The following is a 144,179-nucleotide window of genomic DNA, read 5'->3' as shown; positions in this document are numbered from 1 at the left end:
TTTTTTTAAACAACTAACAAAATCATCCAAAGCCCAAGATTTGGTGGTGATGGGGGACTTCAACTATCCAAATATATGTTGGGAAAATAACACAGTGGGGCACAGACTATCCAACAAATTCTTGGACTGCATTGCAGACAACTTTTTATTTCAGAAGGTTGAAAAAGCTACTGGGGGGGAAGCTGTTCTAGACTTGATTTTAACAAATAGGGAGGAACTCGTTGAGAATTTGAAAGTAGAAGGCAGCTTGGGTGAAAGTGATCATGAAATCATAGAGTTTGCTATTCTAAGGAAGAGTAGAAGGGAGAACAGCAAAATAGAGACAATGGATTTCAGGAAGGCGGATTTTGGTAAGCTCAGAGAGCTGATAGGTAAGGTCCCATGGGAATCAAGACTGAGGGGGAAAACAACTGAGGAATTGGCAGTTTTTCAAAGGGACACTATTAAGGGCCCAAAAGCAAGCTATTCCGCTGGTTAGGAAAGATAGAAAATGTGGCAAAAGACCACCTTGGCTTAACCATGAGATCTTGCATGATCTAAAAAATAAAAAGGAGTCATATAAAAAATGGAAACTAGGATGGATTACAAAGTCTGAATATAGGCAAACAACACAGGAATGCAGGGGCAAGATTAGAACGGCAAAGGCACGAAATGAGCTCAAACTAGCTACGGGAATAAAGGGAAACAAGAAGACTTTTTATCAATACATTAGAAGCAAGAGGAAGACCAAAGACAGGGTAGGCCCACTGTTCAGTGAAGAGGGAGAAACAGTAACAGGAAACTTGGAAATGGCAGAGATGCTTAATGACTTCATTGTTTCGGTCTTCACCGAGAAGTCTGAAGGAATGCCTAACATAGTGAATGCTAATGGGAAGGGGGTAGGTTTAGCAGATAAAATAAAAAAAGAACAAGTTAAAAATCACTTAGAAAAGTTAGATGCCTGCAAGTCACCAGGGCCTGATGAAATGCATCCTAGAATACTCAAGGAGCTAATAGAGGAGGTATCTGAGTCTCTAGCTATTATTTTTGGAAAATCATGGGAGACGGGAGAGATTCCAGAAGACTGGAAAAGGGCAAATATAGTGCCCATCTATAAAAAGGGAAATAAAAACAACCCTGGAAACTACAGACCAGTTAGTTTAACTTCTGTGCCAGGGAAGATAATGGAGCAAGTAATTAAGGAAATCAACTGCAAACACTTGGAAGGTGGTAAGGTGATAGGGAATAGCCAGCATGGATTTGTAAAGAACAAATTGTGTCAAACCAATCTGATAGCTTTCTTTGATAGGATAACGAGTCTTGTGGGTAAGGGAGAAGCTGTGGATGTGGTATACCTAGACTTTAGTAAGGCATTTGACACGGTCTCGCATGATATTCTTATCGATAAACTAAGCAAATACAATTTAGATAGCGCTACTATAAGGTGGGTGCATAACTGGCTGGATAACCATACTCAGAGAGTTGTTATTAATGGTTCCCAATCCTGCTGGAAAGGCATAACAAGTGGGGTTCTTCAGGGGTCTGTTTTAGGACCGGCTCTGTTCAATATCTTCATTAACGACTTAGATATTGGCATAGAAAGTACGCTTATTAAGTTTGCGGATGATACCAAACGGGGAGGGATTGCAACTGCTTTGGAGGACAGGGTCATAATTCAAAATGATCTGGACAAATTGGAGAAATGGTCTGAGGTAAACAGGATGAAGTTTAACAAAGACAAACGCAAAGTGCTCCACTTAGGAAGGAAAAATCAGTTTCACACATACAGAATGGGAAGAGACTGTCTAGGAAGGAGTACGGCAGAAAGGGATCTAGGGGTTATAGTGGACCACAGGCTAAATATGAGTCAACAGTGTGATGCTGTTGCAAAAAAAGCAAACATGATTCTGGGATGTGTTAACAGGTGTGTTGTGAGCAAGACACGAGAAGTCATTCTTCCGCTCTACTCTGCTCTGGTTAGGCCTCAGCTGGAGTATTGTGTCCAGTTCTGGGCATTGCATTTCAAAGAAAGATGTGGAGAAATTGGGGAGGGTCCAGAGAAAAGCAACAAGAATGATTAAAGATCTTGAGAACATGACCTATGAAGGAAGGCTGAAAGAACTGGGTTTGTTTAGTTTGGAAAAGAGAAGACTGAGAGGGGACATGATAGCAGTTTTCAGGTATCTAAAAGGGTGTCATAAGGAAGAGGGAGAAAACTTGTTCACCTTAGCTTCTAAGGATAGAACAAGAAGCAACGGGCTTAAACTGCAGCAAGGGAGGTTTAGGTTGGACATTAGGAAAAAGTTCCTAACTGTCAGGGTGGTTAAACACTGGAATAAACTGCCTAGGGAGGTTGTGGAATCTCCATCTCTGGAGATATTTAAGAGTAGGTTAGATAAATGTCTATCAGGGATGGTCTAGACAGTATTTGGTCCTGCCATGCGGACAGGGGACTGGACTCGATGACCTCTCGAGGTCCCTTCCAGTCCTAGAATCTATGAATCTATGAATAGCATACATTAAGTCAGTTGGGAGGGAATGGGAACTCCCAACTTGGTTTTGCCCTGGGATAGAGGATTAACTCTGTGGCTTGAGAGTAGAACAGCATTGTAGAAATGGTTTGCAGATACATTGTCAAGGGAAAAGATGCTGTCAGGACCCCAGTTCAGAAGCTTTAGTTTCCTGAGCTGATAAATACACAGGCATCTGTGCAAGCTCAAGATCCACATCTCTAACCTGCTGGCTTCTCTAACATTGCTCATTCGGCAGCTGCAGCTTGCTGTGCTGATTTCAAGGTAGAGGTTTCTGTGGGGTCATTGGTTCAACAAGTCTAAGTTACTTTGGTGACATCAGGGCACAAGCCTCTGAGTTTACCGGTTCGGCACCTGTAACTTACTGGGCTGGTGTGAAAGCACAGGTCTCCAAGGTTAATGGCTCAGCACTAACTTGTTAAGCTGAGTGGTTCAAAAGAGGTATCAAAAGATCCTTGTCATGAATCCCTGGAATGCTGGGAGTCAAATCTCAGGCAGTTAAATACAGTAGAAGTTTCTGTTGTGAGTGAGTCTTCACTTGCGATTTAAGTTTTGCTTGTCTTCTTTGAAATCAAATTGAATTTGAATAGTTTTAATAAATGTTAATTTCTCTCCTTGGGTCAGATCTGGTGCCCCACTGAAGCTAAGGGAAAGATTCCCATTAATTTCAAGAATGGGCATTGTTTCAGGCTTTTTGTTCATGCTGTATGTTTTGAGAGGAAAATGCACTTAAACTTTTTGAACCCTAGAGAACATCAAATGATTATTTTAACCAAGAATAAGTTCAGAGATGGGTAAAACAAGAGAGAGTGGGAAATAGCATGCCTCATTAAGTAGTCTTTGGGAGGCCCCCGTTTATTTCCTTTAACCATTCTCTATCCTAAGCTGAGTTTTGAATCCATTCAGGGTATGTCTACACTGCAGTTGGGTGTGTACTTCCCAGCTTGGGTAGACAGACATTCTAGCTAGCATGCTAAAAATAGAAGAGGTAACACAGGTGGCGGCTGAAGCTAGCCACCTGAGTATGAACCGGGGTCCAGGTGGGTTTGTACTCTGGTGACTAATCTGTGGTGCTGCCTGTGCTACCACTAGCCATCTGCTATTTTTAGCATGTTAGCGCGAGCAGAACAAGCACAAGTCGATCTACCCAAACGGGGAAGCATGATCCCAGTTGCAGCATAGATGTAGCCGTAGGTTAACAGACTCAGTTCTTTGGAAAGCTACTCTTTTTGGCTTTTCTCAGATGTAAACAGAACTGGTCTGTTTATTACTAATTGCAAACACATGTCTTTTCTTCATACACTATCCTTCAGTATGCAGCAGCAAGACCCTTGCCAAAACTTTCTGGCATTTTAGTTACACTTAGAATCCAAATCCACATTTTTCTGTGAGAAAAGATGGAAGAAAGATTGTAAACAGGATAATTATGAAGCAATACAATTTTAAATACTAGTTTTACTTGCAGGTTGTTTTGTTTTGAATGTATAACTATTTTCCTTCTCCACATGAGTCATGGAGACAACATGTAATTGAAGCACAAATGTGGTTCCACTAAAAAACACTTTTAAGCAATTCTATTGGAGATTTTACAGGCATAAATGGGAGGAATGATAGAGAATAGGCAGGGAAGAATAGAGAATGTCAAGTTACCCATAATCACTGTACTGCTTTAAAATACCTGACACTAGTGTCAATTCTGTGTGGCCTGGGCTCCCTCATCTTGCTGTTTGGGACATCCCTGAAAGAGAACCAACCAACCAGAAAAGCCTCAAAAAGACCCTACTATAGTTGTCTGTGTTTTCCAGAGAGGCCAAAAATCACATCTTGTGAGCAGACAATTTGCAGTTCCTTGGGAATTTTTCAGATTATATATAGAGCTAAAAGTGATCAAGACACATTCTCATATCCAATTAAGGGGTGGGAATAGGGAAAATAGTGGGGTAGCAGAAAGAGAAGGATCCCCTGATCACCACTTCATCCTCATGAGGAGGGGCAAAAAAAGAATAAACCACGATTGACTTGTATGTGCACTGCTACTAGCTGGAAACAAACCACTTAATAGAATTGGTTGACTTAAAACAAAACAGCAACAAAAAGCTTTCATTCAATTTCATTCAAAACTTGGAATACAACAAAAATTGAGTTGGTTGTTCATCCTCTATTTACAGTGGCAAAATAGAAAAGCAAAAAGTGGGCCAGCAATTCCAGGAAAAGGAAAACCTCTTAAAAGGAACAAAAAAAATTAAAATTAAAATTAAAATTTTTGAAACCAAAAATTTTCAATATTTTAAGAGTTCTCAAAACAAAACAAAAAAAGCATTCCTGAGTGAAACCTGTGAGATGAAAATGACTCAAAAATTGTTTTTCACAAGTAGTATTTTCCACTTCACTAGCAGTTCTACTGATCAGGAATGTCTCATAGGTTTTCAAATCTAACAGAGATTCTCCTTTAGTTCAAGTGATCTGTGTTTTTGGAGGGAGAGGATCTGAATTCTATACCCCACTCTTGCCAGAAAGTTCTTTGAAGCCCCAGTGTTCAGTCTTGGGACAATTGTGAAATTACTAGATAGTCACTGTTTTATCAGATAAGCGACGTAAGTGAGAGCATAAAATCTGAACCTCCCTGGAAATCAAACCTCTCTTTCAAAGAACCATTCTGCAGGACTGTAATGATGAATTTGTTTGTTTTTCCCCTGAGCAAATGGCTCTTGCAGCCAACCATGTCAATATTGTTGTTGTTCTAGTAAATTCAACGCACTATGTACAAATTAACAGGCTCTCATTTTACTACTATTGAGCTGACATTTGTTGTAGGAACATTCACAGGCCTATCTCTTATGCAGAGCAGATTCATTGTTCTTCCAGGTACACAGAACTTTAAAACCAAGATTAATTAAAGTGTATCTAGTAGGGGACTATATATTACCACTAAGCTATGCAAACGTTGCCCATAAACTGCATGAAGACCACTTTTCAGATAAGCATTACCATACAATAAAGCTTACTACTATGTGATTTTAACCTGGGGTGTGTGTGTGTGTAGTTTGTTTGTTTTTAAATATATCAACATTCATTCATTTTATCTTCCTACTAGTTATAGATGCTGGAATGGGTGAGCTCACCTCTCCTTAAGTCTTCTGCTCTAGGCAAGATAAACATAGTGGGCCACATGCCCGACAAAGATTTTTTAAAACAATTATTCACTTTTACCCTGAAATAGGGTTACCATATTTCAGCAAGAAAAAAAGAGGACGGGAGGAGCCCCGCCCTAGCCCCGCCCCTGCCCCTCCCACTTCCCGCCCCCCCAGAACCCCCAACCCTCCCCCCGTTCCTTGTCCCCTGACTGCCCCCTCCTGGGACCCCTGCCCCTAACTGCCCCCCAGGACTCCACTCCCTATCTAAGCCTCCCTGCCTCTTGTCCCCTGACTGCCCCAACCCTTATCCACACCCCCACCCCCAGACAGACCCCTGGGACTCCCACGCCCCATCCAACCACTCCCCACCCCCTGACAGCCCCCCCCCGAACTCCCAACCCATCTAAACCCCTCTGCTCCCTGTCCCCTGACTGCTCCGATCCATCTCCCCACCCCTGCCACCTGACAGCCCCCCCCAGAACTCCCAAACACTCCCCCCCTGCTCCTTGTCCCCTGACTGCCCCCTCCTGGGACCCCTGCTCCTAACTGCCCCCCAGGACTCCACTCCCTATCTAAGCCTCCCTGCCTCTTGTCCCCTGACTGCCCCAACCCTTATCCACACCCCCACCCCCAGACAGACCCCTGGGACTCCCACGCCCCATCCAACCACTCCCCACTCCCTCCCCAGAACTCCCAACCCATCTAAACCCCTCTGCTCCCTGTCCCCTGACTGCTCCGATCCATCTCCCCACCCCTGCCACCTGACAGCCCCCCCCAGAACTCCCAAACACCCCCCCCGCTCCTTGTCCCCTGACTGCCCCCTCCTGGGACCCCTGCTCCTAACTGCCCTCCAGAACCCCACCCCCTACCTAAGACTCCCTGTTCCTTGTCCCCTAACTGCCCCCTCCTAAGACCCCCCCCCAACTGCCCCCCAGGACCCTACCCCCTACCTGTACCCTGACTGCCCAAAACTTTCTCCACTCCCCCCAAAAAGCCCCCCCCGTTTCTTGACTGCCACCTCCAGAACCTTCCTGCCCCCGGTCCCCCTTACCCTGCTGCTCAGAACAGAGTGTTGGGCTCTGTGCAGCCGAGCCGGACACGTGGCTGAGCTCCCCAGCACAACAAAACCCGGTCTGGCCCTGCACAACAAAACCCGGTCTGGCCCTGCACAGTGCTGCTGGACTGGGCTGCAAGGGAGCTGCCGGCTCAGAATGCAGGGCGGATCCGGCTCCTCTACAGCTGCTCCTGAGTCCAGCCCGGGACTTCCCTGCAGCCCTCCCAGCCGCTCGCTCTGCTAATCCCGGACATTGTGAGTGCTTTACAAATTCCCCCCGGACGCTATTTTTAGCACACAAAAGGAGGACATGTCCGGGTAAATCCGGACGAATGGTAACCCTACCCTGAAACAGAGGCGGGACTAGCCTATTGGAGGCCTACGCAGGAATATTGGGGTGGGAGGGGCGCCCCCCCACAAAACATACTAAAAAAAAAGCAAATAGGAGGCCCCCTTGAGCAGCTTGGGGCCCTAAGCAATCGCTTAGTTTGCTTATGCCTAGCACTGGCTCTTCCCTGAAATGAGACCATAGATTTCTAAATACGGTATTGAAATGTGGTTTTACATGGAAAAGCATGTAGGGTCTGGTGCCACCAACCTCTCCCACACAGTGGACATGTTATAAATGTAGCAAGGACATTTCTTAAATGTTATTGAAACTATTTTGTTCTTAGACTTTTGCCCACATACCCCAAGAGAGGCAGATATGGGTGAGAGTACTTGGCTCTGTAGCTATAGTTACTGGCCACAGACAGGCATGAGAGTAGAATTCTAAAAGATGGATATAGTACATAGCAACTTTGTCCTGATTCTGTCTGCCTAGATAAACTCTTTGTCACTTCTCCAAGAATATGAGAGTCCCCTTGTCACAGATAATTGGCAGGCAATAGGAGAGGAAAGAATCAAATGAGAACATAATGCTGAATGTGAAAGCACGTATTAAAAGACAAATCTAAGTGGAAGAATGGTGAATATATCTGGTTCTCATTGCATGGATAAAATACAACAGCTCTTACACTGCATTTTTAAAATACAAACAGAAGCAGCTCTTTAAAAACCACAAACTAATAGAAAAACAGATTAAAATTGGCTTTCACATAGTCTCTTAGCTGAGGTACTGTAAAAAAAGTACTTTGCACTTATAGTACTGTAACTATCATCCAAGAACCTCAAAGCACTTACAAGCCATTAAGCAAGCCTCATCACATCTTTAAGAGGTACCTGTAAGTAATAAACTAATTTTGCAGATGGCTCAACTCAGGCACCAAGAGACTAGCTTGCTCAAGGAGACACAGCTGAAGAACAGGAAACAGAACCCAAGAGGTTCTGACTTCCATTCCCCTGATCTGTCTCAAAACACTCCACAATGTCATGCATTGGAGAAAATAGAATTTAATGGGAAATAAATATTTGGAACATTCAAAAGTATATGCATGGGTTCCTGAGGGAGAGACTGGCCATAACATCTAACACAATTCCTCCAAAGGTTCAACGTCCTAAACGGTACTTGTGGAACGTCCTACCAATACAAGGGACATTTTGTAGTGGTTAGTTTGTAGTGATAGTGTAGAACTCATTAAAGACTGTCAGTGAGTCCACTATAAATCCCAATTTCATGTGGTTATAACTCTCCAGAAAGAGCCTTGGTACACACAGTCTCAGCTGGAGAGTGAATGGTTTTTCTTCCAGATATGAGTGTGGTATAGTGTATGAACACCTCTTCAGTAGGGTAGCATTCTATGACTTTACATCTATTTCCTTAACACAGCTGCCACCACTGTTTGGAACAGGCACACTTTAGCTATAAAACAACAGAATTAATTTATACAGAACTTGTTATAAAATATGGGCTAAGAACATTGTACACAAGTCTGAAATGAAAATGAAAACACAACTTGAAGATTTACCAAATAATTGTTAAATGTAAATTTGTACATATTATTCTTCAGTGAAGCAAAAGGTATTTCAGAGCTTCGTATGCTGTCAGTTTCTAATCAGTGATAGTAACTAAAGGCACTTCCAATATTAAAGTTAGATTCAACTCCTTTCATTAGCTATACGTACAGATACTTAATACTTACAAATATTTGTACATTTCATTCTAGAACATTGTTAAATTGGTCTGTTTTTCAGGTGTGGACTGATTTTTTTGGGTGTGGATGCTTCAGGGAGCGTCAAGTGTCTTTGCAAGAATGAGACTTTTCTTGTTGTGCTTGATTCCTTCCTTTGCTTAACTGTCTTGAATGCAATATTGGCAACTATTCTTAAACCCCAATCCTTCAAAGACTTCTCCACATGCTCAGCCTTATGCACTGTGAGTGATACCATTGACTAGTGGTTTGTAGCCCAGCCTTTTGGGGCAGGGCCTATCTTAACACCTGTGTAAAACACATAGCACACAGGGCAATACTCAAATAATAAATCTAATTATGTAGAGCACAAGATTCTCCACACCGCTTAAATCCCATGGTAAAACTATGTGTTTGGGGTCAGAAGGAAAGAGAAAAAGATCATCTAAATCAGAGGTGCCACTTCATCTGCAGCTAAACAGAGTCAGTGGAGAAAATCTTTCCAGTGGAGAAACTAAGGCACAGGCAGCCTCTTCTAGGTTTGAGTGGCTGGTTTCAGCTTACAGCCTTCCTGTAGGTCAAAACAGAAGTACTGTCCCCCACTTGGTTCCTACATAAAGACATTACTCAGGGTTGGTGTGGGAAAAAAGCAATTTAACCCGTTGTGGATTCCATTGTATACAGTGGTTCAGCTCAGTGCAGTCTGAGATAGAGGAAGTATTATATTCTGAGAACAACAAGCATTATAATAAAGGAAAAAACAACAAACCTAGATATAGCAGCAATTCCAGCACCACTATAATTTTGTGCAGACTAAAAACAGCTTTGATATTCTCCTGTGAGAGATGGCAAGAAATGCCAACACAATTGCTGTTTTCTCTTGTCCAATTAAATGGTACAACAGCAGCCACAAGGGAAAAAACCAACTACTTGAGTCTACTACAATGGCTGCTTTTCAGATTCCATCAACCATGTGCTATGCTGCTTCTTTATTTTCTCTTGTGTTTGCCCTTCCCTAAAGTTGGATGCATTAGAGGCCTTACCATTTGACCCACTCTGCAACAGTCTCATTATTCTACCTCTTGAACCATAGGTATTCTAGTGTTTGGAATCTGCTTGCATGTGGTCTGCAAGTTCTTTATGCTACCAGTGCCTATGTCTGATTTTTAATTTCTGAGTTTACAAGTGAAGTAAGAGGTTAAGGAGACAGGGGAAGTGCAATAAAAAGGTTTGAGATTCTAATAAAACTGAAATACTTTATCACTTCAGCAATTTTACAGCATTCTTAAATTCTTCAGATTTTTTTTTGCCTATACTATGTAAATACTAAGTAGACAAAAAACATGGGTCCATGTCTTATCTCTGACCCCTTTTAAAAAGGTTTTCCAGGGCTAACATTTCATTTTATTCTCCCAATCTAGATTGAGATGTCTTTCACTGACACAGCAAATAGAACACGTTAAAAAAACTAAGATTGATGTTATGTTTTAGTGAATTGTATAAGATTAGATTCTTTTGGTCTTTTTAGGTGTGTTCTGTGAATGAAATCACTGTATAGTAGCTAGTTAGAAGTTGGGTTGGCAACAGTTCCTTATTACAAGGGATGTCCCTTATTGTTTCATCTCTGTACAATAAGACTGGAAGTGACTGAGTGCTGCAAAAAGCAGCAAGAAATATCCCTGGCAAATGTAGGTGAGTACTGCTTATTATTAATTATTATTATTATTAATGATGATAAATAATAATATCAGGAGGAGGGATGGGCGTGGAGGTGCTAAGAAAACAGTCCTTTACTTTACAATGCTGGCAAACAAGTTAGAAGGAAAAGTTTACATATAAATTAATGTAGGAATTAGCTTCTATTTGAAAACACTCACAATGCAGTTCTTGAAAATAAGTCTCCCACCTTGGGTGGAGTTACTGTTTTGCTTCCTTATGTCATGAAAATAGTTTAAGGGGAGAAATGATGGATGTGCAAGTGAGTTCCTAGGGACAGAAGGTAGTAATTATAATTTCCTTTTTATTGAAGCCCTTCCATTCCTAAGCAAAATGTCACCACTTAAAGAATTACCTCAGTATGAGACATATCCGCACACCATGCAGTCAATGGGGAGCAGGGTGAAAGTAGGTTTTGGAATAGATGTACATGGATCTCCATACGCCTAGTGAGCTGGGCTCAGCATGATCTCCATGTAGGTCAGGGGGAAGGCAGAATGTGAAGGAGGGGCCTGCGCCTAACCATCAAATCAGAAATTACATGGATCTAGAAGGTGAAACTTTTAACACCAAGGATACAGTAGTGATGCTGTGAAGGGGCAAATGGACTGTCTTGTGCCCGGCCCACAATTTGGTGGATATGTGTGAGTCCCATACCGTAAACTCTCATGTAGTTCTTCCACAAAAACCTCATACTTGGACCTTGAGCTGTGTGTGAATTTCACTGACTATATTAAACCAATTGTTGCATTAAACCAGTATTTGGGACAAAGCAGCCAACGCATTTTAGGATCCATAGCTTCAGGACTTCTGATGCATGTAGTTCCACCTTGCACTAACAGGTGCTAGCAGCATAACTATCACAAATTCTGTTACTGCTTTTCAGAGAAACATGCTGCACAATATTTTAGGGCAACATTCCTACAGACATGGGAAACTTTGAGTACAAGATGAAATAATGAACTGCAGGACTCTGATTTATAGAAACAAAGCAATTTGTTCCAGATCCAGAACATTAAGGGCCAGACTGGGACTCGCCCTAATGCAACTATGCAGGGGACTAGGACCCCCAGCTATCCCACTGGATGACCACATGATGTTGCTGAGGGCAGGGACTGCATGCCTGGTGCTCCCTTCCAACCAGGTGGGGTGGAAGAGGACAGAGAGGAGTGTGTACTGGGCAGTTCCTTAATTTCACAACCCCAGTTCTTTGGACAGCTGAGCTGGCACATGAAGTAAAATAAGCTACACCTCTCTTAGTGCTGCAGTAAATTATTACTGGCCCTGGAGCAAGAGGGGAACAGGGGAGAAACTGTGACTAATAACTCCTTGGGCAGCACAACTCTGTCTGCCCCATAAGCAGGGCTGTGCTTAAGGGCTCTATCTAGTCCTGAGAACTTTATTTTCTTTTCTTTTACAAAAAAATAAAACTTTTTAAAAGTTTCTGTCCCGATATTTAAAAACAGAAGAAGAAACTGAAGTATAAAATAAAAATAGTAACGGTCAGGAAATTGAGAAACATGAGACAATACAATGTACACAGCTTTGCTCTTTGAACATCTTAGAATGCCTGATCTTGATATATTTTAAATGAGATTTGAAAGGAACTGTTTGCTTTTGTGATATTTTCTATTGTTAAATAAAAAATGAATACACTGAGCACTCTGTTCAAGATCTCGAGAAAACAGATAAATTACAAGAAATTGCTAAGTATACTAGCTGAAATGTATCACCCCCAGGTGAAGTGTGTGCCAGTTGCAGCTGCTCCAGATGATTGCTCTCTGGCAAGAGGAATCCTCACCTATCCCTTTGGGGCAGATTCCAGGTCCTTTGTGCCACTAAGCAACTGGAGCCAGGATGAGGATATAGGCCAAGCTGTCAATTTGAGTTTTAGTCTAGTGTGTAGCTGACATCAAGGTCCACTGGACATTTGCATATGAGCTTTTAACTGGGCACAGAGCCAGCCTACAATATGGGCATAAGCACACTTCTTAAAAGAAACAATATATAGCAAAATTGCAATGTAGTTTCTCTGTTTTGACTCCTTGAGGTATATTTTTCTCCTGTTGATAATAAGTGCAACCCCACTGAAGACAACCTACTGAACAACTGAATCCAGTGAGAGTATACCCATGTAAAAGGGGGAAATTAGCCTTCTATTTTGAAATTTCTTCAGCTCACTCCTATGAGTGGTTCTGTATCACTTTCATGAGTGGGAGGTGGGAATTGAAAAAGAGAAGAAAGGGGGAACAGAGGTGGAAAGGAAAGGTTTGAGGCAAATTTGGCCAAGAGGGAGCATGAGAAGGACTGGGAGCCAAGGCTCCAGAGAGAGATGTGACGAGAAAGAAAGAAACAGGAAAGGAATAGATTTATAAGAGAGATGTGGTACCGGTCCGATATGGAAGATCTGGGTCAAACCCAAAAGACAGAGATACGGTTGTTCAATAAATTCACTGGATATATGGAAATGGAAAATTCAAGCAGAAAATGGGCTTCAGTGGGAAACAGAATTAGATAGCCATGTCTACAGAAAATAAATCGTTGAGGAGTTTCAGTAAAGATTAGAAGACAGATCCAATTTAGTATGACTACAGTGTGGGAAATAAGTTTTGTTCTGTGGTAAAGACTTAATATTTTCTTTCAAACCAATGTAACAGAAACAACAGAACTCAGTATGTGGATAGAGGACAGAAGAATGTGCATCTTAAGGGAGCTCATCTGGTAGAGGACAGGTGGATATTTGCTCCCAGGGAATACATGCTTGAGGTTGAGTTAGACCAGGGTGATGAAAGAAGACCAATAGGTCACATTAGCACAATCAACCAAACATGCAGAGGCATATATGAAAAACTTATGACATAGAATGATAATACAGAAAGCTTCTAAATTCTATCACAACTTTTACCAGAAACTAGGTAACTAACATTGATAAGGTTGATGGGACTTCTGTGATTTTACACTGAGTAACCAAGAGGAGAATCAGGCCCCTACTGGTAGGGAACAATATATTATCTAATCTATTATCTTCTGTAGTACCTTACTCCACAAATAGACCCATTGATTCCCATGGAAAATCCCATGGAATAAACCTGACATTTGCCATCATCACACTGATTGCTCTTCTTGTATATTATATCCCTTTCCCCTACACTTTGTCTATTTAGTTTGTAAGATTACTGGGGCAGGGACTGCTCACTATGTTTGTACAGTGCCTTGCACAATGGGGCCCCAATATTGGTTGGTCCTTAGGCACTGGTGTAATAAATATGATGATAAATATTGCCCCAAGCATGGTCAGACTCCAAGGTACTTGTATGTTGTATCCTCTTCCGTTAGCCTGTTGTTCTGTTTATTTAGTTGGAATCTTTGCCCAAGTAGATTTTCTGCTGGTTTCTACAGAATCATTTCTGCTGTTTTGGCTTACTACATTACTAAACATGCTCAGAAACTGTCACATCCAGAGTGCAAACTAACAATAGCCTGCTATCCAAGACCAAAACATTCTGGGTCTTCATGGTTTGATAGAGACCTATCCCTCATCTGTACAGAAATAAAAGACTTAACACTGTTCTAAAGCCTGGAAGACCAAAATATCATGGAGAAACTTATATTCAACCAGAGTAGACTAGCTCTATGACATTCTCTCTCCAACATTAGGTACTTCATCAATCTTATTTAGTTCTCTAGAGCAAGAGTTTCCCCTCACACTTTGTCCCATGACAGATAAAGAAAGAGCTTTTGATGGTTAGCTAGAAATGCTAAACTCTTAAATCAAAGGCCATCAGCTTTGGGAAAGGGTTACAGAAAAGGATTTTCATAAAATGTTTACTTCTCCAAGCTTCAGTCCCAGGGCTAAGGAGTCTCATTTCTGATTGGTTCTCCCTGGGAGGGAGAAATTGGCCTGTATTTTCCCTTCTGATTCCACTGACTGTTCAGCCACTACAACGTTTTTACTACACATATAACATACACACAAATTATAGACTCTGATAATCACCTAGAGACTGATGACAGCTATCTATGCTACTGGCCCTATTTTATTGCTAAATGTATATTATTGCTAAATTTGTAATCAGACTAAGTTTATTTTCCATAACTTGAAATTAATTAGAGCTGCTCAAAAACCAGAAAAACTAGTTTGTGAAAGTTTTCAAACTTTCAAAGTTGTTTCTATTTTGAAGCCTTCAGAACGGACCTCATTTGTTTCTCCATGATATATTTCATGGAGGTGAAAGTAACTTAAAGGACTTACTGGTAGTCCAGAGTCCTTGGTGGGGAGGGGCCTCAACCGAAGGAGGCGTGGCCTCTACCGGAAGAGGCAGGGCCTTTAAATCCCTGGCCCTTTACATCACTGCCAGAGCCCCGCCGCTGCTACCCCAGGGCTCCAGCAGCAGGGCTCGGGTGATGATTTAAAGGGCCCCGGAGGGTAGCAACAGTGGGAGCCTCGAGCCTGTTAAATCACCACCCGAGCCATGCTGCCAGAGCCCCGGGGTAGCAGCGGCAGCTGGGGGCTCAGGCAGTGATTTAAAGGGCCCAGGGCTCAGGCTGCTGCTACCACCCCTGGGCTAGCGGCGGTGGTGCTCTGGCGGCTATTTTAAGGGCCGGGGCGGTAGCGGTGGCCAAGCCCCTGGCCCTTTAAATTGCCGCCTGAGCCCTGCCGCTGCTTCCCCAGAGCTCTGGCAGCAGGGCTCTGGAGGCAGTTTAAAGGGCCCGGGGCTCCAACCGCTGCTGAGAGCCCCAGGCCCTTTAAGTTGCCGCCAGGGGAAGCTGACCCACCTCGGTACGGCGTACCGGCTTACTTTCACCTCTGATAATTTGTATTGCTTTCCTTTTAAAAATAATCAAAATAGTTAGCCATTTTTCATTTACCAAAACCCAGGATTTTTGGTAAATGATCAGTGTCAATGATTTCAAAAGCTATTTTTATAAAAATTAAAAACTTTGCAAGAAAATTGAAAGTTTAGATGACAATTTTTCAGTAAAAGTTTGTTTTCTGAAAAAGATAATTTTTGGTTCCAAAAAGTTTTTGCTCAAAATTTCAACAATCTATAATATTAACCTTTTGTACTGAGGACCTGATGGTGGAACCCTTACACTGGTGAACACTTACACAAGTAACCCCACTGAAGTCACTGTATTACTGTATGGGTAATGATCACCACGGTGAGTAAGGGTTGCACAATTTGGCTGTCAATGCGTTAATGTAAAATCAATAATTAAATTAGCTTTCAAAAGTAAACATTTAAAATCACAAAATTTTACATTTTAAAGACTGAAGATTATTATAAAAATCTACAATAATCGAAAACCATTTTAAAAACATCTTGAAATATGAAGGAAGGACTACTTCTTCCAATCAACAGAATGGTACACAAGGTGTGAATACTAAAGAAAAGCAGCTTGTCAAATTAGTAGCACATAGAAGGTAACATCTAGTTTCCTATGCCTCTAGAGTCACTCTTATAAAGGAACAAAATAGTACAAAATCTGAATGTTAAGAGTTACTTTCTCAATAAAGTCTAAGATTTCAACCAGAGGGGATTAGGGGTTTGTGGGGCCCTAGGCCAGAGCAAGTAGGAGCCCCTTCCCACTCCATCTGCCTGCAGTCCCGTCCCTGTCTCCAACCCTCACCCTCTGGCACTCCTGCCGGAGAAATGGAGTTGGGGCAAGGGGGCTTGCCCTACCCTGCCCCACCTCACTCCACCCTTCCCATCACTCCTGCCGGGGAGTGGGGTTGGGGCGCGGGGGCTTGCCCTGCCCTGCCTACCCAGAGTTCCTGCCAGGGAGCAGGATCAGGACATGGGGGCTTCCCCCACTTCCCAGCAGGAGCACCAGGTAGGCAGAACAGAGCTGGTCGAGGCACAGGGGCACCCATTTTTCTGGGGTCCTCCAATTGGCTGGGGCCCCTGTGCCCGGGCCTCGTTGGCCACGTGGCTAATGTGCAACTGATTTCAACATGGCAATGTTGTGTATTGGAATTTCATGGGGCGTTGTAGTAGGCATGGACACTATTATTCAAGTTGAAGTAAACCCAATAGATATCCTATTTAATTAACATTAACAGATAAGCAGTACCAAGAACAGCTTCATAGTGACATAACAGCTATATCAAGGTGTCTCAGGGAATAGACGTGACAAATGAATTGCCAATTTTACTTGATACCCACGGTTTAAAAATTACTGTCAAAAGCAACACCATATTCTAGCAACGTGTCACTCAATTTCAATCTCTTTCCTCCATGTAAAGAGATAAGATTGTATTTTGAAAATTAAGTAAATAAAAAGCAAGATGGACAAGTTGGTCTAAACTTCCTGCCCAGAAAGCTGAAATGAAAGTGCTCCAATATAGCTTAAATAAATTTCAAGAGGACAATGAATCAGGCTTCACACCAGGACATGGCATGGAGGCTTATCTCAGTAGCACTGAATGACTTCCCTATGGCTATAGATAAGAGACCAAAGCTCAGGGCTAATTTTGACCTCTGTGCAGACCTCAGTACCATTGACAAGTTGCTATGGACCTGTCTATTTGGAGTAGACTGTACAGCATTACGGTGGCTTCAATCACTTGACTTTAGCATAATAATTGAGATGAGCCACTATTCCTCATCTCCAGAGTCTTAACATGGGGATGGTCATTGGGATCAATAATGTTTCTTTTACTATTCAATATCTATACAAGAACCTCTGGGAGTGGTGGAGAAATACCACAGGCATTTTGTCAACAACATTCTGACGACACCCAGCTTTATACCTCTTCAGCAGATATAATCAATGCCATCAATAAGTGCTCAAATGCCTGTATACAATCAGGATCTGTCTGAAGAGCAGCTGACTCAAACTGAACCCAAGCAAGACTGAACCATGTCCCCTTTTTTAGAGGAGGACCACTCTTACTCATGCAGTCAAAACTTCCAGATTAGACTACTGTAACACTGTCCAGGAATTAAAATGGAAGAAACATGGAAACTCCAGTTTGTATACAGAATTCAAGAGCCCATCTTCCTAAAGAAAGAGTTGAGAACACATCACACCTATGCAGTACACACTTCACTGGCTCCCAGTTCACATTTAGAGCCAATTTAAGGTGCTAGACATAATTTTTAAAACACTCAATTGATTGGTGCCTACCTGACTCAGTGATCACCTCTGTTTGTGACCCAACAAGACAACTGTGCTTCTCTGGGATGATGTAACTAACAGTGCCAGGGCCAACCATTTTCAGAGCACACAACAAGACACACACTTGTCCAAGTGTAGCACTCAAAAGGGAATGTCAGTGTTAATTTACCTGTGCCCTGTCCCTTTAAGGTTTGAACTCTGCTGAATGGAAAAAGGGAACACAGAGTGAGGAAAGCAAGGTGTGATCCCAGGGAGGTGGTGGTTGTGTCTCAGTGAAGCTGAGCTGGTGCAGGGCTTATGCAGGCTGAGGGTTTTGTTGTTTTTATATACATTAAGTTTAATAAAACCTCAGTTTTAAAACCAACCCTAGATTGGGAGTGTAACATTTGGCAAGCCAGGCAAGAGACACAGAACTGCAGTGATCTGATCTCTCTGAGAGACAAACCTATAGAAGCTATAGCAGACCGTTCCAGGAAAAGCTGTCCGAAGGTAATGAAAACAGAAAAGTGATTTTGCATAAAGAAAGTTTTTGCTGGAAGCAGAGGGGAAAATGGAATATTTTGCGAGCACTATGGCTGAGAAAGAGTTAGAGTAGATTCTCATGGAGGTCAGAGGGCTCTTATACCAGCTAAAAGGTGAACATTTAAGAAAAGTCTGTGACTCTGGGCATTTCTAGCGCAGATTGCAGTAAGAGTGCATCAAAAAGCCATTTGGTTTTAAACAAACATACAAGCCACTTACACAGTGAATCACTAGTGTTAAGATATAAGATCTTACAACTCATTGCTACAGCAAAAATCGAGAAGACTGACACCCCTAAAGTAGAGAATTCAAAAAACAGTATGCTGAAAAATTAAAGTTGCTTAAAATACAGTTTCAGAAAAGCATGAAGGAAATGAAAACCCAAACCTCTGTAAAGGTCATCCCATTCCAGAAAATAGAACCAATCTCAATTTTTTTTTGGAAAATAACAGGACAAATTGGCAACCACCTGCCTTCTCCCCCCAAAAGGACAGGTTATGTGATACTAGTTTGGCTCATTGGATTGAAGGTGGAATTTGAAAGGGACACACTGAGCAAGAGATCAGGGAAGCTATAATCAAAGCAGGTTGCCCATGGATATAACCTCAAGAGCTACTTGGAGGGGAAAACTGATCTGAGCCTGTCAAAAGTAAGGCACATGTTCAGGTCTTATTACCAGGAAAAAGATGCAGCTGAATTTTACCAGCAGCTCAAGAGCAAGAAGAGTCACCTCAGGATTTCCTATTCAGAACTCTTGATCTAAGACAGAAAGCTTTATTTACATCACAAGAAGCTGACTCTGACCTAAGGTATGATCCTGTCCTTGAACAAAGCATGTTCCTCCATTCAGTCCTGACAGGATTACAGAATAACAATATTCAAATAGTGATGCACCCTTATTTAAAAGATAGGTTACAGATGACAACTTATTTGAGAAGCTTAACACTGATAAAGTAAAAACAGAACCCCCCCTTACCCCACAAAAACCAGAAGATGGGGAGTGAAGCCCATGCTATGGCAGTAAAGCGTACCTCCATATAAAAACCACTGTATACAGAGCAGAAACCACAAAATGAAGCAGCACCTCCTTGCAAGGAAAGACAAATCTCCAAAGGTAACCCATTGATGAATGATCTAAGGGAACTAAAGGCATTTTTTATTAAATTGAAGATGTGAAAGCCAAAATTAACATCCTAAAGCAAGCTGTCCAGACACATGACAAAAGCTGTGATAATGAGAGGAGGAAGCCTTCAGACAGGCAAAGACAGAGAAGAGGATACGTTAGCTGCAGACAATCTGGCAAAGGCAGTACTTGTTACCACCTGTTTCAGATGTGGGAGCAGAGAACACGACCAGTCAGGATGCTATTGACAGAGAATCGCTTGAGAAATTGGCCATTGGGGAAGTGGCAGAGGGTCATCCCTATAAGACTATGAGTGACTGGCAGAACTTCAGAGTCCCAAACACAGTTTCAGTATCAGGCAGGAAAATCACAAGACAGCAGAGACAAAACTGAAAGCCCTGCATCTGATTTACCAGGAGTGATCTATATCTGACACCTGACCCCCATGCAGCAAACCCAAGTGGAAAGAGATATATGGTGTGGTATTTCCTCAATAAAGTAAAAACATAAGTGTTATGGGACACTGGGGCATAGATGTATATAGTCTTGAGTCCCAAGGACACACTTCAGAAAGCTTAAAAGTTATTACAAATAGAAGATGGGCTTGATCTTAAAACTGCTAAAGTAACTCAAAAGCCTTACAAAGGATGGACTGAAGTCCACTTCCAATTAAGCAAAGATGATATTTTATAGAATCATAGAATCCTAGGACTGTAAGGGACCTCGAGAGGTCAGCTAGTGCAGTCCCCTGCACTCATGGCAGGTCTAAGTATTATCTAGGCCAGTGTTTCTCAAACTTTCATACTGGTGACCCCTTTCACACAGCAAGCCTCTGAGTGTGACCCCCCTTTATAAATTAAATACACTTTTTTTATATTTAACACTATTATAAATGTGGGAGGCAAAGTGGTTTTGGGGTGGAGGCTGACAGCTTGCAACCCCCATGTAATAACCTTGTGACCCCCTGAGGGGTCATGGCCCCCAGTTTGAGAACCTCTGTTCTAGACCATCCCTGACTGTTCATGGGCTGGTCAGTCCTCAAAAAACAAAGAACTTGATCACTGGCTACAATGTGATTGAGGAGCTAGTTAAACACCACTGGTGCCATTTCATCTAATAAGGCCCTAGCGCCTAGCCTAGTTAACAATATAAAATGAATATTTCCTCATGTGGGCATAGCAAAAGTGAAAGTGCTTGTAAAGTTTGTCAGAAATAACAATTCTGACAACTTGTGTATACTTAAAGTCGGAGGAAAGGGGTGTAATTAGTCACTTTTTCTATGGGGATAATGTAATACATATTGGGTTCACATAGGCCTGGACACTGAAGTTTAACAGCAATATTTGAACCAGATGCTGGATACACTAGTTAAAATGCCTAAAGGATCATCTTGCTGGGTACATATCCCTGTAAGTAACCCATCAAAACATGACACAACATTAAACTGTGCTGGGAAGTTTACAGCAAATTAAATCTCAAACTCTAAGTAAATACTCAGCTCATAAAACCATCTCATGTAACATAAATGCAAAACAAAACAAAACAAAAACACCCACCACCACCAAACAGCCTCTAAGCAGAAAGAATAATCAAGATCTTTTTGAACCAGCAATGAACCTGAACCATTTGTCAGAAATGCAAAGAAAAATGGCCCAGCAGATGCTAAAAAAGAAGTCAAAGGCTTTCTCCAGTGTTGGAGACATGGGAGAGATCCCTAGTCTGCAAATGCATACCAAATTACACAACCAGCAACCCATACAGATGACTAAATTGTCAAAATGGGCTATTTTGTTGAATAATGGAACTACGCGTACCATACATTTTCGGTGTTAAAAAAAAACCTGTTTATAAGCATGTGGAACTCATGAGCAACTACTAATAAGTCAAATTAATGGACTGAATGTTACATATATGTTGTTAATACAAATGTCAGGATGACATTACATTTACAAGGGAGGAGTGTAGCTCTCAAGGGAATGTCGGGGTTAACTTATTTGGAGCACTGTTGAAGGGAAAAAGGTAACACAGTAGGGAAGCAAGGTATAGTCCCAGGGGGGGTTGTTTTGGTGTCCCAGTGAACCTGAGCTGGTGTGGGACTTATGCAGGCTGCATTTGTTTGGGTTTTTTATATTAAGTTTAATAAAACTTCAGTTTTAAAGCCATCCCTGGACTGTGAATGCAACTCAAGCCCTACTTCAGTAACTGAAGGTGGAGAACAAACAAACAACCCCCCCCCCCCCCAAATACTGCAGTCAGCATAAGCAGCCAAACCTAGGGGAGATGATAAATCCATTAAGAGCATCTCAGTAAAATTCTTAATAACTATAATTAGCTCTTTGATATTACCGTGACAGGAATTCTGCCTGAGAGAGTGCGCCTGAAGTGGGACCCAATCTATTCACATATCTCCCAAAAGTACCACTGGCTAAAACAGACTGGACTCTTGGGACACTGATGGAATTGTTGCCTTGAATGACAGGATCCAAGATGTAGCATTTACTGGTTCAGAGATGGATCAAGCAAGCAGAATCCGATCTATAGTAGCCATGGCTAACAATGATTGCATTAGAATATCATGGTGTGTTTTATTGTATGATCACAGAAATTAAAGATGAAAAAGCTCTATGAAGTCACCAAGTCAATCTTGCTACTAGGGCAGTAATGTTCCTAACAGTGTAATCGGTCAAATTTTTCAATTATCCCTAGCAATGGGTTTTCTATCATTTCCACTGGGAAACAATCCCCCTCACTATGATATCTTTGTCAGGATCTTTTTCTGGTGTTCAACTCAAATTTTCCTCCTTTTACTGTATAGTAGTAAAAAGGGGTGAATTTCAAAATGTTCAGTTCAGATAAACACTAGCAAGTCAAGAGCTGATCCAAGCTTATCTGAACTGAACCTCTGGTCTAAAAATCAGGCTGGAAGTTTCAGAGGAATGTGGCTTTCTTGAGAGGTTTCAAATCTGCCTGGGTTTTGGCTGCAATGAGAGTACTGTAGAGCAGCCTTCCTCCTGGTATTTGTGATTCCAGTTTCAGCAGAAGCCAGGAAGTCCAGAGGAACACAAAGAAAACTCTAACAAACAAACTAGTTAACTAAACTTTTCTGAATTTTGGAAGTGGTTGATTTTATATTTTAGGAGAAGGTTTAGTTTGATTTTTATTTCTTCCAACTTGTTCTTTCCATATTTAGTGTCAAATGCTTCTTGGAGTTACATCAGTACAACGGCATCAAGAGTAATGAAGTTGCCTTGGTGTAAGTGCAAGCAGAATTTGGCTCTTAATTTGCAGCTTCGTGTAGCTGGAATCTGAAACAAGGAAAATTCAACAGTGTAGACACTGCTGCTAGGTTGTACACCACCGCCATCTTCAGTGCAAGACATGAATATTTTTAAGAGGGTCATTCAGCTGAAACGCATTGAACTAACTCATTTAAATATAATCAAATGGTTAAAATCTGACAGCAGAATGGAACAGATTTTTCCACTGTTTGCAATGTTAGAGAAATCAATAACACAGCTTTTCTGTGGTGTATGCATATTTTAAAAAAATATTTGGAGATTGAAAACCCATGCACAATAAATAGGAAAATTAAAATCTCATATTACACTGCCAAATGATGGGGTAATAGACACAACCATATTGTTCTGTAAAAAGCTGCTTTAAGAAGAGAAGTATGAATTGAAGCATTTAGTCAGTACTGTTTGAACAGATGGTGTGATTAACAACTAGCATGTTAGCCATCTCAAGAGCTTACATAAAAGTAAACAAATACAGTAAAAACATATCACTTTATTCCCCAAAAAGTACTTTTCATTCATTTATGATTTGAAAGTCTATATATTTACTGTAGGGCTATAAACATTTGTAGGGGAAGCAATTAGCAGTCAGGGAAGAGTGCATTTTCTGGAAATATAATGGTCAGATACTGCTCTTAGATGCATTCTTCTAATCCTCTGAATTTTAATTTTTCATTGGACCAACCAAACTAGTGCATTGGTTGTCATGCATGCTGACCAAATAACAACATCTGAAATAAAGAGCTGGCGGAATATAAACCTCCAAGCAGTTATGGAGGAGATTACGTTGCCTTGAGAAAGAACTTCAGATCTGTTCCAGTTCTGATCAATACATACCATACTAGAAGTAGAGATGTGACTAACAGGTTTTATTTCTGCTATGTAAGAGCTGCTTTGGCCTATTCTGTCAGGACAAAAGCCCTAAAGCCAGCCCAGACAGTCGCTGGAGGGTTCTCTCTGTGTAGGGAAATCCTTAGGTGGCATCATTACCCCCTCTCCCAGCAGGAGGTAGGCATAGGAGAAGGGGCCAAGCTCAGGCCTCTCTTAAGTCCCAACAAGTCTTGGCTGTTGATGGTGGTTGGTGTAAAGTGGAGCAATGCTTAGGCCCAGGCCCAGGCCCAAGATTTGGTGAGAGGGATACTGAGGGAGGTTCTGGCCTATTATTTTTGTTAGCAGTGAGTTGTACAGATGGTGTGTCTGAGTTTTCTTTCCTGACCAATTATTATAAAATAAAAACATTTGTTTAAGAAAAAGAAAAAAGGAGCTAGCAGCACTACACAGGAGGAGAGACGTGGGGACTGAATTAGTTCTCCTCAGGATCAGAAAGCCTGTCATCATAACTCTAGTACAAATGTTCAAAGATATTTTTAAGTCCATTCTTCTACATGTTCAGCTTTGGGTTTTTTGTCCACTTCAGAGATACAAAGTCATTCCAAATAGATAGTGGAAGGCAAGCAGCAAAGATATTTAGCTGTCATAGCTCCAAGTTTTTGCCAAGTGATTTTCTTTTAATTCCAGTATACCAAACATGCCAGTGTTGGTTTCTGATAACTTACCATCCACTAGAAATGGCTGAATACTGGGGAAATGTTCTGTATTTACTCAAATGTAACAGTAAATTTATTTCAGCCATGGTTGCACATACCTCTTGTGCATTCACTTTTTGGGACTATTATAAGCGATTCACCCAACTGATCACACAAATGGCATTTTACGCTAGCATATTCAGATATTCACAATAGAAGTGGTATATTCTCTTTTAATGGTAGAAGGACAGGGTTCACAAAATGCTTGCAAGTGCCTTGGAAAAGATGCAATTAGCTGAGCCAGATAAGGATTTGACTCATCCTTTAGAGCTAAGGTGCTTCACAGACTTGCAATTACATTGTGTCAATTACCATATTGGTGACAAAATTACAGACTAGTGAATGCAACATTTATATAGATGGGACATTGTATGACACAGCACAGGATTCATAGTGGATCACAAACTAAATATGAGTCAACAGTGTAACACTGTAACAAAAAAGCAAACATCATTCTGGGATGCATTAGCAGGAATGTTGTAAGCAAGACACAAGAAGTGGTTCTTCCGCTCTACTCCACACTGATTAGGCCTCAACTGGAGTAATATGTGCAGTTCTGGGTGCCACATTTCAGGAAAGATGTGGACAAATTGGAGAAAGTCCAGAGAAAAGCAACAAATATGATTAAAGGTCTAGAAAACATGACCTATGAGGGGAGATTGAAAAAAAATTGGGTTTGTTTAGTCTGGAGAAGAGAAGACTGAGAGGGGACATGATAACAGTTTTCAAGTACATAAAAGGTTGTTACAAGGAGGAGGGAGAAAAATTGTTCTCTTTAACCTCTGATGATAGGACAAGAAACAATGGGCTTAAATTGCAGCAAGGGAGGTGTAGATTATACATTAAGAAAAACTTCCTGTCAAGGTGGTTAAGAACTGGAATAAATTGCCTAGAGAGCTTGTGGAATCTCCATCACTGGAGATTTTTAAGAGCAGGTTAGATAAACACCTGCCAGGGATGGTCTAGAAAATACTTAGTCCTGCCATGAGTGCAGGGGACTGGACAAGATGACGTCTCGAGGTCCCCTCCAGTCCTACAATTCTATGATTTTATACAGAAGCAAAGTGTGCAGCCTTGCAATTAAAAAAAAAAAGATTAAAAGCTTTACAAAAGATTAAGAACAGAAGGGAGATAATAAAAGAGTAGGCTATGTAGATCCAGACAGAAAAGTCTGGGAACATACAGAGCCAAGTGATGATCTTAGTGACAGGACTAGATGACCTCTCCAGGTCCCTTCCAGTCCTAAGATTCTGTGATTCTATATTTCCCCAAAACCCTTAGCAGAGTCCTGGCACAATTAAACAAGGCAGACAAAGATTAGATGGTACACTCTGAATCTAAACTATGCATGAAAATACAACTGAGTGAGTATATGGTGGGAAACTTTAAACCATCCAGCCAGTAAATCTTAGAGCAGCCTATTTTCTCCCCAGGAATGATGACTTGAGCAAGACTATCTGGCTCCAAAAAGAAAAGGTTAAAACTTTCTAAATTCCCTTAAGCATGCTGATCTGCTGCCTCCTCTTAAAGTACTACTTCTCCATGAGAGACTCAACCCCCCCAGGAGCTTCTTCAAACCACCTTCTTTGATTAAATAATTTACATTCATCTACTCAGTGAACAGATAATTCCATGTGATTTGTGTAGCTAATCCCAACAATAATCGAGAAGATCTAGTACCAAATTGTAACAATGAACTGTTGACAATCAATCCAAATAGATCTGAGGAAATCATAACCAGCAAGTAGCATTCCATGAGCAGAAAGAGGGGCTAGACTGAGTTAAACTCACGGAGAATAAATTTGTTCAGTTGTTCTAATATTTACTACAATAACTGGCAGCGGAGTGCAAGCATAATCCCAGAGATATTTGTAAGAGCACCACCATTTATATTTACAGTGTCTGACTTTGTTTCCAATTCTGATCATGTGGATACTATTGTATGTGTTCAGGTGGAAAAAAGTAAAGGTGATTCATTTAAAACTCTCTGCTTCATCAGTTTGAACAGCCAGTCCTCATCATTTGTGTCTGTAATATTAGCCAAAAGATCTGTCCCAGAGGCTGAAAGAAGGTCTGTGTAGTTTACTCCACCCCGTGCTGCAAGTTTTTCAGCGGAGAACAGCAAACACCAATGTATGAGGCAGGGTCTGGCTCAGGTTTTCTGGGATCTGCCTATTTGCAGGTATTTTCGTCAAACAAGTGGATTGGTGGAGGGCATGGATCAGTGTTCACATTGCACTCCCTGTCAGTACCCAGCCCAAGATGGGGAAGCTAATGATACAACAAGTGGACCAAATTCGGTGATGTATCCTGGTCATGTGCCACCTGAGGCACACTGCGCATATGCTAAGAAGTGGATTAGTGAATTAGCTCCATTTTAAAATGTACTTATTATTTTGATGGAAATGAGAGAGACAGAGAGAGAGAGAGAGGGTTTATTTTGGAATAGTTAAATAAGAAGAATGAGGAATATCCTCTCAAGGTGTGCAGTGAGTTCTACTTTCTGATCAAGAATGCATTCAGGCATGCACCAGGTAGACTTTTTTTTTGCTTTACCTTGAATGGGTTTTCAATTTTCTGAATTAGACACTCAGACTTTCAATGAGAGATTAAAATGAGTGTAAACTTGTGTACCACAGTCCTCACCTGCTACCCATGGACAAACCAACTCCAAACTAAGAATGGGTGAAGCACTGGACACGAGCAAGACCAGAATCCCTGTTATATTACCAGGGCCGATGAGAGGGGGGGAGGCGGTACAAATTACTGGGGCCTGGCAGTCCAGAAGGGACCCCGGGACCCAGCTTCCCCTCCCCTCTCGTCACCTTATTGGGGCCCGTTGGTCCGGAAGGGGACCCGGGGCCCGGCTTCCCCCACCCCCCGCCCCGTCAGCCCTGTTTAGCCAGTCCGCCCTTGCTGGGGGGCCCAACATTTTTTTTTCACCAGGGCCCAAACCTGCTCTCGGCGGCCCTGTATATTACTACCATTGTTAAAACAGAACAAGCCACAGGCAAGATCTTTGGAGGTTATTTAAACATTAACCCAGCCATCACAGCTGGCTCTGAATGGTCTCAGCTGTGTGTAACTTCAAATACGCTACTTGGAGCACAGCCGTAGCATGTGCTGATATCTGTTTAATAGTGCTGTTGATAACCAATACCAACTAAAATGTACAAGTTATGCTAGAAATAATCCTGCTCCCACCCTCAGTCTTCTCCCAAGTTACCACAGCATATTGAAAGGAAGAGAGAATTATTTGCCTGTTGATCATGCTGACCCATATTGTCTCATTTCCCTATGCTCTCCTGCCTGTCTCATCTGTCTTTTATTTTACTCTTAGTTTATAAGCTATTTGAGGTAGGGACTGTCCTGTTGTTCTGTGTCTGTACAATGTCTAGCACAATGGGGTCCATGACTAGGGCCCTTCGGCCCTTCAAAATAATAATTTAACAAAATTCATAATCTAGGCCCTTATCCAAAAGTTGAGTAACATGGATAGAATCACCAAGAAGGGAATCTGAAAACAGTGTGCAAAGGAGATGGAGTGGCTTGCTGGTTTGTAAAATGGTTTTATGGCATGGTTAGACATTGATTACATTGTTTAGGGAAACAGAGTTTGTGCCAGAATGGGGCTAATGGTGATAAAGCAATTATTGCTAAATAGTGCTAAGAATTTCTCAAAGGTTGTGCAGGCAATATTTCCTGCTGGCTTTTTTATTTCAGTCTAGCCTCTTACTACTCTGCAACAAAAAAGCAGCCAACCAGAGCACCGAGTGCCCTTTTTAAAATACACTAATCAATAAATAAACTGACCCATCAACCACCCCCAGGATTTTTGGTAAAGCAAAAAATGCAGTTGTTGCTGCGTTATCTATGTTAATGCTGCTGACTCCCCAGAGCCTCATCCCACCAATACCACTGGTCTACAATTTTTGAGAAGTTGTCTGCTTTAGAGATAAAATGTGCTATTTATTATGTGTTTTGATGTGCTGAATTCAAATATGACAATTAAAACAACTGATTGGCTACTGTTTCTAAGATATTTAAGTTTTTACATTTTATTTCTATGTATATTGTGTAGATAGTAGAGTTTTAATCATAAATTGTAAACCTAGGTCTTTTCATGTGTTTATGGTTGCTTTACATGATAATATTTCACCTCTCCTGTTTATGTAACACTTTACAAATCAGCAAAAGGGTTATATAAATAAAATTTATTATGAAACAAAAGGCAAAAAACTATTATGTAGATAGTTTAGTCCTATTCAGTGTCTACTCGGCGCTTCTTGGCTTATCTCTTGTATTCATTAAATGGAGTATCTCTTGTCACTGTCCAGCAATAGTCTGCAAGCATTGATGGGCTCCATTTGTCCTGATAGCATTTCTCCATTGTTGCAATGTCCTGATGAAATCACTCGCCATGCTCGTCGCTCACTGCTCCGCAGTTCGGTGGAAAAAAATCTAGATGAGAGTGCAAAAAATGTATCTTTAGTGACATGGTGCAACCAAGGCTTTTGTATGCCTTGAGGAGGTTTTCCACCAACAACCTGTACTTGTCTGCCTTGTTGTTTCCGAGAAAATTTATTGCCACTAACTGGAAGGCTTTCCATGCCGTCTTTTCCTTGCCACGCAGTGCATGGTCAAATGCATCATCTCGAAAAAGTTCACAAATCTGAGGACCAACAAAGACACCTTCCTTTATCTTAGCTTTACTTAACCTTGGAAATTTTCCACAGAGGTACTTGAAAGCTGCTTGTGTTTTGTCAATGGCCTTGACAAAGTTCTTCATCAGACCCAGCTTGATGTGTAAGGGTGGTAACAAAATCTTCCTTGATTCAACAAGTGGTGGATGCTGAACACTTTTCCTCCCAGGCTCCAATGACTGTCAGAGTGGTCAATCTTTCTTGATGTAGTGGGAATCTCTTGCACGACTATCCCATTCGCAGAGAAAACAGCAGTACTTTGTGTATCCAGTCTGCAGACCAAGCAAGAGAGCAACAGCCTTCAAATCGCCACAAAGCTGCCACTGATGTTGGTCATCGTTTATGTACCTCAAAAGTTGTTTCATGTTGTCATAGGTTTCCTCCATGGACTGCATTACCAACTGGAATTGATGGCAAACATTGCCATTATGCAGTAAAACAGCTTTAAGACTCGTCTTGGATGTATCAATGAACAGTCTCCACTCATCTGGATCGTGAACGATGTTGAGGGCTGCCATCACACCATCGATGTTGTTGCAGGCTACAAGATCACCTTCCATGAAGAAGAATGGGACAAGATCCTTTTGACGGTCACGGAACATGGAAACCCTAACATCACCTGCCAAGAGATTCCACTGCTGTAGTCTGGAGCCCAACAGGTCTGCCTTACTCTTGGGTAGTTCCAAATCCCTGACAAGGTCATTCAGTTCACCTTGTGTTATGAGGTGTGGTTCAGAGGAGGAGGATGGGAGAAAATGTGGGTCCTGTGACATTGATGGTTCAGGACCAGAAGTTTCATCCTCTTCCTCTTCCTTGTCTGACTCAAGTGAGAATGACTCTGGTGCATCAGGAACCGGCAGTCCTTCTCCGTGGGGTATTGGGCGTATAACTGATGGAATGTTTGGATAATGCCCAGTCCACTTTTTCTTCTTTGACACACCTTTCCCAACTGGAGGCACCATGCAGAAGTAACAATTGCTGGTATGATCTCTTGGCTCTCTCCAAATCATTGGCACTGCAAAAGGCATAGATTTCCTTTTTCTGTTCAACCACTGGTGAAGATTTGTTGCACACGTGTTGCAGCAAAAAGTGTGGGGCCCACCTCTTGTCCTGATCTCCAATTTTGCAACCAAAATAAAGGTGATAGGCTTTCTTAACAAAAGAGTGGTTATACTGCGCTTTTGTGAAGCAAAAGTCACTTCACCACAAACATAGCAGAAGTTATCTGCACTGTTCACACAAGTATGAGGCATCTCTGCTCACTTTGGCTAAACAGAAATGTGTCCCTTTGCAAAAATCAAACACTGACAAATAAGAGAGCATGACACTGTATGATTTCTAGAGCTGATATAGGGCAATTTGTTCAGCAGAGTGATGTAAGCTTCGTTATGATTGCATCATCCATGACTTCTAGGAATAACATGATGCAATTCATATCATGTATGACGCAATACCAGCTTCAGACTGCATTATTCATTGTTTTGCCTAAAAAGCAAGTACTGTCCAAACCCAGTCATAGATTTATTTATAGATCCAGTCAAAGGTGTATTTTAGTCATTTCTGGTTTAAATTGAGATCCCTTCCCTTTATAACTCACTTATCCTCCGCCATTCCCAAGTCAAGGGTCGTATATACTGACCCAATAGCATATCTTGAAAACTAGAGCCAATCAACAATTTTAAGCATCATTTTCGTTCTCAGTGACCCAGAATTAGTAAAGTTTGACTACATTTATTTCAGAAGCATTTTGGCTGTAGAGCAGTGTACTCAGTCTTAACCATCAACTCTCTCCCTAGGGCCTAAGGAGAAAAGATAAGCCCTGCAGAACACCCTGAAGGAAAATAAACTCCCAGGGGTGTGTGTGTGGGGTGCAAGTTCCAAATCTGCAGGGCCCCAATGGGAAACACCCTCCAGCCACCCCTTCTATTAGCACAGAGAATTCAGCTCAGGTGCCTCCACTGATCACAACTGTAGCAGTGTGTAAGGGACAGAGGCAGGTCCCAGGCCATTGATGACTTTATAGGTCAAAACCACCTTAAGATCAGCCTGGAAACTGATAACGAGTGCAAGTCATACAGCACAGGTTTAATGGGGAGTCATGCAGGGGACAAAGATTTATTGCTTGTATTGTGGTAGTGTGTAGGAGCCCCAGGACTAGGCACTGTACAAACACACACAAGTTCAGGTCTTCTTGCAGTATAACTGTTCCTGAATGGTAGAAACATCTGGATTTTGCATTATCTGGCCCCATAGTAACTCCTGGAGGCTTTTAAAAAGTGGGTGAAAGAACAACACAGACACTAGGTATTGGGCTTATTCAACTGAACCAGAGTACTGCTATTTTGGACTTTATATGGGTTCCTGAGGAGCTTGACTCCACAGCCCAATTTCACAGTGTACAGCTCTAGTACATGTTGAATGGTCACCTGGGGTTAGATCAATGTTTCTGAGAAGCAGCAGGAAATGTCACAAAGCAGCCTGAGTTTTGATTAATTTAGAAAATGATAAATAAAACTGCATGCCAAGAAGAAAACAAAATAGGATCACCAAGATAGGCTACTATTATTATTGAGCTTGGGGAGAATAAGCACTGAAATAAATGGCCTTCTAGTGGCCTTAGGGGAAAATGTAGCATTGAATTTAGGCTAACTCTAGGGAGTTAAATATGTTAAATAAGTTAGCTCCCTATAGAATACAGGGGGTATCATATCATGCAGGCAGTCTCCTAACCAAACCAGCCTTCTACAACAAAAGAGAAGCAGGGAAGTTGTGAGCAAACCTCTTGTTTTTATTCATTTCTTCAGCAAGACACATTAGTGTTCAGACAAAAAGGGAAGGTAATTGCCCAGAATTCTATGGGTCATCTGACAAACTGCTTTCTAGTTTATTGATTTGCTGACGCAGACAGAACGTAATAAATCAATGAACAGCTTCATTTAGAAAGCTGGGATTAATGCTGGGAGCCTGAGGAGGAGCGTGAGACATCAGAGAGAAATCAGGAGCTGAAATGGCTGCTTGGCACACCACAGGGCACACAGTGCACTCCCTGGGTGCAGCAGCCACTCCAACCAGCTCTGCAGGCCAGTGAAGGCGAAAGAGGGCAGACCGTTGTCCCACCCCAGGCCCTTCAGGTGATTTGCAATCCTGGGGGCTCCCGAAGAAAGCACACTACGCTGGCCAGAGTGCAGAGTGTAAGTTTGTCCCTGGTCCTTGTGCAGAGTGTATGAGGGGAGAGGAGAGGGAAGGGAAGCTTCCTTGTGCACTTTCCACCATCCCTCATGCACCCATACTGGGGTCAGATTGTCCCTGCCCATGAGTAAACAAGGCTACCCTTGTTTTAATCCTCTGGGCTCTATTCACTCCTCACTTGTGCTGTACAAGAGGGCTTTTCAGCTAGCTGAATCAAGAAAGCCCCATATGTGGGCCTTCTTTGTAACTGTGATCGGTTGAGCTGGCAGTGCCACCTATTAAGATTGCCCAATATTTCCCATTATAAACCCTTGTTTTCAATTGCTTATAACTTTGGCAAATTTTAACCATTTGGGTTGAAGTTTCCCATACCAAATGCCTGCCTCAGGCTGATTTATTTATTTAAATGTCAGCCAATTTTCACCATTTCCGAGAATGAGGTAACCAGGTCAGGGGAAAATATGTTGTTCAAATAAAATCTTGAACCATTGTGTTGAAAAGCTCTAGTGTCCCCATGTTTTGGAGCAGGGACTTGAAACTTGGCAAGGGACCTTTGTGTGAGGGATGTGCCTTTTGGTATTCCAGTGAAAATTTGCCCCAAAGTTGGCCAAGTTATAAGCCTTTGAAAAAAATCTCAATTCACACATGCTCAGTAGAGACTTGTTAGAGCACTGCAGGTAAAATCGCAGAAGTTTCTATCTGCATTGAGCATGCTCCAGCCCCAGCAGGTGACTGGACTGTGCATGTACTACCCCCTGGAGCAACTGAGCCCAAGGCTACGCGGGCTCAGCAGGACTTCCCCTGAAATTGCAGCTCCTGGCAGGCACCAGAGCAAAGAGCAGGGAGATTTTCTCTTGTGCAGTCAATGACCTCCCCTGCTGGTGCACAGGCAACAAGGAAGAGGAGTATGCTTAACCTCAAATGCAGAGGAGAAAAGAGCTGGACAGTACCACCCTTCTCCATCACTGCACGTTAGCATACATTCACATGAACTTTAACAAAGAAGAAATAAGAAAAGAACTGCAGCAACAGGACAATTCATTACCAGCATAGTCTAGATATTGGAAGAGAGGATTGGAAGTTAAGATTTGTTCTATTTCCGGCTCTACCACTGGTTCGCACTGGGCTCATCACTTCAACTCTCTGTGTCTCAGTTTCCTTCATCTGTAAATGGGGAAGCAATACACATATTTGTAAGATGTTTTTGAGATCCTCACACGAATGTCATTATGTAAGTGCAATGTATATATCAAGTATAGCAAAGCGGCATTTCTCAACTTTTTCCGACCCAGGAGGAACTATGGTGTCTTGCCACAATCAAAAGTCCCTACAGTTCTTTGCAGCCACCACAAATGGCCCTAACTGACACACTTGTTAGTATCTCAGCAGAGAGACTAATAAGTAACAAATGTGGAACCATGACCTCATCCATAGTGGTGGTGGGTCTTGGTAAGCTGAAGAGCAATGGTGAGACTTTATTTGGAATATGCACTACTACTACTTATTGTGAAGCAGCATTTAGGTCTCAGTTCAGGAATGCACTTAAGCACATACTTAAATCCTCTCCTGAACAGGGATGGATTTAAGTACTTTACTGAACAGGTGAATAAATTCACCTTACATTTTTAGAGGTGTCATTTGACTAACAAGTATTGCTTAAAAAGGGAAAATTGAGCAATGTCTATTTTTAAATATTATTTCAGGTTAAAGAAGAGATTTAATATATAAAAATGTTTCATAGCTAAAGAATTGCCTTCAGTTTGGATTGGGAACTGTGATTTGCTCGGGTCATTTTGATTAGGGAGGAAATTCTCCCAACTCACCCCACCAAACAAAACAAAACAAAACCCTCTGTAAAGATGGCTGAGCTTGAAAAAACAAAACCAAACCCAACGACATTGTTTAAAAATTCAACTGCCTTGGGAAAACCTGAAGTCAGAACAAGTTCTATTGCTTAGAATGAGAGAGGATTTCATTTTCATGGCATAGAGCAATGTCATCGTTAACCATCCCTTTTGTGCTAGGCTTCTAATGTTGTGCAAGACCTTTACTTCACACCGTGAGCCAGTGCTGATTCAACAGTTTCTATATGCATAAATTTTCACTTAAAAGCTGTGCAGAATATGAGTCTGCTGGGCCCCAGCTTCTTACTGAAATCAGATCCAGAATTTATAATCTAACAGATCAGTTATAGGCTGCCCCCTAGTGTAAATTCTTTCCCCACAATATGAGTCCTCAGACTCAGTCATTAAAGCTCCCTTTACCAGATATTTTCTGAAGTAGCTCAGAATTCAACTAATTTTCTCTGTTTGCTTAGAGTTATTCATTCCAAGTTTCTTTTCACTGTCTGACCATAAACATGTTACATTCTTCCAAAAGAATTGCAAGACACCCCACATAACATAGGGGATGTCTCAACTCTTTGATTTCAACTGCAAACCCGAGTATTTTCCCCATCCACTCTCCCCCATTTCTAACTCATCAAGCTTAAAAAGTTAAAATCATTTGTCATATTAAAAATAAAATCATAACAAGCCATCAAAGCAAACTCATGATCCTGTCACTGTAACCCTGATTCTCCTCTTCACTACTAGCTCCTTTGGAAAATGACGAGACACAAGAGGACAAAAATGCAACACTTGTTCTCCTGGACAGGGCCAGGAAATCTGGCTCTCTTCTCACTAATACCAGTGTAAATTAGAAATGACTTCAGTAAATGAACTGAGGTTTCATCAGTGTGAAACAGGTGGGAGATCAAAATCTGACCCAGAGTCATTTACAGCATGCCCAAAGTATGCTAGACTTTAAATTATGCATAATTCTAATATTAATTCAAAAAAATCTGATTGCTATACCATGGTAAAAATCACACCATATGCAGTTCTCAATGAGCAGGATAGCATTCCATATTGTTCCTGAAACTCTGTCATAATTTGAGACTGATAGGTAGTGCTATGGGAACAGGTTATGTCAACTGACATTATTTGGAGTCTTATTTTATTTCCATGAACGGTCCATGTCAAGATAAAAATCAATAGGACCAATCCTGCAGTCTTTGCTGTGGCAAAACTCCTGTTGAGCTCAATATTTTTCTCACTCATTAGATGTTAACAACCAAAATGTTGCTACACGCTCATTTGCACATGCATTAACGGGATTGCATTGCAAGTATCTGTGAGGACAAATGGCATTTGTGTCTAACTTTTTTGAAAACCATGCAAGAAAACACACTACCACTCCTTTCTGTTACTTTAAGACAAGTTCCCTGCCCTGTTAATGCCACGGGGCAGGGATCAAAATTCTCTTTTTAAGATGCACATCAATGGCATTCTACAAATAGCATTTTAATTATTACTAGCAGGCTGCATTGGGGAGCCATTGGTAACTCGAGGGCTCGCTTTCCTGGAGGTGACAGATGTGCAGGGTGCTTCTTACTTCATTGATTTTTCTCTTGCATCTTAGGAATGCCTTCCATTTACATTTGGACCAACAACATATGGCAAAATCCTCCTTCCCAAACTTTAGTGGAACTTACCCTTCACTTTGTTCTGCAAGTTCCACTCCAAACTTACTGTTGAATGTAGCTGATGGGCAATTTCAACTCCCCATCTCCCTTGAAGAATTGTCCGGTACTGTACAAGTACATACACACACACGACAGACCCTGCCCAGAAAAGCATACAGTCCAATTTTAAGACAAGAGACAATGGATGGTACAATAGATGGGGGAATACAAGGTAACAGTGAGATGAATGCAATAAACAGCATTCATAGCACATAAGAGAAGCAGCATTTATTCTCCATCTCATTTCCAAACTCAGATGTGACACTACTACCTTAGCTAAACCTCTTAATCCCTCTGCCTTTGCTCATCTCTGTAATTGTATTACAGTACAACTGTACCATCAGTAAAGCATTTTAGAATAAAGTTAGGGTTGCCACCTCTGAGGTATTAAAAAACCAGGAAATTCAGGATGATTCTAAGACCACAAAACTGAATAGTTGGCAGTGAGTACTGATCATGCTCACAAATTTCTCAGGATAGCTACCTCAAAAAAAGGGACGATCCTGGGAAAACCTGGGCAGGTGGAAACCCTAAATACATTTTGTATAAAAGACTATAGACAATGAAGTTGTGTTGCATTAGTCTGAAGTACTATATACATAAGCCAACTATTCTTAAAGCACTGCTCCATTTTTAGACCCTGATCCTGAATTTAGCTCCACTTGAAGTCACTGTATAGAGTGCATTGTAGGCTTGGGGCCTTAGTCAGGAAGCTGCAAATTTTGGTTTTTCATCCTTCCCTTGAAAAACCACATTACTGATTTCAAGAGCACATTTTACCTCTCCTGACTCCATCAGCTGGAAGGGAGATGGAACAGACATTCAGCTTTGGCTGCTGTTGATGCTTCAGATTCCCTCATATAGTAGCAGCCAAAAAAGGTGCAGTGAAAGAAATTTCATCTATGTATTCTCCAAGCATGAAATTCACTACTGTGCAGAGGAACCACACAAATTCCACTTCACCGCATTAGTAATCTGTGGTTTAGGTTGAATTTCACCACTGCCATTTATACTGAAGTGCTAGCTGTGAATCCTGCATGTCGTCTTATCCTTAATCATCTGCAGGCTTGGGATTATAATGCTTCACCCTTACCAACATTTGCTCATGACAGATTTTTTGGAAATAGCAATCATCACACTCTGCTGAGAAGTATTATTAGTAGGTTATTTGATGTATTCAATCATTCATGAAGAAAAAAAGCTCACATCCAAAGCAAACTAGGTTTTCTATATTACCCCTTAATCTCTCTCATTGATACGGACAGGAAGCAAATATATTTTAACCATCAAAAAACTCCAATGTCAAAGCACAGCTCAACTGCAAAGATACAATTGGTGGCTACACAATTGCTTTTGGACTGCTGTTTTTGAAGTTGGCTTGCCCACTGTGTCATTTCTATAATGTATTTAATTATAAAGACCTTGCCATTATAGCCAGGGAATATACTCCATATTGAACAATTTGAGCACAACAAAGAGGCTATTTCATTATCTTTTGAAACAGAGAGTCTAGTAGATGACTAATTGCATTAGCTTTTTTTTGGTCATAGACATGATATATAGATCAGATACTTTTTTTGTTGTGCATTACAGCTCGTTAGGCACTTCAGTGATCTAAAAATATATTTTTTGTAGCAGCTGTTATATTTTACATATTTTTTAAAAAGAATTGTGTGTGTGTGTAAGTAACATAGTCAAATGAAAAACATATGTCCATGGCTAATAGTATACGAAAAGAGCACTATGTATATCACCGAGAAATGAATAACATAAGCTTTGGTTATTGGCTTAAATTAATACTTTGCAATCATTCCCCCTCCCCAAAAAAGGTGTGAATTCTGAGGGAGGGGGCATACTGCTGGGAATGGTGCCCTCTCTCATCTTAAAATGTGTGAGATTCCAAACAGTTTATTTATATGCAGCATCTTGTATTGATTACATTATGCTACATACTGTATGATTCAATAGGATTCTTAAATATATTTTCAAAGATCTCACAGTTTGCAGTGGGTGAGCCTCCAAAGGTTTGGTTCATATAGTAGTAAAGTTTAACACCTATCTTGTGCTTTATTTCTTGAGAGTGTTGTAGAAATGTTTAATAGCACATACAAACGTGTACATGCAGCAAATGGGTCTCTTCCCTGAGGACCTTACAATCCAAGGGTCTAATCCTGCAAAGATTTAAATATATGTGTTGTGAGTAGTCCCACTGATTTTGCAGATTGGGAGTTAAGTGATGAACTAAATGGACAAATGGATATCATATATACACAGGATTGAAGAAGGGAAAGGATGATTTTGGATTATAAAAAGACTGTATGGAAACCCTTTTGATTCATTTTAATGGTTCATATTTGTGGCTTTGGCACTATTTGTGTGCAGATTCACTTTTTTTTTGATAAGTGATGATATAAAAGTAACTTTTTTAGGCAGGACATAGATGAGGAAAGGGTGATAGCTTTGGGATACATTTGGAAACTACATTCCAGTCATAAAAGGCAGCAAGAAAGATGACATGAAAACCCTGTGGAAGGAGGTGACAAATGGAGTATGTACACTGGTATCACTGGCTGAAGGGTGTAGGGAGGAATGCCAGAAGGAAAGCCTGAGATGGAGGTGTGGGTTCCATGACATTTGGTACTCTTTGCTATGTGGTGGGGGCACCCTAGTTCTCCAAACTGTCCCCAATTTCCAACCCAAATGCCTTGGGGTGGAGAATGCCACTTGCCTCTCACTAGGCCTAAGCCTCTTGGTTCTCTTCCACAACCTCTGGAGAAGCAGAGGCAAAGGCTCTTAAGCAAAGTAAGCAGTCATGGGAAAAGAGGGAAGGTCCACTCCTGGATCAGTAACTGGTAAAAAGACAGGAAACAAAGGGTAGGAATAAATGGTCAGTTTTCAGAATGGAGAGAGGTAAATAACAGGGTCCCCCTGAGAGCTGTGCTGTTCAACGTATTCATACATGATCTGGAAAAAGGGGCAAACAGTGAGGCAGCAAAGTTTGCAGATAATACTAAATTACTCAGGATAGTTAAGTCCAAAGCAGACTGAGAAGAGTTACAAAAGGATCTCACAAAACTTGGTGAGTGGGCAACAAAATGGCAGATGAAATTCAATGTTGATATATGCAAAGTAATGCACATTAGAAAACATAATCCCAGCTATACATACAAAATGATGGGGTCTAAATTAGCGATTACCACTCAAGAGAGAGATCTTGGAGTCATTGTGGATAGTTCTCTGAAAAACCATCCGCTCAATGTGCAGCGGCAGTCAAAAAAACTAACAATGTGAGGAACTATTAAGAAAGGGATAGATAATAAGACAGAAAATATCATAATGCCTCTGCATAAATCTCCTGTATGGCCACACTTTGAATACTATGTGCAGGTCTGGTCAGCCCCATCTCAAAAAAGATATATTAGAATTAGAACAGAGATGAGCAACAAAAATGATTAGGGGTCTGGAACAGTTTCCATCTGAAGAGAGAGTAAAAAGACTGGGACTGCTGAGCTTGGAAAAAAGACAATTGATGGGGGATATGATAGAGATCGATAAAATCATGAATGGTAACCAGGGGTCACCTAGTGAAATTAATAGGCCAACAACAAACATAAATATTAAAACAAAAACATAAGGAAGTTCTACTTCACACAAGGCACAGTCAACCTGTGGAACTTGTTGCCAGAGAATTTTCTGGAGGATGGGTCCATCAAGGGCTATTGGCCAAGATGGTCAGGGATGCAATCTCGTGCTCTGGGTGTCCCTCAATATCTGCCTACCAGAAGCTGAGACTGGATGGCAGGGGATGGATTACTCAATAATTGCCCTGTTCTGTTCACTCCTTCTAAAGCTTCTGGCACCAATCACTGTTGAATATTGGTTAGATATATGGTTGGATTGGTTGGATATTGGTTAGATAGATCATTTGTCTGACCCAGTATGACTGTTCTTATGTTCAGAGATTTACCGAGAAATAAATGCTGCACTGAGTGATACAGAAATGACTATCTGATCCCTAGCAGGAAGAGAAAAAACTACAATCATTAAAAGGAACCATTAAGGGTCTCCCCTGAGAAGTCACATGTATAACCCCAGCAATAATAGTGAACTGAGCCCCCATTTACACAACAGATTATTAACTCACAAATAGTCTAAACTGCCCCACACCTCAGTCCCTAAATAGGGTATCTCTTTCCTTTGCCCTGGTCACTGATGCTTGGCTTGGCTGTGGTGTGAGCTCAGAGTGGAGGGTCTGTTCCTGTAATCAGTAAGCTGCTCAGGGCTTCTTCTGCCATGCTTGGTGCTCTCTGCCAGGCTGACTATGGCTAGGCAGCCAGCAGGCCTGGGTTCAAACAGCATTTGGCCCTGCAACAGCATCTGCAGCAACATGCACTCTCCGCCCACCATGTGGCCTCCAGGCAGCCCTTCCCCTGCACCAACCAGCTGTCTGTAGCCAGATTCTGGTCTCCACTTGGGCAGGACTGAGCAACTCTTTGGGAGCAGCATTCCCCTCTTCCAGTGGGAAGAGGGCAGGCAGAAAAATGTGGGGTGGGATTTCTCTGCTAGTTTAATTTCTAGCCAAGCACAACACCCTGAGTGCAAGGGCCTGCTTCATGATCATTCAGAGCTCACTCTTTCACACTGTTGATTTACAGGAATCTCCCCTATGCGGCACTCCTTGTAAATGAAATTCCTTTACATTTCCAGCCCCTGTCCCCTGAGGCCAGCTCCTGTATAGAGTGGGGTAATCAGTTACTTAGCCAGTCCCCGGCGCAGTGTAGGTGCTGCTAATAGACTGAAGACACAGAGAACCTCTTCCCCCTCTATGTGTAGTTTAGCTGCTAATTCACTCCCAGTAGCTTCCTGCCTCTCTCTCTTTCTATAAGTAGTTCCATGCTCAGTTTTCAGGGCACTAACAAGCCTCAGCTGTTTTTGACCTCTGTCCCTTAACTCTTCTCTCTCCAGGCTGGAGTCCTGTGGCTTTCTACCTTATTCATGCTCCAATTCTGACAGTGTCTTCTACACATCTGTCATTCCAGACACTGAAATAAGCATCTAAAGAGACCTGTTTTCCAAGGGGACAGAGAAAGAAAAGGGCATCTGAAGCTATATGACTAAGTCTTCTGCAGAGAGAGACAAACTTTGTCACAAGTAAACGCTATTTGAGATAGATGAGTTGATTAAGAATAGAAATAAGATTTGAAAACTACTTCATTATAATGGACTCTCCTGAATTATCTTTGTGGCTGGCGTGTTGGCTGATTTTGGAAGATTAATGGACTTCAGCAGCAGCTTCCTAAATTTTCATTCAGATGAATGAAACCTTAGTTTGTACCAGGAAAGCCCAACCATGCTGGATTAGTGAATAGTGGCTATATCTGGTACACAGTTCAGAAAACGAACAGTTAATACCATTAGCAATTATCTTGTCATAATTAGGCTTAGCAGGTAATGCTTCATTAAGATGAATGGTGAAATTCATATCTCTTTGCTGGTGGTGTTTCAGATTCTGTAGATGCAGACTCACCACGATAATTACATTTCAATATTTCTTTCCATTTCTTTGATATTAAAGACTGGAATTTCATACACCATCTTCTGCTTCATTTTGTATCTGTTTGACCACAGTAATTTCTTTTTATTTTCTAAGTCCTGCTGATAGTGTATTTGTTCTACCATAGATACGTGTCACCCACATTCCCAGTTCTTCACTGCTTCAAATTTAGAATTCCATCCTATAAATCATATTTCTGAACTGTAGATTGTAGGCACATTGGGGCATGCATTATATGTCCTATGTTTGCAAGACACTGATGATAATAACCTCAGTTGCTATGTATGTTCCTTAACATTTAACTGGACAACCTATATAACCCAGGAATTCTCTCTCTTGATTTGCTGTTTGTGTTTCTTTGTCAGAAATACCAAGGTCCTAGATTTCATGGTATGAATTTAATTTTAAAATTAGGATATATATTATAATTTATTAGACAATCATCCTCCTTTGTAATTTTTGTAGTAATAGTTACATTTTTGTCACCTCCCACTTGTGGCACATGATTCCCAACCGTAGTGTGTCTCTACTTCCTTTCTACTGATTTCAGGAGCAGTTTCATTGCTGCTGAAAAGAAAACTGACAACTCATAAAGTGATAGCAGGTGGAAAGGGAACTATTTTCCTACTCACTCGTCTATTGTAAACTTCATGAAGATTGCTTTTTAAAAATCTTTTACCATCTGCTCTGTACTGCCTAGTACTTGATATCTTGTTAGGGTTTCTTGAACTAATTTTTGCAGCCGAGGCCTATTTGCATTTCCCAAACTGAGCCAAAAGACAATTAGATAGAAGACAATTTGAGTCCCAGTCCCTCCCTACTGTGTTGGGAATGTCAAGCTTAAGTATTCCAGGTAACCAATGTGGCTTTGGTCCCATCCATTCTCAGCAAATGTAGCTCTGACTGTGCTGAACAAATTATTTTGTAAAAACAGATTTCTGAAACACATAAAAATGATCATGTAAAACTGTCCAGTATGATTAACGCCTAAACCCTAAGTCTTAGATTATGTGCTAATAGTTCTCTTAGCTTCAAAGCTGTGAGAACTCAGATTTCTCTTCCATACAGCCAAATTTCCCTTCTATAGAACCAAAATACTGCAACCCCATTGATATATTGAGTCCTGTTAGTTGGCAGCGTTGTCTTTTCCTCTCTACTATTCATCAAAAACCTTTGTCCACACAGGTTGATTATATTAATCAGTAGCATGCAGGATGGGGAATATCTATTTCCCCCCCTCCTCAAATGCATGTACACAATATAGTAACTTTCATATTATAGTATTTTTCATCTCAGAATGCTTTGCAAACTATGTAATGTACCTATCACACCAGCAAAATACCTTTGGAGCACAGAGAGGCAGCCAACAAAACTTGTAGGACACTTTCCACCAGTGGGAGAGAATAGAAGTTTTCTTGAGAAAAGTGCCATGGGATCTCTACTGGCTACACGGAGCAAAAGGGAATCAGCCTGGAAGTGTCTCTCAAATGACCGCTACACAGTGCATTCCCTTTACTGTTTTTTGGATGAAGGGCTGCGCCAGTTATGCTAGGATTTGAATCTGTGGTTCCAAGGAATCTTAAGGGCCCTGTAGCTTCATTTGTATGAACAGGACACAGTCAGTTTAATGATATTGGGCCAGAGTCTGATACAATTCAGCATGAGTAAGAGTATCTTACTCCACATACAGTCCCGCTGAAGTCAATTGGCCAGATTCTCTGCCCCACCTGAACTTTGTTTGCATGCAGTTGGGAGGGAGGAACCATCAGAAAGTCATTTGTGGCCCCCTTTGCACAACACTGGCATAAATTAGACTTGCTTGGCAGAGAACTTACACCTCTGGAGAGTGGGGCATGCAGAGCTCCCCCTGGCATACCCTAATACACCCCCTCCTTCCCTTACACGGTAGTTCAGAGAGCATCCTGTTCAGGAACCAGCTCCTCAGTGGTGAAATTGCCTGCACAGCATGAATTCTCCACTGGCTGTTTCTGGCCAGTTTAAGTCCACTTTGTGTTGTAATCTGTATACTATGCACAATCAGGCCCTTTGTAAATAAACACCTTTTCTTACCCATCTTACCAACACCACCTTGTGTTATTAACACTAGAGAGGGTTTTAACATCCACATTTACTTTTTACTCTTTCTGGTAACTGTTGAACTTTTCTGTTGGTTTCAGGTTTTAGAAGAGTTTGATTTTGCAAAACCAAAACACTGGGGCAAATCTGAGTGACAGCATTCCCAGTGGTTTAGTCATGTCTTTTGTTTGTTTTAAAGCAATTTGTCCCTATTCACCCTGGCTAGCAAAATCAGGTAAAATAGTATTTAACTTGAAATAAAGGTACATGATCAGATTCCTACTACATATATCAGTATAGTTATGCTGGACTGTATTGGTAGCTGCCAGCAAGCATGGCTTTGAGCTATCGGCAATCACAGATTTCATGGATGTTGATGGGCATGCTGGCCACTCATAGGTCTGGCTAAATGGAACATGCAATTAAGCTCCTTTATGGAGTAATATAGATGAAACAACAGAAGCCACCACCCAAATTACTTGCCACGTGGAAGGCCCGAACCAGAACTAACTCAGGTAGAATAAAAAGGATTTCCCTGGGAACTGATTGCCAAGGCAAGGGCTGGGACATTGACACACAGCTATAATCCAGTCAAACAGAAAGCAGCCAAAAAAGCCAGGAGAAAGCCAAAGCAGCACTGGTAGCATGGCCTGGAGAGCAAACCAACAGAGCGCGCGAGAGAGGGCTTCTTTTGGACAGAGTTCTGTCTGAAAAAGCAAGTTTGGAATTAGGAGATGGTTTCTTTCCTCATATTGTTTGTTTCTGTTCAGAGAAACAAGACTTTGTGTACATTGTAAATAAACAGTATTGCACCACAGAAATACTTGACTATCATCCTTCTCCCAGCAAGGCCCCCAAAATTGTCTAACTGCTCAGGCTAAAAGGGGCAATAGTACTTTTAACTACTAAATGTGCTCTGAGCAAGATTAGAGGACACAGTGACAAAAAATGTTGGAAGCCACTATTAGAGCTCAAAACACTGGTAACAATAACGGACATGTTTTTGGCATCAGCCAATAGTATAGAGAGCCAATAAGTGTTTCAGTGCTTCTTATGAAGCTACTCAATAGATACAATAGGAATTAGGTACTTGGGGCCTGAGCTATAGCTCATAGAAGTCTATGGGATGACTCCTATTGGTTTGGATCAAGCAGTTGAAATGCAGCTCGATAAGTGTCAAATGTTGATGAGTGCTACAGTCTAAACTTTATTTTCCATTCTCATCCCTTTTTTAAATGAAACAAAATAATTTCTTCAGCAAGTCTGCCTTCTCCCTCTTCCATATGTTCCTGCCTACATAAATACCTTTAGCCTCTTTATTAATTCTTTGATAAATATGCTTACATCTTCGCTCTGCCTTATTTGCAACATTCAAGCTGATTTTTAGCAGTTTTTGCTCTTATCTTACGCTGGGTAGGGCAAATTCAGACCCATTGGAAGCATGTACAACTACCCTGGCCTGAGTGGAGCTGAACTACTTAACTGGATCTAAGCTTGGCCCTCTGTTTCTCTAGCCCTGCAGTTACCACGCTGTGTGTGGCTCTCCTTCCACCAAGACTTGAATAAGAAAACATACTGCAAAGCAGTGGTGTTCCTGAGACTTAACATTTGGGGTGGCAGATGGGGTGATAAAGAAACTGTTTGTGGGGGTGGGGTATGGCCCTTATCACTCCACTCCCACAGCATATATTTTTAGCATTAAAGATAATGTGGAAATTTGGTGCATTTTAGAGATGTCTTATATCAATATACTATCCCCTTAAGTATAGTGCTTTATCATAAGAATCATAGGATTACAGGACTGAAAGGGACCTCAAGTGGTCTAGTCTACTCCCCTGCAGTCATGGCAGGACTAAGTATTATCTAGACCATGCCTGACAAGTGTTTGTCTACTCTGCTCTTAAAAATCTCCAAGGATGGAGATTCCACAATCTCCTTAGGCAATTTATTCCAGTGCTTAACCACCCTGACAGTTAGGAAGTTTTTCCTAATGTCCAACCTAGACCACCCTTGCTGCAATATAGTCCACTGCTTTTTGTCCTATCCTCAGAGGTTAAGAAGAACAATTTTACTCCCTCCTCCTTGTAACAACCTTTATGTACTTGAAAACTGTTATCATATCCCCCCTCAGTCTTCTCTTTTCCAGACTAAACAAACCCAATTTTCTCAATCTTCCCTTATACGTCATGTTTTCTAGACCTTTAATCATTTGTTGCTCTTCTCTGGACTTTCTCCAATTTGTCCACATATTTCCTTAAATGTGTCACCCAGAACTGCACACAATACTCCAGTTGAGGCCTAATCAGCGCAGAGTAGAGTGGAAGAATTACTTTTCGTGTCTTGCTTACAACACTCCTGCTAATACATCCCAGAATGATTTTCACTTTTTTTGCAACAGCGTTACACTGTTGACTCATATTTAGCTTGTGGTTCACTATAGGGTGACCAGATGTCCTGATTTAATAGGGACAGTCCTGATTTTTGGATCTTTTTCTTGTATAGGTTCCTATTACCCCCCACCCTCTGTCCCGATTTTTCACATTTGCTGTCTGGTCACCCTAGTCCACTATGACTCTTTCCGCAGTACTTCTTCCTAGGCAGTCATTTCCCATTTTGTATGTATGCAACTGATTGTTCCTTCCTAAGTGGCGTACTTTGCATTTGTCTTTATTGAATTTCATCCTATTTACTTCAGACCATTTCTCCAGTTTGTCCAGATCATTTTGAATTATAATCCTATCCTCCAAAGCACTTGCAATCTCTCCCAGCTTGGTATCATCCGGAAACTGTATAAGTGTACTCTCTATGCCATTATCTAAATCATTGATGAAGATATTGAACAGAACCAGACCCAGAACTGATCCCTGTGGGACCCCACTCATTATGCCCTTCCAACATGACTGTGAACCACTGATAACTACTCTCTGGGAATGGTTTTCCAACCAGTTATGCACCAACCTTATAGTAGCTCCATCTAGGTTGTATTTCGTTAGTTTGTTTATGAGAAGGTCATGCAAGACAGTATCTAAAGCCTCACTAAAGTCAAGATATACCATATCTACCGCTTCCCCCCATCCACAAGGCTTGTTACGCTGTCAAGGAAAGCTATCAGGTTGTTTTGCTATGATTTGTTCTTGACAAATCCATGCTGACTGTTACTTATCACCTTATTATCTTCTAGGTGTTTGCAAATTGATTGCTTAATTATTTGCTCCATTATCTTTCCGGGTCCAGAAGTTAAGCCGAATCAATAATGATAAACTCATCATGCCACTGCCATGGTAGTGTTAGCTGCAGTGGCATTTGGGCATAGCTGTGCTTCAAAGAATATTTCTCTTGGGTTCACAATTTAATACAGCATGGGCCCTTGGATACCATATACAATGCCCATTACATCAGTGGGTTTCCATGCACCTCTGTGAGGGCAGAATTGGGCCCAGGGACCTTAGTGCTTCTTCTTAGTGTATGTGCAATGTATCTCAGGTGGCACACGACCAGGATTCATCACCAAATTTGGTCCACTGGTTGGATCATTAGCTTCCCCAGCCCAGGGCTCACGTAATGCTGATCCATGCCCCCCACCTTAGTGCTCATGTGATATGATACAGATTAGTGAAGCGTGTCAGAATTAGTCAGTGCTTATACTAAATACTGACTATGGGGCTGATTTTTTATTACATTTCTAAATGGAAAAAAAACTAAACGATGCCCAGATTCTGCCCTCATTACTCACATTGGACCCAGGTCTCCACTGTTTGCATTTTGTGTTGTCATTCACAGAAGTTGTTGTGTGTGCAAAATACTAACATTCTGATTGGGTAGTGTTTTATCCCCAGTTTTTACTCTTTCTGCACTAGCATATATGATGACACGAGGTGCAAAGCAATGGAGAACTAGCACCATTGAGTAGTTTCTTACCCTGCAAGCAGTCTCTCTGAAATCAATGGGACTGCTTGTGGAGCAAGGTACTTCTCAATATTCTGAAAAGCAACAGAATCTGACCCTAAGTTAATAGCACTTTGAACAATACAAGATTCCAGTTGCATGGGAAAACAGAATCCTGCTGCAGATGTGTTCATATCTACAACCTAATCCTACACCCTCTGAAGTCACTGATAAAATTCCATATGGCTTCAGTGGATGGCAACATCGAGTATCTAGTGGTCTTTGCCAAACAACTTTTAGATTAGCAGAGATGGTCAAATATTTCTATGGTTAATTAACTTAAGCCCTATTATATTGAGTTTCTTTTTTCATTTATAAATGTTACCCTTTTAACTAGTGCTTAATTTGTAATGAAAGAGGTGCCAGGGCTCAAGTAATTTTTTTACTTTTAAAACTGACATGGCAAGCCAGAGGTGCTGGGGCTATGAATAGCTAGAGGTGCCAGGGCTCAGCCCTGGCAAGCCCTGGCACAAATCAAGCACTGCTTTTAACTTCTTCGTATAAGAGGAATGATCCCTTCCCTTAAAAAAAGAAAAATCTTTGGAAACTAGAAGAGCTGCCCAATAACCAGCTTAACATTTCCTTCTCTTTTACTTTAGAGAGGGAAAAATATTGAGAAAAAAAACATGAGAGATGTTTATTGTTGCATTGTACACTAGGTATCTGTTGGGCACCAGCGAGTCAATGAGTTTATGCAGGTTATACCCTTAACAAAAATCGGTGTGGCAAATGTTTGTGTAAAGTGGGCATTTCTTATTTACCTGTTAGACCTAGCAGATCTCTAATGCACAGAATGTCTTTGTCTGCACTGCTGCATGCAGTGTACCCACCGGATAGATAGCAGAAATTCAGGGAGATTTTGAATGGCTAATGCACTTATGCACAAACACTTTTCATATGTTAAGTAGCTATTTACTTTATTCTTGCCCCTACTGGGCTTTTTGGTGACTCTTATAAAAACTGAGATGAGCGTTGCTAGATTGTGCAAAATAAAATTCCTTTTGTTTTCATTCGAGATGGACAAGCAGCAGTAAAGACACCCTGACATTCACACACAAGGAAAACAGATTTGTTTTGACAGTCTATTATACTACAGAAATATTTATGAATGTAAGCTGCAGCAAAGTGCATCAGTCTTAGAGAATGCAAACCCTGTATACCATGTTCACTAATTTAACAGCAAGACAGGGAGAACTGAACAAAGCCCACTTCATTTTTGCTTAAATAGACTTAACGGGGTAGCCTAGCAATTTACCATTGAAAAAACTTCTTAAATGTCATACTTTTCACAAAATAGTAATATTTCTTACATACACTGTGAAGTGACCACCCTTTATTTTGCAATCAAAGATCAGAGCTGGCAGAACTGAAGTGGTTTGGCAGCTGCAGAGATGAAACTGAACTGAACAAACAGTTTCTTAAGTGATGCTTGGATAGAAGAATTTGGAAACTGTTCAGCTTTTTTTTAATTCATTTAAATGTGTGAATCCTTCTTGTTAGACTCTTGGGAATAATTTATATATATATGGCACTATATTTTATGATAATGTTGGGAATGCAATAAAAGAAAAGTACTAAGAGAAATTTATTGTAGAGAAAGGTACAGATTTATTTACATTGCTACTGTAGTCAATAAATGCATGTAACAAGAGGTTTTGTTGCAATTTACATGAATGACTAACAATTTTTTATTTTTGTTGTCCAGATCTAATAACTGAGTCCTGTTTTATAAAGTGGAACCTTCCTATAGACTACGGCCAACACATATCCACAGTATGTATTTAGTGAAGGCGTTAAGGATTATGTGGAAAAATGCTTGCTTTGGAAGTTTTAGGGAAGTGTTATCCATCAAGGTTTAGAAATGACAGCCTCATCAATCATTTTCTGCAGAGCCAACATCTCCAAATCATATAGCTTATCAAATACAGAGTCATTTCATATTATTTTCTGCAACAGGAAGTGCCTTCATAGTTTTCAGTCACATAAGCATCTCTCTCGGGGACAAGCTTCTCCATTGTTGCATACTTGCAGAGTTGTTCTTCAATGCTTTGGTTCCATCAGCTTCCACTCTTCAAGGTATGAAAATTTTTAATTTATTAGAAATTGATGAGACAGATGTTCCTTGTTGTCTAAACTATCTTCTCTGCTGGAGAATCCAAGGAAGAAAAGATGACAACTTGTGCAAAGAGTAGCTTCCTTTATCTCAGCAACAGCTTCTCATTCAGCATGAGGTCTTTATAGCTAGTGAGGATTTGGGTTGTACTGGCATTTGGTCACACTAAACAGGGCAGCCAACTGGCTCTAGCTTCAGTGTTTTGATGCTTCAGTGAGTTTTATCTTTTCACTAGATTCAGTACTTTCTATACAATGCAATGAGGACTCCTCAGTTGAGCTGCATTATTTTTCAGCAGCAGTGATATGGATTTTTGATAGGCACTTTAGTGCATTGAGGTTATGGGAATGGGTTTGGTTTGAAGGAACAGATACATTCAGTTATCCCAAAGATATTGGTTATTATTGTAAGGTTAACATGCAGGAAACTTAATGGAAAATACTGGGTCTGAACCTATATTGCTTGCTCATAGAATCAACAGATTTTGGATGTGCGAGGTATGCAGGTGTGGTCCAGCAGAAGTACTTGTACAAGTGTTTTATGTGATAACTCTACAATGTTGATCCCTCATTGCTGCTGAATGCTGAGCTAACCCTGGACAATTTATTTACCATCCTTTGTGTCCTTCCTCATTACAACTCATCTTGAAGCACATACCTATCTTCTGCCACCGGCAGGTCCTATAATTTGTTATTTGAATTACTGTAGTACACAGAAACCCCATTATCCAAGAGTTCTCTCTTTGTCTAGGCACTTACGGTCTACATTGCAACAGCTCTAATATATTTCAGGGTTTATCCTCACAACATCCTTGTTATATTGTATCACCTCCATTTTCCAGAAGGGGAACTGAGGCACAGATTAAATGACTTGCCCAATGTGGCAGAATCAGGGATAGAATTCCAGATCTGCATCCCACTTTAACAACTTAACCATAAGACCATCTTTCCTTCCCATGACAGGCATTTTGTCAGAGCATAGACTTCAGATAAAATTTTTATCTGCATCTAGGTGACTTAAGTCCTTAGATACCAGTGATTTTCACTAAGCACTGTGGAATAGTCGAATTACTGCTGGAGCACCCCCTTGTGACTAGGCACATCATTGCAGGCTCTCTCCTCTCCATCAATGGTCACTCTAGGCCTGTGGTAGCCTGCCTCTTCTTGTGACTCAGCCCTCCGGCAAAGTCACATTGTAGTCTGACCCCTTCCAGGGTAACAAGAAGTCCAACAAACAGTCTAATGTCCTTACAAAAGGTTTTTGGCCCCAACTCTGGGCCAGTCCAGCGACCCTATGACCAGCAGCCAAGGTCTGTTCCTTCAGACTCCTTGTAGTTGCCTCCCTGGACTTCTTCCTGTCACAGTCTGTCAGCAGGCTTCTTCCACAGTCTAAGTTCATCCTTCTTTCTGCGCTGGCTGGCTCTCAAGTCTCTCCTCTAGAATCCCCCAATAAAACCTCAAACAAAAAGTACTACTTAACCCACCTTCTGCCCTCCACAGGCTTAATCTTTCATCTCTGCCATATGTCTCTACTTAGGAGAGGATCACAGGGCCAACTCTCGCCCTGGGTTTCCTCCTTGACCCTCCTCATCTCACTAGTCCCTGAGAATGATTACAAAGTTTCTCCTTGCAGCCTCTTTCTATTCTGTGCTTCTCTTTTTTTATGGTCACCATCCAGCTCCTTCCCCATCTCGGCTTCATCTTTAATTAAACCTGAACCATCCTCCAGCTGCAGCTAGATGAGGTTAATTGGCCTCTCAGGCCCAAATTAACCCTTTCAGAGCCAGAATGTCATTTATACCCCGTCACAGGCATTTAAAAATTGTATGACTTCAGAACCAGGCACTAGTTTTTTGGGGGTTTTTTAGACTGCTGTGTGCCCCACAGTTCAGCAGAGTTTCTGCCCTTTCCAGGGTTGAACACTGCAAATTCTAAAATATCATTTGATGGTTGTTGAGCAAATAGTAAGGCATTGGCTAGTGCAGTAGTAATATTAATTTCCATTTAAAGGGGAAAAGGAATATTGAAAAGCCCAGGCTACTTACATGTATTTTAAACTGGGATGGGGAAAATCCATTTTGCCTAACCTCAAACCCACTCTAACACTTATTGAACATGATCAGGTTTGTGTTTTGCTTAGAAGGGGCCTGTGGAAGAAAGAGGAACAGAGAAAGAAGAAAGCCAAATAAATATACTGTGTGCAGGCATTGAACTGTATCAGACAGGCTTCTTGGTTTTCTTCTGGACCCAAGACACAGTGGTCTTTTCTTAGTTTGTAAACATGTTTGTATTTTTAAAAAGAATCTGCCTAGTAATAGGGGACATGGTTTAAGTGGAAAACGGGGTCCATAAACTAGTTTGGTGAACCCCTAAATATAGTTTGAGAGCTTTGCAAGCCTCAGTTTTAAGCATGATGATGATTAAAAGGTTAACATTGTCCATTGACTTGGTTTTGCTAAAATTCTAAACGTCAACAGACCAAAATGTTATTGCTGCCTTCTGCTGGTGTTGAATTATAATAATAAAGGATTATCTCTTTTCTAAAGCCACAGAAAAAAATAAATAGCTATACAAGGTTGGCCTCATCTGCTACTTTGCCAAGGAAGTGTTGGCTTTTTGTTCTCTTCAAATGAAATAAAATTCTAAAGAAAATATGCATTTTATTTTTCCACATAGTTAATTAGTTATTTACCGTCTTCAGATTTCTGCATTGTCTTGTATGTGTTGAAGGAAGGCAACGTATCTAAAAAATGCTGGATAATATATTACTAGCAGGGACTGCTGGAAGCTACTTTAATAAACAAATTTTAGCTGCAGGCAGATTTAATGTAAATACTGCTATTCTGTGTAATTTTTATAAACCTGGCTCTGCAAAACCACTTGCTGCCACTGACTTGGATAAAAATAATAGAATAAATTATTTCTTATGAGAGAATAATATATGTCATTGAGGATAAATTGAAGACAATAATTAAAAGTGGTGATCTTTTTCCCATTACGTATTAATGCAAGAATGATGAACATTTGCATGTATGGAATGCTTGAGTTCTGATGTTACAGCTGCATGAAATCTGATGAAACGTCTCTTTCTCTTATTTTGTTGTTTTCTTACTTCCCTCATGAGGGCCCAAGTGTCAGTTGGTATTAATTTCAAGTTGTATAACTGGAGAGACTGCTTTTCTTTTCTAATAGGACTAGCGTGTGTTATTTCTTAAGTTTGTTTACTATTTCAGTACCATTCACAAAGTAAAAGGTTATTATATTGTAAAACTGTAAATATGTGGTGTAACCAAACACCCCAAAAAAATAACGTGCATCTCCTTTCTTATTGAATGTGAACATAGAATCAGTGGTACAGTTATAAAGAAGCAAAACACTGCAATCTTTATAAAACTATCACTAAATGGATTACAAATTACTTACAAAACAGGGTTAGCTTCTTACAGAGATGACATAGAGACAAACGAATTGAAGTGGCATTTTAAGTTTCTGAAACTGGGGTCAGTGTGACTGTCTAATTGCTTTTCTTTGAGCTGTGTGCCTTTCGCTTAATGCAGTAATGAATCATTCGACAGACACTTGCATTCTTGTCAGCTAAACACAAAACTTCAAGCAGTTGCAGTTTCACACAGTCTTATTGGCTGTGGTTTGGTTTTGCAAAATTGACACCAAGCTGGAATGCTTCAAGTTGTGGTTCCTAAGGTCTGATGTGGGGAAATTCCGAGAGACGGTATTAGTTTAGGGCAATGACGATTAAGTAAAGGTAAGAGGGAGGAAATTGAGTTTGTTTTTGATCTTTCCAACCCTTGCAGTCCAGGTTTCTGCAAAATTAGACTCAGTAGTTATGAGCAGGGACCTATTTTATCTGAATCCTCACAGTTCAAGAACCGGATGGGTGGGATTCAACTAAATAAATGGCCAATTTGATTGCTAACAAAGACGAATCCCACACTTCTAATTTTAATAATAACTGTTTATACGTCCCAGAGATGGAAGTGTCCATAAAAAGACAACAGCATTTTGCAAACAATTCATTTAGGAAACGGCCACATGACCTTTTTTTACTGCCTTTAAGATAGCAATAAAACTAGCTCAGACAGCTAGCCCTAATGAGGGAGAAAGAGAAAACATCAACCTCTTTCCTTTACTCCATCTAATTATAATCATCAGTGTCAACTGACTCCAAGATCAGCTGAATCCTAATTGACCTCAGACACTGTACAGTGAAAGATAGTCAGAACTGCCAAACCAACTGGAAAAATAAACAAACTGTAATTAGTGCTTAAACTCCTAATTTTCCATTTCATATTTCCCTGCTATTATTCATAATTGCAACATCTTCTTTTAAAGTTGTTTTAAGGCTGAATTTTTAAAAGTTGGGCACCATGTAATGAGTCTCTTGAAATATATAGTGTGTATTTCTGGAGGTAAGCACCATAGTGACATTCAATAGGAAATAAAAGAGTGATGAATATTAAGCACATCATTCAAGGTTCCTTCTAGGGCTTTAGAATTCACTCTGTTTTGAAAATGACACTTTTTTTTCCTGTCCAGCTTATTTTAAATGAAAATTTCAAATACTGCCTGAAAGACTGCTTAATTTTAGGAATGTGACTAGTCCCATTGACCACAATGCGACTACGCATACGCTTCAAGTTTTGAGTGTGGGTTTGGCAGTATTTGCAGGATCGGGGCCTAAATTTGCACTTACAGTTTTACAGGCACAATCAGTTTGTGTGCTGCAAAATAGAATTTTCATTCACACACAGGATTTGCGGACAAAGAGAAGTTAGCTAGATCTGTTCATACCTGAATGGCACACACAAATTCTGTTTGCATAACCAAACCAAGAGGATGTTCCTTTGAAATCTTGCTGTATATTTGAAATCCCTAATCCTGGCTTCAAAGGTTTTATTAGTATAACTGAATCCCTGTATTAATCTCACCCTGGATACAGTATGATTGATCTGACACTTATACAGTAGTGTTACAATCCCCTTTATTTTTGATGTTATTTTATGTGAACAAGAGAATGGTGCTTTTGCTCTGTTGCTTGTGTGGAGTATCCCAGTATGGGGAGCAGTTTCCTGCATTGCAAGATCCATTCAGAGCCTTCACATTCGCAAGTGAAATATCGCATCTGTGGGAATTATCACCTACCCTGTTTCCCCGAAAATAAGACAGTGTCTTATATTAATTTTTGCTCCCAAAGATGCGCTAGGTCTTATTTTCAGGGGATGTCTTATTTTTCAGAAATGAAAAATGCCTTATTATCGGTAGATGCCTTATTATCGGGGAGGTCTTATTATCGGGGGGATGCCTTATATTACAACGAGAGGCAAAACTGTAAGTAGGCCTTATTTTCGGAGGATGTCTTATTTTCGGGGAAACAGGGTAGAACAGGGTTAACTTTCAATGCAGATGCTTTTTGTTTACAGCCCCAAATCTGAAAAGAGCGGCTCTTGCTGGTATTGTACATTAATTTACTAACCTTACCAGTCTTAGCAGTAGGTTGCTGCGATTGTATAGGGTTGGCGGTCATAAAAAAGACAAAAAATATCTCTTGGATTTACTGTGACAACCCACTCCCCTTAGTCATAGCCCATGCCACTCAGTATCTCCTAATATTGCAACAGTGATTCCTAACTTCTGGTCATCAGAACTCCTCTGGTAGTCTCATGTGCTGTATACTTCACAAACAACTATCTTAAGCTGTGCTATAGTGCTGACCTCTCCCCTCTCAGAGGTAATTGCCTATCAATGGTGCCTGGTGTGGTTCATGCATGTGTTTAGTTTTAGGTTTGTTTTTGTCGAAGTGCCCATCAAATGTACTGGACACAGTACTAACATTTAAAAGATACTGCTTAATAGAGGGGGGGAAAGAATGATATCCCATCAGCCGTAGCAAACTCTCCCCAGCTCACTCTCTACCCACTTGGAGAAGAGATCCGAGACACAGATCATCAGGGAGAATTTTGTCCACAGTTTGTATAAACCCTCTGTATCCTTTATTGTGAAGTTGGTAAGATATTATTATTATTATTATTAAAAGTGATATTTACATAGAGAGACAATCCTGGCAATATTTCCAAAGCAGCTGTTTTATTGCCAAAGGGGAGTTGGAGAGCATAAACTCAGTGGGTGAAATAGGAGTTTTGTTATTAACTTCAATGGAACCAGGAATTTCACCTAGTGTCTTGCCTGAAATTATAGTTGATTGGAATTAAGAAAAATCTTTATCATTACAAACAATTGACCCTGACATACTGTACCTTATTAGTGCAAACTATGCTCCTGCAGCAGTGATACTTACAGCTTCCAGGTTGCTCAGTTGTGCATGTTATGAACAGCATAAATGCCATTTTGGAGGAATTTGCAGGTATATAATGTAGCTATGAGGATGATCCATGAAGCCTGCACTGCTGTAGCATACTCTCTGCTCACTATTATCCAGGACTTGAAAGTCTGCAGAGAGCAAGGATCCTGTTATTATTTAAGGAAAAAAATAAAATCACCATAAGCTAACACCACCACAGTGTTTCCCAGTGTGATTCTTATCATCTGTGTATGTCATTGCATGGTCCATATATTTGTTCTTAGCTCTGCCATTGACTTGCAGCATGACCTTGGTCAAGTCATTTATTTTTCTGTATCACAATTCCCCACCGTAATGTAAAGTGAAGATAATATTGCTTATGTAACTTTGAAAGTGCTTTGAGATACATAGATTAAAAACGCTAAGTGCTAAGTAGTATTATTTTAGCCTACAAAGATATAGGGTTATGAAACTGTCCTTACATGTTTTTTTTTTTTTTACAGGGTTGAGCATATTGTTCATGTTTAGCAAATAAATAACAATAGAAAGAAAGAAAAAGGATTGTGAAACATTAGTTTTTTCGCCTCCAAAATAAATAAATAGCTTTGAACAGTTTTGTAACCGAATAGGTTTTTTGAACGTTCATGTACAAAGATTGATCGTTTTCTCTCTTGGACCAAGGGATTTAAGGTACAAGAAACATCTAGGAAATGAAAACCCATATTAAATTTCAACAATTTGTTCTTCATGTACTAGGTTAAAGCAACTGGATCCCTTAGTTAAGCTATGTCAGATTAAACTTTATATAAAATAGCATTACAGATCAAATGTATCTAGTCATATATACATAAATACTGGCAAATACAAGAGCAAAATTGTGGGATGGATACCTGCATTAAATTCACTGAACAATTAACTAGAAATTTCATCTTTTATTTGACTAGAAAAACAGTCCATAAATCAAATCTCAAATTTTGCTATAGAACAATTCAAGTAGAAGCCTCAGCTATATTATCCCGGCTATACTTTTTCAATGTAGTATGGCTTATTCTTTAGAGGGCTTTTTTTTTTTTACCTTATTGTGTACAAGCTAATTTGAAACAGCATGAGCTGTCTTGTCAGGTACTATATATCATACATTGCATGAGATTCTGTAATACAGAGATGTTATTTCCAAAGGAATAATTAGGTATTTTGATTTTAGTCTAAAATCTTTTACAAATTAATATATTTTCCTTTTTTAAATAATTCTTCTGATGTGTTTCATGACAATGCAATAAGCACAATTGGAAATGAAGAAAAGTGGCACCTTGTTGTTCAGTTTGAGAGAGAATCAAAGCAAATATTTTTTTCTGGTTTATATGATCCTTTAGTTCTTTAATGCAGAGTACAATTACCAGGTAAAATCAGGTAAATCCACGTTTTTAAATCTCCCTGACAGCTGGGATGAATTTCTACTATTCATCATTCTTTTAGTAAGACTGTTCTTTTCAACAGGACAGATAATAAAGGGGTGAATATACGGATCAAATCCTAATGTGAGAAAGAAAGGAATCTTAAAGTTAACAACCACAAAGAATGACTATGGGTATGTGAAGCATTTGTTTGCAAGACATTATGATGTTTTAAGCATATACCTAGTACTTTCTACACATGCTGAGTAACCAGGCTAATTAAAAAGCCCATATAGCTCTTGTTAAAATCTGTTCAAATTTTTGGAGCACCTGTTATAACAGAATGCCCACAGACTTGATAGTTTAGCGCCAAGACACCTGCTACCTTATGTCTCACAGTATGTTCAGTTTTATACTGATAGTAAAAAAAAAATCCACTTTTTGACATTTAACAATCTCATAAATGATAAGAAATAAGTCAGAAAATTTAGTGATTTAACCCTTGCAGTGTCACTTCTTATTGCTATACCTATAGTTTTCTGTGAGCAGGCAGAGTATACATACAATGTATAACCCTGGGACCATTTTGTTTCTTTGTTGCTGAAGCCATTATATCCAGTATTTACAATGCTGAGCGGGAGGCATAAACCACCCTGCATTTTATTCCAGAGATTTTAGAGCTGTAGCTAGTATAGTCAGTAGATATTTCATGCATACAGAATAGTTTATCTGAAGAAAGGAATGGGTTTTATATTTCTAGCTAGCTTGTACTTTGTATCCTTGAGCTATTCCCATTTTTGTGCTACAAAGCTATAAAAAGAAATAAAGCGACATGAAACAATTATCCTTTCTCCCTCCCTCCCTCAAAAAAACAAACAAACAAAAAAACACTGTGTTCAACAAATTCTATGATTTTGCAGCATACAGAGAAATGTCTCAGTGAATGTTTTTATTAATAAATGTGTATAAGTACTGATCTCCTTGGAAGAAAATAAATGCCAGGAAGGGAATGAATTATTAAAAATGTTACAAGAGAGTATAAGCAAGTGTAATTAAAGGACAGAAAAATATTTAGGCTGAATATCATGAATAACTCACTGACAATGGCCCCAGTCCTGCAAACACTTATGCATATAGATATGTTTACACATTTGGACCCATTGAGTAAATAAATCTGCTAGACTAGGACCACTGAGGGCTATTATAGATTCCCACGATGAAATCCTGGCCACATTACAGTAAATGGGAATTTTGCCATTCATTTAAATGAGGCCAGGATTTCCACCCATAGATTTTAAGGCCAGAAAGAGCCATTATGATCATCTCCCCCAATCTCTTGCATAACACAGGCCATATACTGTAGTTCAACAGGGAGCAATCTTTTAGAAAGATGTCTGATCCTGATATAGATTTCAAGTGATGGAGAATCCATCATATCCCTTGGTAAAATAATCTCCAATTGGCAGCAATGCACATGAGTGCTTTTTTCCCCATCAGCATCTGGCCAAGAGGTTGAGACCTCTCCCCCCTGATGTAGATCTCTTTGACAGACATCCATGGCTTTGCCATCTCCAGCCTGGATTAATGCAGTGCAATCTACGAAGGGCTTTACTTAAAAAACAAACAGTTTGCAACCTCAGCAAGGAGACTATATAGCAACCTGAAAAATAAGAGCACATTAGTGGTCCATAAAGTGTATAGGCATCCAATTTGTTCCTGAGTACAAGTAATGTTGTTACTTTTATGCTTTATGATTTGCGTGTAATTTTGTGGCATACTATGCTTGCTGGTTTCAGATGAAGTGACCAAAAATGACAGATCCCTAGATTTGTTCATCTGGAATTGTAAACAGGGTTATTCACAGCAGCTCTGAAATTCACTTCTCATAATGCCAAAAGCACAGATGTGATGGTTTTCAGAATAAGTTACTAAGCCTGTCTAGTTACCCAGACTTTAAATGTGCAGGTGTGGTTGAGTGGAGAGATCTTCAGGTCCATCTTCTGACTTGGTAAAGTGGGGTTTGCTTGGTATTGGGGTTTGATTTATTTTTGAAAAGCAGTTTCAATTATAAATGTATTCACGTACCTATAATTTAGTGATAGGTACACTCTAGAAATGGAAATGTAAGCCTTTGGAGGCAGCAACTGCGTGTTCCTATCTAAGTGGATGGGGCCTAGCACATTCTGGGTGCTAGAGCACCTCTGCTGATCCACCATGTTAGCAGGTGTTAGGACCATGCAGAAAAATGCTGACTCACTGTGGGAACGTCTGTATACTCTGTTAATGTCACACATTTATGTTGCTATACAAATACATAGTGAATGACAGTCCCTGCCTCAAAGAGCATATAATCTAAAAAGGCATGACAGGTGAATGAGAAAAAAAAAAAAGTGGGTTGGAACAGGGAACAGGGAAGACAAACTATCAAACAGAGGATATACACAATTTTTAACCAGTTGTGAGCAGGTGATTTAGCTCATTCGAACAGTAAAATAAATACATAGTGAAAATGATTATGAATAATAATCTAGGTGTTGGGGAGGGTTAAACAAAGATTTAAATTTTCTAAATATTTATTTGTATTTCATTTTTTTCCTCAAACAGACTTTATGTATTGGAAACTTTGGTATTTAACACTTCTCATCTCCAAGTACAACTGTTGAAAATGTAACCTAGGAAAACTAATTGGTATCAGATACTAAAAATTCTTGCAAGTTATGGAAAGTGTTAGTTGTGGGAATAACATTTTTTCCGTACTCTGCGTATTGATTTGTCTTTGAGATAAAAAGCAACAAGAAAGCAGGTGATAAGCCTTTGTTAATGCCTCTGGGATGAAATGCTGCAGCTACAGACTACTGTTGATAAACAGATTTTGAATTAATTAGTTCTGCATAATTATCTGAGCTATCAAGTCTCTAAAGCTGAATGGGACTGGTCTTCATACTGGTTATACACTCTTGACAGCCATGAAAAATGTTTTTTTTATTTTCAAAAAGATCATCACTTAAAAAAAACTAGCTTTTACTAGGATAACAATAAAATATTATTCTACTGTAATGGTAGAAGAAATATTAATTACAATTACTCTTGTTGAATTACAGAGACATGTAGCAGAACACATTTGAGATTGCTGGTCGAACTGCTGGCAAAGGAAGAGATGGGCGCTATACTTGAATATATGCGGTAAAGTCCCTCTGCCTTTTGGAACCATATAGCAATTAAATCTGAATATAATGCTTGTGAGTTGCTGCATGCATTAAATCTCATTTATAATATCCGTACCCCATGTTATAAGGTAATATTTAAGTGTTTTGCTCTGTAACTATAAAAGTGTTTGCTATGAAACTGGAAACCTCCACAGTCAGGAGAGAAGAATTATAAGTCTGAAATATCAGTTTACCACAAGAGATGTCATCTCCTGCCCAGCAAAACAAAGCCTATAAATATCAGACAAGCAATTGCAGAATATCAGTGGATTCCTCCTCACCCAGGAAGAGATGTGCACAAACACTCAACCCTTCAGCTTGAGCTCTGGGGAAAAGGAATAAAAATCCCTGTCAAGAAGAAATTGTTATCACTATACTGCTTGCAATATGGAGAGGGCAATATTTCTAAGCATAAGCAAGGGATCCCCGAGCTGCTTAGCTTAAAGGACATAAAGTATAGAACTTGCACGTTATAGCAGCTTCTATTACTTTTTGAAACCTAACCCTGCAACTCATTTGCGTGCATATATTTACCAGCTTTAACCTTGTAAATAACTTATTTATTTTTTGTAATTAATAAACCTTTAGTTTATTTAACAAGGATTGGCAACAAGCGTTTCGTTGGTGAGAGATCTCGGGTACGCTTGACTTGGGGTAAGTGACTGGTCCTTTGGGTGTGGGAGCAACCTGAATATTGTTGTGATTTTTGGTATAAGGGACCATCTATCACAAAAGCAGGCTTCTCAGGTGGCAAAATAGACTGGAGTGCCCAAGAAGAGTGTCTGTGACTCCATGTTAACATTGGTATAGTACTTGAGGAATTCACACTTGATCCTTGGTTGGTGAAATCTAATTATAGAACATACAACCAGTTTGGGATTTGTGCCCTGGTTTATAACAGTCTGCCCTGAGGTTGGCATTCATGGTCATGAGCCACTCTAGACAGTTTGATATAGGCGTTTTTATATCATAAAAACATAAGAACAGCCACACTAATCTAGCCCAGTACTTGTCTTCTGACAGTAGCCAATAAACAGAGGGAATGAACAGAACAGGTAATCATCAAGTGATCCATCCCCTGTCACCCATTCCCAGCTTCAGGCAAATAGAAACTAGGGACACTATTCCTGCCCATCCTGGCTAACAGCCATTGATGGAACTATCCTCCATAAACGTATCTAGTTTTTTTTTTTTAAACCCTGTTATAATCTTGGCCTCCACAACATCCTCTGGCAAAGAGTTTCACAGGTTGACTGTGTTGTGTGTGAAGAAATGCTTCCTTTTGTTTGTTTTAAACCCGTTTGTTATAAGCCTAGGAGCCCCAGCCCTGGACAGGACCCCATTGCGCTAGACGCTGTACAAAAGCTGAATGAAAAGACAGTACCTGCCCCAAAGAACTTACAATATAAGTAGAAGACAAGAGACAACAAGTAGACAGACAGAAACAATGAGACATGAGATTCTGGCAGATATATAAACATGGAAATAATTTTAAAATATTTTGTTCTTTTAATATATTTCTTTAACTTTGAAGCTACAAGTATTCCACTAATGATTTAGGGTCTTAAACAGATTTGTTTTGTATTATAAGTCTGAATAGCATTTCAGTCCACCTTTACCTTGATATTCCAGCAAAGTAGCTCATCCTTCTAATCCTGTCACTATGGAATTTTGTAGGGGTTGAGTGATTTTAATAACCAGAAAAGGGAAAAAACTTGTATTAAGTATTAGTCCACTTTGAATTTCTCCAATGGCTCAACAATTCACATGGCATTAATATTTGATGACTAGGCCTTGATCCTGCAATTTACAATATGTGGGTGTAAAGCAGCACCTGCACAGAATCCGCCCCCTTGAAGTCAATGGTGCTCTGCTTCCGTAGAGCACTAGAGCACATACAATAAATTGCAGATTTAGAGCCAACCTGGTTCCCTAAGAAACTTGGACAGGGTGGATGCTCTGTCTTCAAAATCCCAACTGTTTAAACCTCAACAATTAATAAAGTCTGGTGTGTACCAGCTCTATGTTAAAGTGATTAGCTTGGCTTTCAGTGATCAGTCTGGATGGGTCAGTTTAGCCATAGCATTCTACTCTTTGAATAATACATCTATAAATGCTTTTAAAAATCAGGAATAACAAAATCCACTGAACTGACTTACACAAATAGGTCTTTCTTCTTTAAGATGTGCACTACCTAATAAAGAAATAAAATAAAATAAAAACAGACTAACATAGGTTTTTCCATATCAGATTAGACCATTGGCCCAGTACCCTTCCTCATTAAAGCTTCAGAAGAAAGTGAAAAACACTATGTAACATAGCCAGTGTGTAATATTGTGTGTATTTTGGCGAGCAAGTGCAATGCTTCCTGACCTCTACAGTTTTTGAACCCTGAAGTGTGAGATTTGTTTAAATTGAATATTATTGTTACAGCAAGCTTGCATAGCTACAAATATTATTAGGACTCATCAAATTAACCTATCCTTTTTCAAATAAAGCCATAGTATTTTCCATTATCAATAAACATTATATTCAAACCTAGATTTATATGTTTAAAATTATTTTAATATTACACACACAGAAACTATGTTAAAAGGACATTATTAAAGCTGCAAAGTCAAACACTCAGAAGTTAGAAAATGTCAGAATTAAGGTTGCCAGTGCAACCTTGCCTGTCACTTGAGTGAATGAAGTAACTACTAGCAATAATATGTGGATCAGCATCAGGAAGGGATGGGACACTTTTGTCAGTGGGTTCACAGGTATTTGCTGACAGCAGATGGTGACATTCAGGAATCTGGGTTGCATTCAAGGCTCTGGAGAAGGGTATGCTCTAATGGGAACAGATTGATCTGCCCATTTCCCACAAGTCTGATTGCTTTCGCCCCATTCCCTTCAGTCTGTCTCTGTCCCAGTCCCAATCCTGTCTCTTTCCCACCCTTGGGTCCTTGTCTCAGTTCTACTATCTATGCCTACCTCTCTTCCCAATCCCAGCCTATCCCATACTAGCTCCTTGCCCCACCAGTCTCAATTCCTCATGCTTCTCATTCTAGTCCCGGTCTTCATTCCTCTCCCAGCTCCACATCTGATCTCCCTGCCCCTTGTTTCCTCCCACACTAGTTCCTAGTCCTAGTCTTTTTATCAAGACACAGCCCCAGCCTCCTCCTCTTCCTCTAGCTCTTCATCCAATCTCGGCATCTGCCCCAGCCAACTGGCTCCCACTTGCTCTGTTTCCCTCACCAGTTCCCATGCCCCCCTTACTTCCAGTCACAGTCTCCTTGCCAACCAGTTCCAGCCAGCCTAGCCCATTCTAGCTCCTTGGCCAGCTAGTCCCAAACTCCCAGTCTCACCAGACTTGTGAGAATCTACTCCTTTCCTTCCCCTCCAATCAAACTTTTGTGCCCTGTGCATTCAAACCAGGCAGCTCCCTCTTTTATGCTGCCTGGGTACCAGCAGGAGGGGTTATTGATTGCCAGCACAGGTGAAACAGGATCCCTGCTCTCCCTTCTGATGCCCAGCTCTACGTGGTCCTGGAGCAGCCATTAAAGTCCAGATCCCTTGTAGCCATGGCTTGGAAATGCTTAGTTGCTCTGTGGAGATGACACAGTTCAGTCACCATAGGAGCTGTGAATGGCTTGAATATGCTTAATGAGTACATGAGAATGAGAACCTTCAGAAATTTAAACTGCTAAAAATCAAAGAAATCTGAGTGTGTACATGTGGTTTTTTTCAAACTTACAATGTGGCCAACTTTGCATGGGTTTTCACAGGGATGGCTAAAAATACATCCCTGACACGAAGACCACTCCCTGGCCCATTTCAGGTGCCTTCCCCAGAACATGAGGACACTAGAGCATTTCAGACAAAAGGTCAGCGGAAATTTTTAACGTATGTAAAATGACATTTTCCCCTAGCCTTGGTCTCAGAAATGGTTGAATCTTTTTGGCTAAGATTAACAAAAACAAACAAACAAACAAACAAAGGAGACAGCACAGACAATTTCAGAAAGTTCAAAGCAATTAAAACAGTTTTATAATGGGAAGCAGGGCCGGCTCTAGGCACCAGGCACCCAAGCACATGCTTGGGGCGGCACCTGGTAAGGGGCGGCGGGGGGAGCGCGGCGCAGCATTCCGCAGGGGGGGGGTGCTCCGGCAGCGCGGTGTGGCGCTGGGGGGGCGGGCTCCGGTTGCGCGGGACTCGGCGAGGGGGCGGCGCGGGCGCAGCGCTGGAAGGGGGTTCCGGCGACGGGCTCCGGCAGCGTGGGGCTCGGCGCTGGGGGGCAGCGCGGGGCTCGGCGCTCGGGGGGGGGTGCGGCGCGGGCGCGGCGCTGGAGGGGGGTTCCGGCGGCGCTTGGCAGAAGGCGGGGGCGGGCTCCGGCGGTGGGGGGCGTCGCGGGGCTCGATGCTCGGGGAGGGGGGTTCCGGCAGTGCGTGGGGGGGGGGGGGTGGGCTCCGGCGCGCGGCGCTTGGCGGGGGGGCGGCTTGGGGGGGCAGCGCTCTGGGGGGGGGTTCTGGCGGCGCTTGGCAGAAGGTGGGGGCGGGCTCCGGCGGCGGGGGGCGTCGCGGGGCTCGATGCTCGGGGGGGGGTTCCGGCAGCGCTCGGCGCGCGGGGGGGGGGTGGGCTCCGGCGCTCGGCGGGGGGGCAGCGTGGTGCTCAGCTGGGGGGGGCGGCGCGGCCCGGCGCTCGGCGGGGGGCCAGGGGGCGGCGCTTTTTTTTGCTGCTTGGGGCAGCAAAAAAGCTAGAGCCGGCCCTGATGGGAAGTAGTGGTCAGCCTTAATAATAGGAGGCACTACCAATCTCACCTATAATAGGTTTTTAGAAGAATGGAATTAAACATGTGCACTGAAGATGAGTCAGATGCTCATGGCATCCTGTTGATGGGATGGGCCAGCTCTTCTATAAATCTAGGCTACAAAAGTGCGCTTGCTAAAGAAGCCTAACGTTTTTGGAGAAGATAATCATTCTAGCTCAGTCGGACCTCATGCAAGCAGATCTCCCATTATTGTTAATGAGAGCTGTCACTGTAAAGACAGGGCCTGTAAGTAGGAGTGCACGGTCCTCGTAAAAATACCACACTTAGAAATACTGGCTGTTAAAACCTACCATATTTCTAATGGTTTCTTTTATTCAACTTCCTCAGTGAGTTTAGTCAAGCAACAGAGTCCTGAAGCAGTGCTCTATTTGAAAATAGGCCAACAAACTTGGCCCAGTTTTCCTCTTGAACTGACTATTCACAGTTTTCAATTTCAGGACCCCCTGACCCCACCTTCTATTTTTTCAAGCAACTTTCAGCTTTTTATCTCTTCTGAGTGGGAACTAGTGAGACTCACATTGTCTGATTTGCCTGGTCAATCAGCAGAATAGCTCTGTACTTCAATGCAGCTGTTGATGCTACTTAATCAGTGGGGGCAGGATATTGCATACTTGAGAGGTTTTAGTCTTCTAAAATCTACATTCTGTCAAAGGGACTTCATTGTATAATTAATGACAGTCAGAAATATTCCATTAAGTGCAGAACTTATACGAGACATAAATGAATACAATTTGACCCCAGGTACAACACTGCATATATTTTTATATAATCATCCAGTTCAAATTTTCTAAAATGTAATATGTTGCATGTGATATAGGCAAATTAGCATTTATAACAGCAAAAGGTATATCATTGTTAGAAGGAAGGATGAGTTAGTTGAACATTTGATTAATTAAACAGTATATTTTACCCCCATCGAAAAATATATATCATCCTTTGAAATAAAGTTTACTCCATCTTCACAAAGTTTGGTCACAGTTTTAGAAGTGTTATTTGCTTGAAATGGCTAATGTTTTGTCATGTGCTTTTTGAGATGCCCTAAAACAATTGTACTGTGATTATAATGTGACTTGAGAAGGTCTTTAGAAAAATTATTCATTTGTCAGAATAAGTAGATATTTCATACACAAATCCTTGCCCCTTCTGAACATATTCCTTCTGTATCTTAGTATGTGAGTATTAAAGCCTCTTATAATTGATCTGGCCAGTACTGGTACTTCATTAGGTGAAACATTAGAATTAGTACTAGTTAAATTCCTAAATCCAAATCCTTGCACAATGAGATGAGAATGGTTGTAATTAAGGGCCAGATCCTGCATCATTCTATAGTATGTATTGGCAATTGCCTGCTTGCACAACACTTCCAGTGTAGAGGCGGACTATGCAGGATGACAATGGCTTCTCCATGTGATATATTGAGTTGCACAGCACCTGGGTACCTCCCTTCACACTGTGTGAATCAAAACCAGCAAAGTGGTCATATGGAGCATTTTGGAAGTGGAAAGGGTGCATCATAGCAATGCTTCAAACACAAAAGGTTCATTACAGTCATATAGACTATATTTGAAAATAGCTTAATTGCAAATTTGCTATGTAGTTACATCTAATGGAGTAGATAGCATTTGGAGTAGGGCTGTTGATTAATAGCAGTTAACTCACGCGATTAACTAAAAAAATTAATCACGGTTAAAAAAATTAATTGCAATTCATCACAGTTTTAATTGCACTGTTAAACAATAGAATAACAATTGAAATGTATTAAATATTTTGCCTGTTTTTCTACATTTTCAAATATATTTGTATTCTGTGTTGTAATTGAAAGTGTACAGTGCTCACTTTATATTATTTTTATTACAAATATTTGCACTGTAAAAATGATAAACAAAAGAAATAGTATTTTTCAATTCACCTCATACGAGTATCATAGTGCAATCTCTTTATCGTGAAAGCGCAACTTACAAATGTAGACTTTTTTTGTTACATAACTGCACTCAAAAACAAAACAATGTAAAACTTTAGAGCCTACAAGTCCACTCAATCCTACTTCTTGTTCAGTCAGTCGCTAAGAGAAACAAGTTTGTTTACATTTTCAGGAGATAATGCTGCCTACTTCCTATTTACAATGTCACGTGAAAGTGAGAACAGACAGTCACATGGCTCTTTTGTAGCCAACATTGCAAGGTATTTATGTGCCAGATATGCTAAACATCCGTAGGCCTTTTCATGCTTTGGCCACCATTCCAGAGGACATGCTTCCATGCTGATGATGCTTGTTAAAAAAATAATTAATTAATTAAACTTGTGTCTAAACTCCTTGTGGGAGAATTGTATGTCTCCTGCTCTATGTTTTACCAGCATTCTGCCATTTATTTCATATTATAGCAGTCTTGGATGATGACCCAGCATGTTGTTTATTTTAAGAACAATTTCACTGCAGATTTGACAAAATGCAAAGAAGGTATCAATGTGAGATTTCTAAAGATAGCTACAGGTGTGGAGCATGCTTTCAGAACTCTTCAAAGAGTGACATTCTGATGCGGAAACTACAGAATCCGAACCATCAAAAAAGAAAATCAACCTTCTGTTGGTGGTATCTAACTCATGATGATGAAAATGAACATGTGTTGGTCTGCACTGCTTTGGATTGTTATCAAGCAGAACCCATCATCAGCATGGATGCATGTCCTGTGGAATGATGGTTAAAGCATGAAGGGACATATAACTCTTTAGAGCATCTGGCACGTAAATATCTTGCAACACCGGCTACAACAGTGCCATGCGAATGCCTGTTCTTACTTTCTGGTGACATTGTAAACAAGAAGCAAGCAGCATTATCGCCTGCAAATGTAAACAAGCTTGTTTGTCTGAGCGATTGGTGAACAAGAAGTAAATTTGAGTGGACGTGTAGGCTCTAAAGTATTACATAGTTTTATTTTTGAATGCAATTATTTTTTGTACATAATTCTACATTTGTAAGTTCAACTTTCATGATAAAGAGATTGCACTACAGTACTTGTGTAACCCACAAGGAGATTACCTAGATTCCTGGGGCTCTGTCTGCTGGCAGCTCAGGGAGAGGCATACTGTCCCTGGTAGGGAGGGGGAGCCAAGGCAAACTCAGAGTCTGCCCGGCAACCAATAGGGAGTGAGATGCTCTTCCCACGGAGTCCAAGAAAGGGGAGAAGCCATTTTTGAGTCAGTCTGGAGCTAGCCAGGGCAAGGGCAGGACTGGCTGTGTGGGGAGCTGGTGAGTCTCAGGCCTGAAAGCAAGATCTCTCTGCTGGGCTTTTCCTTCTCCACTGATGATTCCCAGTTTGTAGAGTTTTGCTGGGAAACTTCCCCAGCCAGGCTGAGTTAGCCCTCCAGCTCCCTAGCTGAGACCAGTCACCACATGGTCAGCTCTGCTCTGTCTGCTAGTTCAGGGCTGCTGCCTGCTGTGTGTATGTGTGTCTGGATGCTGGGCTAGGAAAGTACAGTTTGGATTTTAATACAGTTGTGTAATCTGCACCTTGATCCCTGCACCCCTTTGTGGTGAGGGGAAATCCTGGGACTGAAGCAGCCTGATTCCTGCTTGAAGAGGATCCCTGCCAGCAGAGATCAGCCCCTCTGCAGTGACTGAGGAGTCCAGAGTCATCTCTGAACCTGAGGATCATTCATGGAGTTTGTGAGTGCACCGTCTTTTAGTTAGTCAGGGAATTTGTTTTGTGAACCCCCTACTCTGAACTGTGTCCTCAAGCCAGGGAGTGAGGGTTTGGGGATGTTCTAACCTGCTGCATATTCATAGACTCATAGATTCTAGGACTGGAAGGGACCTCGAGAGGTCGAGTCCAGTCCCCTGCCCGCATGGCAGGACCAAATACTGTCTAGACCATCCCTGATAGACATTTATCTAACCTACTCTTAAATATCTCCAGAGATGGAGATTCCACAACCTCCCTAGGCAATTTATTCCAGTGTTTAACCACCCTGACAGTTAGGAACTTTTTCCTAATGTCCAACCTAGACCTCCCTTGCTGCAGTTTAAACCCATTGCTTCTTGTTCTATCCTTAGAGGCTAAGGTGAACAAGTTTTCTCCCTCCTCCTTATGACACCCTTTTAAATACCTGAAAACTGCTATCATGTCCCCCTCAGTCTTCTCTTTTCCAAACTAAACAAACCCAATTGTTTCAGCCTTCCTTCATAGGTCATGTTTTCAAGACCTTTAATCATTCTTGTTGCTCTTCTCTGGACCCTTTCCAATTTCTCCGCATCTTTTTTAAAATGCGGTGCCCAGAACTGGACACAATACTCCAGCTGAGGCCTAACCAAAGCAGAGTAGAGCGAAAGAATGACTTCTCGTGTCTTGCTCACAACACACCTATTAATACATCCCAGAATCATGTTTGCTTTTTTTGCAACAGCATCACACTGTTGACTCATATTTAGCTTGTGGTCCACTATAACCCCTAGATCCCTTTCTGCCGTACTCCTTCCTAGACAGTCTCTTCCCATTCTGTATGTGTGAAACTGATTTTTTCTTCCTAAGTGGAGCACTTTGCATTTGTCTTTGTTAAACTTCATCCTGTTTAACTCAGACCATTTCTCCAATTTGTCCAGACCATTTTGAATTATGACCCTGTCCTCCAAAGCAGTTGCAATCCCTCCCAGTTTGGTATCATCCGCAAACTTAATAAGCGTACTTTCTATGCCAATATCTAAGTCGTTGATGAAGATATTGAACAGAGCAAAGATATTGAACAGATATTAAACCTGTGGAGGGATTTACCACCTTCTCCCACTTGTGAGTCCCTTGGGCTGTACTGAACCCAGTCAGCCACACTGCTAAACCACTGCAGAGAAGAATTTTGTGGTCATAGGTCATCAAGGGCCCCAACAAAGTACGCGTACCAATGGGACACTAATCTTACATTTGGTACATCAAGTCACATGACTGGGGAAAGTCACAGGTATTAGCAGCGTGGGCACCGGTGAATGTAAAAATAGTGTTTTATCCTGTTATGTTATATTTGTCTCCTGTTTAATATAATTATTTTGTTGACTATATTGTATGTGTTTGTGTTATTTCTTGGAAGTCTCCAACTATCTGGCAAGTAAGTGGGAATTACCCTGTGGTTAGAATTTTCCTCCCAAGCTGCCCTAGTGACCCTGCCAGGAAGGAGCGAGGGGTGTGTGGAGGCATGGCCAAATAAATTCATAGGAAAAAATAAAGAAGATACACCCTGCTGAGTGGGTGGTGGGATCCAGAAGAACCCACACCTGTCCATCAAAACCTGTAAGCAGACTGGCATTAAAGAAGGTAATCCGGTGGAGAGGGGGTGCTACACTTGTATTAAGTGAATTGAAAAATACTATTTCTTTTATATTTACAGCGCAAATATTTGTATTAAAAATATAAAGTGAGCACTGTATTTTTTGTATTCTGCATTGTAATTGAAATCAATATATTGGAAAATGTGGAAAACAACCAAAAATATTTATCTAAGTGGTATTCTGTTATTGTTTCACAGCACAATTAATTGCAAATAATTTTTTTAATCGCTTGACAGCCCTAATTTGAAACCTTAGCATTGTAGCATATGAACATGTTGCTAAATCTGTGGCTCAAGAGATCAGTTTGTGTCAGAGTCAAGGGCGTCTGCACCATGTGTTGGCAGGGGTGGCTCTATGGTTTTTGCCGGCCCAAGCATGGCAGTCAGGTGGCTTTCGGCGGCATGCCTGCGGGCGGTCTGCTGGTCACGCGGATTCGGCGGCAGGGCTGCGGGAGGTCCACTGGTGCTGCGCCATCAGCGTCCCCGACACCGAATTACCGCTGAAGCCGCGGGACCGGCGGACCTCCTGCAGGCATGCCGCAGAAGGCAGCCTGACTGCCGCCCTCACAGCGACCGACAGGCCGCCCCCCGTGGCTTGCCACCCCAGGCATGCGCTTGCTGCGCTGGTGCCTGGAGCCGCCCAGGTGTGTTGGGTCTTATAGTTTAAAAAGGTATCATAAGGGGTTCACCAATCTTAGCTCTGAAGGGGACACTGGATCTGCTTATACTGGCCCTGGAGCCCCTTTTCACTGCCCTTCTTCCCCCCAAAAACATAGACCCAATGCTTGAGGCCCTACCTTCACTAGAATCTGTGCTGGCTATAGGTTTTGAAGCCTCTCTGAACTAGTCCAGTCACAGAAGATTTTTCATATTGCACATGGAAAAGGAGTTGTAATTTTCGATGAACTGGGCTGGGGGCCGGGCCTTCTCCATTCAGAAAGCCTGATTGTAGATTCCCCCTTCTGAAACAAGTCAGTCACCTTCAGGGCTGGTGCAACCCATTAGGCGACCGGCACTACAATTTGGGGGGCAGCGACCTCGGCGGTATTTTGGCGGTGGGACCTTCCGCCGCCTCTGTGGGGGGCGGGATTTCGGGGCGGGACCTTCTGCCGCCTAGGGCAGCAGAAAAGCTGCTGGCGCTCCTGGTCACCCTCCCTTTCTAGCTACCTTCGAGGCTTAGTGCAAGGCCTTTCTAGCTGGGTCAGATCATTTCCTGTTCTTCATCTTTCTTTTAGGGCTGTTTTCTCCTTTTTTGTCTGCCTTCCTTTGAGAGTAGTTACATCTCTCTGGTTCATTTGGCCTAGATCCATTTAAGTAGATGATTTTTGTTTTCAACATTTTTCTGGTTTCTGTATCAAAGTTAATGGGTGATATATAAATGAGTCTGCTGTTCACTGAGAAATTATGCTAGTTATTACTTAAGTTGTGCCATGGATGTACATGGTACATTACAATCAAGAGTTACCCTGCCCTGAAAAATTATCTATCTAAATTAAGTTAAGAACAATAGGAGAAAGATGATAGCATAAGGAAGGATAGGAGAAGGGGAGGACAATATGATTATATGGCCATTTGCAGGGCTAATTCTAGTGTCTAGATAATGGAGATTTTTCTCTTTAAAAAATATTTTTCCATTTACCAGTGACCCATGGCCCAACCCATCACCTTATGCTGAATTTAAGCTCTCATCCCCCCAAATTGTGTCTATCCTTTGTGGTTGATTACAGAAATTTCCAACAAAACCCTACTCTAGTATCCAAGCCAAGTTGCTTTTGTGTCCAGAAAATCTGACTAAGCAGAGAGCACAATAACAGCACTGCAATTTTCACTTTGAAATCATCTGAAACTTTTACTTCGCTAATGAGTGAAATTCATCCCTGTATGGAGGGGTGGCATGAGGCCTGTGATGCCACTTAAGTCCTGCTTAATATTTCCTTGCAAGAGCTTAGTACAGAGGCCTTTGGTACCCCTTGGTACAGTGGTAAATTTTACCCTATAAATGAGTTCCACTGAGGTTAAACTACACATATGGGACCTGATTCTCCTTTAATACACTATTGTATTTGGGACAGCGGGGAATTTAAGCCACCTGCATGTTTCCCAGATCTGCTCGAACTTACACTTGGCTTTCCATAGACCACTGCACATTAGCCACCCCTCTGAAATGCCCCCCCTCTCCCACAGACCCTAAACTGGAGGCTGGCATCAGGGCCAGCATAGAGCCAGGCTGTTCACTGACCACAGAGGCCCTCACATAGGTGACGTTCTTAGGGGACTGTCTATGCCCACTTTGAAGACCTTTTATGCTGTCAAAACAGTGTAAACTGGCCTTAGCATAACTGAGAACCAGGCCTACTGTGAATGCAAGGTGTAATCCAATTCTCATGATGAAACTTGCAGAGGAAATTCAGGTTACGGGCATGTCACATAGAATTTGTTAAAATATCAATGCTTTCAGAACTGCCATTTTATTTCCACAAGCATGTGTGGATGAAATTACAGCTTAGTTCAGAACTCCAGCAACATGGAAAGGGTTTTTCAGGGTATGTTTACAAGTAAGCATGCCATATGCTATACTAAAGAAAAACATGCTAATTACTGAGTAAAGACACAGAACTGCTTCAGATCCATTGAACAAATGAGCTGTCTACTTTCTGTGCTATGGGAGTAACTCTTCTTAGTCCAGAAACTAAAATCTCTTCAGATGCTTAAACTCTAAACTCAGAAACAAACAAACAGCAACAAATTAGGGTTTAAATAACTAACAATAAGGACAAGATCAGAAGATGTTCCTGATAACTGAGTTCTATAGTTCTACATTTTTTTAATTTGCTATTTATTAAGGTCAAAGAATGTGCTTGGTGCTGTACACAGCACAAAATATAATAGTTCCTGCTCCCCAAAGAGTTTATAATCTAATCAAGATAGGCAACAAATAATGTCCTACTACCTGGAACAGTAGGAAGTTCAGAGGCAGAACAAGATCGTGCTAAGCATCAGGGGTCTAATCCTGAAGTTCTCAGTTAGGCAAAACTCACCTTGAAATCAGTGGGAGTTTTACCTATTTAAGGATTATAGACTCAGTCTTGCTATTATGACTGATTACTATTACACCTCTACCCGGATATAACGCGACCCAATATAACACAAATTCGGATATAACGTGATAAAGCAGCGCTCCGGCGGATCAAAGCAAGTTGGATATAATGCAGTTTCACCTATAACATGGTAAGATTTTTTGGCTCCCAAGGACAGCGTTATATCGGGGTAGAGGTGTATTTCTATTGTGGGAGCATACAGATGCCCCAGTTGGTTCCAGGGCTCATTGTGCCACATGCTGTATAAACACATAGGAAGACATGGCCTCTGCAATTTAACTTGAAATTTGCAGTGAGAGAAGAGAAGGACAAGGATGTGTTTATCTAGGTTAGCTGTTGTACAACTTCATGGTTCAAAAGCTCCTGAATATTTTTTAAAGCAAATTATATAGATCACCTATCCCCAGCTGATGCTCAGACTTGCACTTATTGGTTGGTTGCTGGCTTGTAACCAACACAGAAGTGGGTTTTGAGGAAGGAATTTTAGGAGGAAGGAAAGGCTTTAATGGATTAGTTTTCTCCTCTCTTCAGATAGCTGTTCACCCAATATTCCCCCAATATTCCCCTCCACCCCCCAATTCCTATCTGAGGCTTCCCTTTGGTAATTTATACGACTCACTCTCTGGTTGGAGAAGATTTTCAGTCTTTCACTATCTTACATTTCCTAAACATCTAGGGAAACCCTGACTCATTGAGGATTTCATATTCAAGCATGTAGGTTACACATACCATAACGGGATTTCTGTGCTTGTGTGTATAAGGGCTGCAGAATCAGGCCTTTGTTTTGGGGTGGTCATAATTTCCCTTGAAAATATATTTCTGTTTCTGGCATTGTCTGTACAACTGACTTCTTGGGAAGGAAATATATAGGATTAGTTGATTGATGTTTTGTGTACTTTTTTTTTTTTTTGCTTCAACTGTTATGTCTTAAGTATTATTATGATGTAAGTAGTAGTTATGATTGTTCTCTGGGTACTGCATCTTTCCATTTCTAAATGTCTGTGGTGGAGTTCCAGAACAGCTGCCATTGGGTGAGAGAAAGTTAATGCAGCATGTTACAGAGGAGGCGTGTGCTGGGGCTCTCTGAGGGATACTTTTGTTCTGTGTTTTACTTTAGATTCGTTATTTCTCTGAAAGTCATTCAGGCTGAAAGTTTATGGTTGCTGCCAGAAGTGTTTATTTCCATCGATCATCATAGTAGCTCTCTAACTGTTTATTACACAATCAGTTTAATAATCAGACTGTTCCACTTCTGCCACCAGAGTTTTTTGGCCTTCAGTTTTTTACCTTCCCCATTCCCCCATCCACTCTAGAAAATCTGCTTTAAAATATTATACTGCTAATATTTCCTTTAACATGTCTAATCCTGGCTCCGAAAGCACTTAGAAGGTATGTACATACAGTACCCTGCAAAGCAACTACTTCCAAAAAGGAGGACAGTAACCTACTGCAGTACAGCATGGGAGCAGAAACCCTACCCTTACAAAAAGGGTAGAAACAGCATTTAAAAGAACAGTTCCATCTACCTTCTTGCCACTGTCCTAAGTTCTGTTGATTTTATGCTGGAAGCCCAATGATGACATCATAACGGATCTCTCACTGCTGATAGACACCAATCTACAGTGACTCTGTATTGGATTATCTTGCTAGATAACATAGGGCCATGCCATCCTGTGCCCAGGTTATTTCCATATAGGAAATAACATCTGCACTGGTGGAATTTCTGATGCAGTCTTTCATTGAAGTTCAGGGGCTTCCCCTTCTCCCTGGGGAAGTGGCCAGAGGTTTCTCTCCCGCAAACCAGCAGATTCTGGCTAAAACCATCTGTATTGGTTACTCATCCCTCCACGGCCCTTTGTAGTCAGGGGCTCATCTCCTGGCTGCCAAAGAAAGCTTTACAGTAAAGAGGAGGGACAGAGATTATGGTAGAATAAGCATTAACTTCCTCACACAAGTCTTGTAGGCGTGGAAGTGGGGGTGGAGGCAATACTGTTGTGAGTAACTGTTCCCTCTGGCTCTATCCCAGCCCCTCCAAACCTGCAGAGCCTGAACCCCAGTGAACACTCATGGATGGGCTCCAAGAAGTCATAGGTACAATGCTATAGAGATAGCACTCCCCTCCCCTTACATGGCCATTCCTCACTCTTCTGGCCAGATTCACCTGTTTTATCCCTTCTTCCTGCAGAGACAATATGTACCTGAGTGCTGGAGCTGTTATTTTTATTCCCTGATCCAATTTCCATGACCCACAGAAGATTTGATGTGAGGCTGATAATTCCCTGCAAATTCTGTTACTGCAGTACTGTGCAGGACATATCCATAAGAAATGTATGAGTTGTGGGAGTGGGTTTTAGCAGGAGAAAAATATTTCCATTTGTTTTGAAGAGGGAAAGGAAAAGAAAAGAACATTTTGATGTAAGTTTTGTAAATGTGTTAAATGATAAATTACTAATCGAGGCCATGAGATCATTAAAAAAAACATTCTGAAATGCATGAATACAGAAAAGTGTGTGTGGGGGGGAATTAGTTGCTACTGCCATCTGGCAAGTAAAATAAAGAGGTCAAGGACATCTATGGACTGTAAAGATGTAAATGAACAAATCAGATAAGCAGATACTGCTATTTCAAAAGCTACTATATTTCACTGACAAGTTACAGAAACGTGTTATTGATTGTTGTATTATTGATCACTTCTTATAATTGTAAGCAAGACTGAACAGGGAACCATCTAACATTCTGAAATTTAACAGTCTCTAAACAGGGAACATAATTAAGGATTTGAAATCTGATATTACATGTTAGCTTCATGGTACTAAATATCAGAGGTGAGCAGCTTCATGTCTGTAATAAATTCTATCCAGATTTCTGCAGTCTTGGGAGAATATGAATACTTTGGGAGAACTAATATTGTTCATTCTGTAAGATACATATGTTCTGGAAAGAATAACAGGCTTCTAAACTACTTCTTGGATGATCATCAGTGGAAAGAGTCACAGAGAGGAACTAAGTTTACAAGACCTAACGGAAAACCTACAGAAAGTGACTGTATCTTTAAATCTATGTTGATTAATGGCCATCGGAGCCCTTGTGTAAATAATTACTATAACTCTCACTCCCCTATTCCTGCCACTCTGCATGGGCAGCCAGCTTTCCTATCCATCTACTGACCACAATCACTATTGGGGAGCATTTCTTTGAGGGTTGCCTCAGATGAGTGCTATCGGACAGGTATTGTGTTCTCAGCTGCCTCTCACAAGAGGTCAGAACAGAAGGCAGTCTTCTCCTCTTCAGGGATGCACTGAAGGGACTTTACTTCAAAACAATCTAAGACTCAGATGGTCTCAAAAGAATATTTGTTAGGGAGAGAGAAAAACCTGGGTTAAAAAGAAAGTGATATTCATAGCATGCCTAGTATGAAACTCTGCAAAAGCTATTCTAGACAGGTCCCCTTCATGCCATTACAGGAGAACAAGCAGTATGTTACAGCCTAGTAGAGCATGTATTCTTTATTCCCTACCACTCTCTTTGTCAGGCAGCATCTCTCTCACACGCACACACACACCAGTCTCTTCTGGTGTCTTGGATCATCTTCCACTCTTAAGAGTCTTGCTCCCTTTCCACCACAGTTACAGACGATGATCCTTTTGATGCTCAAGATCTTAGCCTGTATTCCTAGTCCCAGCATGTAAGCAAAAGTATTTATATACATGCCCTTTCTGAGGGAATAGGACAGTTTCCTATGAAAATCCACTGTATATTTTGAAGTCATTCCCTATTTTAATTAATCAATCTTTGCGTAAAGACGTTTGGGTTCCTGTTTTTCTTTCTGTTACACTTATTTCTCCAAATGTTCCTTCAAAGGTGTATCCACAAAGCCACTGACTCCCAGCACACAGTTGTATTCATCTACCTTCCACATAATTGGTGCTGAAAAAGGTCCTTTTGAGATGCTAATTAAACATCCGTTCACATGTTTACTGGCACTGACTAAAGGTTTTAATCTTGACGATAATTCACGGTCTGCCTGATATTTGATTTGATGTTTGGTATCTTTCCTTACCTGTATTTCTACTCTGTATCGGACATGAATTATTGACAAATAAAGTCAACCTGTCACATTTACTAAATTCAGATCTGCAACCACTGCCTCTAAAACCCCCCAGTGCTTTCAGTCTTATGAGCAATAAAAATAAATTAATCATTTAGATCAGAGTTTCCCAAACTGTGATCTGTCGTGAGCAGGTTGGTCACATGGCGTTGCTTCTGTTTATTTCCAGCTGTCAGTCACATGAGAAGCTAGCTAAAATACATTCATCACTTCTCTAATATTTCTTTTTATGTGAAAGATTGTACATCCTGGCAGTAATCACAGTAATCAGAAACAGGAGCAGATTTATATGAGCTGAACAATTGCTAATGAGATTGGTGGTCTCTACTAAGATGTGGTCTAAACTAACCCCCCCCCCCCCCCCCCCCGATTCAGATCATGCAAATGTGATTGTAAATCATCTCCTGCTGACATTATAATATATGGGACGCCCCAAAAAATCCAATTCACTGAAACGGAGGAAAAAATATACAAAATTTAGAAAGTTACAAGCAGAATATGGCAAATGCCAGATGAGGTGTGAGAGAATGCCATATGTTATATGTTCCACATTCTTTTCTCTGCTAACTTTTTATTACAGGACTATACATTTATGTATTGTTCATAGCTTTTTAAATGTTATATCTTTTCTCCTATAGGACTCTCACAAGAATACTAATGACTCACCTAAGTAAGGCTCACAGGATACAGCCCTTTAGTACATCTGGCCATCTTCATATCTTCATTAATGCCACCACCAGTGTCTTTTTTCAATTACTAGTCTCTCTAAAAGAGTACATAGCAGCAACATCCGAGGTGATATAATGAATAATCATTAAACAGCCCTTCTTACGATCTGTTTGGAAAGATATTCTCCAGTACCGAAGAAAGTAAGAAAAAAAAAGTCTCTCAAACATCTAAATCAAATTTTATATGCCCCGCATTCCTGTTATGCCTGCTATCTAAGGATTTCAAATTGTTTCTCAAACATCAATCTTTGCAATAACTTTGAGGTAAGTATTACAATTCTCATTTAACATAGGAGGAGTCTGAGGGTGGGCAGGGACACTGGAACAATTTTTATAGTGCGGGCGCAGAAAGCCATTGAAAAAACTGTAAATCCTGTCTATGATGGAAGCCATACATTCAGTTGCTATTAGTAGTCCAAGCCGGGGGTGCTGATGCACTCACAGCAACCCTACTTCCAGCAACCCTGAAGGTGAGGGAAAACAGGGGTTACAGTTTCAAAGTGCCTAAATGATTAACCCAGATCACCAAAAGGTTGACTGAATTAGGGATTCCACCCCCCACCCCTCAGAAACTCCCAACCTTGCTATCAGCTGTCCTGGTGTGAAGACACACCTCTTTTGACTATGGCAGCTGTTTTCACCACCTTGCCGATTAGACTTGTTCTCACCAAGTTTCACTGACACAAAGCTGAAAATGGCTGCACTCGTCCTCCCAATATTGCTAACAATGATGCAGCTCAACTAGTGAGAGCAATGGTGGGAGTTTGGGGTAAAAACTCCCTAGTTTAGACAAGCCTGGAAGGCAATAGCAAAGCTGGGAATAGAAAAGTGAAATTTCCTGAGTTCCTGTTTTGAGGCTGAACAGTAGAAAATCCTTCCTCTCTCCCAACTATATCCAGACAATATTTAAAACAATTTTTTATTAAATGCATCACATTATAGAATATTTGGCCACAGCAAGAAAAGCAAAGCAAAGCAAACACTGAGATACATAGCAGGATATAGTACAAAGCGGAGATTATTAGGACCCTGTCCGAAGAGGGAATCCAGAAGGATTTTAACTGTGCAGAGTTTGGCTTTGCATTACAAAAATACTAAGAATAGGAAAAGGTACAGAGGGGAAGAAAAAGGGATGAGACAGTGTTGTGTCAATTATGGGGAGAGGTGAGGAAAAATAATTTTAATGCACTACAAAAGATCAGGATATTGTTATATTGGAAAGTGTTAGTGGCTGCCATCAGGAGTGTATTTGATCTATGGGAAATCACAGCCCTTATTAGAGCAGATGGGCATGCTAGCCACCCTTTATTCAGACTAAAGGGAAGAAGCAATTAAGTTCCTTTATGGAGTAAAATAGCTGGAGAAAAAGAAAGCCACCACCCAAGGCACTAGGCTGTATGTAGAGCCAAGAGGTTTCCCTGGTGCATTTCTCAAATGTGGCCACCATAGCCCATGTAGCCACCAGGGGCTTTTCTTGCAGCCACAGCCTCCTGGGCGGTGATTGGGGGGGCAAAGCAGTGGCCCCTCCCCCAGGACCGCCACCAGGAGTTCAGCCCTACCCTCCTCTGGAGACACAAACGCTGAGGAGCAGGCAGTCACTGAATTCCCCACCTTCCCAGAGGCAGTGGGATCAGACTTCAGCCCTGGGATGGCGGGCAGCAGTCTCCAGCAGCAGGTCTCCATCCCCCAGCTGCAGGGCCCTGGGCTCCCTCCCCGGGCTCACCTCCCTCCATCATCCCTGGCCCCCACTGCCTCACCACCCCTCTCCCCATCCAGGGCTTAATTTGTCCCCAGGCTTACCGGGGCCAAGTAAATCTGCTGTGAAAAGTGATATTTGTATGTTTGTTAATATCACTTTTCACAGCAGACGTAGTAGCTAGCTGGGAGGCTGTGAAAAGTGATATCAACATACAAGTATCACTTTTCACAGCAGCAGACTTACTAGCCAGCAAATCTTAAAAAAGGCAAAAAAAAAAAAAAAAAGGCAAAAGAAACAATAACAAAAAAGACAAGAACGTGCAAAGCACCTTATCTGTGTTTCTATTCTGTTTTGGTCCAATAAAGAATAGAGACAATTGTACATTATTTTTATTACTGAGTCAGAAAAAAACCCTACATAAATAAATTACAATGATTTGGACATGTGTATGTTCATATTTATTTGTTTTTCCTAAAGTTAATAAGTATTTTAGGAAAAATTGTCAGAGCGGCCACCAGCAAGAGTTGGTGGCTGCACTCTGCAGTCACCAAAACATTTGTTGTGAGAACCCCTGGGCTAGGGCATTGGCTGATTGGAACTATGTGTGTCAGAGGCACAAAGCCAGAACATAAAAACATAAGAACGGCCTACTGGGTCAGACCAATGGTCTATCTAGCCCAGTATCCTGTCTTCCGACAGTGGCCAATCCAGCTGCCCCAGAGGGCATGAACAGAACAGGTAATCATCAAATGATCCAGCCCCTGTCGCCCATTCCCAGCTTCTAACAAACAGAAGCTAGGGACGCCATCCTGGCTAATGGACATTGATGCAGTCATAAGTGGGGCCCTATGAGGGAGCAGAGATAGAGCTCTGTGAGTCAGGTGACCAGATGTCCTGATTTTATAGGGACAGTCCTGATTTTTGGGTCTTTTTCTTATATAGGCTCCTATTACCCCTCACCCTCCTGATTTTTCACATTTGCTGTCTGGTCACCCTATCTGTGGGGCACAGGACTGACTAGAAACGCAGCTTGGAAATTCTAAGTAAGGAAACTGCCTGCTGTTTGTTCCTACTGTGTTCAGGGAAACAGAAGTTTGTGCACATTCTTTGTAAATAAACAGAATTGCACAACAAAATACCTGACTCAGATCAATTTCTCCTCCTAATGATACAACCAGGTAAGGCTCCAACGAGCAACAATATTATTGATATGTGTGTCATTCTGAGGGGAATCAGGAAGGTAGAAATCACACATGTACTTGAGAGGTAATCAGCTAAAAATAAAAAGATGGATGGGCTCACTAAGAAGTACAACTCCCACCTCAGCTGCCCCCAAGCTGCTTTGGGGCTGTAGAAGGACCACACAAAGAACTGCCATAGAAAGAAGAACCAAACTGAAGCTCCTGCTTCTCTTTCACTTACTGTCTGTGACTGGCTAGGTGAGGAGAAGAAGAACCCAGGAAAAGGGGATAGGGAATCAGAGTACTATTGCTACATGGCGGGGAGCGGGGAAGGAACTAGTTGTCAGTTCCTTTGAACTCTACTATCCTAACATACATAAGAACATAAGGATGGCCATACTGAGTCAGACCAAAGGTCCATCCAGTCCAGTATCCTGTCTACCAACAGTGACCAGTACCAATCCTCTAGCCCTTCACACCTGCTTCCACTGTGCCCCTTTTGGAGCCAGCCATGGAAGCAACACACCTGAGAACACACATGCTCTCTCTCCACAGTTAAGCAGATATGGGGCAGGGCCATTCACCTAGGCATGCTCGTCAGCTCCACTAAGCCACCATTAGAACAGTTAAGTGGAGCTTTCAAAGGGAACAGCCACTAAGAGAAGGAGACAAGCGTGGGGGTGGAGGAGATAGAAGCCAATGGAAAAAAGGGAGACAGGATAGTGGCAGGTGTCGTAGGAAGCAGCCACCAAGGGAAGGGGTGAGTTTTGGTGGTGGTAATAGAGGAGGAGGTGGATGAAGAGGTAGCCGTCAGGGAAAAGGGCCTATGTTTGTGTTTTTTGTGGGGGTGGGGAGATGAGCATGAGAAATGAGTCATGAAAACTTTTTAGGGGAAAACCACTTTGAATTTGTGCCTGGGGCTTATTCACATTTGCTCTGTCCTGGGGCAGGCCAAACTGTCTAGGGCAAATACAGGTCTGTCGCATCTTACACTGGGGTTACGTTCCGCAGTCAGCACATAAAGCGAAAATAGCATATAGTCAAAATTACATTGAGTGTAATGGCGGCCGGAATCACCCGCACTACAGGTACAGTATTAAAATTATTTTTCTTTTTTTGTTGTTTTGTTTTTGCTGACCATGTAAAGCTGAAATTGTGCATGTTAAATTCACGTAAGATGCAACAGATCTGTACAACATACCTGGGACCAAGTAGTAAAGGGATTTTTGTGAACCTCTGTGACCAAAGGGTGAAAGTTGTGTGGACCTAGAGAGAGAGCTGTGGCTTATGGGAGGATCCAATCAAGGGATGAAGGAGTGGTTTTGGTTCTGTTGGATTTTTCTTATCACAGAGGGAAAGGACTTTTTTGGAGAGAGGGCTAAAAATCTCTGAAAGCCACAGGGAGGCTGCCCTGCTGGGGAAAATGAGGCATGAGGACCATGAGGAGTAAGTGGTGTCTTTGTCAGAGTGCTCAAATTTGTAAATTTTTATCACAGCTTTTCAAGTCGTATGCAAATAATGCACATGCATTAAACTCCATGATTATTTATCTACCTTAACAAAACACTGAGTAAACAATATCAATACACTTTTAGTTTCAAAAACTCAAGTTTAGAGTTGTGTGAATAACTTTTTTGTTTTGTTTTGTTTGAGAGGCTGAACCAAAAACCAAATGGGAGGAGAGCAGGAAATTGAATATGACCCAAACAAAAAGTTTCATTTAGTTTTCGGGATATTTTTAAGCTTTTTTTTTTTTTGAAGAATCAATAAAATTCAAAATGAAAGCTTGTTTTAGATCAAAACCTTTCATTTTGAAAATGTTGAAATGAAACATTTAAATTTTTTCAGGACTTTTTTCCCCCCTTTTTTTTTTATTGGCACAATTTGACTGAAATCTGCTAATTGTTTTGGTTGACCCCAATCTTCATTTTTTCAGTTTAAAAAAAAAAAAGTTTTGCACAAAAAATTTTGATTGGCTCTACTCAAGTTATATCAAACCTGATGCTTAGCTAACAGTTCTTAAGCTGTGGTCATGGGCAATGAGTGATTTGTAGAGACTTGACTGGTCAGATACGGCTAACTCTTTTCCTTGTTTCCAGATGCTAAATCACTTTTTTTTAAAAATGAATATACATGAAATATTTCCTCAATATTAAAAATGCATGTAAGCAAATGTAGTTGCCACAGGGATATTATGTGATTGTGCCTGGGAAGGGTAGTACTTTACATGAGTGTGAATGGAGAGGGAGGTATCCGTGAAACAATTGCTGTATTAAGATGTGATCTGAGCTATGAAAGCTGAAAATGCTTGCACCTAGCCTTCTGTATATCCCATATATGGCTTAACAACAAATTGGCCTTTAAATAATCCTGAGTTTGTTCTGCTCACCTGTAAAGTCCAAATGTGATCAAAACTCAGTTATACAGTCCTGCATTCCTTCAAGCTACTTTGGAGAATTATCAGGGAACTATAGCCTAAACCTGAAATTTTATGAGCAATCAGGGAACACCATCTGTAATGTTCTGCTCAAGTGTACCATTAAAAAAATGCTGAGAAGGAAGTTCTCCATTCTGACTTCCAGTATTCAAAAATACACAGTAAACGCAGATGCCAAAATATGTATTTAATGAATCATGCAATTTTATTGCCCACATATAAAAAGGAATATGAAATTGAAGGATATGAGAAGCCAGAGTTTTGAACAGATGTCCCAAAATACCTTTTGTATTTGACAGCACTTCAAATCTTCCCAGTGCTTTTTTTACTCTCCAGTAACTTATTTTTCTTCTTTGTATTATTGAAGCTATTACCATCCTGAGAGATGCTACCTAGCAAATATATACATTCTCATCTTCAAGGGTTAACAAATAGAAAAGGAAAAAATTAATAATGGGGAGGGGTTTGGTATGTGCTGCATGGATGGTCTTGAAAAGCTAAAGTAAGAATCTCATTTAATTAAAAAAAAATGTTCAAGTCAGTTCTTGTTTTCTCGGAAGCAGTTCCCTCATCCTCAGCCAAGTCATCTTCATTTTGCCTAATGCCAAACTCACACAAATGCCAAAAAGGAACAGAGGGGAAAGAGGAAAAAAAAAGTCTGATGAAAGAAACAAGTCCACTAATGTGTGTGTATATATGGTCTCCACTCTGCCAACCTGGTGTTTTGAGGATGTTTTTGTATCACAAGCATGGAGCTAGAAAAATGTTAATTCAGTTGCCTTTGAAAAGACATGGGTTTAAATAACAAGAACAACAAGCCCCATTTAATACATTCTCTGGTGGCTGAGTGGATTTATAAATAAGGGTCAATGGGAAAATTAATTGAAGGCCCCCAATGTGAGATTTGGGGAGGGGATGAGCTGGAGTGGTTGAATAGGCAGATGGGAATATAGAATCCTGAGGTTGCTCAAGAGAGAAGTAGGACTAGCACAGATTAGAACCACTGCTGTCCTCCCTTTCACTTCTCCCATCTGTCATAAAGATTGCTTCACCAGCCTTCCCTCTTCACTTTCCAAAGACCAGTGTCTTCAGTTATGTTTCTTATACACTATGAGAAAACCTGTATTTTCAGCCTGAATTACTTTTAATTTTTAATTAAGTAAAACAAGAAAGAACAAAAGTAAAGTCTGCACAAGCAGCAGCTGACATGAACTACCTCAAAGCAAGCCCCTCACCCCCATTGAACCAGGGACCAGCAAAACTCCTTCCATTTAAAGCTGTATTACACAGAAAATTAGATTCATCTTGTTACTGTTTCAGGGTATCTGCACTTACATTCCTTCTCCATGGTTCAAGGGCACACTGTTAAAGATTTCTGGCTCCCAGCCATCACATCTCTTAGGTAAAGATCTGCAAATCACTCACTTCTGACCAGGGGATTTAAGGCTGCAAAGCTCCCTACTGTGATATACCCAGCAAGCCAGACTGCCTAAACAGGCCAGTGCTTGTGCTATTTTTTTCTTTCTTGAAGTCTATGACCAGTGAATTGCCTGGTTACAAGTCACCACACAGCTCCTCCTAAGCAAGCACATTTATTCTTCAGTTAACAGCATTACAGAAAACAAAAAAGTTCCTATACACATTCTAAAAGCTTACCAGAGATCACCCATAAATCTCTGTATGGCCCTTGTTGGTCAAACCTTTTCAAATTTCAGCCAGGATTGGGGCTTCCCCTTGGACAGACGGTCCTGTCCATTTGCTGGATCAGAAAGAAGGGCCTGAGTCAGTTTAAACTCAGGCTATTTAACCAACCCTTTCTTTGCCTGGCCTCTGGAGAATCCAGTTTGAACTAGTCTATGTGAGCTTCCCCAGGAAGTGGTACCTCTTGCAAGTGAGGGGGGTTACAATCTGGCTGATTTGCCTTCATCACCACCCACTGTTTTTAGTTCAGGGAGAAGCAGTGGTAACCCTTCTCCATGGAGTAGAACACAATCTTCCATAAACCATTCATTTAAAACAATGGACCCAAGGTCAATATCTTTTGCACATCCATCTACTTAAGTCTTACAGTGACATAACCACATGCATCATGCTTCAGGATGATCTCATTGTGCATCTGTGCTTCCCTCTCCTCAGGAATGTCTCCACCCCCTATGCCTGAACCTATTGTGCTCCCTTCTGGACACCTCCTTAACTTCATAAATCCCTCTTCTCTATGCCTCTGGCCATAGGAAGTGGGTAGAGGAGGCCAGGATACAGCAGCACCATGCCAGCTCACTGCCTTTGGGGTGTTGCCACCAAAAGAGCATCTGGGCCATAGCCCCACCTGCACTCAATCCCAAAGCCTCGCTCCCACTAATCCTTTTGCCCCGTGGCCCCACCTGCATTGCTCCTTTTCCTGTCCCCACTCCACCTATTCCCCCTGAGGTCCTGCCCTTGCTCCACCTCTTCTTCCCCGGGATCCCCCCACCTGCAATTCGTGCCTCTCCGCCCCTTCCCCTGAGCCCCCCCCCCAATCTGCCGATGAGCGGCAGATGCGGGGGCCTATGGGGAAGCGGCGAAGAGGCATGAGTGGTGGGCAGGGGCGGGCCTCGGGTGGAGAAGGGGGCAGGGCTGCAGTCCAGGCATTGATAGTCCCTCCCACTTCTAGGGAGCTTCCGGCCTAGCCTCCCCAGTGCAGGAGTTACACGCCGCCCAGGCCTGTGACTGCCTCACATTTCCCTACTGAAATGTTGGTGCAAGGAAAAGAGAAATATTCCCCCTTCTCACCTGAAGCATTGTGGGAGGTTTTGCTGTATTGCCAGCCTCTTGTGCATGGTGCTGATGAGGTGTTTATAAAGTACACATCCAACTGGGATACATATCTTACACAAGGCAGCATGAAGAGACAGGTTTGCTGAGAAGGGAGAGTCTAGGGATGGGAGCAGGGCCGGCTCCAGGGTTTTGGCCACCCCAAGCAGCCAAAACAAAACAAAACAAAAAAGCTGCGATCGTGATCTGCGGCGGCAATTCGGCGGGAGGTCCTTCACTCCCAGGCGGAGTGAGGGACTGTCCGCCGAATTGCCACTGAATACCTGGACGTGCCGCCCCTTTCCGGAGCTGCCGCCCCAAGCACCTGCTTGAGAAGCTGGTGCCTGGAGCTGGCCCTGGATGGGAGGTGTTGGGGAGCAGAGGCTGGTGTGGGACTTGAAGGTGGGGAGCTCTGGTGAGTTGGAGGCAAAGACTGAGGAAGAACAGATGAGTGAGAAGGAGATGGTAGGTCTGGGCAAAGGCAACTGAGACTGAGGACTTTGGGGAAGGTTGCAGATACAAAGCCAGAGGGAACGGGAAAGACAATAGAGGATTCTGGGAGAAGCAGCACAATCAGGAAGGACAATTTAACCTGAAAGACAGAAACAGAGACTGTCTGGGTGAAAGAAGGGAAGTTTTGCTTCTGGGAGCCTCATGAAGTGACCCTCAACTTTCTGGGCAAAAATCACTCAACTGCATATCATTATGCCTGAGAAATTTCATGTATTACAGTTAGTTTGGCAAAGATAGGGGGAGGGGTCAAAATTGGACTTACTTATGGAGAGAGCCAAGATACCACCACTATTATGGTGGAAGTAACCTTTTTTATTATCCTGAACACCACTCAATATTTTGTTAACCATTGTTTTCCTTTCTGCAACACTGAAGATGGTGCTCTCATTTCTTTTATATTAAAGGGGCCATGTGATTTATTATCACTGTTTATGATCATTATTCCTATGAGCCACTGAGATACTGCCTAAGGCAATTTACTGTATGTCTGTTACAGCCTACAAATAGGGATTTGATACATGCTCCTTTTTAGACATTGAGTAAACCCAGCGGAATTGTGCTTAATAAGTCTTATGTTGTTCTGTCAAAAGAAGTTACTTATTACTAATGAGATGTGCCGTGTTATTCAAAATGCCCAAATAAGAGTATATTTTCCAGGCATGCATGCCCTGGGCCACCGGTCTGACAAACATTTGAGGAGGCAACATGCTATCCAAAGTGACAGTGATGAACAGAGACTAGCTACATGCTCCCATGTACTAAAATATTGGTCATGCTGTACTCATGTATAAGGAATGGATCTGGCTCTAAGAACAGTCACAATGTTATGTAAGCTAGATTGCTGCAGGACACTGCTGAATGAAGCCCCACAGGTCTTAGCCTATGGAAAGTGCTGGGCCTCTCTGTAAGGCCACAGTACTAGAAGCAGTTTTGCTCTTTTACCACAATGCTACAGCTCCCAAAGAGGCACGTGGCACTTCTGACTCCTCCAGTGGGGGTTAAAATGAAGAAGGTGAGTTAATGCTGAACCTGTCATGACATTTTGCATGTAGATTGTCTGTTCCCTAGTTCTAACTCCTTTTCTGCTGGGCTATGTCCTTCAATTCACACAGAATTCTGTTCACACATTATTGACACATTGCTATGGACTCCCCAGAAGCTCCATAGCAAGGGAGGGAGCATAGTGGTCTTTGCTCTCTACATGTCTCCTAATGCCATAGCCTAAATCTGTCTGTTAAAGAGAGTGAGTGGTATTGTATTCAGGCAGTTGGTCTCAGGGCTTCAATGAGACTGTGTGGGGAGTAAAGTAACACTCCTTCCAAACAAGTGTGGCAGAATCGGACTTTTTGTGATTAACAAAAATTTGCTTCCGTCTACTCCACACAACTTGTTTACTTCAGTGAGCTTATGTTTATATTAGAGCATTTACATAGTCTTAAAATAGTATGTATCACTATACCTGTATATATTTATACACTTAACAATGTTTCATTATATTGTATTTTATTTTAAAGTACTTCCTTATAAAAGAGTCATATAGAATTTAGTAGAACTACATCTCTGCTATAAAAAAACCTACATCTCTGCTTGGACAGCTAAAAAAAATTCTTGACAAATGGAAATTATCTCTTCATTTCTATAAATCTCTAGATTAATTTCCGATTGAATCAATCCTTATTTATTAAATGTGACTTTCTCATACAAGTTTGTAGTTTAAGTTCCCCCCTCCTTCCTCTGTTTTCTGACTGTTTACAAACCGGTGGAATATGTCTCCATATGATTGCTATATTATGCTTATATTATTATAAAAATAAAGAATTAATTTTACATTTAAAAAGACATCATTATGGTAGTATGTGACTGTCTTAAGTTTTCTTTCTTCACCATATCAATAAATAAAGTTAAGCCATTCCGTAATCAGAAATGGTTGGCATTTCACTTGGTGTAATTGTTAGGTAGAAGCAAAATAATGACATTTTTGTAATACAATACAACTGATACATTCAACATAAGACTTACAATTTAATAGCCAATATTTTGTCTTTAAATGGCTTTATAAAGGAAAAAACATGTTTAAGGCTCAAGAAAGGGAAATATAATGATGCTGTAACTACCTTGGTATTCCCCAGACACAAGAAGGAGCTCTTTTTTGGAATGCAAGCAGAGAAAGCAGTCTGGTGTTGCTGGGCAGAAGATAAATACTAGAGAGAAAAGGAGCGAGGAACAGGTTGTGCCTGTTTGTTGCTTCTTTTTTTTGTTCCCAAATAAATGAATGTTAATTGAAAAGGAGTGTGGCTACATATTTTATGATACTTTGGGTACATGCTCGGAAATCTCATGAGGACTGTTTTAAATTCAAGCTAATGCTAAACTAGCTAATGCTAATGCTAATTAGTGTTGCTGTAGTTGATTTCACTTTTTCCTGTTAAAGAAGAATGTTATAGTTTTGCAGTTTTAAAATGTTAAAATATATGATGGAGGTGAAGAAATGATTTGGTAGCCGAATGACTTCCCGGCAGGAGAGAATCTAACAGGATGGCATTTTACTAATTAAGAAGAGTGATGGACTAGCCAGATGGGAAGAATACATACTGGAATTAAAAAAACAAAAAACAAAACAATGTAGAAAAATCCTGTCAAGGATGGTGAAGAGTATGTAGCCACTTGAGAGACACTGGTAAAAGAGGCAATTTGCTAGAATAAAAGAAACCTATGGATGCTGGATAGTAACCAAATAAAAGTGCTGATGTCACATGGTAAATAAGAGAAACCATAGACCATTGGTATAAGCATAGAATTGAGAGCTAGAAACTCCTGTGCTCCAATTCCAGCTCTACCAAGACTTGCAGTGTGGCCTTTGACAAACTACTCAGCCTCTGTGCTTCAATTTCTTATTTGTAAAGTGGGAATTCTTAGCTTGGTCAGGTATTCTGAGAATTAACTAATGTCTGTGAAGTGCTATATAAGGGCTACAAAGTATTATTAATCAGTACTTAGATGATAATGCCTCTTTTATGACTGACTGTAGCAGACTAGTGTTGGTAGCAGGCAACAATCAGGCAAATTGTTTCCTTTCCTGAAAAGTTTCCAGTCATTGATTGCAGCTAACCATTGCTCTGTTCCTTGTAATGCTGATATGCTACAGAAGCTTTTTCAGTGTGGCTTCACTGCAAGGTGTGCATGTGGAATGGGAGGAGCACCAGAGACCCAGAGTTTCCATGCAGATAGCCCCACCTTCCCACTGATCCTGCAGGATGTGCGTAGGCTCGGGGATCTACCAGAGCTTGCAAGCAAGGCCCACAGCCATGTGTGTAAATCCCTGGCCGCCAATGGAAAGAATGAGAATTTCTCAATGAGAGGAACCAATTGATAGTTTCCTCCTCTTTAGTCTCCTCTTTTAATTTTCCTACAGTAGGGTATGATCAGGCACAAAGTCATGACTTGCTACTTTTCTCTCATTCTATCCTATAGCACTTTTCACCTCATAGTCATCCTGTGCTTTCTATTAGGCACCATCACTCTACTTCCTTACTACTATTCTTTTGGTCTTTCCTACCATTATCCCTACTCTGATATATCGCTTTCATCCAGGCTCCTTTGACCTGCTCTTCCACCTGCAACATAGGCTGCAATTCAGTAAGTCTCTGTTCCTGGGCTCCACTTCTACAGCTCTGCCTGCCCTTCTCAGACCAGCAGATTTGATGGACATGGAGTTTATAACTGCTGTGTAGGTAGAGGGCTATTGGGAAGTGTGCAGCAATACTGGCCAAACCAGGATAAACTGGACTGTATTTTCTAATGGTCTCAGCATGCTATCACTAGAATAAATGCCAGTCAGCGCATATAATATATTCACACATTGAATGAGCTATAGCTGTGGACACAGCTAAAGGGAATCAGCAGTTAATATGGCTACAGCCCCATTAAATAGCTCTATCATGACAGCTCTGTGATGCAAGTCAAAATGCTCTTACATTTCTTGCTTACAGAGAGCCAACAATAAATGGGTACAATACTGAAGGAACAGGTGTGTTTTCACTTGGAGAAAGCAGCAAGGGATATGAAAATGACTTAGCAGCTGGTGAATAAGAAGACTGAAGTTGTGCCAGACGAAGCTTGTGCATGTTTTTTGTGCTTGTTTCCCCCCCCCCAAACTAATTATGCAAAATCTCTAACTCCATTGATCATATTGTTCTCTTCCTTCTTCATCTAAAGAATAAATACAAGTTGTGTGACAATTCTTTCAGGAAGTTAAAATTATTACCAATAACTTGTGTGAATAAGAGCTGGGAAACCAGCCTAATGAATAATTTTGCCATTCTTTTTAACGCTTGCAAATACAGCTATGGAAAGACAGTGGCTTTGGTTTGCAAGGGGTTAGTCTGTATTGTTTCATCTGGCTTAGTTCTTACAGAGGTTTGGATTCAACTGAACACAAAATGTCAAAACAAAATCACCAACTAGCATATAGCTTCAAACACAACTGATAATTCTCTGTACCTTGGGGGAGGAAGGAGATCAGCCCTAAATTCATCCCATGGTTGTTCAAAATTCAGCTTCTTTCACCTGAAACTTCTTTTGAAAGTACATGGACCTCAGCAAACATTAAGGCAAACCTGGGCAGAGGTACAGGCTTTTGCTGAAAACAAGTGACTTTCACCTGGCTTTGAGCTTTGTTACAGAAGTTTCATGAAGCTCTGCATGTGTGTCTAGGTAAGCTAAATTAATCAATACTTTGCCCCTCTACCGTGTCTTTTATCTGAGCATCTCATTTCACTTTACAGCTAAGCCTTCTCAATATTCATTGAGGTTGGTAAATTACCTCCATTTTACAGCTAGATGAAACTGAGGCATGAAAAAGTAAAGACCCAGCTTCCCAAAAGTACTTAGGCACCTAAACCCCAGACTTAGGCACTTAAACTCCAGTTCTAAGCCCACTGTGATCCACAAAACTCCTGCTTAGCTGTGGTCCACCGCTGTAGATGCCTCTAATTTTTCCACCGTATGCATAAGTTTCTGCCCCTGTGGTGAAGAGCACTGCAGCTTTACTCAAGGCTCCCAGAGACAAACTATTACTCTAGGGGATATTCAGTGGGGATGAGACTGAGGAAACCCCTATGTCTGAATATCCTATAGCTCAGTGGTTAAAGCACCCTCCTGAGAGGTAGGGTTTGCACAGAGGTCTCCTTTCTCTCCCTGAGACAGTGGGGGAAATTGAACCTGGGTCTCCTACCTCCCAGGTAATTGTGCTAGCCACTGGGTTAATAGCTCTAAGGTGGCTACCTCCTCCTCCAGCCATTTTGTGTGGAGTGAGGTAGATGCCTAATTCATTCTCACAAGAAACGACTTCAGCACCTAAGCCACCTGACTGTACAAGAGGTGATTCCCCCAGCTGTAGACTGCAAGCAGAGATAGGTGCCTCCCTTAAGCCCGGGTTTAGGTGTCTAATTCCATGATAGGGACAGGATTTAGGATACACCCTTCTTGTTGGCATTTCCCAGTGGCTATATTAGGTGGCTGCCTGTCTAGTGTGCTTGCTTTTGTGGGTCCCTTTCTTAGGTACCTGTCTCCCCCAATTTGTTGTATAGCAAGGAACAATAATAAAAACACTAGATGACTTAAAAGACCAGAAGAAGTCAAAGGGGCGTGGAGCTGTCATTCAGATCATCTTTCCCCTATAAGTAATGACACATGTAAAAGTGCAATGAACCATGTGGCAAAGAAGTGAGGCAATTTGTAAAATATACCCTAGGTTACTGCTGCAGATTTACATGGGTTGCAAGCTTAGCTTAATTTTACTCATTTTAAACTGACCTGTTGTCCCATTATCATGACAGAACCGTCATGATTATGGGACATGACATGATTATTGTAACCCGGAGAGTACAATAATTAGGAACACAGGACATGATTAGACATGTTTTGTTTATGACTAGCTAACTTCCCAAATAATTGCTCCCCCCTGTGGTACTTCTTTATGTTATCATTCATCTCTAACCTACATCATTAGTGCTACAATCTAGACTTAACTTTATCTGGTAGATGAGGGGGAAGAGATGAAGTGAACTAACTAATAGTTAATTAAAAACACACATGATTTGCCATTAAACCTGGCCTTCTACTCAGATTTGGCTCCCACTCAGGAAAGCCAAGGCTGTCAATTGGCCTTGTGTTGACATGGGATTTGAGTTCAGAAGGTTCCTTTTCACTTTTGTAGCCACTGGTTGTAAACTGATATGTGGATCAATAATGTCTGAAATTACTGGCATAGAGAGCAACAGTACTGTCTGAATGAGGTTCCCATGTCTCTGTGTTTCCCTGTTAAATGTCAAGTACTGAACAACCTTAGATATGTTAAAAGAAGAACAGGAGTACTTGTGGCACCTTAGAGACTAACAAATTTATTAGAGCATAAGCTTTCGTGGACTACAGCCCACTTCTTAGATATGTTGGGCTTGATTCCCAGCTATTCCACTCCTGTGATTGAGGTAGGGAAGGGAGGCTGGGCCTAAGGTAGCTTTAAGTCATCTTTATTCTCCTTGTATTCTGGGGCCATGCGGGGCCCTACCTAGTTCTCTGGGTAATTTAGAGCAGCCTCAGGACTGCTGTAATTCATTCTGTTTTCATGGTCCTGGGAAGCAGAGAATAGCCATTCGGTAGTCTACTCTAGCAACACCCCAAATCCATTGCCTACGCCAGTGATGACAGAAGAGGGTTGATGTAGAGCTCCAGTAATTAGTTTTACAGAGGGAGCTATTTCCATCCACTTTACCCTGTCAGAATAGAATAAAAGGGCCTTAATATAATTCATGAACTGGCCCATTGACTTGTTTGGTAACATTGAATTGAAAGTGTTTCAAATAAATGCTAAAATAAGAATATAAAGGCTTTATAGCAGTTACAGCCAAGACAGAACATGTTTTTGCTTTTTGAATTTGGGATACAAAGGAATCTGTCCACACAATTAGCAATTTGTCAGTTATAGAGTTTTCCCTGTATTAATTAAAATGTAGTCAAAGTGTCTGTCTCACATATGTAACTCCACTGGCAGTTGCATGTATTCAATATACAGGTCAAATTCTGATCTTACTACGGACAGTATCTATAGATACTGGGGTAAATTCTGCTCGCCCTCCTTGGGCTGAGGGACGCCTGGATGCAGTTGATACAGTATGGTTTCCCTGCATAGGGGCTGGGGGCAGGATTTCCGGAACCCATCAATTCTCTGGAAGCCATGAGGTGTTTTCTATTGGGCCTTCCTATGCCCTAATGAGAAAGGAGGAGAAGCTAGAGTTAGCAGGCTGAGGTCAGGAGGAACTATGCAGATTATTACAATTAGTAGGAAGAATTCCTTCCCTTGCAGACCCTACTGCTGAAAAAGTGAGAAAGAACCATCATTCTACTGCAGCTGATTAATCTAGCAGCCAAACATTCAGTAAGGGCATGCTACACTACGAAATTAGGTCGATTTATAGAAGTTGATTTTTTTAGAAATTGATTTTATACAGTCGATTGTGTGTGTCCCCACTAAGCGCATTAAGTCGGTGGAGTGCGTCCACAGTACCGAGGCTAGCGTCAACTTTCGGAGCATTGCACTGTGGGTAGCAATCCAACAGTTCCTGCAGTCTCCGCCGCCCATTGGAATTCTGGGTTGAGCTCCTAATGCCTGATGGGGCAAAAACATTGTCGCAGGTGGTTTTGGGTACATGTTGTCAAGGCCCCCCTCCCTCACTCCCTCCGTGAAAGGAACGTCAAACAATCGTTTCTCGCCTTTTTTCCTGGGTTACCCGTGCAGACGACATACCACGGCAAGCATGGAGCTCGCTCAGCTCACCGTCACCGTACGTCTCCTGGTGCTGCTGGCAGATGCGGTACTGCATTACTACACAGCAACAGCTCCTTGCCTTCGTGGCAGCAGATGGTGCAGTACAACTGCTAGCCGTCGTCGTCGTCTCATGGGTGCTCCTGGCAGACCTCGGTGAGGTCGGTCAGGGGCGCCTGGGCATAAATGGGAGTGACTCCAGGTCATTCTCTTTTTTAAGTTTCATCTCATGGAGATTCAGTCCTGCCTGGAATGTCATGCGAGCTGGAGGCTGCTCTCCCAGCCGGCAGCACTCATAGACTCATAGACTTTAAGGTCAGAAGGGACCATTATGATCATCTGGTCTGACCCCCTGCATGCTGCAGGCCACAAAACCATCCCTACCCTTCCTTTGACTCTGCTGATGAAGTCCCCAAATCCTGTGTCTTAGTGACTTCAATTGGCAGAAAACCCTCCTGCTAGCGATCCCTGCCCCATGCTGCGGAGGAAGGCGAAAAACCTCCAGGGCCTCAGCCAATCTACCCTGGAGGAAAAATCCTTCCCGACCCCAAATATGGGGTCGCACTTACCCCAGCCTACCCCTTACTCCCATGGCTCATGAAGTCTGAACAGTAGTAAGGAGCAGTTCAACTATAGGCTGAGCAAGTGCAGAATGGTGGTCGAATGTGCTTTTTGCCGTTTAAAAGCTCCCTGGCGCTGTTTACTGACTCGGTTAGACCTCAGCGAAACCAATATTCCCATCATTATTACTGCTTGCTGTGTGCTCCACAATATCTGTGAGAGTAAGGGGGAGATGTTTATGGCGGGGTGGGAGGTTAAGGCAAATCGCCTGGCAGCTGATTACATGCACCCAGACACCAGGGCGGTTAGAAGAGCACACAGGGCGCGCTGCACATCAGAGAAGCTTTGAAAATCAGTTTCATGACTGGCCAGGCTACGGTGTGAAAGTTCTGTTTGTTTCTCCTTGATGAAAACCTGCCCCCTTGGTTCATTCTACTTCCCTGTAAGCCAACCGCCCGCCCCGCCCCCCTTTGATCACCGCTTGCAGAGGCAATAAAGTCATTGTTGTTTCAAATTCATGCATTCTTTATTAATTCATCACACAGATGGGGGGATAACTGCCAAGGTAGCCTGGGAGGGGGAAGGGGAGGAGGGAAGCACCAGGTTGGGTGGTGGAGGAGGGAAGGACAAGGCCACACTGCACTTCAAAACTTATTGAATGCCAGCTTTCTGTTGCTTGGGCAGTCCTCTGGGGTGGAGTGGAGTTCTGATAGCATGGATTCCTCTCTCCATACAGTGATCAGATCCAGTACCTCCCGTTCAGTCTATGCTGGAGCTCTTTTGCAATTCTGGGACTCCATGGTCACCTCTGCTGATGAGATCTGCACGGTCACCTCTGAGCTTGCCATGCTGGCCAAACAGGAAATGAAATTAAAAAATTTGTGGGGCTTTTCCTGTCTACCTGGCCAATGCATATGAGTTGAGAGTGCAGTCCAGAGCGGTCACAATGGAGCACTGTGGGATAGCTCCCGGAGGCCAATACCGTCAAATTGCGTCCACACTACCCCAAATTTGACCCAGCAAGGTCGATTTCAGCGCTAATCCTCTTGTCGGGGAGAAGTACAAAAATCGATTTTAAGAGCCCTTTAAGTTGACAAAAATGGCTTTGTCGTGTGGACGGGTACAGGGTTAAATTGATCTAACGCTGCTAAATTCAACCTAAACTCATAGTGTAGACCAGGGCTAAGAGCCATTGCTTCTCCTGCCTACAGAGGGAGGCTGTGTGAGAGCCACTCCTCAAAATCAGCTGGAGTCAGAGGAAGTCGCTAGCACTAAAAAGCCTAGTACTGTATCACAATATTCAGAAAGAAAGTTCTAGTGCCCTTAAAATGGGACAACTGAGTGTAATTAAAAGAAAATCAGAAAAGTGGCAAAAGTACTTTGTAGGGGAACTCCCCCTCTCATTAGACTCCTTAGAGAAGATAATAAGAACTAAAGCCAAACACTTGAGTCTTACAAAAGGTTGTATAAGAGACCAACCATATACAGCGGCTGATTGCTTTTATAAATACTATCATCAGCTAAGGAGCCATGAAAGTTATTTCACCATTTTCACCAATACAAGCCTTACAGAGGAAAAGTTAAGGATGGAAATCACCAGTCCTTCGAGAACAATCCTGAAAAGCCCTGTGCTGTGACTCAAGTTTCCAGACCCTGCATTTTCAAAATAATACAGATTTCTTTTTGACCATCTGCCAACATAAACAATTGCCAGTAAGCTTGATGTCTTGGTTGCAGTCAAATAATACAGAAAAAAGCAGTAAGCACTCAGATTGTAAAGAAATAGATTTTTCATGTTAAGACAGTTTTAAAAAGGACTGAGGAAATGAATTATTCCAAAGAAGAGATACTAACACTCAGTATGTAGAGAAGTAGCATTATCTGACTTTCAGAGATCACTATAAATGTTTAGTCTAATAACCCCCAGGAAAGTATAGCCAGATCAATGAAATCAGGAAGTGTATGTACTAGGGCTGTTAAGCATTTAAAAAAAATTAATCATGATTAATCGCTCAATTAAAAAATTAATTGTGATTAATCATGTGATTAATCGCACTGTTAAACACTAATAGAATACCATTTATTTAAATATTTGTGGATGTTTTCTATATTTTCAAATATATTGATTTTAATTACAACACAGAATACAAAGTATACACTGCTCACTTTATATTTATTTTTTATTACAAATATTTGCACTGTAAAAAAACAAAAGAAATAGTATTTTCAATTCATCTAATGTAAGTACTGTAGTGCAATCTCTTTATCATGGAAGTTGAATTTACAAATGTCGACTTATGTAAAAAAAATAACTGCATTCAAAAATAAAATAATGTAAAACTTTAGAGCCTACAAGTCCACTCAGTCCTACTTCAGCCAATCGCTCAGACAAACAAGTTTGTTTACATTTGCAGGAGATAATGCTGCCTGCTTCTTGTTTACAATGTCACCTGAAAGTGAGAACAGGCGTTGGCATGGCACTGTTGTAACCAGCGTCGCAAGATATTTATGTGCCAGATGCGCTAAAGATTCATATGTCACTTCATGCGTCAACCACCATTCCAGAGGATATGCATCCATGCTGATGACGGGTTCTGCTCAATAACAATCCACAGCAGAGCAGACTGATGCATGTTCATTTTCATCATCTGAGTCCCTGGGCACCAACTTCTCCTGGCGCCAGTGGTTGCTTGACCCCTGCCTCCCATGGCCTTGCCCCGACTTCACCCCTGCCCCGCCCCCATTCCAACCCGTTCCCCAAATCCCCGCCCCTGCCTCCTCCCCTGAGTGTGCCGTGTTCCCGCTCCTCCCTCCCAAAGCTTGTTATGCCGTGAAACAGCTGTTTTGCAGCGGCAAGCGCTGGGAGGAGAAGCAGGGATGCGGCCTGCTCAGGGGAGGAGGCAGAATGGAGGTGAGCTGGGGCAGGGCGGGGAGCTTGGCTGCTGGTGGGTGCAGAGCACCCACCAAATTTTTCCCATGGGTGGTCCAGCCCCGGAGCACCCATGGAGTCAGCGCCTATGTCTGAGTCAGACGCCACAAGTAGAAGGTTGATTTTCTTTTTTGGTGGTTCGGGTTCTGTAGTTTCTGCATCTCAGTGTTGCTCTTTTAAGACTTCTGAAAGCATGCTCCACACCTCGTCCCTCTCAGATTTTGGACAGCACTATAGATTCTTAAACCTTCGGTCAAGTGCTGTAGCTATTTTTAGAAATCTCACATTGGTACCTTCTTTGCATTTTGTCAGATCTGCAGTGTTCGTAAATCAAACAATATGTGCTGGGTCATCATCTGAGACTGCTATAACATGAAATATATGGCAGAATGCGGGTAAAACAGAGCAGGGGACATACAAGTCTCTCCCAAGGAGTTCAGTCACAAATTTAATTAATGCACTATTTTTTTTAACAAACATCATCAGCATGGAAGCACGTCCTCGGAAATGGTGGCTGAAGTATGAAGGGGCAAAGAATGTTTAGCATATCTGGCATGTGAATTCCTTGCAATGTTGGCTACAAAAGTGCCATGAGAATGCCTGTTCTCACTTTCAGGTGACATTGTAAATAAGAAGCAGGCAGCATTATTTCCCCTAAATGTAAACAAACTTGTTTGTCTTAGCGATTGGCTGAACAAGAAGTAGGACTGAGTGGACTTGTAAGTTCCAAAGTTTTACATTGTTTTGTTTTTGAGTGCAGTTATGTAACAAAAAAAAATCTACATTTGTAAGTTACACTTTCACGATAGAGATTGCACTACAGTACTTGTATGCGGTGAATTGAAAAATACTATTTCTTTTATCATTTTTACAGTGCAAATATTTGTAATAAAAATATTAATATAAAGTGAGCACTGTACACTTTTTATTCTGTGTTGTAATAGAAATCAATATATTTGAAAATGGAGAAAAACATCCAAAAATATTTAATACATTTCAATTGATATTCTATTGTTTAACAGTGTGATTAATCACGATTAATTTTTTTAATTGCAGTTAATTTTTTTGAGTTAATTGTATGAGTTAACTGCGATTAATCGACAGCCCTACTATGTACAAATATTTTCAGCTGATATTTCTTTTGGGTTGCTCTAAAGAAGAATATTTAGAGAAGGGGCGGGCAGTATTTGTTTTTTCTTTTTAAATTCTCCTCTGAATCAAATGGCTGAAGGGTTTTTTTGTTTATTTGTTTTTTGTTGGTGTTGTTGTTTTAAAGTTTTCCCAAATAATTTACCTTTGGGAAGAAACCAACCCTGGAAAACGACAGCATTTTTCATACATTCACAAGCATATGAAAAAGCATGGGTGACAATGGAAAATGGTTTGGATTCCTAACTGAAGCAATTTAAAGTGCTACCAGGGTGACATTCACCTCCTGGCAGCAGGCCACTCCAAAGCCTTTGCACCAGGTAAATCCCATTTAATCTGCTGTGTGGTTTTATCAGTCAAGGAATGGAAATAAAGCTCCAGCCTCCTCACTATTGTAAGAGCTTTTCCTCAAGGCTTGATTATTATCCACCAAACAATCACAAAAGCAAATCAAGTGAAAAACACAAGGCAATAATTTCCCCAAAGACCTCCCCCTTCCCCTTTGATTCACCCTAGCGGCCAGGAGTCCAGCTGGGACTTTGTAATCTTTACAGACTGCAGCATCTTTACCTTCTCACACCCGATTGTGAAATTTTAAATGGTGCATAGGCCTTGTGCAGGCCCTTTGCATGGGGTGAATTTCACCCAACACAATTGATTTATTGTAACCCACTTTTTAAGCCTTGTCTACACTATGGAATGTACCTGTTGTTGACAATGGGTGCTGAAGCATGACATAAACATGAAAAGTCATCCTTCAAGCAGTAATTAGAGAACTTCCTGACTGAGAAGTTCCTACATTTATTAAAAACTCTCCTATGCTGCTAGCAGGTAAGTCACATTGCTGTTTCTTTATGGTTCCTTGCACTGTCACTCTTGCTAGAAAGAGATCTGAGTTTAACCGAAGCTGTGCTGATAAATTGGTGCCTCTTATGCCAACAGGAGCCAACAAAAGGTACAGCTGAGTCAGTGCTGACCATAGTGTAATTGCAGGTGTAACAAAGGACAAACTGTTCAGCATCATTTCAGAAACCATGGTTACAACTTTCCAATCTCCTTCCATTAATTGGGCAGAAAGTTTGCTTTTCTAAACTCACGGATATCCTAAGGAGTTGGAGACTGCACTGCTACCTGCCCCTACTCCTCCAACATCATACGGCTTCTACAGGAGGTTATCATATGTAGGGAAATTCCTGGAAGTCTGCATCAGTATGACATCACTAAGAGTACCCTGCATCAGAAGGATGTGAGAAGAGAATATGCCGCTGCTCCTCCAGGAGGGAAGAAGAGGAGTTTTTCCCAGACAGATGCTCTCCTCCATATTCTAACATCAAAACTCAGTTGATAAATTTCACTGTACATTTTTTTGGTGGGGAAAAGAATTTTCACTAGAGATAAAATAACCCCAAGCCCAAAGTCTGCACCACTTAAGTCCCTTTAAAGCAGTGGTTCCCAAATTTTAACAACCTGTGAACCCCTTTCACTAAAATGTCAAGTCTCGCAAACCCCCTCCTAAAAATAATATTTCCAGGGATTTTCTCGTTTACCTGAGTACAAATTATAAAAGCAGTGATCTTGGAAATATAAAATTTGTTTTTATGATATGCTTATTACACACTATTTATTATTCATTATTATTTATCATTACAGTATTTTTATTACATTATGAAAATGGCAACACTCTGCCAAAATCTCACTTTCGTAGCTTGTATCACTTTGAATAAGCCTGTTATAAGTTTGTATCACTTTGAATAAGCTTGTTATAAGACAAGGCTCCTATGTTTCATCAAGGAGTATCAGATGTGAAACAGCATGAAGGTATTTAAGACGCCAACTCAAAGAGTTCCTCCTACACAAGCATTCAGGTCTTGAGCAGTCCAGGCAAACAACGCACGTTACAACAAAGCTTAAACTTGTTCTTCATAATAATTTTAAAAACAATACTAGCTGCCTATTTAATTTTAAAAACAGCATTTTTCCATTTCTTATAAGGAGTCTTGAAGTTTAAATCTCTTCATTGTGATAGATATGCTTGTTTTGATCTGCTTAGCCCTTGGAAGTCCGGGGCCCTGTGCTGCCCGGAGTTCCTAGGGACAGCTCTGTCGCCATTAGGGAATTTTTTCCCCGAGAACCCTCTGTAACATTTCACGAACCCCAGTTTGGGAACCACTGCTTTAGAGCTTAAATGAGACTTAAGTGGTGCCTAGGTTTTGCTCAGGCTCTCTACAGAGTGATGAATTACACCCTGTGTTTACGTACCATATACATCTAATCTCTATATATTTTATCTAGGTATATACAAAGTTGTTGCTATTTACTATCAGCATTGTCAGTGACACAGACTTCGTGTGAATTTTGGGACCAAGGTTTAGGAAAAAATATTAGATTTCCCCCCCATCGAGACGTAAAAAACTAGTTGCAAATGGAATAGTTACCATTAGCTCTGAAGAAGCAGCCATTTAAATGAATAGGGCCTGATTCAGCAACCCTTACTCATACAGAGTAGCATTTACTCATGCAAGTGGTACCATTAAAATAATAACTACTCAGACTAAGGACTGTAGGATCAGGCCCATAGCTGGTTTACAGATTGTCTTCTGCTAAAAGTCTCTGTTGCCAACATTATCTCATAATGATTGGTTGTTTGCAGCTGCATACAAAGAAGTTCTTAAGTGGGGGATTTCTCAGTGGAAGTTCCCTGCTATTGTCAGTCATAACCAATATAGGAGACTGACTGAGCTGCATTTCAAAATCCTGTTGATAAAGCTTCCAGATTACATAAAAATTGCCTATCTTGTTACTGAAGAAAGTGACTGAAGAAAAATATTCTTAAAGAGATTACTTACAAGGTAATCAAAAACTTTAGCTGCTATAGCTTCTAGGCAAAAGATTGCATGCAGTCAAACTGAAATAATTAAAACAATGTCAGATTATGATTTTCTCCTATCTTTATCATCTTACTGTATTGCTATAGTAAGGTTGCAAGAGGAGATGTAAATACTGTAATTGTAGTAATGTTTGCCTTAACATTATTATAGATTACACCAAGTTGTTTTTTTTTTTAAACCGCATTTAAAGATAATTGTTTAGCTAGTCTCTGGAACTCAAGCTTTCTGTGCATTTCTGTCTACTATGAAAATATTCCATGCAAAAACCAAACCAAATTTATGTTCCATACAGCTAAAGTTTACAGATTACTACTTTCTCAGAAAAAAAAGTTAGTCTCCACTACAGATTTATTTACATTGCTCCACAATTCTTTCTCCTTCTCCAACCCAGAGGTGATACCTTCCATCTGCATCAACATAGTGTAGATCCTCTCTCTAATTCAGACATGTTAATTCTGTGACCAAACTTCAGATTCGGTCTCCTCTCTTAGTCTGATAATTTACCTTTCTGTGAATATCCCGAGTAACACCAACTTCTCAATTCATATAATGCTAAAAGCTGTGTCTGTGCCTCACAATGTACTATGCTTTCCCTGTAAAAGTTAATAGTCCTGGGGAAAAAAATTAAACATCTGACGTGAGCCACCTAGTGTTTGAAAATGTGGATACATAAAGAAGCTTGGAGAAACATTTTAACCTTTCAGCTTCTGAAAGTTGATTTGTAGAGGCCAATTCATATCTGAGCAATAAAACATCATGAAGGATCATCCTTAAACTAAAAGTTAAATGTAGTCTTCCTGAAGCTATATTGCATTGCAAACATATGTGTAGTAAGTTCTACCCCACACTTTATTGCTACTTGATTTATAATGGCAGTAGTCTGACTGATGTTATCTACAATAATATGTTTTGTATATTGACCCCAGAGTAAAGTATTTGTATCTTTTGTTAAACTGTCCTTTATGGCAGGGGTGTCAAACACCCAGGCTGAGGCCAGCTGCAGCCCACTTTAAGTAGTTATGTGGCCTGTCTGACCTATTGAGTTTGTGCAGAATGTGAGCCACAAAGAACAACTTCCAAACATAGACCAAGTATAACCAATATGTCTGCAGGCAGCCTGGAACAACACTTCAGAAATGTGAACTCCTCCACCCACTAATCTCATTGTGATGTTACTGCTAAAATGATGCTGCTTGAATATCATTAATGATAGTGTCAAAAACTGATGTGCGAGTAAAGCCCATAGTTAGTGGGAGTTGCTGCAGGGAAGGATGTACAGAGGGAAGAGGAGAGGAGACACAAATACAGTGAAGAAGAAGAGAAAAAGAGAATGTGAGATGGGGGAAAAGAAACAAAGGGCAGAAATGTCAGTGATTCTATAGGGGAATATATTCTTCCACTGAGTGATGCTAAATCTGAAATAAGGTTGTAGTGGGCCCACTGCCTCCAATGTATGTTCTAGGTCACAGTACAGGCAGCCTGCCTCAGTATCCCATCCTGGACTTTTCAAGAAACTCAAACAATCCATTCCCATCCCTTCTCAGGTTGTTTAACTTTATTAAATTAACAAACATTCAAACTAAAGTTTTTAAGCCCATCCAAAAGTCCACATAAATGTTTCTCTTTTTCCTCCCAGCACTTCCTGCCTGGAGCCTCAATCTTAATTCCCAAAAGGCCAAGTTCTACTTTTATATCCCAGACTATGGACCATAAAGAAAAATAGAACTTGGCCTTCTCCACCAAAATATTTTCACACCCCTGTTTTCCAGTAATCCTGTTAGAGTGTATAGATTTTACACTGTGATTTTAGAGAGTTACTTTTCTTTTTAGAAAGGCTATAGAACTAGATTTTTATGTAAAAAGTTGGAGATTCTGAGGAAAATTAGGATAGGCCTTTGTACAGCATGTACCACCTTATATATCAAATCATACCTGGGGAAAGAGAAAAATAATGCTAAATATTGATCAAGGTGGAAAGACTAGCTTTCCTTGTAGCATATCAACAAATGATATTACTGACAAGGTGCTAAACAGAAGAATAATGTACATGTATTTGGTGTCCCAAGCCTCTGTTTGCCAGAAACTGGGAATGGGCAACAAGGGATGGATCACTTGATGATTACCTGTTCTGTTCATTCCCTCTGGGGCACCTGGCATTGACTACTGTCGGAAGACAGGATACTGGGCTAGATGGACCTTTGGTCTGACCCAGTATGGCTGTTCTTATGAATTGAAAAAAATTCTAAATGGCTGTCATTTTTTGGTCTGGCAGCTTTAATAAGTTAATATGGAACTTGTACTGAGTGTATTAGAGTTTGATCAGAGAACTTCTGTTTCTTGTAAAACCATCAGCACATACCCTGAGGAAGCTATTCATCTGGTATAAATTGTCATAGCTCCACTGACATCTATAGCGCTATGACAATTTACACCAGTTGAATACATACCAGACTATCTTCACTGTTGTCACATAACATTATTTGATTTATGATACACTTAGCCTGTTTTTAATGTGGCTTAAATGGTACTAAATTTAGCATAGCTTGAATTGAATAGAGCAGCTCAGGAGTTCTCTTGTTATTTCAGCTACTTATTGGGGGTCATCTTCATGAGCAGACAAATTGGAGTTGAAGAACAGAATGCTGAAGTACAGATGTAGGTGGCAAGACTGGATCAGTACAAAAAAAATCTTGTAAAGTAGAAAAACAAACAAAAAACCATAAAAAGCTTTATATGCCAAAAAAAAATTTTAAAATTGCTTGAGAATTTGAGCCTTCTATGTCTGCTGATGGTTAAAGCCCAGATGGAGGAAATTGAGGGCCTAGTTCCCCCTTTCTTGTAGATGTCCAGGGGTCTATAACAGGAGAGAACCTTTAGCAAGCTTTAGGAGGCTCATGAGGGCCTCACCTGGGGAAGACTCAAAGACTAATTAGGTTCCTTGTGGCTGTCTTCAAGCCATAGTAGACTACTCAGCACTAAATGGGCCAAAACAGAGTTGTCAGCCTCTTATCAGTAAAAATCATTTTATCAGGGACTAACTAATCTTGTGGGAGACTAAGGGTAGGCCTCAATGAACCTCCCAAGGCTCAGAGGGGCAGGGGATGGTGTGAGTCAGAGTGGCCCTTGATACACCTCACCGGGTAGTTACCCCACAATAAGCCTTAGCTTCCCAGGAGGAATATGTATGGGCCCCAATGACCTTACTGAGGCTTACCCTCAGGATACCAGCAGGTATCTTCCCCTCCTGCTGACATCAGGAGGGCCAGAGGAAGGAGAATGGGGGATGACCCAGATCTTCTCCCAGCTCTAGTCTCCTCCCGCCTCCCTCCCGCAAGGTCCTAAAAGAGATCTACTGGAGCTGGAGAGAGCAGTGTATGGGGCAGAGACAATACAAGGTTATAATCAGAACTTAGTTGCAACCTTGGCTCTGGAGTGATTACTGTTCACCCATAATAAACATGTATATGAAATGATTGATTAGCTTATTTTCTAATGTTATTTTCAAAAAGAGACAGTGCAGTGCAGCTTAGAGAAACAGAATTATTTGCCCAAATTAATTGTGTGGTCAAGTTTAGTATCACTCTAAACCAATATACAGGATCAAACGAAACCTTCAAATCCTTGGATGAAAGGTGCTCTCTGGAACTGCAATGTATCTCATACATTTATCACACATATGCAACGTTACAAATGGCATGGACAGAGGAATCACTCCATTGGGCATGAAAGTGCAGACACTTTGGTGGGGAGAGGGATGGGGAGTAACAAACAGGCAGAAAATTAGCACATAATACCGCACAAAAGTGAATGGAGGAGAGATGGCCAAAGGCACTGAAACAATCTTTCTCCTGTTCTTAAGGAAAGTGCTACTGGGGATCTTTTAACGTCCATGTTGCAATACAAAGTGTGTGTTTGCTACAGTTATTAACATTTAAGTTATGTCTCGTTTAACCATCCAGGAGCTGGTAACCTCTAACCCTGGGGGAAAGGGCAGCGCTGTGATGCTCTCCTGTACACTGTCACATGGGCTAGGGCGGATGTGGGACACAACAGGAAGTAAATGCTGGTTCCTGGGTTAAGGAGAGTGAGGCTGGAGAAGAGCAATCCGCTCCAGGGAGAGGTGCTGTCTGAGCCCGGAAGAGTTCGTAAGTTTAACTCACTTTTAAACCGTTGTCTTTCCCCTGCTGGGCAGAGCGGCCGGGGCCTGAGCGGCCTTAATGTCGCAGCTGAAGTTATTGCTCAGATCTTAGCGGACTAGCCACATGCCCCTCGAACCACTCAGCGAGCTGCTCCTCGGTCGGGCGCCCCTCTGAGTTTTAGTCTTGCATTTACAGGCAGCTTGCTTCTCCTTCAGCCCCCCCTCCTCAGGTTTGGGGGCAACTCCTGCCCCCCTCCCCCTGTGCTCAGTAGCTCGTACACACGTAACCAGGGCAGGGGACTCGCAGGCGGCACAGGATGAGCTCCGCAGTCACCGTGCAGATCCTGCCAGAAAGACGGAAGTGAAGCGCCTGCCTGGGGAGGAGGAAAAGGGACTTGGGGTGCTAGTGAGTCACGCCAGGGCCCTGTTTTGAGTTTGCAAGGGGCAGGGAGAACTAAGTGCGGGCTGCTTGGCTTGTTTGGGACAGGAGAGGGAGGAGTTGTTCTGTGGGGGCTGACAGGCAGCTGCAGCGGTCCCAGGGCAGGGAGGGTTTTTGTTCACTGCTCTGTGAGCCAGGGTGGGTCAGTCACGGGAGAAAATGATCCCCCTTTCCGGTGGCTTCCAAAGAAGGTTTTATTCTGCAGGGGCTGAGCACAGGTGGCTGGGACAGGATGAATGAATGGGAGATTTTTCAGCTCTTAAAAGAACCTACCATAAAATGAATCGACGGTAACAATCTGTGTTTATAAAGCCTGAGAACAGAGGTCCTCACCCTTGTTTCACAACAAGGCAGAGTCATGGCACTAGAGGCTTTGGGTATGATTCTGCTCTCACTGGCAGTGGTGTAAAATCAGGCATTGTTGGGTACTTTTGGAGAAAAGAGCGCAACTATAGAGAAAAGAGCCTCAACTTTTTATGAATAATGACTTCAGCTGCTTCACCAGTTCTCAGTGATGGTCTGGCTGTGGCAAAGTAATTTTTAAAAAATATTCCCATGGAAGAAAACTGCATAGAAAAGCAGACGAAATGTAGAGAAGTGCTTAGTGCTGGAACGGCACCAATATTCTCATGTGAACCTTTTAGCATTAAGGGGGTGTGTATATATATACACACACACTCAATTTGATACATTTGTTTTTAAACACGTAAGAAGGCTTTCGAGGAGTTGCTGACAAGGACACTCATGATGTACATCTTCATTATCAGTATGGTGGAGTATTAAGTTTTTATATATATATATATATATATATATATATATAATTAAAAAAAAAAAAAAAAAACAGGTCTGTCGCATCTTACGCGCATTTAACATGCGCAATTTCAGCTTTGCGGGGTCGGGGGGGAACACGGTGATTCCACCAACGTGAGATGTGAATCTGCTGTTCCTCTAAAATATTTTTTGGGGGGACTTGACAGCAACAGCATGTCTTTAGGCCTGTGATAAAGTTCTCCCCTATAATAACCCTGGAGGGTTGGCAAAAAAAAAAAAAAGTTTAAATAGTGTGTCTGCCCCGGAGTGAGTGTGAGATGGGAGAGCGAATCTGCTGTTCCCACTACAGTACTCAGTCCCCCTGTGCCTCTCATATTGTGCGCATCTCGCCGTGCTGAGTGAGATTCTACTGTGCCTGTACTGTTTAAAGAGACAATACGTATTTTTCGTACTGTATAACATGGCCCCTAAACGCAAGGCACCTACTTCATCTGGTGGTCAACCGAAGAAACAGCGATGTGTTCCAATGCTGGAGGAAAAACTGGCTGTGTTGGACTTATTGAGAGACTGTATGTCCATTGCCAACGTGGCGCATAAATACGGCCTCAACGAATCTAGCATCTATGCCATCAAGATTCGAGAGACAGAAATTCGTCAAGCCGTGGCATCAAGTACTCCAGTAACTGCTAAGGTGACAAGCCAAGTGCGGGATAACACTTTCATGAAGACTGAAAAGGCATTAAACTTATGGCTAGAAGACATGAACCATAAATGTGTGCCTATCAAAGGCTCTTAGCATCTATGCGCTGTTCAAACCTCCCACCGAAGAGGGACAGCCTTCTGATAAGAAGGAATTCAAAGCCAGCCAAGGTTGGCTTAACAGTTTTAGGAACCGATTCAACCTCAAAAACATGCAGACTACTGGTGAAGCTGCATCTGCCAATGAGGAGGCAGCAAAAGCCTACCCTGAACAATTAAAGAAAATCATAGAGGAAAGGGGCTATCTTCCAGAACAAGTTTATGGGTGATTTAAGGGATTTTCAAGGGTCATTTTGACTATCCATGGTTTTCGCTTTACGTGCTGACCGCGGAACGTAACCCCAGCATAAGATGAGACAGACCTGTAGTGACAAACTAAGTTGTTCTACTTCTTTACAATATGCCGAATGGTTGTCTGTGTAGTGGTACTATTAATGGAACAGCATAGCACAGCATTAAGGAACATGCTGCTTTCAACAACTGAAATCAGTCGGCGTCTCATGTGTGCAGATGGCCATAGGTTCTTGTATCTTTTGTTTCCTCTCTTGTGTATAATGTCTGGTTTTGTGCCTGTCACCATGGTATCTGAGCACCATCCAGTGTTTTGTTAAAACTAGTCCTGATACATGTAGCCATTTCTTATTGTAATACATTTTGCATGATATTGTACCATCCTGTAGCAGAGCAGTGTCATCAGACCTACATAAACATGGCTGTGTATTTAAACAAGAAAGACTTACTAAGGCCCAACGGAGACTCCATGTAGGTGCAGCAGTTTACTTGCAAAGATTGGGCTGTATGGATGTCACGTAGACCGTAACTCCTTCCCCCCCCCCTCTTCTGAGTACGCATTTCAATAAATATTTAATTACATAATCACAGCTTTTGTACAGGGATGTAAAAGTGCTACTTAACACTGTTTGATGATACTGTTTGGCAAATGCAATATAACAGTAGATGTATATGGTGCATGTAGCATTTTGTATTGCTCCCTCTGTGCTGTGATTATATTGTAATTAGGGAGGGGGCACAAACTCAAAGTTTGGAGGGTCAGACAAGTATCCAGAACTGTGCATGCTTGTTCTAAATCTTTGAGGGCCCTGTTCATGACTTGTTCTCCTTGTGTCATCTCCTCTGACACCTCCCGTTAACACTATCTGGGGGAAGGGTTGATAGTAAAGTTGGTCTGGGATTTTTTTTTTTTTACAATTTTTGTTGTTGTTGAAAAAATGCCAATTTGTTGAAACTGACCAGTCTCCTGACTCAAGCTTTTTGAAATGTGTAAACGTTGTCAATGTTTTGTTTTGACATTTTCAGAATGAAAGTTTCCAGTTTTCCAGTTCAAAACAGCTTTTTATTTAGAAATCTAAGTCAATTAGACTGAAAAATTTTTTTTAAAGGAAAATTTGAGTATGACTTTTTGTCCGGATTCAGGATGAGAAATCTTCTCTCAAAAATATGGATGGGACATAAATTGTGTCCTGCCTAGCTCTACTTGGTAGCCTTTCCCTTCTTGCTTTGAGACCAGAATGAGTCTTCAAGGGAGATTTCTCAGTCCTCCCCCAGCAGCAGGTATCTGTGTTGGTAAAGTGATGCCTCAAAAGGCCTGGATTTCTGAGGTGATGAGGTTTTTTCTAGGGTTCATTAAATGCTGTCTAGTCCTCTGACCTGAGTGATTAGTTAAATATTAAACAGTACATAAGGAGCCTGATTTCAGCTGGTGTAAATCACTGTAGCTCTCTTGACTTCAATGGTGTTAGATTGATTTACATCAGTGGCTGATCTGGCCCCCTACCTTCAGTACTTTGTCTTGAGTGGTAGGTCTCAGTACTTAACATCTCTAGTCATTGTGTGACTGCCTCATAGAGAATCAGAGGAACTACACTGTCTAAGTGCAAGAGACTAGCCTAAAGGTATTTTGGAAACAAGCTAAAGGGTCTTCATTTTTGTACAGAATGTGGGTCATCTAAAGCTAAAAACCATATCTTCCTGTACTTAGAATTGTGAACAGAAGAAATCTTGCAAACTTCATTTTTGTTTGTATAAGACATAACTCACAACAGTTTGCCTAATAACCTGTTGGGTGACTTGAGGGAAGTTACAAAAAGGTATAAAATCAGTTTCATTGTCCTGTGCCAGCGTTTCAGGAACATAAGAGCACGCTTTAAGTAATTCTGATTTTTAACAATGCTTTTCCTTTTTTACTTCCTATAAGTTATGCAGCTAATTTCCTGCCCATCTATAGACTACAGTGAGGAATATTCCATTTAGAGGAAGACTGCTAATCTTTGGGAAGAGGAAGAAATAGTGTACATTATACAAGATGCCTTGAGGCAGTATGCATTGCCCTTACATTGCATTGGTGGAGGAAAATTATGCGCTCATAGCCCACAATCACACCTAGCTACTTATATTGTAATAATCTTACATTCACATGGGGATATTTAGGAATAAAAGGCACCAAGTACTTCAGAACCTAGTATATAGAAATAGCTTCACCTGCTACAAAAGTGCAGTCACTTGTGGGCTGAAATTCATCCAGTTCAACAGCACTCGGAAGTACTCCACAACAGTGAGTGAAGAGTTACATTATTCAACTGCATGTACAGTGGGAAGTTTAGGTAGGCAGAATGTAATTACACACACAGAAATGTGGCACAGTCACTGGTGCTGTCACCCTTCATTTTTGTGAAAAATATCTTTGAGATTTAATGATCAGAGTGTTGTTTCTTCGAATACCTTTACAAACACAATAAACTATATTTTATATCTAGAAAATAAGAGTGAGGTCCCAGCAGGGGAGCACCCAGTGAGTCTCTCCTCTTTGGTATGCTGCATTTGATCACAAAATAACTACAGCCTCTACAGCAGAGAAGAGATCTTCTCTCCATTTAAAAGAACAGTTCAAATAAAACAACGTAGAACAGATACAAGACACATACCCAACAGTTAAGGCTTCTGGTTTACAATTTAGCTGAAAGATACCCTTGAAGCAGTTTGAGGGCTTGTCTACACACACACACACACACACACACACACATTGTGCTTAACTGTACCAGTTATACAGCCACCCACCCCTGGTGTGAACACAACTATATCAGTGTAAAAGTATTTTATTCCCCCTATGGGAAGGGGGAAAGAGCTATACTAGTATAAGGTACCTTTATACTTGCATACCTACGTCGATAGGAGGGATTCACTGAGAACTATTTCAGCAAAAGATCACACCCCTGAATTAAGTAATTGTATCAATACAAAAATTGTGTAACATCCGACTACCATACTGGGGGAATGGTTAATTTACTGACTCAGAAGCAGTAGTGTCACCTTCTGAATCACCAACACCATTTCCTGGAGCACCTGGGTTTTTCCTATCTTCTATGCAAGTACTGACCTACCTTGACCTTATGGTAGCTGAAGCAACCACAACCGTAGGTCATATTGTAATGTGAAGAGAGAGCTATCATAAATGCTATGTAATGTGTATTTCCTTTCTCTGATACAAACACACACACACTGTTTTGTACCTGTTAGCATATTTATAATGAAATGTTATTTACATACGTTGTTAGAGTGACTCTCACAAATATAACTGTCTTAAAAATGCTGAGCCAAGTTCTTTGGCTGGTGTAAATCACTGTGGTTCTTCTTAAGTTAAGGGAGCTATGCCAGTTTACACCAACTGAGGCCTTCGCTTATATGGCCAGAATTTTCAGAAGGGCTCAGCACCCACATTGTGCCAGTCTTAAAGCATTCAAAACCCAGCACGTCTTATTAAGAACAAGGAGACTGGCTGATTGCTTTTGAAAGTTTGGCCACTTTACTTAGTTGTCTAACTGGGAGCTGAGCTTTTTTTTGAAAATCTGACCCACTTGTGTGTGCTGAGCCCTTTTGGAAAATTTGGTCCCGTTAAGTACATCTCCTTGTACTTAATTCCTTTCCTGATAAGTCTACTAGCATTCCCCCATAAAGGACTACAGCACTAATTAAACTGTCCACTTTGTTGCTAGTAGCTTACCAACGAATAATCACAGTCGCATGCATGTTGCAGCCTCCGTTTTCTGCCTCCCTGTTCAGGTCTTTATATACACAAGAATATATATAACACAAGAATATAGATGGCCAAAGCATGTCTCCTTTTCAGCCTGCTAACTCGTACAGTTTTAAACTAGTATCACATTCCATTTATTTAAATATACTGTTTTCTTTCCCTGGTGGCATAGCTTTAAATATGGACCTGAAGTCATACGTCACTAAAAATTCCCATACTGACACCTTCCTCTTATCTTACTAGTTTCACATCTGTAAAGGCAGACTATTTTCTATTCTTCTATTAGGAAGATCAGGAACTTGATTATTTTTCCCTAATAAAAGCCTTATATAAAAGCATAAATTGTGTTTGAAACATTTCTAGTATGAAAGATTACCTTGTGTATTCTGCCTTATCTCCCCATGAATCTTCTTGCTTTGAAGCTTACCAGGAGCATAATTGCTTTGATGTAGCAGGGATTGTGATCTATAATAATATTTTCGCTTCTGCGTTACTGAACTGAAGTTTCATTTAAAGTTTGCCTAAGCTCACTCTTTAACACCTAAAAAGAATGTTAGAAAAGTGCTGTAGTGGCAGAAACACTGTTAAATCGTGGTCGTGCTGAATGTGGCTATTCTGATTATAAACTGTCTTTAGAGAGAAACAGTGACTCAGGTGCATCTTCTGATTTCTAATTCATTTGAAGTTAAGTTTTAATTTTCATGTCATAATTCCCATAGCAATAGCTGTGATTCCAGCCACCTCATTAAACATGAATTTAGTGACAGACACAACTGGCCTAACAATCAGATCCTATGGTTTTGAGGATCTCCCCTAGCCAGGGGCATCCGTGTAGAGGCCTACTGTGCTGCTCAAATGGAGTCTCACAGCAAAGATTCCACCACTGCCTCCAAAACCACCACCCCCTTATTGAGGTTCCACTGCATGGAGGGCATACCACAAAAGGAACCCCCAAAAAAACACTAACACCACTTCAAGTTGCAGTTTTTGGTGGATTCCCACCAACTGTCCAGCAGTGGGAAGATGCACATCCCTGTTCCCCTTTTCCTGGCTCACCCTCTCTATGACTACATCCAGATTCCGCCATAAGCTTCAGGAACATGTTTTCCTTTGATGATGTCCAAGCAAAAGATTTATGGCATTTTGTTCATTCTGTTTGAAATAGAAGTCTGTCATAGTTGTGTCCTGGGGACTGTTGTGTTTGCGGGAGGAGGGGTTACTGATTTCTGGCTCTAAGAATTGGAATTGGAGATATTCATTACATACAATACATAAACATAAATCCTGTAACAGAATTGGGTGCCTTCAGAGTACCCCCTTACGGCCAGAAGTCACTCTGTAGTATCCTGCCTCTGTTGTCCCTCTTCAGGGTCCATTACATACACTTCTTTTATGGTCAAAATACTCCTCCTGGGGGTCTGGATTAGAAGATTAACTCAAAATAAAATTCAAACTCTACCAAACATATGTTTCTGTTACTCCTCCCAGGCCTTTCCTGGTTTGGTAGGCCATTATGAAGCCCTACCTGGAGTCTTAGTCCCAATCTGCTGTTTACACCTGCTCACTCCTAGCAGTCTCTCATCCCTGAACAAACTGCAGCCTCCAGCTACTGTTTGTAGGGGAGATCACTTGATTCCTCTCAGGTGTGCCTCTTTAAAGTAATCAGAGTTGTCTAACCCTTGGCCCTCCAGCCCTTCCTGTTACACATCCCAACATATGGAAAAAGGTCTGTTGTGACAATTGGTCTATCTTTTGCCTGCTTAGGAATTTACCATGGAAAGTAGATGGTTATTTTCAATAAAGAATGTTGATTAAAAACAGGTGCAAGAAGACCAACAGTAAAAACTAGATTAGTGCAAACAACAAAGCTTAATACTAAAGTCAGACTGTTAAGTCAGATTTAGTAAGCAAGGAAATACAAGTCTGGAAATTTAATAAGTCAAAACTGCTGTGTCATATTAGACCTAAATGGCTGACATATAATGAGGAGATGGCCTATTCCACCCATCACACCCTTTTTAAGCCCTTAAATAAAATGGGGCACGGAACAAGTGGAGGCTACTGAAACAAGTTTCCCCATTGTGTCAGCTGCTGCTCCCTTCCCTTCTCCCCACCCCCCATTACCTGGGACCCCAGATCTTCTTTATCGTAATCCTGAGGGATGTCATGACCAGCTCCAGCTGAATCCCAAACACCACCTGAAATGAAACCGGATTGGATTTTAGCAGCAGCAGCAACAGCTCCAGCTTATGCCAACTAACTTCCCTTTTACCCAAAAAGACAATTAGTACAATATTTAATACCTTCTAAAAGACTGTCAAACAAGGGACTCTTTTCTTCTAATGCTCTCTCCAGCTAAAGGGAACAAGAATGTTGTTAAAATAAAATCCTTACTTAATATTTTACACTTCAAATGCTTTAACTGTTTTTACTTTTCTGTATCTTTAATAAATGGTTTTAAAAAGTCAATATTTTTGTCATGGTATTAAGCAGACACCCAAACTCTGTACACCCAAACCCGGCCCTCGTTTAACACCATTGAATGTTAACACCTCTGACCCACTTATTCCATCTAAATTAATACAGCAGGTCCTAGGTTTTTGCTAGTTTTCACTGCTTGGTATTGTTAACCTGTAGATGAAAGGTGTTCTGAAATTCTTTGTAGTGTTTCTTATATTGGCATTCTTAGATATGACAGGAAAGGGATGTGTCCATTGTTTACTTGGTGATTTTTATTTATTTATTTTCTGTTCCATAATAGAAAACTTTCTGGTGTTTCGGACAGTCGAATAATCATTAAGCTCAACACTTGTGTGTTCAGATCAGAAAGCTGATGATATACAACAATCAGACTCAGTCTTGCAAACACTTAAACATGCATAACACAGTGGAACTATGCATGTGCATATATAGCTTGAACCAAAGCCAAACTGACTTCATTAAGCCTTGATTCAGGCCCTCATTTCAGGCCCTAAGTGTTTGCATGGGCAGGACCATAGTACATAACACTGGGTGATTTTGATAATTTGTCCCATGTACTTGATTGTTTTAAGTGTCTGATATTGATGCACGTTGTTACGTGACATGATAAAACTACAAATTTACCTTTGTATGCAGTGTTGGTTCCAGGATATTACAAGGATAAGGTGAGTGGGGTAATAACTTTTATTGCACCAACTTCTGTGCATGAGAGAGACAAGCTTTCAAGCTACACAGAGCTTTTCTTCAGGTCTGGGAAAGGTACTATGAGTGTCACAGTTTAATAATACAAGGTGGAACAGATTGATTAGCATAAGTAGTTGGACCACTCTCCACCTTGAATGTGTGCTGTTAACACCTGTGCAGTGATGGGACAAAATGGGGGAAGGGAGGGTTAGTTGGTTACAGATTAGTCTAATAAACCATAAATCCAGTGTCTTTGTTAGTACCTAGCAGAGTTAGGAATTTAAGTTCCCAGGCTTGTCTTTTGAACGTGTTGTGCAGGTTTCTTTTGGGGATGAGAACTGATAGGTCAGATACAGAGTGATGGCTTTGTGAAAAGTGTTCACCCACAAGTGGTCTTTTTTTTTCACTTTTCTGTGTGAGTTCATTTGAGAGCGTAGTGATTGTGTCTTTTATCGTTTTTCTGTGTGACAAACACCCCATCACCTGTGGGTGAACACTTTTCACAAAGAAGTCAGATATAAAGTGATCTATCAGTCCTCATCCTCAAACCTGCACAACACTTTCAAAAGATGAGCCTGGGAGTTTAAATTCATAACTCTGCTAGGCACTAAAAATTGTGGACTGAACAGAGACACTGGATTTATGGTTTATTACACTAATCTGTAATTAGTGTAATCACTGCAGAGGTTGTATCACTGCAGAGGTGTTAACTGGACACTCCACCTTGCATGGTCCCTTTTTGGAATATGTGCTAACTACCTATGTTAAACAATCTGTTCCACCTTGTCTTTAGCTATGACAGTACCTTTTCTAGGTCTGAAAAACAGCTCTGTGTAGCTCGACAGCTTGTCTCTTTCACCAACAGAAGTTGATCCAATAAAAGATATTACCCTCACCCACCTTGTCTCTCAAATTTACCTTTGGTAATTAACTATCCTTTTCTTTCTGATCACTTTTCAGGTCTGTTAATTTGTCCATCTTTTCAGTGATGAGACAGCGCTGGGAAGTATGGATAAAAATATTGGAGAGCAGCTTAATAAAGCTTATGAAGCCTTTCGACAGGCATGCATGGATAGAGACCATGCTGTGAAAGAACTGCAGCAAAAAGTATGTGTTGGTTTTTGTTTTTTAAAGCTATCCCTTCTGTTGAGAATCATAGTAAATGTGGAGACTTCAGTTTTGCTTTACTTCAGCAACTGAAGTTTCAGTGCATCTTGTTAAAGATAGAAATTGCAATTAAAAAGCAAACTACTCAATCAAAGAATAGCACATTATGGTGTGTGTGGGGGGGGACACCAAATATGCATGTGTATCTGGCAGTCTTTAATCTTTTATTCATTTCTAATTTTGAAGTGGTTTTAGGTGGGGGAAAGGTGTTGTCTATGGAGGATAATCAGGGAGATCTTTAAAAATGTAAATGTATCTTTGCTGTCTACAAAGTATCCATCTTTCATGGAAAATATTAAATCTAATTATTTTTCTTATTTTATAGCAAATTGATAGGGAAATCTGAAGCTCTTTCAGACAGTTATTTATATTGTTACTTACCTGACCCAAAGATGTGCCTTATAAGTTATTAATAATTAGTTGTATTGGGGTCTTTAGGCACTGTGCTAGATGCTGTACAAGCACATCGAAAGATAGTTTCTGTCATACGTATTTTTAATTAACTTACCTAAATTACAAGCTGTTTCAATATTAACACTTTTTAAAATACAGGAGTCAAACGGTATACTTATATCCTTTTATCCAACAATGAGCAGTGAAGAGGGCGGTTCAAGGAAGATTCTTAACAATTTGGAGCCCTTTGGGTTTTTGGACTGATGCGAACAAGCATTTACAAGGATAGATTGCGACCATGTTGGACACAACAACATTTCCATGAGTTGTCTGGAGCTACTAGTCGCACATACAGTCCAATACTCTGCAAAAACAGCAGTTTGTGGTTTTGTGATACTGCCTAGCACACAGTGGTCTCTAGAGCATTTCAAATCCTGCTCTTCAATGGAATCTCTCATTCTTCATCAGTTCACACACAGTTCAGTGGATGTGGCTATGGTGGGGTCTGTCTGGAGGAACATGGGTCCTAAACTATCTTACAGTTCAGAGAGAGGAAGTAATGGAGTTGGGGGTAAGGAAATGTCTGCCAGAGAGCACACTTTATTCTGAAATCCAGTAACCCTGCCTCCCCCCAAAAAGACCCACTGCAGAATAGCCTGGTGCTCAGGGCACTTATTTGGATGTGGGAGACCTCAGTTCAAATGCACTCTCTGCCTGAGTCAAAGACCAGACGCCTGACCCTGGGTCACCCATATCCTAGCTGAGTGCCTTACCCACAAGCTATTTGCTATTCTGGCTTGGGGCTCTCGCTCTCTCAACACCACTGAGACGTTCCTAAACTCTAACTCTGTGTTCTTTGAAATTAATTGCCAAATTATAAACTTAATTTTGTCCTCTTTGGATACATATGCTGCACTCAAAACAAGAAAATAAATACATGCTTATGGAACAGCCTTTCTAAAGCTCAGTGGAAAATTAGAACATAAGGAACAAATGGGTGAGAATGTGTGTATTCTACAGTGACGGAAACAAATTTCTATGGGATTTTGTTGTGCATTTTTTTTTGTTTGTTTTGTTTAGAGACAAGCAATACACAGATCTTCCATAAAGTGTTCATAATAGCTTGTCTTTGCCCTAATCAACCTTCAGCAATCAGAGTCTCTGACTGCAGAAAAGAACCATTAAAGGTAAAAGTATTTCCTAAGGGAAGTCAACCTTTAGAAACTGCAGGTTTTTACCAAACATGAGAGTTTTTTTTTTTTTTTTGGATGACCTACATATGTTGCTTGCTCTAATGTTTCCTTCCTTTTCCTCTGTTCGCTCCATGGCCTTAGCACTTTGTTGGCTTGTCCAGCATTCTGTTGTTAACAGTTTACTAAAGTTACTGGTAGGCCACTTGTTTTGCCAGTCTCTAGAGTTGGGAGCCATGTCAAACACACAGAAGCCAGAGTCATCTTGGCCAGATGGTGTTTGATACAGATGGATAGTTGGTTGTCATGCAGATCTTCTAGTTGGTAACTTGTTGCTGCCATCTGACTCAAAGAATAATTTGTGCACACTGGCTGTCAAAAGCATCTTCTCTTCTGTCTGTTTTAGCTGTCATGTCTGTGCTCTGTACAGAAGTGTTGACAAGACATTGCTGTTGTACATTTTCAATTTGGTTTTCAGTGATTTTTCTGCTTTCTGAGGTCTTTTATAGCTGCTGGAGTGTACTGCTCTATGATCACTTTTTTTTTTTTTAAATGCTCTCATAGTGCAACAATTACTCAGCCTTTCAGAGTAACCTTTAGTCCGATTGTAGGTTTATTCTTGCATGTTGTACGGACAAATGCATCTTTTCAATAAAAAGTCTTTTTAACTTTAGTGAGGCTTACAATACAGATACAATAACAGTGAAGTAACTCATTTAAACACACTAATCTTGCCCCCACTCTTTTTGTGCAGTAATTTCAGAAAAAATTCAAATAATCCTCCTAAAACTTTCTTGTTAGAATTTCACAAGTTTTCTCCCATAACTTCAGCACTATTAGTGTTGTACCATCAGAAATGGGCTAGTGGAATCATGTGTATATATATATATTTTTAATCCTGTTATTCAGCTACCTGAATGGTCCCTGATTGTTGTTCAGTTAACTGGCTGACTAATATTCATCTACCCTAGAGTAGCTCAGTGCTCTTCTAGGTTCTAACAGGGCAGATCAACCTAGGGGAGGAGATCAGGCAAAGTTAGATGAAGAGTAACACTGATCAGCTATTCTTTTCTTTGCTAGTTGGGCTCTCCCCCCCATCCTCTTCCAGGAGTCTTGGAAGGCAAAGGTAGCCTTGTGATGGTATTAAATATAGACATGTATATTTATTCCTATTTTTTAGTTAAACAACAAACAGGTATGGGGAGTGGAACTATAATATTGTTTCAAATTAAATTTGAAAAAACTAATTAATATCTTTACTTAGACATTTAGATTTATTTCCTGAAAAGTTAAATTGATAGTGACCTTATATAGCTATAACTGGGGTAACTAACCGACTCTGTGAAAAAATAAATAAATACCCAAATCCTAACTTTAAAACACAAATAATTTAATTTGTGGTTACGACTGAAAATTGCCTCTTGTATAAACGTTATCCTGACATTTACTACCATCACTGTTAACCAAGACTTACAGCAATCTTGTTTTATCTAATAGTTTACCTTTTTCCAATCAGTACAGACTTAAAATTAGACCTGTCACAGGTGACAACTGTCAAGTTTCTGTGCACAAATTGTAGCCGCAGGCATCCTAAAAAGAGAGCTGATAAACTGTATCTGCTAAAACTGAAGCCCTTAATCAAAACAAAATAAGACTAATGCTAATTAAATTATTGTATTTTCAGACAGAAAGCTATACGCAGCAAATATGTGAACAGCAGGAACAGATAGAGTTTCAAAAAAGTATGATTACAAAACTTAAATCACAGTTGGCTCCTGTGAATGCTAACAGAGGTACGTACTCTAATTTGTGTGCTTTATATGTCTTTCCTTTTATCATGTATTATACTGCAGAATAGTTTAGTTTTGACTTCTTTATTGCTTCAGATTCTACAATGTGTATCCCCAAAAGGACTCTGAGGTAATGCTATATTTAATGGTAATAAGACTATTTGTGAACAGAAAGATTTAACATACTTTTGTATTTTTCAAATTTTGTTTATAAAATGAAAAATCTTGGAAACCTTTTTGTATTTTCTTCGAGAAGAAACAGTGAGGATTTTTAAAAAAAATATACAGCTTTCTCACATTGAAGTCAATGGACTTCAGTTGAGTAGAGTTGTTAATTGTAGTAACAAATTATCTGCGAACATGATATGACTTATTTTTATGAATATTGATCACAATTGTTTGACTAATTTGTGTGAACAAGTTTTAGCCTATAGTCTGGTCGAGAACTGGGTAAATAGGTGTGACTTTCTATGTTGTGTGAGTGGTCAGCTAAGTTACATGGCACTCTTTTTTGTTAACTTATTGGGTTACTTAAGCTTTAGAAACAGGAGTTTCTCTTTCTGTTCAAATTGTCAGTGAACATTCTTAATTAACTGAATCAATTCTACACAGGATAGAAATGAACTTTTCAAAATGGCCATTAAAACTCTTTCAGTAAAAGCACTCCTGTGAATATTTATTTATTCATACTAGTCTAACGCTTTTCCTTTTCACAAATGCCAGCAAAGCTGGTGGCTTTATTTTCAACAATGTGTTTATTGCTGGATTTGCCCATCTGTCTGAGTATTAGAGGGCAGAATTGGGCCTCTGTTGGATTAATACTAGGTCCAATAAAGGAAACTAACATAAACTTAATATGTATTTACAGTGATACTTGGCCCAGTGAAAATACCAAATTCATATGATGCATTTTTTTTTTTTTTAAATCTTAACGTGGCTGGGGGGGGACATGCAGTGATGCTCAGAGAGCTGTTTTTATTTTACAGGTAGTGCACATGGCCATGTTCTGGTGCCCGAAGATAGTGAAACCTGGAGAAATGACACCTCCCCTAATCTAACTTTTGATCAGCTCCATGAAAAACTGAAACTAGCAATGCAAAGAGAGAAACTTTTAAAGGTACAGTAGCCTGATTGTCTTTAACATGATTATTATATTTATGCTTTTAGGTTCTAAATGGAGAAATGAACTTTCAGAGATGCCCTGAACTGCTCCCTTTCCAGGGTCTTATGGGCTTGATCCTCAGCTGATGTCAATTAGCATAGCTGCACCAAAGTTGGTTGAGCTGTGCTGATTTCCACCAGTTGAGGATAAGGCTCTGACTCTTCCCAGCTCTGTTGCTGTTTGGCAGCGTGGATCATGGGAATAATATTGACTCAGAAAAAGAAGGGGGGGAGACCCTGTCTGCTCACTTATTTCTTCACCTCACATATGTGACAGTCAAGAAGGAGCCCCCCTTTTCTGTAATGAGAATCTGTCACAATGCAGTTGTCGGGGTGGGGATGGGGACTTGGCAAGTCTGTGCGGCGGCACAGTGATTGGGGTGAGAAGTGACTTCCTAAACTGGCTGGATATATTCCTTTCCCCCATCCGCAGCTGGCTGAAGTCACACCAGTGTTTTCATCATAGACCTACTGAGGTTGGCAGGGATGAGAATAGAGCAGCAGTGGTCAGGAGGGAAGAAGTGATTTACATGAGGCTCCCACACCCAGAGCAGACCTTGTGCACCAAGCTGATCCTTTCTCTGAATTGCTCGGCCTGCTGAGTCTTCTGGGGCTTGCACATCCCATAAGGCTGAATTGTCAGTCTGAGCATGACCCCACAGTGTTGTCTTAATAAACCTTGTGAAACCAAAAGCTCAGACTAAAAAAGTTAATTTGGGGATTTGTTTGCTAAATCTGAGCCATGGACAAAGTGATCCTGCATTTCGGTGAACTAAGCACATTTTAATCAGAGGTGTTAATTTGAAAATCATTTTATCGGATTAGTGACAGTTGCTAATTATCTTGTAGGAATCTAATTTGATTCTTTTTTTTTTTTTTTTAAATAAGCATTTTCAGTTTATTGTTACTAAGGCCATTTTAGAATGAACGGATGATACAAGAATCTCATCCTCATATAGTCTCTGCTTCTGGCTTAGCACTTGTAACCCCACAATATAATTTCCATGGTAGTTTTTTGCGTTTAATTAGAAAATGAGAGTAGAATTTTGTTGAAGAGTTAATTCCTTGTCAAAACATCTTTGCAGGTCTTTCCATTTCTCTGTATTGAATTTCATTATTATTATTATGTGTATTCCAGTAGAGCCTAGAGGTCCAGCCATGATTGGGGGTCTCATTGTAATCTGTATTGTACAAACAAATATTAAGAGACAGCCCCTACCTTGAGGAGCTTACAATCTATCTAAATAAGACAGAAAAGGAGTGTGAGAAAGGAAGCTGAATTATCCCAATCTTACAGATAAGGACCTGAGACACAGAGATTATGATGTGCTTACATTGTCATGGGAAGTCTATGACAGAGCTGGGAAATGAACTTTGATCTTCTGAGTTCTAGTCCAGTGTCTTAACCACAAGACTGTCTTTTCGAGGCACAAACTACCTATCGGTACCTGCTTCTAGACTATTCAGGTATCTCTCTGATTTACAAAATGATGTGCATGAGTAAGAGATGTATCAGTTGTAAATTTAATCACTTACTTAATATGGATCTTTGGTATATATTGAACAAAATTGATCCTCCTAGTATTTCATTTGCCACCCTGTCCAATCTAAATAGCTTTCTCTTGTAAACGCTGTCTTCAGTAGAAGAGTCGGTTCTTTATCAACCCAAATGTGGTAGTTCGCTTACTATTGTGCGGGGGGCGGGGAAGGGAAATGCTCTATCAAATTTTTTTTCCTAAACCAGGTAAACTATATCCACAGCCATTGTCCTCCATCACATGAACTCCTTTCTGCTACATCCCTAGCAAAACTGTCTCATTCACTAGCTGTATAAATTCAGTACGTGTAAATCCATGGTGGTGGGATTTAAATTAAAATAGTTTGTGTCCCCTCATTTTGTCTCTGGTTAGTGTTTAGATTTACAGAGGTTCTGAAATTGTGGGTGAGCACCCCAAAGTGGGTCACAATCCTGTTTTAATGGGGTCACCAGGGCTGACTTAGACTTGCTTGGGCCCAGGGCCAAAGCCCAAACCCAAAAGCTTCAGCCCTGGGCGGTAGGGCTCAGGTTACAGGCCCCATGCCTGGGGCTGAGCTCAAGGGTTTTGGCCCCCCGGCCTGGAGGGGGGAGGGCTTGGCTTTGCCACCCCCTTTTCCCCAGGGTGACGGGGCTTAGGCAGGCTCAGGCTTTGGTCCCCCTCTTGCAGTCCTGTCATAATTTTTGTTGTCAGAAGAGGGTCGTGGTGCAATGAAGTTTGAGAACCTCTGGTTTAGAACATTCCCCAATTGTATAATTGCCCGTATCCCTTTCAGAAGTCTGATTTGTCTCACGTAGCTCCAAGTTAGCTTTTAAATGAGGTGTATTTGCTTATACAATCAGACATACAAATACAAAAGTGTCACAGCACAGAGTTATTGAAAAATTGCTTACTTTCTCACTTTTACCATATAGACTCATAGACTTCAAGGTCGGAAGAGACCATTATGATTGTCTAGTCTGACCTCCTGCACAACTCAGGCCACAGAATCTCACCCACCCATTCCTGTAACAAACCCCTAACCTATGTCTGAGCTATTGAAGTCCTCAAATCATGGCTTAAAAACTTCAAGGTGCAGAGACTCCTCCAGCAGGTGACCCTTGCCCCACGTTGCAGAGGAAGGCGAAAACCCCATAGGGCCTCTGCCAATCTGCCCTGGAGGAAAATTCCTTCCCGACCCCAAATATGGTGATCAGCTAAACCATGGGCAAGACTCACCAGCCAGACACCCAGGAAAGAATTCTCTGTAGTAACTCAGATCCCACGCCATCTAATATCCCATCACAGGCCATTTGGCATATTTACCGCTAATAGTCGAATATCAATTAATTTCCAAAATTAGGCTATCCCATCATACCATCCCCTCCATAAACTTATCAAGCTTAGTCTTGAAGCCAGATCTGTCTTATAATTATATATATTATTTATATCATTATAAAATAAACCAATTGGCATATAAATATTGTACTTACATTTCAGTATATAGCATTTAGAGTAGTATAAACAAGTCATTATCTGTATGAAATTTTAATTTGTACTGACTTAGCTAGTGCTTTTTCTGTAGCCTGTTGTAAGACTAGTCCAATATCTGAATGAGTTAATGTACCCCCTGGAAGACCTCTGTGTACCCCTACGGGTACACGTACCCTTGGTTGAGAACCACTGCTCTATTTCATCTGCATACTGTTGACAATGTAACCCAAACACATTTCCCAGATTGGTATTCTTACACATTGATCAAGAGGGGTGACAGAATAATTCCTATACAGCCATACATGAGTGCCCTTGGGACATATGAGCATTGCTCAACATATCCCTCTGGATCCTCTTGCAGAGGAAAAACCATAGCCTCTCAAGAGAAACTTTGTCTTCTCTGCAGGTGTCTGAGCTATACCTCATAGTCAGCCTTCTACCATTAAGTACTTGTATTTTTTAGTTGCTAGGTCTAAAAGAACTATCACGGATATGATCTTCATACGTCCCAACAGGGGATTGATCAAAGAGACTAGTGCAGTCTCTGTACCATACCCAGGCTCAAACCAGAATGAAATCATGGAAATCTGTGGACTCCTTTATATCCAGAACTGTCTCACCACAGCCTTCTCAACAATCTTCCCTCAGAAAAGGAGATTAGAGAGGTTGATAACTGGCATAATTGTGAGGACCCAGAGACAGTAAAGAATGACCAAAGGGACTAAGAGAGAGTTATTTGTCAATGCTTCCCTTTAGGAGACCAAGGGGTCAACATCCCATTCTGTTCCAGGAATGGTCTTGAATACTTCCCAACTAGGAAGGACGTGGGTCCAGTTTTCATGTCACAGCCCAAATGTCCCCACCATAGCCATGACCTTTGCAGGCAAAACTACATGAAACCCAAGCAAAGAAGACCTTGCATTTCTCTCCCCTAAACACAGCTCTCCCCACAAAGGCAAACAGTGCCATGTGAATCAGTGTAAATTTATCTGTGAAGCATGAATACTTGACTCCACACCCAAGACAAAACACCCATATTTACCATGCTGTTCACACTCCTCCCAGAAATATTCCAGGACTTTAGATGCTATAGCAGAGGGAAAGAAATGCTTCTACATCTCCGGCACAGCCAGGGCATCAGATCTCAAAAACGATTTATGCTGCAATAAGTTACTTATTGTGGTGAGGATTGTGCTATAAATCACCTTCCTGTGCCCCTGATCCTGGGGCTGAAATGCCCCCCCATATAACTTAAAGCAGTTGGAGAGGCTACTCTAAGAAATGCTAGCTGGGGCAGTCCTCTGGAGTGCTGTGTGTTCCAGCCCCTCCCACCCCAGTATGCCTCCTCCATACCACCTACCTCTGAGATGAGGGAGCAGGTAATGGAAAGCTGATACGCTGGATTTATACCAGCTGTGGACCCTCCTGCACCTGCCTGTCTGAAACAGTTTTAAGCTTTCTTTGTGCACCACTGGAGTGATGAAAAGCAGAATTAGCCAGGTGACCTCTGAAGCTGAATGGGACACTTATTGGTAAACTTATCAGTAGTCACACAAAAGATGGTTAGTGTTCCATAAGGCCATTGGTGGAAGTTTGTCAGCTGAACAGCATTCTTCCGTAGAGCCATCTGAAATTTTACCTGTTCCATTAGCTTCCTAGGACAGACGATTAAAATAGGTTGCCACACCCTGACAGGAAAGATATGTCATAATGGAGAGCTCCATGACACAGGTGTAATTTCTATCCCTGCTGCCAATCCCAATACATAAGATTCAGAACATGGCCAGATATGTTAATTGAGCTAGATACCACTAGACAGTCTCATAGCTGTCATGGGATCATGAGATATAAGATATATAAAATATATCATGAGTTCATAAACTAATCTAAGAGAGTTATCATATTGATGTTGAAGCCACTCAGACCCAATCAGTCTTGGTGACTCTGGTTCTTAGAGGTTGAATTGTCACTGTTAGTGTCTGTAAGATATGGGAAAGGCAATATAATGATGTCATGACAGCGCAAAGTGATGCTGACTTTCATCAGTATGTGATGAAATAGCTTCTTCACAACAACATGATGCTCGTTTTAGTACACAGACAGGCTGTTGTGTTGGTATGTAGTGACTCTCCCACTGAATTTCTCTTCTCTCTGCCTTCCTTGTGCCCCATTGCCTTTGTTCCCCTACCAGAGGAAGGGCATAGCGACTCCCACACTGCTTCTGGTGTTTGCCTTGTGTTTCAGGGGGCTCTCCTGTAATCTGTACTCCTCTTGCTTTGTCTGACTTTTGGCCAAAGAAAAAAGAGCACAATCCTATTTAGACTCTGCAAGAGCTGTGTGCAGGGACTGAAGGAGCCATGAGCTAAGTGTTGTTGCACATTTGCCTGTTTCTAATGTATGTACTTGATACATTTCATGCTTAACCCTGCTTTGCAATTGTTACATTTTTATTCTTAACGTTGCTGTGTAATGTTTTTCAGACCTCCTTATGCTTTATAACCTTTACTCTTACAGCCCTTTCCTCACTCTTTAAGTACTTCAACCTTATCCAACTCCTGGCTCCACCATAACTTCCTTCAACTTCAGCACATTCAAAACTGGTAAGAATACCTTAATCCAAAAACACCACCACCTCCATCTTGCATTCACCCAAATGGTCATGAACCTGTGTATTAAACTTCAGCAAAGTTCTTACTTGCTTCCCAACTCAGTAAGTGTTTATCCCCTCCTAACCTGATCCACATAAAATATTACCTTGACTACAGAAACTTTTTATGCCTTCTTCTCAGCTCACTTTTGTGATTTCCTTTGCTTTCCCTAAGTCCCTCAGTCAAATTTACATGTCATATTTTGAAAAATCTCAGACCCCTCTGGAAGTTGGGAACACATGACCTTTAGCCTAAAATCTTCACAGACTTCCTATCCATTTCAGAACTGAATACAACCATCTCTTCCTGCCTAGTCTTTGTGTCCCATCAAGACTAATCCTTCTCTTGCTGCATCTTTTCTCTTCATCCCATTCCTTGGACTCTAGACTTCTTTCTACTCCACATAATGGGGTGTATAGATCCTAACCTGGACAAGGACAGAAAAGGGTTAATGGCCTGTCCTGCAAACAGGTACTGAAATCTGTCCCACAGTACCTGCCAGAAGCATCAAACCTGAAAGTAGGGTCCTCCAGCTGTAGGAAGTAATCGGGAAGGTAATAGCATATCTAGGTGTAGGGGGATGGCTTTAGAAATGGGTTGTCCTGCCAATTGAGAGCATCAGGGGAACTGGGTTTGCTAGGACTTCAGCCAGCCAGTGAGATATGGGGTTTCCCTGTGGTGAAGAGAACCCATTTTAAAGACTGTTTTGACCACTCAGTGAGTGGAGGAAGCTGACTGTTACTCCTTGAGAAAAGGGAAGGCCTACTATGGACTAGGTAATTTGGGGGGCAGGGTGAGCTGACCTGGAGCACTGACTCTTGGTTAACTGGCTTAAATTGTGAAATTTAAATATAGAAACGTCTTCTCTAAACTTCATCCCAGAATGCATCTATATTTTGACTCTTACAGCAGCCTCTTTGGGGCTCTGCTAATGGGTTATCTGAATACACTCCCCTCCTTGTATCACCACACCTGGGGCTGGATCCTTCTCCATCTGCCCCCATCCCATGTACACATTGTACTTCTAGTACATTTATGAAGCCTGTACATGCAAATACAAACATTTGGGAGGGGGGTGTTGAACAGGATATACCTTGGGCCTAATTCTCTATTCAGTTACTTAAGTTTTATCCTGTTGGAGCCGGGTACCTGACTTAATGTGGCTCATCCCTTGAGCATTCTTTATCTGTCTTTCCACTGACCTTGTTTTTAAACTAATTATTTTTCCAGATGGTGTGACTTGCATTTTGGCACATTATTTATCTTGACATTGCATGCGACTTTTGCAGCCCTAGGTCAAAGTCACAGTGTTTCTATTTAACCATTTTGATCAGTTAGATCAATACACTTATAAACAAACATTTAATTTTAGTGGGAAAATGTCTTGGGAATGAAACACCTGAATTACTCTGTTATTTGGATGACTTGCAAAGCAATTAGAAATGTTTCAGAGAGAGACTTTTGTACCCAATTTCAAAATTATAAGAGCAGAATATTTCTGGTGCATTTGGTTGCTTCTGGACAAATATAATAAAACTAATTTGAATCAAGTGAATGTCTCCTATTCGCATGGTGGCATTTTAAAAATACAATTCAGCCATCCATATTCAAATAGTTCTCTTCCATAATTTGCCTTTTCTTATTTGACTGCCACAGTGCTTCCTGAATCCCTCCAAAAATAACTGCCAAAATTCCCTCTCTTATTTCCCCCTTCTTAAATGTGTTTATATATGTAACTGGATAATTGTCACTACTGCTTCTACTGTCCTCTGCAAACTTTCTAGAAATCCTATGCTTCTATTAGTATAGAAACTTTGGCTATAGACATTTCCACAGCTTTCAAGGAAAGACTACTTGTTAGCTGTTGTAACTGCTTGTCTATGCCTCTAGCCATATATTCTTTTACTCAAAAATAATCCAAGGATTGCTGCCCTCTTATACATTTAAAAAAAAAAAACCTAAGTTTTCCTTTGGTGACCTGCTAGATTTTCTCCTTATATAATTTCTACAAAAGTCTGGTTGAATATTTGGGGTAGGGCTTACACTTAAAATGTCTGATTCCTTATCTTTTCAGCATTGCATGCACCTTGGGTCTTTGGAAATCTAAATCACCTAAGTGATAAAGAGCTACATTTCTAACTGCTCCAGAAATTAACTCTGAAGACTTTGTCACCTTCTTTAAAACTGCTGTAACTTGATTTTAGCATGCTATGAAACTAATTAAATGTTACTGCACACAGTGTATATAAATGAAGAAAGACAATGTCTTCCACTTTTTTAAAACACTAAGGTGAACATCTGCTGGGTTCGCTTTTATAAACTCAAAACAGCACACACTTGTTTTGAGTAACTGTCCATGATCAGACATATCTGTAGATAGTACTAAATGGTCTTTAATTATGTCAATGCAAACTGATGTTACTGAGTAGATAAGACTCATTTCATTTAGGTTGCCAAGACTTAATTTAGTCTATCCCAGGCTGTTGCATCATAATAATCTTCCTGTTCTGGAAATATTAACCAATTGTGCTATTTTTAGGACCAGTTGGAAACAGAGAGCATTAAATTGAAGGAAACTGAGGAAGAAAACATTCTAAAGGAAAATAAACTTGTATCTATTATTGCCGTTAAAGAAGAAGAAATAAGGTTTCTAAAAAACAGATTAAAAGAAAAAAGTGAAGCACAGGACGGCATACATATGCCAATGTATGAAATGGAGGTAAGTAAATAAAATGAGACACCACACCTTTGCAAATAATTATGCTTATTTTAGATTTTGTTTATACAAATTATTCTGCTTAACAGATTTTAGATTACAACTGTATGTAAGTTGCTAAGAAAATTGTTAAAATATGTACAGTAACACTAACTGTAATGTTCCTTCAGTTAAGCCATAATACTTGAATCTTATTTTGTGCAATTTAACTATTCATCTTATTTTTATTTTAAGTTGTTATAAAATTAAATATAATATTGATGGAGAAAAATGACATAGCTGTATTGTAGCTGGTCTTTACAATTCAGACTCAGATTGAATATTATCCCTAGCTTCAATCTTCCATTTTTATCCCACTCTTTTGGTCAGATTGGGTATTTCACTTACCAGGAAAAACATCCAGGGTAAAGCAGTGGTTTTCAACCTGTGATCCACGGATCCCTATTGGACGGCAGACTATGTCTAAGATTTCCAAAGGCGTCTGCACCTCCATTTGCAATATTTTAGGAGTCCGCAACTGAAAAAAGGTTGAAAACTACTGGGTAGCCTATATTTAGTGAACAATTTACAGTCCATGTAATACGAGTCTAATCCACAAGGTGGTAGTCAAAGGTAACAACTTGTTTAAAAGCATGATAGAATACTTATCAGCTTTTAATCTGCTTGTTGAAAATTTTAGGGACAATTGATTTTTGGAACTAAAATACGTCAGTTCCTTAGAAATGAGCCTATGATCTGATACATGATTAAAACTGAATTATAATACAATACAACTTATGTGCATTAGCTTCCCTACCTATAAGGAGGAGGAGAACATTTACCCACATATTAAAGTCCTGTGAGAGTCTCAAATGAAAACCTTTGTATAAGGGAAAAATAGTGGAATTACCAAATTTGTACTAGAAGGGATTTTAAATCAAAGAATGAAGAATGAGATTTCTTGTACATTTGTTTTCTAAATGGCTTCTTGGAGTACAAGCAAGATTAGTTGGTTCTGCTGATGTTGAAGAATGTTGAGACATTTGTTAATCTACCTTTGTGTTAAATCCATGAAAATGTAAGAATTGAAATTAGTACAGCAAAACAAGCTCCCTAATCCCATGTTTTACTTTAAGATTAAACATACGAAGATTGCTCCAGCTAGACAGGATTTATCTCCAGGGATCCCTGGTATTTTAACTATGCATGAAAGGTAAATAATTTTGCAGCATTTTTGTAAACAGTTTTTAATGTTCACATTTACTAAAAGGTAATAAGGCCAGCTGCTTCCCTCCCTTTTCATAATACCGAAAGAACAGAAAAGGGCCCAGAAGCAGGCGTAGGGAGGGGAGCAGAGCCAGTGTGGCATGTGGACACATAGCTGGTGTTCTGTGGGTATTCAGGGATCTATCAGGAGGAAGAAAAAACAGCCACTTGATGCAGCAGGAGTTTAAGCTCCATGGGAAATAGCTATGGATGTTAAAGCTCATACAATAACCAGCATTAACTCCTTTTGGGGGAATGTGCAGTCATGCTGGAATAACTAGTGGCAGTACAGGAGGGCAGTGCTGCCAGGAGAGGGCTCAACAGATTGCACAAGGGACTAATCCTTCAATTTTATGGGTCCAAATCGGAGTGTTCAGGGCCAGGTTTAGCTATGGCACCTCTGCCCACAATGCAGAGGAGGCCTTGTGATCCCTGTATAATCAAGAGAAGGGCATCACAGAGGTGTATGACACTGAACCTCGCTGTATTTAATGAGCGAGTATTGCCCTTCTGCATGTTTTATGGTGAAGGGGCTTGACCAGAGCCTTAGTAGTATTCTCCTGTGAAAAGTGCAGACCTAAGCCAGGTTTTTACTAATCTTTGCTGAATGATCATTTAGAGGGAGATTCTTAAAGGTGTCACATGGGGTGAAAAAAAATGGGATTGTGCTTTTTTTTTTTGCTACTTTATTTTTTCCTAAAGCTTATTTGAAGTGCCTTTTTAAAAATTATTCCCCCTCTTCCCTACCCTCCGCATGTTTTTTTACATTAAAATTCAGCTCTTGTATGCCCAGTTCTTCTTGCAAGGCTATGCGTGACTGGAGAACTTGCAGGATTATGACATGGCATTAGAGAGAAGCAAGTGAAATCTAATTGAATAAAATATCAATGCAAAATATTTAAAGCTTTTGAGTGGGGTTTTGGTGTGTTTAACTACTAACAAACTGAAACACCTGAGAAACAGTTGGAACAAATACTAAAACCACTCTCACCAGCTGTCCTCATTCTTCTGAGTGAGTTCCTAATCCACATCTCTGGGTCCTCCAAAGGACATCTTCAGCAAAACGAGGAAGGCAGCACTTAATAGACCAAACTGTTACAGGGTGAATAAAAACACAGGGGGGAAAAAAAACATTTTTATAAAAGCAACAACACAACCCTGTGGCATAAAGGAGCAAAATAAGGCACGAGCCCTGTGTCTCTCTCCCCTACCCCACCCCAAATCTTCAGTTCACCTTTAACTAAAAGTCGTTTTTGCAAGATCTAAGAACTTATGCTTTATTAGTCTGTGTGGTCTAATGTGTCTCAATTCAAGTATTTGTGATGCATAAGTAAGCAGAATAATGTAGTGTACATGTTTTTCAAGAAGCCAAAAACTGCACTTGTATGAAGAGCTATGTTTCCCATTCTTAGTGTGATTTACTAAGTATTTGACAGCCATTTAGGAACCTGTGAAAGGTCTGTAAGGAAACAAAGCAAGAGGGGAAAAAAGCTAGGATTTGGGTTGTGCAGAAGGGAATACCAGGCTATAGCTAAGCTACACAGCTTTTAGCAGCATGGCTGCGTCGCTACAGCCATGCCGCTAAAAGTTGCGCTGTGTAGCCGCTGTTTGTCGGGTCTCCAACAAGCAGTGTTTGAGTTGTCAGCAGGAGAGTGCTCCTGCCGACAACACGTTGTTCAAACTGGTGCTTGTCGCCGGCTAAACTTTTGTTTTTTCAAGGGAACAGCTGCTTTTGCATAGCATATTTCCTTTCCTGCATGGACTAAAGTCCACAGCAAAAAATGGGAAATAATGTATGTTCACAACAGCATTAGCTAATTTCTCTGGACTGGCCATCACATGAACACAGGAGCACTATGATTGCCAACGTTATGTTGTACTGCCAATGCTGGAGGGAACTCAGTGAAACATGAAAGGTCTGTGGCTCAGGTTTCCTTTGAATCCCTGGCCTATAAAGGTTTATTGCTCCATTCCATCATTTTCATGCAGGGGGCCTATGCATGTGCTATATGACCAAACAGCTACATATTTCATCATGTTTGACTACTTTCTTCCCTTCCATTTGCTTTTGCAAAGGAGAATGTATGTGTGCACGCCTTAAGTAGAAGACTACCAGAAAAATTTAGCTGTTAACACTATCTCTGGCTTACAGTTGTGGAATATTATTTTTTTTAATTCGAGGTCATGAAAGAGCTGAACTCACTGACACTTTGATTTAAAATATTGAACTTTTAGGGAAGATCTAGAGATGGTTTTCCAGGAGATGAAGGAAGAATGTCATCGAATATGCACATTAGCAAGAAAGCAAACAGACCAACTCAGTAAACTTAACATAAAGAGAGAACCTGTAAATGGTAACATCTTACTTTAGCTCTTATTGTGATTCAACTGTTTGAAAGCTTTGCTTTATATTTGAAAATACTGTAAATTACACATACATTGAAAGTACTTCTACTGTTTACCATCTGCTTCTTTCAAGTCTGCTTGCATGGTGCTCTGCAGTTCACTAAGAAAATGCACCACAAGTTTTGGAATTGTATGAGGAACATTCCAAATTACATGGGTAAGAGGCAGTCACCATGTAACTGACTTTCAGGGTTCTTTTTTTATCCCTTGATGTAGATCATTGGCTCTCACTCAGTCTGATGCCCCAGCATGCTCTTAAGTGACAGCACTTTTTGTTTTTTTAATTCAGCTCTGTTTATAAAAATGCCCATTATGAATATTTCTAGCCTCACATTTGTCACAGAAGGCTGCGGATTGTGGAGAGGTAGAGGACTTTAAAACAAAATGCCTTGTGCAGACTTAAAACACTTTATTATTATACAGACTAAAGGTCCAACTCACCAAAATCAATGGAAAAACTGACTTCAGCGAGAACTGGACTAAGTCCTACGAGCCTGATCCTGCTAACACTTATACTGGACATAGTGCATAATACTAGAAGTAGTTTCATTAGCTTTTACATGCTAGTAAGACAGCAGGATCAGGTCCTGATATGGTTTTACAGACCACTTTTCAAACCCTCACAAAAAAAAAAAATTTACCTTACCTTTCCAGCTCCCTGCAGATGTCTCCAGTACATATTGGCAAACTATATGTTACAACTTTACATGAAATAAGAGCTAGTGGTCCATGACTTCAAGTGATTAAAGGGGAAAAAAGGGTAGATGAAAGTTGATCTTTTATTATGTGCCCCTCTTATCTCTGATTTGGGGCACTCAGCAAGTTTATTCCTAAGTTGATGTTTTGTCTTTTCTGGAGGCAAGTGCAATGAAGTGCTTGCTGATCATGACTGTGATATATTTATTAATAACATGACTTGTAGTCCTAATAAGATGTACATTGGACTCCCTTAAAACTTGTATTCACTAACTGTTAAACGGTAACCATATTTGTGATAATTTCCTATGAATAACAATTGAAAAGATAAAATTTTAATGGTACCCACTTATGGCTGTACTCAGCTGAAATCAATATGTACAAGTATCTACTTAGTTCAGCTAAACCTGGATATCAAATGCTGAAAAGAAAATACTGAATGAGTCTAAAGTTACGCTCCTAAGTCCATTTTTTAAGACATAAATAAGGGACCTGATATTCCAAAGTTCTGGGTATCTGTCAAGCTGCTTCCAGTTAATTAATAGATGCCTGTAAAATTGATTTCTGTGGGGGGTTTTTTACACTACATTATTATTGTGTATTGTTTATTCTATACAAACAATATGATGTCCTTTTTTCACATAAAAAGATTTTCTGTCTCATTCAGGAAGAGACAAGATGGGTGAGGTAATATCTTTTATTGGACCAACTTCTGTTGGTGAGAGAGACAAGCTTTTGACCACACCGAGCTCTTCCCCAGACCTGAAGAAGAGCTCTGGGGAGCTGAAAAGCAGAAGTTGGCCCAATAAAAAGATATTACCTCCCCTACCTTGTCTCTCTCATATCCTGGGACCAACATGACTACAACTAGCTTAGAAGGGGCAAATTCACCATATAATTTAAAAAATATATATCTGTAGCATAGAAAGCAGTAGACTTACCATGCCACTTTCTGCCTGTGAATTTATATGGCATCTATCACCATGAGATTGGAGTGATTTCAGGAGGACTTTGCATACTTGAAATATATAGTAAAACTATTCCCCAATTTAATTAGAAGTAATATGTAGATTGCATTTTGAGAACTACAAATAATATTGAGAGCTCTCAAACACAGAGGAAGACAATCCCTATGGTGAAGGTCTATTCACTTCAAATGCTTTGGGACTACAGCGCCTAGCACACCGTTGGCACGCCATAAAATAATATCTTGAGTTGCAGCTTCTATTTGTGCCAGAACACTTTAGTAAATGTACGTGTGTGTGTGTGTGTGTGTGTGTGTGTGTGTGTGTGTGTGTGTGTGTGTTGAGAATATGGGGCAACATACGTTTTAACAAAACCTAAGGGAGAGAGAGAATTGTTAGAATAAATTAATCAAGCTCTGTTATTTCACATTCTGGTTTTTTGCACTGGGGCTATCATTCTTGAATGGGGGGAGCATCCCTCAAATTACTGACTTCAGGAAAATACTCTAAGAAAAAGAATCAAGAAAAATAACTGATCCATACATTTGTGCTTTAACAATTACTTTGAACTATTATTTCCATAGATGGCATCTGACAACTTCCTTTTTCCCCCTTTTACAGAAATTCCATTTTCCATGCCTATTCAGTGTACTGATAAAACTGATGAACAAGCAGAAGAACTTTTAAAACCTCGGGTTAAAACAGATATAAATAGAGGTGTATCATGCATAACATCTATCACACCAAGAGGAGTGGGCCAAGATGAGGAAGACAACTCTGTAGAATCACTTTCTAAATTTAGTGTCAAGTTTCCACCTACAGACAATGACTCTACTTTCTTACAGAGCACTCCAGATAAACCAACAGTTCCTTGTACTGCAATAGCTGAAAATATGCTTCAAGATCATCATTTTAACATGGATCATGAAGACCATGCTATGAACCTGAGTAAATTGGAATGTAACACCTTTGAAACTCGTGGAGTTGACCACATAACCTCAGCTATGCAAAACCTAACTACACTTGACAAAACAAAACTCCCAAGCCATACAGCCATGCTCAAACAGAATACTCAGGACAAAACACCATATTTGAAAACAGCAGACATTGGTACCAAACTTGTACATCCGTATACAAATCAAGATGCTACTGAGGTAAATTTTCCCTCTTCAGAGGCCACTAGGAGGGCTGTCAGAGGACCTCAGCAGGTATCTTTATATTGATATATTTTAAAGGTTAATATTTCATTTAAACAGGTGCTATGTAAATGTCTTTCAGGCAGGAACAAAACCTATATGAATCACACCATTTTTATGCTGAACATTTGATTTTATGTAGATCTGCTTTCTGACACTGAATTTGTGTACATTAACTACATTTTCAGTGAAATAATGGAGGGATTTAAATTAGATTTAAGAATATAGATGCTTGCACAAATTTCACTTCAGGAAGATATTAAGTAACTGTTTGTGTATCCATTGCAAAAGTGATTTTAATCATAACTATCCAAAAATTATCTTTACCCAAGTATTTATTCCATAGAATCAAATATAGTGTGCATCACTATACTTTTTAAAAATGTACAACTGAACATGTGGGTTATATGTGCTATTTTAAAAAATACCATATAATTCTGTGTACTTCCTTCTGGGGAAAAAAAAAAATCTATCTTTAGATCTAATAAGGGACAAACACAGAACAATTTAAAAGGGGTAACATATTTTAGAAGTACTTGTAGAATAGGAAAATACGTATTTCCACAAATAGTCATAAATAGAAACCTAAAGAAATACAGGTAAATGTATATCTACTTTTTAAGTAGACGCTTGGTTTGATTTTCAGAGGTGTGAACATCCAGAACTCCAGCTGAAGTCAGCGTGAGCTGTAGATGCTCAGTATCTCTGAAAATAAGGCCCTTTGGCCAAATTCAGCAGAACAATTATGTGTGTAAGTGCCATTGAGTGCTCTGCTGAATCGGAGTCTTTGGGTAATATCCTGGCCCCATTGAAGTCAATGGCAAAACTTCCATTGACTTTGATAGGGCCAGGATTTCACTTTTTTGTCTTTCTAATTGGAGGGAGCATTATCCAAAGGCTAGAGCAGATATTGATATTTAGGATTTTTGTATTTTCTTCTCCGCTCTTCCAGTTACTCCCTTAGACTTTGGGCAAATTGCCTTAACTGCTCTGTACCTCAGCTTTGCCTTTAAATAAGGAAAAGAGGAGCTATGGGGCTAAAATAACGTTTACCTTGCATCTGAGGATCTCTAGAGCTATAAATGTATTATTATTAAAACTGACCCAGCCTAGTTCTAGTGTCTACCTTAGTCTTAAATTTAATTTTCTGACCATTTTTGGCAGAGAATCTGAGATTTGTAGTCTGCTTTACATAATTTAATTTTTTTAAATTACCATAGATTCATTGTCATATTTTAGATATATTGTTTGTGCTGTGGTAGATTTTAATTTTATCCTGAATTATTAATTACGTACTCTTTTTATTGTGCTTTATTTTTCCCAGATTCTCAGTTATAGTTGTGACTGAGTAAAAGAAATTAAACAACTTATTTTATTACGAGTAGAATTCCTGTGGATCTATGAAGCATCCATTCTATTACTTGTTACTTTTTTTTCCCCTTTTTCTCCATTATCTCTCCTGCTTGTTCTTTTACTAGCCAGTGTGTGAATTCATTTTTCAATAGATGGCACCCTGCATTGTATATTACAGCAAGTGAAACAGCTGGTATGTGATTACAAGTTGATAGGGAAGTATGCAGCTTAAAAAGTACAGGAGAGTTGGTGGACAAGAGCATAGGGTTAGATAATTGATATTTGTGCAAAATAAGGAAATTACTTTAGTTTGACGGTATCATTTTAGAATGTGAATGACCAGTACTACAGCTCTATGGGGAGATTTTAATATTGAATGTCTCATTTCAAAAGAGAACTGGCAATAGAAACTATTTTCAATATTTATAAGTCATATCCATGTAGCAAAATAGAACATAAGGACAGTATTTAAAATGTTGCATCTTATCCAGAAGTTTTTGACAGAAGCCAATATTACTTTAGGATCCATTAAATATACATCTGTATATATTTACGTAATATACATCACCTTTATTTAACTGCTTCCAAAATGTTTCCATGCATTCTGTTTTAGGTGAATTGAATTGATTGGTTGTCTTTTTACTGATTATAGGGTCAAAGATTTTCTCTTAGCTGAGTTCAAGTGCTGCAGTATCATCCAGTTAGATGAATACAACTCCTTTACCCTGTATTCACATTGGCAAAACTTGGACATGTAATTCTCTCCACTGGGTGCAGCTGCAGCAGTTGTGCTCTAGTTTAGACAGTGCCCAGAGCTCTTTTGCCACCTTGTCAGATAGGGACTAGTAATAAACATCCAAGACCTAGCGATACTTATTCCCTGTCGTTGCCCGTTCCTGCGCCCTATCTATAGCTGCTACTGGTGGAGCTCCAACAGTGATGAATTACATGTTGGATTTTTTTTTCCCTAGTGTAGACTAGGACTTTATCATATTTACTACATATGTTAACTTATAAATGGAACAGCCCCTTAAAATACAACATATTTGGCAACAATGAACCTTTGGAGCGGCTGCTCTCAGTTTGTGGTAAATGTAGCTCTTTCCAGCTTTATGGTTATTAAATGGAAAACTCAGTGCTGTTTCCTTAGAATACAGGGTGGCACAGAGATTTTTGGAGGCCTGGGACAAAATCTGAAACAGAGTAATCCCCCCACCCAGAAAAAGGGGTGCAAAAACACCGAGGGGAGGCTGCAAGGGTTGGGTGTGGAGAGTGAGCCTACCCCACACTTACTGCATAGAAGTGGCTCCTGTCCTGCGGGGCTGGGCCACGCTACCCACTCTGGGCATTGTGAGCTGCTACACGGTCTCAGTGCCAAACCTGAATGGCACTGCAACCCCATGCACCTGGTCACAATGCCACTCAGTTTAGGGGCTCACTGCAAACAGCCCCTTTTCCTCTCCTCTCCTTGCTCCATCTGGGTGGCCCTGTTAGGATCTAGTACCTCTTTGAAAACAATGTGATTGAAACATGTAGCAGATTAAAATAAACATGCATCTTACTGGACCCAAGACTTTACTGATTTATAGTTAACTGTACATATGTGCACACATATACAACATTAAGGTCTGATTCTGAAAATATTAATTATTGATGCAGTACTTTATTTAGTGGGACTGCAAACCCTAGCGAGGCCACAATTCAGAAAACCATTTAAAATGTATAACTTTAAGCACATGAATAGTCCATTGACTCTAATGGGATTACTATTGCTTGAAGATAGTTAAATAGATGCTTAAGGTCCCAATTCAGCACAATGCTTAAGTGTCTGCTTAATTCTATCCCTATTCAGGGAAGCACTTAAGCACATACTTAAGTCCCCAAGAAGTCTGTGGTATTTAAGTGTTTTGAGGGATTGGTACCTAAGTCTAGTAGTTACAGTTTGTAAGATTAGAACCTTACTTTGTCCCCAATACATTTCAGCAAATTTTACAAGAACTTTTTTGGTCTCTTTAAATATCATGCCTCTTTATATGGTTATTAAAAATGCCAGTTTATTCAAGATGGTTGCAAGTCAGTAACCACAAACACACTTCGTAGGAATATTTCAAAGTATGTTAGTGTCTAGACAGATTTCATATGCAATTTACATCAACTGCCCATTATCTACAAGCAGTAGATTGTATTGCAGAAGGAAGTGATTTAATTACACTTAATTACTAATGAACAACAGCCCCCTGAAATGCTAAACATTGTTTAGGAAGTGAATTAACTCCTAAAAGAAACTGCGTCTGGTTTACCAATAAGAATTAACCACTGTGAAAGCCAGGTTGGTAGCACAATTTGTTGCCACTGGAGGATTAAGCACCTGCTTTTTAGCCTGGCAAAGTTTGGGAACATGAGAATTGAAGCTCTTTTATGGGGATGGACAGCAAGAGACTTAACTTCAAGAGAAACTGCTTGCCTTTCTACTGCCAAAATACTCTTTCCCTTTTGTGCATACGTGAGGTTATAGTGAAAAGGTCTGCTGCAAAAAGACTGTAGAGATCTCTCCTGTGCTGTCCCCTCCTGTCACTTACTTGCTGCCATTCAGTTTGAGTGCACTTTGGCTTATAACTTGATGCCAAGTAGGAAAAAGAAGCAGAGACTGACACCCCAGGCCACACACAGTCTTTGTAATGAAGAAATCAGGATTGCAAAGGAAGGTTAAGGATTAATTTAATTTCATTACTGTAATATTAGCAACAGATAATAGAGGTAAAATTATAAGCTACCCTATATTGCCAGGGAGATTGCTTTCTGATTAAATTGAAAACTAGATATGTACCAATAGGGGGAATGTAAAATGTATATTGCTTATTTTCTAAAAAGGGCAATATTATCTGAGCAGGAATGTTTATACAGTATCTCAGTACAGAGACTACAAATGCCATGGTTTAGTTTTCCTACAGTGAAATATTTGAAGAGTCCATAAAAAGCCTTAGTATTTATTACACTGACATTGTTGACAAAGGAAGCTTTAGTTGATTATCAAGAGTGTTTTAAAATCCGACTTATATTCTTGTATTTGACAAAGTGTTTGCAGATATAAATGTATAAATGTTTAGTTTCCTTCAGATTCTTTTATTTTGCTAAAATGTGAAGTATTTTCTTGATTTTAATGTAATGAGAACCAGAAATGCCATTTTTGTTGTTGATATATCAAGTATACACAAACTCTAACTAGTGCAAAACAAATGCTGGTAACTTTTATATTTAGAACTGTATTCATTTTAAGCACAAGTCGTAATAATTTTTTTTGCCTTTTTCAGCCCTTCTGGAAGCCATCTCAAACTCAAGATAATAACTTACTGGCACAAGGTTATACAGACTCAGAACTGAAGCAGTCTGGAATATGTGAATTCTGTCAAAAAGTTTTCCCACCATCTACTACATCCAGGGGGGATTTTCTCAGGCATCTTAATTCACACTTTAAAGAACAATCAATGTATCCGGAAGCAAGCTGAATAAGGCTTTGTAGAGATACTGGGTTGCGCTTTTGTGTATATTTCATTTTTAATTCAAGTGTGTATGTTAATTTCAGAATTAAGACTATGTTCATAATGATGTTACTGTAACTGTTTTTCAGTTAAGTTCATTTCGAATTTTACACATTTAAATTACCCAGTAGAAGACTGTAATTCAGTTTCACTTCAGTATGTCATGTTGCAATATGAGCTTTAGGCGTAATCCTACAAACCTTTTCTTACACAAGTTATCTTCACCTGAGTAGTCCCACAATAATTAATGACTACTTGTGTGAGTAAGGACTACTTGCATGAGTAAATGTTTGCAGAACTGGGCCTTTAATTTGAGGAGATAAAGTGTGAGCAGTCCTATCAATTTTTCCTCCTATTTACTCACTGTTGTAAATAGGAGCAGGAATAGGCCCTCGGAACATTTGAAGGGCTAGGGAGGAATCTCCAAATTTTACTTAAGACAGGTTCAGTGTTGTATTTATATTGTAGATAAGGTTCTTGTAAAATCAGTAGAGCAACCAAGTAACAGGTACGTCATACTTTAGATACATTTATGTCTTGTGTTTCTTACATCATTGGCAGAGATCAGTGTAATCCACTGTAAAACTGTTTTAGTAAACAGATTTGTCTCCGATACAAAACAATACTCACTCTCTGGCTAAAATGAAGATTGCAACGGTATGTATCTTTGGCAGAGGTGCACTATTAAATTGTTAATGTATATTGTTAGCATTCATAATTCATGGAAAATACTTATTCCTCTGTGGGAGCGGATACGTGCTTTTACATACAGAGAAGATGAGATGAACCAGGTTACACTTCCCCCTAAAACTACAAGTTCAAAAGATAATTTAGCATTTCTTGTGGTTCCCTACTGGATGTTACTCAAACTCTATGGATTTTTTTTTTTAAATGAACACAAGTCTTCAGACCAAAATACATATCTCTCTCTCTTAAACTAGAAATCACTTTTAAACTACAATTTAAATTTTGATGGCTGTGTGTGTATTTTATGAGTGTTAGATCAGCTAGCTTGCATTTTGTTTTTAAACAGTTGATGTGCAATGATCTCCTCCAGGAGAGCCTTCTGCACTTTGGACAGTTCCAGTCCAGACCTAAGTCGTAATTAGCATTAATATATTTTCTGTAGCTACAGGTAAGCATTGCGCTAACTTCTCTCTATTCAAAGATTTATGGGGTGATGGTAACCATTTTACAAAGCTAAAGGGAAATATAAATCTTGCATCGTTTTCAGAAATGGATTTTTAAGTCAACTGGAGAATACTCCTACACTAAACATTTTTCTACAACTGTTTACTGTAGTTTTAAGTGCCTGCTGTGTATGTGACTAGCTGTTGGCTGATAATGTACTGTAATAAAGTGCAGGGTTCAATGCTTGTCTGTTAATGTGACCTGGAGAGTGCGTTTGTTACTATAATAGCGTTAAAACCCCTTTTCCTACATCGCTCCGTGGGTGCAAAGGTCTGAGGCAGGCACGTCTTTGGGCGCAATGGGGTGTGTGAAGTTCCCTTCCCAGTTATCGCTGGGAGGTGAGCACTGCTGAGGGTGGTACTTGGTGTGTGTGGGGGGAAATGGGAAGGGGGATAGGGAATCGCACTCCAAAAGAGCCGCCACACAACTGCCTTGTCCTCTAGCCTGTAAAAAGCAAGACCCGCAGCTCACATTGGCAAAAGCTGAGCAAACCGCGATTTACCTTTTTTATCCCTGCCACCTTTTTTGCGCGTGCCTGCGTTTTCCCCCCTCCGGCTCTCCTGCTCCGAGCCGAAGAGTGTCCGCCCAGGGGCCAGAGCTCTCCTCTTTGCACAACAGGGGGGGCAGACCTAGAAACGCCCCCTCCCTTCCCCGGGAGCACGGGGGGGGGAGAAGAGGAAGAAGCCAAAGATGGGGAGTCCAAATCCACTTTGCTCATCAGCCCCAGGGACCTGACGCCGAAGAGAGTTAAGTCTGTGCATTGCAAACACTCCGGCCTGGTGAGCGCCTGAGGGGGCGCCACGTCCAGGGCAGTTAGCTGTGCCCGGACCCCAGCAAGGGGTGTAAGAATCTATTTAAAACCCCACCCCCCCAAAGCACCCCCTGGCCAGCTGTGAGCCGCTTGGAGCAGTGGGAGGTGAGGGCGCCGCTCTCCTACTGCTCTCCTGGAGGAGGAGGCGGCGGCTGTGCTGCGGCTCACGGACATCTGCTTTACTACGCTCATCACCAGAGCAGGTTCAGTTGCAGCGATGTCTCCTCCCCCCTCCCCTACACAAGCTTAACGCAGCAGCGGAGGCTGAGTCCGCATGGGAAGTGCATTAAGAACCCATCACGGGTGGGAGGAAGGAAGCAGAATTAGGGCAGGAGCAGCAGGTTCGTGCCAAGGTATTCGGCTGCTTTCCTCCCTCTATCTACTCCCTCCCATCCTCCCCCTTCTCTCGGGCTAGTGGCGTTAGCCGAGTCCCCGCCAGCCCTGCGCTGCAGAGGTTTACAAGCCTCCACTGCTGCCTCACTTGCAGTCCTCTGTCCCCAGTGAGGGCAGTAGGTGGCAACGAACACACATGCTCAGAGCCAGCAGCCAGTGAAGATCTTAGTGGATCTGACCCCCAACCACGCAGAGTGTTTTCTCTGCCGATGCCGAGAGGTCTCCCCTGGGGGTAGCGTTGGTGTAGGGGAGACCTCTCGGCATCGGCAGAGGAAACACTCCGCCTGGTTGGGGGTCAGATCCCCTAAGATCTTCACTGGCTCATCCTAATGCCTGGTGCTGGCGGCCCGGTAGCACACATGTAGCTCCTCTGGCTGGCTGCTACCTCGACAGCTGCGTGTAGCTCCAGTAATTCGCCTGTCATGTCAGTGCTCGTTAGAGGAGAGGAAAACACTCCTGTGACAGATCCTACGAGTCCTCCTCTGTGTGATGGCTAAGAGAGAGTCAGGATATTAATTGAGGTCTCTTACCTCTCTGGAATCAGTCCCCTCTGCCATACTCCAGTGGGAGCTGTCCCCCCCTGGATATATGTCACCTCATTCGAGGAGTCTCAGACGAAGCTAAACTCTTTCCCCCTCCCAGCAGAAGAGAGTCTCCAAATGGCCATTGGACTTTTAAACTCCCCTTCCCATACCCCAAGGATAAGAAAACTGCAGCAATGCAATTTCCCCCCTCCCTTAATTGAGCCGGTGGCACTCCAAGTACCCTTC

At 40.9% G+C, this 144,179-nt stretch overlaps 1 protein-coding gene across 2 annotated transcripts; it reads left to right on the top strand.

Moving 5' to 3' along the window:
- Positions 1-106,281: 106,281 nt before the first annotated feature.
- TANK (TRAF family member associated NFKB activator) lies at positions 106,282-142,405 on the top strand. Of its 2 annotated transcripts, none has more exons than XM_054044304.1 (9): positions 106,282-106,363; positions 116,502-116,648; positions 119,976-120,084; positions 121,068-121,198; positions 129,438-129,617; positions 130,730-130,806; positions 133,095-133,213; positions 135,548-136,080; positions 140,787-142,405. In XM_054044304.1, exons 2-9 carry the CDS (start codon positions 116,550-116,552, stop codon positions 140,979-140,981), a joined length of 1,443 nt encoding a protein of 480 aa, XP_053900279.1. In that variant the 5' UTR covers positions 106,282-106,363; positions 116,502-116,549; the 3' UTR covers positions 140,982-142,405. The 2 variants fall into 2 exon arrangements, with proteins under 2 accessions (XP_053900279.1, XP_053900278.1); XM_054044303.1 differs by having other exon boundaries at positions 135,548-136,134.
- The last annotated feature ends 1,774 nt before the right edge of the window (positions 142,406-144,179 follow it).

Source organism: Malaclemys terrapin, chromosome 11, assembly GCF_027887155.1.
Source record: "Malaclemys terrapin pileata isolate rMalTer1 chromosome 11, rMalTer1.hap1, whole genome shotgun sequence".
In the NCBI taxonomy this organism is placed as follows: domain Eukaryota; kingdom Metazoa; phylum Chordata; order Testudines; family Emydidae; genus Malaclemys; species Malaclemys terrapin.
This window is presented reverse-complemented; position numbering and strand designations above follow the sequence as displayed.

Coding starts and splice junctions, on each gene's coding strand:
- TANK (XM_054044303.1), top strand. CDS start 116,550: ATGGATAAAAATATTGGAGAGCAGCTTAATAAAGCTTATGAAGCCTTT. Junction 120,085..121,067: donor TCCTGTGAATGCTAACAGAG/GTACGTACTCTA, acceptor TTTATTTTACAG/GTAGTGCACATGGCCATGTT. Junction 130,807..133,094: donor ATTTTAACTATGCATGAAAG/GTAAATAATTTT, acceptor TTGAACTTTTAG/GGAAGATCTAGAGATGGTTT.